General features: G+C 39.2%; 4 protein-coding genes across 20 annotated transcripts in view; 2 read left to right on the top strand and 2 right to left on the bottom strand.

Moving 5' to 3' along the window:
• Window positions 1-12,163, bottom strand: part of LOC141564969 (uncharacterized) — a 16,043-nt gene extending 3,880 nt beyond the window's left edge. Inside the window, exons 1-4 of one of the 4 annotated variants that reach the window (XM_074307875.1) lie at window positions 10,785-12,163; window positions 7,599-9,912; window positions 7,137-7,219; window positions 3,611-3,731 (exon numbers count right to left, since the gene is read on the bottom strand). In XM_074307875.1, the coding sequence (XP_074163976.1) occupies window positions 3,611-3,731; window positions 7,137-7,214 (199 nt within the window). In that variant the 5' untranslated portion in view covers window positions 7,215-7,219; window positions 7,599-9,912; window positions 10,785-12,163. Of the gene's footprint in view, window positions 1-3,610; window positions 3,732-7,136; window positions 7,220-7,598; window positions 9,913-10,453; window positions 10,760-10,784 lie in introns of those variants that run through there. The other 3 variants (XM_074307876.1, XM_074307878.1, XM_074307879.1) reach the window with 3 other exon arrangements.
• A 10,830-nt stretch (window positions 12,164-22,993) lies between these two features.
• On the bottom strand, window positions 22,994-86,067 carry LOC141564965 (uncharacterized). Of its 5 annotated transcripts, none has more exons than XM_074307857.1 (7): window positions 85,118-86,011; window positions 77,655-77,781; window positions 41,703-41,783; window positions 26,937-27,019; window positions 26,418-26,544; window positions 25,446-25,649; window positions 22,994-24,690 (listed from the first exon to the last, which is right to left on the bottom strand). In XM_074307857.1, exons 1-7 carry the CDS (start codon window positions 85,466-85,468, stop codon window positions 23,219-23,221), a joined length of 2,445 nt encoding a protein of 814 aa, XP_074163958.1. In that variant the 5' UTR covers window positions 85,469-86,011; the 3' UTR covers window positions 22,994-23,218. The 5 variants fall into 5 exon arrangements, with proteins under 5 accessions (XP_074163958.1, XP_074163959.1, XP_074163961.1 ...); XM_074307858.1 differs by having other exon boundaries at window positions 25,446-25,646; window positions 85,118-86,010; XM_074307860.1 differs by lacking the exon at window positions 77,655-77,781 and having other exon boundaries at window positions 85,118-85,231.
• LOC141564984 (KRAB domain-containing protein 4-like) lies at window positions 85,070-114,166 on the top strand. The gene is made up of 5 exons (XM_074307903.1): window positions 85,070-85,191; window positions 96,667-96,804; window positions 99,326-99,452; window positions 102,069-102,164; window positions 111,520-114,166. Exons 1-5 carry the CDS (start codon window positions 85,186-85,188, stop codon window positions 111,570-111,572), a joined length of 420 nt encoding a protein of 139 aa, XP_074164004.1. The 5' UTR covers window positions 85,070-85,185; the 3' UTR covers window positions 111,573-114,166.
• Window positions 114,167-114,273: 107 nt separating this feature from the next.
• LOC141564968 (uncharacterized) lies at window positions 114,274-141,117 on the top strand. 10 transcript variants are annotated; one of them, XM_074307868.1, is made up of 7 exons: window positions 117,243-117,503; window positions 118,435-118,514; window positions 124,027-124,168; window positions 133,177-133,260; window positions 134,870-134,996; window positions 136,166-136,234; window positions 138,355-141,117. In XM_074307868.1, exons 4-7 carry the CDS (start codon window positions 133,228-133,230, stop codon window positions 139,833-139,835), a joined length of 1,710 nt encoding a protein of 569 aa, XP_074163969.1. In that variant the 5' UTR covers window positions 117,243-117,503; window positions 118,435-118,514; window positions 124,027-124,168; window positions 133,177-133,227; the 3' UTR covers window positions 139,836-141,117. The 10 variants fall into 10 exon arrangements, with proteins under 10 accessions (XP_074163965.1, XP_074163966.1, XP_074163969.1 ...); XM_074307870.1 differs by having other exon boundaries at window positions 118,435-118,520; XM_074307869.1 differs by having other exon boundaries at window positions 118,369-118,514.
• Window positions 141,118-144,179: the final 3,062 nt, after the last annotated feature.

Here is a 144,179-nt window from a genome sequence, read left to right as displayed (position 1 = left end):
CCAACACTACATCTGGTTTCCTGAAATCCCAACTAACAGCCCCCACTTCTGCAGGAAGTCATCCCTCCCCCTTTTAATTCTGGGCTTTTCCTCTTATAATAATTTCCCACCTAACCAAAATGGAGCATACTCTTTGCATGTTCTCTGCCTTGTTAGACTTTAAACTCCTTGAGGACAGGGACTGTCTTTGGCCTTTATCTTAGCATGGTTCCTGGCATATGGTAGGCACTTAATAAATGCCTGCTTGTAATTTTGCTCACATAATTCCTGACTTTCCTTTGGTAGATAGATTCCCAAATATTTTATGCTATCAACAGTTATTTTGAATGGAATTTCTCTTTTTATCTCTTGCTGTGGGATTTTTGTTGGTGATGTATAAAAATGCTGAGGATTTATGTGGATTTATTTTGTATCCTGCAACTTTGCTAAAGTTGTGAATTATTTCTAATAGCTTTTTAGTAGAATCTCTGGGTCTCTCTATACCATTATAGCATCTGCAAAGAGTGACAATTTGGTTTCTTCATTCCCTATTCTAATTCCTTTAATTTCTTTTTCAACTCTTATTGCCAAGGCTAGCGTTTTTAATATAATATTGAATAATAATGGTTATAGTGGGCAACCTTGTTTCACTCCTGATCTTACTGGGAAAGGTTCCAGTTTATCCCCATTACATATGATGCTTACTGACAGTTTTTAATATATGCTTCTGACTATTTTAAGGAAAAGTCCATTTATTCCTATACTTTCCAGTGTTTTTATTATGAATGAATGTTGGATTTTATCAAATGCTTTTTCTGCACCTATTGAGATGATCATATGGTTTTTGTTAATTTGGTTACTGATATAGTCAATTATGCTAATAGTTTTCCTAATATTGAACCAGCCCTGCATTTCTGGTATTAATCATACGTGGTCATAGTATATTATCCTGGGAATGATTTTCCGTAATCTATTTCCTAATATTTTATTTAAGATTTTAGCATCAATATTCATTAGGGAGATTGGTCTCTAATTTTCTTTCTCTGTTTTTGACTTACCTGGTTTAGGTATCAGTACCATGTCTGTGTCATAAAAAGAATTTAGTAGGACTGCCTTAATCCCTATTTTTTTCAAATAGTTTATATAGCATTGGAGTTAATTGTTCTTTAAATGTTCAATAGAATTCACATGTAAATCCATCTTGTACTGGGGGTTTTTTCCTTAGGGAGTTGTTTAATAGCTTGTTTTATTTCTTTTTCTAAAATAGGACTGTTTAACCAATTTACTTCTTCCTCTGTTAATCTGGGCAAGATATATTTTTGAAGGTATTCTTCCATTTCATTTATCGAATTTATTGGCATAAAGTGCTCTTGGATAGGCCGAGAGAATATAATAAAGATGATAATATTCCCTAAACTAATCTATTTATTTAGTGCTATACCAATCTGATTCCCAAGAAACTATTTTAATGACCTGGAAAAAATAACCACAAAATCCATATGGAAGAACAAAATATCAAGAATTTCAAAGGAATTAACGAAAAAAAATCAAATGAAGGTGACCTAGCTGTACCTGATCTAAAACTATATTATAAAGCAGCAGTCAAAAAAACTATTTGGTATTGGCTAAGAAATAGATTAGGTGATCAGTGGAATAGGTTAGGTTCATAGGCAAAATAGTCAATGATTATAGCTATCTAGTGTTTGACAAACCCAAAGATCCCAACTTTTGGGATAAGAATTCACTATTGACAAAAACTGCTGGGAAAACTGGAAATTAGTGTGGCAGAAATTAGGCATGGCCCCACATTTAACATCGTACAACAAGATAAGATCAAAATGGGTCCATGGTTTAGGCATAAAGAATGAGATTATGAATAAATTAGAGAAATATAGGATAGTTTACCTCTCAGACTTGTGGGGGAGAAAGGAATTTGTGACCAAATAAGAACTAGAGATCATTATTGATCACAAAATAGAAAATTTTGATTATATCAAATTAAAAAGCCTTTGTACAAACAAAACTAATGCAAACAAGGTTAGAAGGGAAGCAACAAACTGGGAAAACATTTTTACAGTTAAAGGTTCTGATAAAGGCCTCATCTCCAAAATATATAGAGAATTGATTCTAATTTATTAGAAATCAAGCTATTCTCTAATTGATAAATAGTCAAAGTATATGAACAATTTTCATAAATGAAATTGAAACTATTTCTACTCATATGAAAGGGTATTTCAAATCACTATTGATCAGAGAAATGCAAATCAAGACAACTCTGAGATACCATTACACACCTGTCAGATTAGGTAAGATGACAGGAAAAAATAATGATGAATGTTGGAGGGGATTCGGGAAAACTGGGACACTGATGCATTGTTGGTGGAGTTGTGAATGAATCCAACCTTCTGGAATTATGCCCAAAAAGTTATCAAACTGTGCATGTCCTTTGATCTATCAGTGTTACTACAGGGCTTTTATCCCAAAGAGATACTAAAGAAGGGAAAAGGACCTGTATTGCCAAAATGTTTGTGGCAGCCCTTTTTGTAGCGGCCAGAAACTGAAAAATGTGTGGATGCCCATCAATTGAAGAATGGTTGGGTAAACTGTGTTATTTGAATGTTATGGAATATTATTGTTCTGTAAGAAATGACCAGCAGGATAAATACAGAGAGGCTTGGAAAGACTTATATGAACTGATGCTGAGTGAAATGAGCAGAACCAGGAGATCAATATATACTTCAACAACAATACTGTATGAGGATATATTCTGATGGAAGTGGATACCTTCAACAAAGAGAAGATCTAATTTAGTTCCAATTGATCAATGATAGAGAGAACCAGTTACATCCAGAGAAGGAACACTGGGAAATGAATGTGAACTACATGCATTTTTGTTTTTCTTTCCAGATTATTTTTACCTTCTGACTCCAATTCTTCTTGTGCAGCAAGAGAACTGTTCGGTTCTGCACACATATATTGTATTTAGGATACACTATAATTTATTTAACATGTATAAAACTGCCTGCCATCTAGGGGAGGGAGTGCAGGGGAAAATCTGAACAGAAATGAGTGCAGGCGACAATGTTGTAAACAATTATCCATTATGTTCTGTCAATAAAAAGTTATAATAAAAACAAACAAACAAATAAATAAATAAATGAAAAAATAAATTAATAGATAAGTAAATGAATAAATAACTAGATAGATAAATGAATGAATGAATGTCTGTTTGGATATTGGATTTGGGTTGACTGGGCTGAGACTACAGAGATCTCAGTTCAAGTTCCCATCTAATAGTCCCCAGGACGGTGACCTTGCACTAACCACTTCCACCCTTCAGGCCAGTTGCTTCCACTAAAAATGAAGGGTGGTCAGTAGATGGCCCCCAATGCCCTGCCAGGCTTAGAACTGCAGAAATGTCTTGGGCCTCCCTCCCACCTTGAAGCAGAGTAATCCCGTGTAGGGAAGTCACCACAGGGGCATCCTGGGGAGTGTCCCTGACCAAGAAGAACGTGGAAAGGGAAGACAGGCCTTGCTTCTGGATCTAAAAGGCCATGGGGCCCCTGCTTTCAGAGCCACCTCAGCAAGGTCTGTGCTCCACAGCTGTGAGCCCCCCAGGGAGCCTCCTTACCCAGGGAGACCAGGTTCCTGTAGTTCTCCAGCATCACCTCCCTGTAGAGCTCCCTTTGAAACGTGCTCAGGCATCCCCACTCATCCCAGGTGAAGTCCAAGGCCACATCCTTGAAGGTCACCTGCAACCCCAAACACAACTATGCTGGCCCCATGTGGAGAAAGAAGCCGGCCCTGAGAGAAGGACCTGCCATAGACACTTCTGAATCACAGGAACAGCAAGATGGTGTTAATATCGATTATACATGTGATATCATAAAAAAGATATTTCTGGGGCAGCTAGGTGGCACAGTGGAAAGAGCACCAGCCCTGAATTCAGGAGGACTTGAGTTCAAATCTGGCCTCAGACACTTAACACTTCCTAGCTATGTGACCATGTTGCAAAATGCAAAAATAAAAAGATTTTTATTTTAAAAACATATGCATAGATAATTTTTAATACTGACCCTTGCAAAACTTGTGTTCCAAATTTTTCCCCTCCTCCCTCCCCAAGAAAGCAATATGTTAAACATGTGCAATTCTTCTATACATATTTCCACAATTATCTTGCTGGTGCAAATTAAAATTAAAAGAACTAACAAACGAGACAAGTTGGAGGAGAAGAAGGGGGAATCTACCTGACTACTTGAAAATAGAGAGGGTGGAAATATATAATGATATAAAAATAGGAAAAAAGAATTAAAAAAAAACTTTAAAAAGAAAGGGATAACAGATGAGAAAAGGGGAACAGGGGTGAGAGAAACATGGCCACCTCAAAAAAAAAAAGACAAAAGTATAGTAACTGAAGAAACAAAATATTTTGTTTATGGCAGACTGGGGAAAAATCAAAATGTAAAATAGTGATAGAATGGTTAAGAAACCAAAACCCTACAAACCTATTGCTTAAAAGAAATATTTTAAAAACAAAGATATACATAAAAGAAAACTTGAGGAGATAGGTTTTTTTTTTTTTTTAACTATGGATCAAGCAAATTAAAAACAAGAAGGAAATGCTATCATGCTATGAGACAAAGCAAAAACAAATATTGGCAAAAATAAAAAGGGATAAAGAAAGAAACTATGTCTGGTGAAAGAAACCACAGACAATAAACTAACATTACTAATAAAATTATATGCTTCAAATGTCTTAGAATCCAAATTCATGAAGGAAACATCAAAGTTTCAATAAGATATAGACAATAACAATAGTGATGGGAGACTTCAATATCTTGCTATCACTCTGTGATTAACTGAAGGATTAACAAAAGGGAAAATGTGGAAATGAACAAATTTCTGGAGAAATTAGAAGACTTATGGTGTGTTAGGTTCTTACTAAGTGCTAATGAGATTATGAGATATTAGGTTCTTACTAAGTGCTAAGTCGGTACTTAACAATTCTCTAGTTCACACCTTTGGTTCTGGCCTTTAAGGGGAATTTACCCCTTTGAACTTCTGAGGAGGAGTTTACATATGAAAAGGAGTTTATAAAACCTTTAAAAGGAGCAAGTTCATTGGTTGAAATATTTTTCCCACAAGCCCCTAAGTTATTCCACGCCCATTCTCTGGGAGGATAAAAGAAGACAACATTGAGCCTGGAGCATGAGTCTACTTTAGGACAGAGTTGGGATGGCTCTCTGGAGGAAGAAGAGTCTAGTCTGGGATTGAGTTCAGAAAGCAGATCTCCCAGAGAGCGATTGGCAGTTTCTGGAGACAACAGAACATTACAATGGTGTCTTCCAAATGGGACAACAAGGGAAGGTATATATTTCTCTTAACCATATGGACCTTTCACAAAATATGACAATGTACTAAAGCACAAAGATTTTGCAAATATGTAAAAAGGCAGAAATAGTCAATATATCCTTTAAGCACAATGTAATAGGAATATAATTAGTTTGGGAATTATAAATAAAGATAAGGACTCAAATGGAGAATTAATAGTGAAATCTTAAATAATGAGCAGACCAAAAAACAAGTCATAGACTGTGATGGAATATGTGCTGAAAGAAATGATAAGCAGGCTAAATTTGGAAAATTCTAAACTGATGTGAAAAGATGTAAGTAGAACCAGGAAAATATAATATACAGTAACAGCAATATTGTAATGATAATCAGATGTGAAAGACCTAGCTACTTTGATCAATATAATGATGCAATGCAAATTGAAAAGGACTCAGATGAAAAACGCTGTTCTCCTCCAGAGAAAGAACTGATAAAATAAATAATATTGTTTTACACTTTACTTTTCTTGCTTTAAAAAAAATTTTTTTGCAACATGGTCACATAGCTTCTTAGCTAAGAAGTGTTAAGTGTCTGAGGCCACATTTGAACTCAAGTCCTCCTGAATTCAGGGATGGTACTCTATCTGCTGTGTCACCTAGCTGCTCAGAAATATCTTTTTTATGATATCACATGTATAATCGATATTATCACATGTATAATTGATGCCATATTGTTTGCCTTCTCAATGAGTGGGGCTGGAGGAAGGGAGAGATTTGGAAATGAATTTTTTCTATAATTTTGAAAAGAAATCATAGAAATAATGAATAACTATGTAAAAGAAAATGATAAAGTTGATCAAGTTGGATGTATACCAGAGATACAAGGATGGTTCAACATGATAAAAACTAACCATATTGATCACATTAAAACTCCATATTTGTTAAACCATATGATCATCTCAATAAATGCAAAAAAAAGTCTTTTATAAAGTATAGCATTTTTTATGATAAACATCCAACAAATAACTTGGGCTTATAGGGACCTTTTAAAAAATATATCATAAAACCAAAAGAAAATATTACACCAAGTGGGGATCCATAAGAATTTTTTCCAATAAACCTGAAAAAGCAAGGATGCCCACTCTTCCCCCTATTATTTGATATAGTTCTGGGAATGTGAGCAATAAGAAAAAAGAATTAAAGGAATAAGGTTAAGAGGAGATAAGCTATCCCTGTATGTTAATGATATGGTGGTTTATTTGGAAAACTCCATTATTTGTCACATAAGATGGTTCTTGGGGAGCAGGATATATGATACTACAGTGATGAATGGTACACAAAATATCAGTAAAGAATTGTTTTTAAAAGAAAAAGAAAGAAATTGAATGTGAAAGTGTTCTGAAGACAGGGGAAAGAAAAGTTAACTAATACAGATGGAAAGGGGATTACTTGGGACTGGGAACCCAGGAGAGCTGCCACCACTGGAAGAAGTATTTCTCCTTATTGACCCTTTAGTCCAATCCCTCCAAAGCGCAAATGAGAAAACTGAGGCACAGGGAAGGCTTCTGGATTGTCCCAGGTCACACAGAGCCCACAACTCGGTTACTGACCTGCTGATAGACACTAGGTAAACAATTCCCCCTGTCTGCCTTCATTTGGAGACTATTCCAGGAAAGCTGAACCTAATGATCTCCAAGGACATTACCAGAGCCAGGAAGGGGCCTCAGAGGTACACTCACAGCCAGGGCTCAAGTCAGCACTAGTTCTCCTCACTGACTGTGGAGGAAGGCAGCCTGGTTTGGGGAACAAGAAGAGACCCCAACTCACCTCTCCTAGGCCCAACAGGACCCTGATGGATGTTCCATCCTCCTCCAGGCTCCCTGCTTGAATACAATCAAGAGACATCAGGCCTGTGGAAAGAGATTATAATTGCTGAAGGAAATTGGGGGCTGGCTTTTCAGCCTCTGAACCAATTAGGCAAGACATGTCCTGATAGCAGCAAGAAGCATTCCATTACCCAGGGAGCAGGTGCATGTGTGCATGGGGCATTTACATAACTACATATACAAACACACACACGTACACTCAAAAGAGACAGCTCTGAAATCTCCTACGATCAGAGAGCTCTGGAAAGAGGTTGGGGTGAAGTTACAAATTAGGGAATCATCTTCAGAGAAGTGATAATTCAGACTTGAAAGGAAAAGAGATTTCCCCCAGAATAAAGCCCAGAAACACCTGCTCAGCAATTTTAAAGGTATGGAAGAAAATACACAGAATCACAATGCATACCAATTATCCTTAAAGACAGTTGTCATGCATCATCATTAAAATGCTGGGACTCCAGGAGCAGAACTGCTGATAAGGAGAGAAAATTCTAGTCTGAGTCTCAGAGGCCTTCTCTGAGGGATGAGAGACAGAGAAGGCAATAAAGAGAGAAAGGGAGGGTGGGGCGGATGATGGGAGGAGCAGAACCTTGAAAATCAGGGTACATTCCAGGGACTCATTAAGGAGAAAGAAATGTTTTGATTTTAGGCGTGCTTGTGGATTTGTTATGATTTGAGGGAATTAAGGGTATTAGGACAGCAGATGGATAACTTTGGGAATTGAATGAACCACACTGACTGCCTTATAACTCAATTTGGAGTTAGCTTAGTTTCTATTCAATTATGGGTCTAATCTAATTTTTGTCTTGTGAGAAAACATCATCCAATTGTGGGAAATAGTAGAAAATTCTATTTCATTTTTTGAACCTAGCTCTGAGTGGAAAGCTGGACCATCCCTACCTGCTGCTTGAAGACCCTTAACTAAGAACCTAAGTTGTGGTTTAACCCAGTCAGATCCAAAGATTGATTTAAGGAGTTGTACATATCAAGCAAACTACATCTATCTGAAAACAGGCCCTGGAATAATCAATAAGTTACTGTTTTGTAGTTCCTTTGATTGTTTAAAGACACTTGAGAGGAATAAGATTCTACCTTTTCTCAATATATAACAGACAGAATTTTGTTTGTTCTCCCCCTCCCAACTTGAAAAGTCCCTAATTTTTCATCTAATTAGAAATCAGATGACATAACGCTGTACATTTTTATGACTAACTCACCAATGTGTATCTGCTTGATGTTTTTAATAAATTCATTTTTAATATTTTTTTTTGTTTTTTTTCCTCTGAGGCTGGGGTTAAGTGACTTGCCCAGGGTCACACAGCTAGGAAGTGTTAAGTGTCTGAGATCACATTTGAACTCAGGTCCTCCTGAATTCAAGGTTGGTGCTCTATCCATTGCACCACCTAGCTGCCCCTCATTTTTAATTTTAAAAATAAAAGAATATACAGTTAGCTACTTTGAGGAGGATAGGATAGAGAGGGGGAAAACTAGATATAGGAAGGATAATTAGGAAACAGTGGCAGTAACTAAGATAAGAAGTGATGAAGCCATAAATAAGATTATGAGTTGAGAGGAAGATGTTTAAGTAGAATCCTTCTAATTAATTGGCCTTGTTTGATTAGTTTTAATAAACTTTATAAAAGTTGGCTAAGGTAAGTTGACATGGTCTGGTCCTGGCTTGTTGGGCAACTGGCATACTTTGCTTAATAAATCAATTTGCTCAGAAGAGCAAACCTTCATTTTCTCAGTTATATTTCATCTTCACTCACTAAAAACTTACTTCATTTTTTCAAAAGAGGAATAAATTAATGGCTTTATATATATTGAGAATGAATGCTAGCAGGGAAAAATGAGGGCTCTTTCACAAAAGGAAATAGTCTGGATGTCTGTGATATTTCATTATTCTCATAGGTGAAATGAGAGAAATTCTGTAGTTCCCTGGGGAAAATCTGGCTGGGAAGACTTGTCAACATTATGCTTTTATAAAGATCCCCTACTCTGTCCCCCCAATAGACTCAGAAGATCTTCAATTTTGCTATATCCACTGGCTCCTTTCCTGCTACTACACAAATGCTGTGATCTCCTTCATTGTTTGATGATTATTAATTGTTCCTACAACCCCTCATTAGACTGCCCTATATCTCTCTTCCACGTCCAGACTCAACAATCTCTCCAAAAGAGCATAACCAGACACCTTACCTTAGCAGCTGGGCTAGTCTTGTCCAAGGTGCTGAAGCAGTGCCTGAGGAGGAGTGCCTCCAGCTTCAATGATCTCTCTGTTCAACTGAGCACAGCCAACCTTGCCTAATTAGCTGGGGCAGTCCTGTCCAAGGTGCTGAAGCACTGGCCAGGGAGGAGTGCTCCAGACCTCTCCACCTCCAGCTACAATGCTGTCTCTGTTCAACCGAGCACAGCCAACCTTGCCTAATTAGCTGGGCAGTCCTGTCCAAGGTGCTGAAGCAGTGCTTGAGGAGGAGTGCTCCTGAGTTCTCCACCTCAGCTTCAAAGATCTTTCTGTTCAATCCAGCACAGCCAACCTTGCCTAAGCAGCTGAGCCAGGCCATATCCTTGGTGCTGAAGCACTGCTTAGGAAGAAGTGTTTCTGGGCTCTCCTATGGTCACCTGAGTCTTCACGGTGGGCAACATCTTAAACAGACTTCTTCCAGTAAATAACTTGCGGAACCCAAGGTCCAAGCTTTCTTGTTACCTTGAGAATAAACCTGACAAGGGACAGGAAAAAAAAATTTAATATAGTATCTTATAAGTGAATTAATAAGTTTTTCCATAGTGAGAAGGAAGTAGGATGGAGAAAACTGCTTATTTCTATTCCCCATCCTGGACACCCTGCCTAGTAGCTTCATGTGGGCTTCTAAGACTGGGTCATGACACCACCAGGGGTTGTGTAGTTAACTGAATGTGGGGGTCCCCCCAAATCAGACAATAGTAAAAGGTATCAAATATTCTGCCAAGACTTAATTCTTTTTTTTCCCCTGAGGCAATTGGGGTTAGGTGACTTGCCGAGGGCAATTCTTAACTCTTTACGTAAAAATAAACAAGGCCATCCATCTCCGGAGTAAGTAAATTTGCTTTCCTCTTTAATGGTAAAATTACATGTGTACTAAAGAACTGTTTTAGAATAAATTTCTTTGTGATCTCTTATCATTAAATGATAAGATTATCCTTACTTTATATTATTACATATATATGTATTACATACATATACATACATACATATTACAATATATGTCATATTATACTTACTTTATATCATTACAAACCAGGGGCAGAAACCAGGGGCAGTTAAATTTCTTGGGCTAAAAGGGATCAGGCGTGGAAAAAGCTTAAGAAGCCCTGGTACCGACAGAGGGAGCGCACCAGAAATTCAGGCAAGCCAGAGGAGACAAAACTGGTGCGGGAAGCGTGGGAGACGTCCCAGTGCCAGGGGTCAGATCTGGACGATGGACGCAAGGTCCTGAGACTCGCGAAGGTCCCAGAGTCCAGGGAAGAAGAGGCCGGACAGGAGCCGGGAAACGAGACAGGAGCGGTCCAGCTTCCCCTGGGGAAGTACATACCTCCCTCCCATCCCTCGCACCTGCTCACCACGCCCGCGCGCTCGTGCACGCGCACGCACACGTATGCTCTGGGACAACGCGCACGCCTGGCCGCTGGGAGGATGAAGCACGCCCCTGGGCCTCCCCCTGCTGACCCCCGAGGCCTGTTGTCCTCATAGCCCCCAAGATCGAAGGTCTGGCCAGGGAGGCCGCTGGTAGGCGGAAGTGTTCTGAAAGTCCGGGAGAGAGAAGGGGATACCGCAGCGCGTGCACCTAGCACTGCGTGGACTGGCACTTCTGGGCCGAGCATCAGACACTTCACTTCCGGTTGGGACTGGCGTTGGGAGGGCAGCGTGGAATGCTGTATGCGCGTGCGCACATTGAAAGCCAACTTGGCTGTCAGGACTGACGTTCTGTAAGTGGAGAAACAGCCCTCTCCACACAGGCCAAGAAGTGGAGTCGGAATGCGCATGCGCCTGGCTCCTCCCCCCCCCCCCCCCACCCTGGGTCGCATTTGCTATCCTTCAGTCCTTTGCTTAGGAGGACTTTCCCTCTCCTCTAGCCCGGCATGGGGTCCATCCTCGTAGCCATCCCCTCCTCCTGGAGGCCCATTTCCACCCCAGCCTCCAGTTCTTTCCTCCTTGTGGCAGAAAACTTCCCATTATTGATCCCCCCACTTTCCAGGATTGCCTTTGGCAACATTTATGAAGCTCCTACTGTGTGCCAACCTGCACCTGGGGAGAGGAACCAGAAAAAAAAAAACCCAAAACATTTTGTTGTTCGAGTTTTACAGAGACCGCCAGGGAGAAAGGGGAAATAGATGGAGCTTTGGGAACGAGGTCCCGTGCCTGGCACCCAGGATCATCAGAGGGACACTGGGGCCCTTTTCCCCTTCCCAGCTTGTTCCTGAAGGTGGCCCCTTCTTCCCCCGATACCTCCCCCAGCCTGCTGCAGACCCCCATCATCTCCCACCGGGACCGTTACAGTAGTTCTGGGGGACTCTCCACATTCCAATCCATCCCCCATTCATTCACCAAAGTCTGATTATGCCGTCCCCTAGCAACAAACTCCAGCTCCTTCCTCCCTCCTTGTTCCCAGGAGCAAACACAGAATGCTAGTTTGGTCTCAAAGTCAGCTCACTCCCGCCTTTCCCGGCCAGGTTTTCTTCCTGCCAGTGACAGCTTCCTGGGTGCTCTAAGAACAAGACCCTCCTCTCTGGGCTTCTGGTGTTTTTTCTGGCTGTCCATTATTGCCCTCACTGGCTTCCTTTAAATCCTAACTAAAACCCACTTTTCCCTCTCAATTCCAGTTCCTTCTCTCGGATGCTTTCCCCTTGCTTATCCTATGCATAGCTTGCCTTTTATATGTTGTTTTCATCTGCCTCTTTTTATATATCTGCTTAATAAATATGAGTAGATGATTTTTGTGAATTTATTTTGTATCCTGCAACTTTACTGAAGTTGTGTATTATTTCTAATAGTTTTTTAGTTGATTCTCTAGGGTCCACTACATATACCATCATATCACTTGCAAAGAGTGATAATTTCTTTTCCTCATTCCCTATTCTAATTCCTTTAATCTCTTTTTGTTAGGATTACTAAGTGAGAACTGAGGTTGTCTGGACAGTGACAAGGTGAGAATTCAGGTTTTCTGGACAATTACAAGGTGAGAACTCAGGTTGACTTGATAGAGGGGGCAAGCTCATTGGCTGGGGTGGTTCTTCCCAGAAGCCCTTGCATTATCCCACGCCCATTCTCTGGGAGAATAAAAGAGAGGACTCTCAGAGATAGAAGAAAAGACTCTGAATTGCATCAGGCTTGACGGAGCTCTCTGCAGGAAGGGAAGTCACTTCTTTGGACAAGAGTTAACAGCAACTGCCTGGAGACAACGGTTCGTTACAGGAAGAAGAATCTGTCTGAGAGATTTGAGTAGACACAGCAGATCTCTTCCCAGAGAGCGATCCAGCAGCTTTTGGAGACGACAGCTCGCTACATTTGGCGTCCACACGTGGGGCAAGGACTTTTGCTTATCCTGACAAGAGGAGCTAGACCAGACCTTCGCAATTTGGCGCCCGAACAGGGACCGACACAATCCTGATTCCAGTAGAAAAGCCTCCCATCCAGATCTCAGTCTCTCTGACCCAGAACCGTGAGTAACGAGGAAACTTTGTTAAAGATTAAGTGAGCGTGCTAATAGATAAATAAGGAACTTAACTTATTAAGGGCTAAACCAGGAATCTCTTATAGTGAAATGGGGCAAACACCTTCTGTTCAAGGAAAATGTTTAGAGAGCATCATCAAGGTTATGAAAAGCCAAGGCTTGATTATAATTTTAGAGGAGATTACTGAACTTTTAAGAACTGTGAAGGTCATATGTCCTTCTTTTTCTCTGGAAAAAGAATTGGATCCAGATGAGTGGAAATTAGTAGGAGAGCAATTAGGTGAACACTACAATTGCCTTTGTGATATTTTGCCCTTTGGTTCCAGACCAAACTCAGTTTCCAAAGATACAATTCATACCTACAATTTAATCCAAATGGCTTTAAAAAATGTTATTCTAAAGGAAGAGATGAAGGAGCAAAATGGGGAAGTGTCAACTAAACTAGGTGAAAAGGATGAATCAGATAACAATGAAGTTAAGTACAATTCTGAGCAACAGCAACAGGAGCACCTCCCATCTCCTCCCTCAATTAACCCTTCAGGGGTGGAGCAAGAAGGAGGAGAGGAAGAGGCAGAAACACAAACAGAATTGCCTGTGAAGCAGCCTAAGCCTATGACAAGATTAGAAAAAGCATTGGTTAAAGCTAAGAGAGAAGGACAGGATATAAGTGATTTTATACATGCATATCCTGTGATTGAAAATACTGACTCTGTAGGTAAAAAAAGGAGAAGATATGCACCTTTAGATTTGAATAAAATTAAGGATTTGAAAAAAAGTTGTACCCTTTATGGGGCTACATCAGCTTATGTCAAAATGTTACTAGATGGTTTGTCTTATGAAGTCCTAACCCCGAATGATTGGAAATCCATAGCAAGGACATGTCTGGAACCTGGAGAAAATTTATTATGGCTTTCGGAATTTCATGAGTTATGTAAAATTCAAGTCAGATGCAATTTGGAAATAGGAGTTAACACACAATTCACTTTTGAGCACTTAGCTGGTGAAGGTCAGTATGGAGAGAATTCAGAACAGATTCATTATACCATGACAATATATGAACAAATTGCTAAGGCTGCAATAAAAGCTTGGGGTGTCCTCCCTGGACAGAAAGATCGGGGAGAGGCTTTCACTAAAATACAGCAAGGTCCCAATGAACCTTTTGCAGATTTTGTAGGACGTTTGCAAACTGCTGTCAAAAGAACTATTGGAGAAAATTCAGCTACAGAAATAATGACCAGACATCTGGCTAAGGAAAATGCCAACGAGATTTGCAAAAGAATTATATGGGGATTAGACAAAGATGCTCCTTTAGAGGAGATCATAAGACGCTGTGCTACAGTGGGAACAAATGCTTTTTACACCCGGACAATGATGAATGTGGAAAGACAGGGTCCCTCCTGGCAAGGGCCTTCTAGAGAAACTCGGCGATGTTTTCAATGTGGAAAAATTGGGCATCTAAGAGCTCAGTGTAGATATGGAGATACAGTGAGAAGACAGGGTGAAAGAAGACCTAAAACCCCATGTCCAAAATGCAACAGAGGACTCCATTGGGCATCAGAGTGTAGAATAATTCAGGGAAACGGGATGAGGGGCCCAGGTCCAGGGCCCCAGGCAAAAAAGACGTGGGGTATGATGGCAGCTAATGCTACACCCAAAGAACCTTTAGAAGGCCAGGACTCTGATTTAATCAACCAGCAGAAAAGCAATCACATGGCAGAAAGGGATTACCCAATCAGTCAGCCAAAAGGCAATCAGATTGCAAAAATGGATTACACTTGGGGAGAATACAGGCCTTTTAAACCAACAGGGCTGTGTTCAGTGCAAACAACTCCAATGTAATTGTCAGATGATGAGAAGAGATTTAGAAAGTGGTAAATAGAAGGAAATTAGATAGGTTAACTGCCTGGGAGAGAGGGTTTGCTTGTATTTCTTCAGCAGGAAAAGGAATCAGATGGGTGCCAACGAGTCATATTCACCTTGTCCATCAGAGAGAGACAGAAAAAGAGAAAGACCTCAAAATAAAGGAGAAGATCTAAGAAACATCTGACACTGAAAGAGCATGGATAATAAGAAGACTGTTAAAGAACTTTAAAACCAGCAGGAATCATTGGACTTCCTCACACAAGATGAGACTAATGGACAATGGACTTATGGACATTTATAAATTTTCAATTTATGATTATGTTATATACTTCTAGCATGTGTTATGTTACTATGTTACTATATGCTTATGTAATTTATGTAATTATCTGTAATACTTCCCATATTGATGGATTTATGTTTCAAGGTCATTTATGTAATTATCTGTAATACTTCCCATATTGATGGATTTATGTTTCAAGGTCATGACTGTCCTATGTTCTAAATCAAAAGAAAGGGGGAGATGTTAGGATTACTAAGTGAGAACTGAGGTTGTCTGGACAGTGACAAGGTGAGAATTCAGGTTTTCTGGACAATTACAAGGTGAGAACTCAGGTTGACTTGATAGAGGGGGCAAGCTCATTGGCTGGGGTGGTTCTTCCCAGAAGCCCTTGCATTATCCCACGCCCATTCTCTGGGAGAATAAAAGAGAGGACTCTCAGAGATAGAAGAAAAGACTCTGAATTGCATCAGGCTTGACGGGGCTCTCTGCAGGAAGGGAAGTCACTTCTTTGGACAAGAGTTAACAGCAACTGCCTGGAGACAACGGTTCGTTACAGGAAGAAGAATCTGTCTGAGAGATTTGAGTAGACACAGCAGATCTCTTCCCAGAGAGCGATCCAGCAGCTTTTGGAGACGACAGCTCGCTACATCTTTTTCTTCTCTTATTGCCAAAACTAGCATTTCTAATACGATATGGAATAGTAATGGTGATAGAGGATAACCTTGTTTCACCCTGATCTTATTGGGAATGGTTCCAGTTTATCCCCATTACATATGATGCTTGCTGGTGGCTTTAAATACATGCTACTGATCATTTTAAACAAAAGTCCATTTATTCCTATACTCTCTAGTGTTTTTAATAGGAATGGATGTCAGATTTTATCAAATGCTTTTCTGCATCTTTTGAGATGATCATATGGTTTTTGTTAATTTGGTTACTAATTTAGTCAATTATGCTAATAGTTTACTAATATTGAACCAGCCTTGCATTCCTGATATAACTCTTATTTGGTCATGGTGTATTATCCTGGGGATGATTTTCTGTAATCTCTTTGCTAATATTTTATTTAACATTTTTACATCAATATTCATTAGGGAGATTGATCTATAATTTGGTAGGAGTCCTTCATTCCCTATTTTTTTTCAGATAGTTTATATAACATTGGAGTTAATTTTTCTTTAAATGTTTGAGTCTGTGACTAAAGAGAGAAAATCTGATTCATAGTCAATCACAAGAAATTTCCTCAAGTGTTGATTCTTCCAGCAGCCAGAGATCTGTAATTATCTCAATCTGATTAAAGAATTTATTCAGACATTGTTATAAGGTTAAAGGAAAACTCCTTAATACTACATTTATGCTGCTTCTTCCTGCTTTTCTAATTATATTCTTTGCCTACTGATCTTTACTAAATAAGTTCATTTGGAGGAAGAAAAGTTGAAAAATGAAAACAATTAAGAAAGGGAATCACATTTCCTTTCCCCTGCAATCAGAAATAGATCGTCATGCTAATTGAATTTCCTTTATTTTGACAACGTTATTAAATTGTTTGATTAGGTGAAGTCTGTGGGTATACTTTACATAGACTTCAGCAACTATTTTGGAAAAGCATCTTATACTGATCTAATATTCATGTAGAGTGATGGAGAAGTTTGAACCCAGTGATAATGCCATGACACCCAGTTGGATAGCTCAACATAGACACCATTAATATGATCATTCATATGAACTTGGCAAGAAGTCTCCAATGGAGTATCTAAAGAACAAGGACTGGGTTTTGTTCTGTTGTAATATTTTTATTACTGACAAAGAGATATGTGACATTGTCAACAAATTTAAGATAACCCAAAGGTAGGAGGGACAGCTAACATAGTGTTGGGCAGGGCCAAGGACTAAAATGATTTTCATAGGCTAGATTCAGACTGAATCTAAAAGGATGTGTGTGATGGGGAGCTCAGTCCTTGTATGGGCACAGAGGCCCTGCAGAACTTCTGGAAATAGAAGCTGACCTATAAGGGAGGAACCTTGATCTTGGATTCCAAGGATATACAAGCATTGGGTGACTGTTTCCTTGGAGTGTGCAAGTGTTTAGTGAAGACTAGTATCCCTGGTGGGAGGCTGCTGAACCCTTTTCCAAGGCTGCTTCTCACCTGTGGTGTCCTTTGGCTCCAAGAAACTGTGGTATGCACAGTAAGTTGTTTCAGCAGATGGATTAAACCAGGGCCTAAGTAGCCTTTTTGAAGGACCACATGGTTCACCTTCTGGCAGGAGGAAGGGGCTTTACCCAACCTAAACTGGCCTGCTTAGAGGGCAAGCAGAGATTCTACCCTGTCGTTGAAAACAAAATGTGTAAGAAACCTTTTGCAAAGACGATCCCACTTGCCATTGCTATAGACAGCTGGGGATCCTACCTCATGTCAGACATGAGGTGTACAGACTCAGGGACATCTCCATGTCAAATGTTCATATGGATCATTTATGATTGACCTGACCAGCCCCTTCTCATCATGTCTTCTCAAAAGAGTCATCTTTCACTCTTCCCCCTCCTTCATTCTGCTCACAAGAAATTCATATATAAAGGAGGCTCCCTGAAGAAATCCAGAGGACCACACTGTAAGTGGTTCTCCCTATCACTGTGGGGCAAGTGAGAGCCCTTTAATAGAATGTGGCTCCCTAGGTATTGCAGTGGGCAAGCAGGTTGGATAGGTGAAAATTACTGAGACTAGGACTCGTTTATCTGAGGAAGGGACTTTATTAGCATAAAAGCAACCAAGTAGCATCAGGAAGGAGCTTTCCTGATATTTGTAAGACAAGTGTTGTCTCCTCCCAGGGAGATGGCCCTTCAATTATTACTTGGGACTAACAGGCTTCTGCTAGGGCCCCAGGCCTTGAAACAGTCAGCATGGTCCAAATTCTCTATGCCTGACTAAGTGGGCACCAGCATCTCCTGCCATCAGCTGCCCATTCAGGAACTAACAAAGGCTCTGGCAAAACTGATTCCCTTCCTCCACTTTTGGTTTTTTGGGAAGAGAAACAGGAATCAGAAAATAGGGATGTAGGCACAGTCATCTTTAGCTTCTTCAAGCTGGACAGGATGAAGAGGGTCCTACAGGGAAGTCACACTGCTCAGGCTGCTTGAAAGTCAGCTGCTGCTTGGCACAATGTTTCTTACAAAGGAAGCCTGAGGCCCTTTTGTTAGGCAAGGACCTAGAAATGGAGTGGCTGCCCATCAGTTGAGGAATGGCTGAATAAGTTGTGATATATGAGTATTATGGGATATTATTGTTCCATAAGAAACTATCAGCAGGATGATTTCAGAGAATCCTGGAGAGATTTACATGAATTGATGCTGAGTGACATGAGCAGAACCAGGAGATCATTGTATATGGCAACATCAATGTTATACAATAATCAATTCTGATGAACATGACGCTTTCCAACAGCAAGGTGATTCAGAGCAGTTTTAATGCTCTTGTGATGAAGTGAGCCATCTACACCCAGAGAGAGGACTGTGGGGACTGAGTGTGGATCACAACATCATATTTTCACTCTTTTTGTTGTTTGCTTGCATTGTTTTCTTTCTCATTTTTTTCCTTTTTGATCTGAATTTTCTTGTGCAGCACAATAAAGGTGGAACTATGTATAGAAGAATCACACATGTTTAACATATATTGGATTACTTGCTGTCTAGGAGAAGGGATGGGGGGAGAGAGGAAGAAAAATTGGAACATAAGGTTTTGCGAAAACTGTTTTGGCATATATTTTCAAAAATGAAGTCTGAATCAGCCAGGATGATTGACTAGTGTATGGTCCAGGGTCTAACAAGGAAACAGGGACTGACTTAACCCTGGTCCAGTGTGTCCAAGTGGGCTGCCCTTCTGTTTGACTGCTGTGGAAGTAAGAAGAATAACTAAACCGTCCTTTCCATTTGGGGAAAAAGTGGAAGTGTCCTTCATCCTTTTGCTAATTTTTTATGTATAGGTAGTCACCAGGTTGGTAGAGGTAATTAGGTGACTCATCACTAGATTCAAATGAGATAAAATTCACATGCTCCTGGAAGGCAGTTCTCATTTGTTTGAGTTAGGCACTGAGAGATCCAAGTGATACCAGGGTCAAGGAAAATGTCTGCTATTAGAAAGGGTCTGCCATAGAGGAGTTCAAAAAGGCTCCATTTAACATCTGCTTTGGGGCTGCCCTGGTATGGAGAAGACAGAGGGGAAATGTTTGGCCCAATCCTGTTCATTTTCTTGACTTACTTTGGTTAGGGGGAGTTTTAGGGTTTCTTTGACCTCAATCTTTCCTGAGGATTGGGAGAGTTGGGCAGAGTGGAGAGAGTTGCCTAATGCTTTAGAGACCCCTTAAGTGGTTTAGGAAGTAAAAGATGGGTCATTATCACTCAGCAAGTATCGAGGAAGGCCAAATCTGGGATAAAAGTCTTGGAGAACACTGAGCACTTCTTTGGCCTTTTCTGAAAGCCATGAGAAGGCCTCAGCACAGTTGGTAAATGTATCTGCTAAGACTAAGAGGTATTGAAAGTGGCCAACCAGAGGCGTATGGATGAAATTCAATTGCCAGCCCACAACAGGGAAAGAACTACCCCCTTGGATGGGTTGGAGGAGTTGAGAGAGGAAGAGGGTCCTCAGAGTTACCCTTAGCCTAGGTTGCACAGGGCCATTAGATAAAGTTTTAGAGGAAAGATATCCATCAAAGAGTAGTTTAATAAAGTTGGAGAGGGCTTCACAGCCAAAGTCAGTGGTGGCGTGGAAGGAGTTGGCAAGTTTCCACTGCAGATACTGGGGAATGACCAGCCAGTCATTTCTCAGTCATGGCCATATCAAGTTCCTCCTGAGTATATTTAGGGGAAGCAGTACCTTTGAAAGGGAAGGGAGGAGGGCATTTAAAGTCAGAGTGGGGAAAATGGAAGAAAGTCCTAAGATGGTGTTCTGGGCAGCCTAGGCAGCAAGCCAGTTGCCACAGGCCGCCAGAAGCTGTCAGTCTCCTCCACAATACATGACAGAAACCTCCAAAGGGAGTTGGACAGCTGTGAGGATGTCTATGATTCGAGGGTCGAGTTTAACAGGGGACCTACTGGAGGTGAAAGGGCCTCCTTCTTTCCAAATAGACTCATGAGCATGGAGGATGTGGAAAGCAATTTAGAATCAGTGTGGAAATTGAGGCATTTATCCTTTCCCTGTGTAAGGGCCCTTGTTAAAGTAAAGAGGTCAGCCTTCTGGGCGGAAACAGAGGAGCTAACTCATGGACAGAAGCAACCCAGTAACCAAAGTGTCAAGTTCTGTTAAGCAGAAAAGTAGAGCCATCTGTAACCCAGGAAGTATCAGGACTGAGGAGAGGAGAAATGCTTAGATCAGTGAGGAAAGCATGATCCAAGCCTTCCTCACAGAGGTGATTCCTGTGAGAAGGGGAGTAGTGCAGCACAATTAAGTTAGGGCTAGTCTTCACAGTGAGATCAGGGGGATCAAGGAGGAGGACCTGGTATTGGGTTAGATGTTCTTTGGAGAGCCACTGAGATTGTTGTGCTGGAGAAACTGAGGCAAGACAGAGATTGGAGGTTTTTAATATTTTAATAGTGGAGAATGATGACTAGCGGCTGAACAGGACCCATGTCCAACCCTCCAGCTGGCTCAATGGAACTCTTGTTCCAAAGCATCCAGCAATCAGCAAGTAATTCTAGAGACTTTTATAGGACTCCAGTTATCAGGGAAACAAAGGCTGGGGTGTGGGTGGGGGGGTGGGGAGCAGAGCACTGGGTGAGTGTAAATTTCAGGAAAGGACCATAACTTTTAAATTCTGACAAGTTGAGAGTTGAAAGCAAGAAACAGAAAGTCTGAGCCAGAAAGATAGAGACTGCCATCCAGTTATCTGAGACAGGCCATCTGGAGTTTTAGGACTCTCTGGAATGTGAGAGTGGCCAGACAACAGCCTAGAGGGGAATGATTCCTGCCCCCCATCACATAACTCTCTCCTAGATGAGACTATTAAAAAGTTAAGAGAGCTTGAAGAAAAATGGGGAAAGGAAAGGGAAGCTATGATAGATAATAACAACGTCCTGAAATTGGAGTTGGAAAAAATAAAGAATTCACAGGAGATGCAGGGAAACAAAATTTGTGAATTAGAAAAGGTTAAAAAATCACAGGAAAGTAGGATTTCTGAATTGGAGAAGATAAAAAAGTCTCAAGAAAATAGAATTTCTGAATTGGAAAAAGAAAATAATTCTCAAAAAAAAATTAGGGAAATGGAAAAAAATTCAATAGAGCAAAATAATTCATTTAAAAACGAAATTGGGCATTTACAAAAAGAATTACTAATCCTGGTAGTTGAAGGAGGGAACCAAGTCTCCTAGAGGCTAGGCCAGAATGTTACCCCAATTATCTGTGTGTATGTTATCAGCCTTCTTGCTCCACCTTCTTGGTAAAATGGAAGACTCTAGAAGGCAGATCCTACCTCCAACAAAGCCTTGGATAGAGTATTATTTCTCAAACAACTTAATTCAATCCCTACCTCTCACCCTTCCTCTTTGGCAGCTTTAGGTAGAGATACACAACCATTGGTTGGGACTCATCGAGACTTCTATAAAATGGAGAACATAGTACCTGAAGCACTTGGGAGGGTCAAAGTAGATGATATATAAGAGCCACTTCATGACATTGAAAGTGCTCTGTCAATCTTTTTAAAATTTATTTTACCATGTGTCATAAGTTCAGCACTTAGGGTCCAAGCTTATCTTAATTAAAAGGTTACCCTCCAGCAGCAATAACTTAAACAATGTTTGTTGAGTGAAGAGATGATTGAACAAATGTTACATTACCAGCATGAGGACAACACACTTCAAATTCCCTCCCATTTTGCTTTCTTTGCTTAGACTGTAAATTTTAAAAGTTCTTCTGCCCTGCCCAGTATAAAATCCTCATTTGGGGAAAATACAAATGTGAATGAGGTAATGGGAAATACTGTGAGTGAGACTGGGGGTCCCTCTTATAATTGAGGGACAAATGCATGAACAAGAAAAGGAAACTTTCAAATCATGTTTTAAAAAGTCTCTAATTGGGTAGCCCTAGACTAGTCCTATGCAGTTATGTCACACACCCAGTTGGCTCAAAAACCATTTCAAATATCTTTTGATACAATCTTGGGTATGAAAGAAAGCCTTACCAAAATTAAATCCAGTCTTCCATTTCTGTAGCAACTAAAGGTTATGATTTACACATATGTAAGAATGTATCTGTATAATGTATAACATATATACTCCTCCTTTAACATCTCTCCATTTCTTTAGTTTTCACACACGTATGATGAAGCATTATGATTAGAGAGATCCTCACATGTGATCTTCATCATATCCTTATGGGTAGTTTAAAAATGACTATTTTGGGGGCAGCTAGGTGGTAAAGTGGATAGAGCACCAGCCCTGAGTTCAAATCTGACCTCAGATACTTAACCCCAAATGCCTCAGCAACAAAAAAGACTAATCTTGATAATCATACGAGGAAACCAAGGCACAAAATGAAATTTTCTGAACTGTCAGGAGGCAAGTCAGAATATAAGACTAAGTCAAAATTCAAGGCAAAGATTTTATGAGGCCCTGATGAATTACACTACCTCTATTCCAGCCACCAAGTTTTTCTTCTGACAGTAAAGTTGCAAAGACTTTTCCCCCATATACATCATATGGCAAGGATCTGTTTTCCTATGTGATTATTCAGGCTTTCATTTTCTACTCTAGAAGGATATTCATATTTACTATGCTAATCAGTCCTTCCTATTTAACTTCAACAAGGGATGAATTGCATCTGAAAGCTTTCAAAAATTAATAAACATATTTGCTTTTCATATGATAGTTCTTTCTTGGGAAGTTTTCCTTTTATCTCACAAAAGGTAAAAGTGTATTCTCTGTAAAAAGTGAAATAGTAGATAATGGACTAATTTTAACTGTTTTTGAATAGTCATTTTTTCATTTTTTATTAAGTTTGTTAATAATTAGCAGAAAGGAAAGGTATACATTTAACTTTAATAGCCCAGAACCAATATAGTTTGTTGTCTTCATCTGTTTTGCTACCATTTAATTCTACATTTATAAATGCAACTGTAATCAAATATATAATTTTGTATGTGTTATCTTCATTCTGCATCAAACTATACAATTCTGCTTGTCTTTCCTTACACTTCTCTCCAGTGAGAACGCTGATGTCGAACGAGATGTGACTTCCTATTAAAGGACTTTCCACACTCCTTACATTTATAAGGTTTCTCTCCAGTATGAATTTTGCTATGTTCAATAAGGGCTGAACTCCGACTGAAAGCCTTCCCACATTCCTTACATTGATAAGGTCTCTCTCCAGTGTGAATTCTCTGATGTACAGTAAGGGCCGAGCTTTGGCTAAAAGCTCTCCCACATTCCTTACATTCATAAGGTTTCTCTCCCGTGTGAATTCTCTGGTGTTGAATGAGGTATGAATTCCAATGGAAAGCTTTCCCACATTCCATACACTCATAAGGCTTCTCTCCAGTATGGGAACTTTTGTGTACAATAAGAGCCGAGTTCTGACTAAAGGCTTTGCCACATTCACCACATTTATATGGTTTTTCTCCAGTATGAATTCTCTGATGTTGAACAAGAGGTGACTTCCAATTAAAGGCCTTCCCACATTCCCTACATTTATAAAATTTCTCTTCAGCGTGAATGCTCTGATGAGCAATAAGGGCTGAACTCTGACCAAAGGTCTTCCCACATTCCTGACAGTGATAAGGTTTCTCCCCAGTGTGAATTCTCTGATGCTGTATGAGACCTGACTTCCATTTGAAGGCTTTCCCACAATCTTTACACTGATAGGGTTTCTCCTCAGTGTGAACTCTCTGGTGTGCTATAAGGGCTGAGCTATGGCTGAAGGCTTTTCCACAGCCCTTACATTCATAAGGCTTCTCTCCAGTGTGAATTCTTTGATGGCCTATGAGGTATGAGTTCCAGTTGAAGGTCTTCCCACATTCCTTACATTCATATGGTCGGTCTCGATTATGCGTCCTTTCATGATTAATAAAGTAAGAATACTGGGCAAAAGACTTTCCACAGTCCTTACATACATAAGGTCTCTCTCTAGTCTGAATTCTCCGGCCTTTTTTAAGGTGAGAGATTTCCTGGAAGTTTTTCCCACACTGCTTCGATTTCTCAGTTTTCTGTCTCAGGTGAATTCTCTGTTGTGGGATCATCCCTGCATTTTGGCTGGAGGTCTTTTCAAACTCCTCACAATTCCAGGATTTCTCAATCTTACACAGACTTGGGGGTTGAATCAGGACTGGAAGATCCTCAACTTCATTCTCATTGTTTGACATCTTGGGCCTGTACAGGCTCCTGTGGATATCTTGGCCCATATCAAGGTCACAGTCCCTTTGCTCAATAAGCGTTTTTGGGTCCAGAATCAATTGCCTCAGATCACTTTGCTGGGAAATGAGCTTCTTCGGAATCTCTCCTGCCAGGTTTTGCAATTGTTGCCATAACCTAATCTCTTGGATGGGACCTCCCACAAAGGCTTTGTTTCTGAGAATGTGGCCAGGGACTCCTTCCACCGACATCTCTTCTGGTCCCACATCCTGCCTTTCAGGTGACTCCTGGTCCTTGAGGTTAGTATCCCAAGCTAAAAGAAAAGGGAAACAGATGTTGAGCCCACAGGACTGGACAGCTAGTCCCAGGGAGTAAATGTGAAATCCCAGGCAAAGCTTATACTTAGCCCAACCCATACTGGAATCCAGAACCCTCCCACCTCATTCCCTGCTGGGACTTCAACCTCTTCAGCCCCAGAACATTCACTTTGCACAACATAATCCCCGAGGAGGAGGGACATCATCCCATTTCAAAGCCTGCCCCCATTGCAGGGAAGGATGGCAATCGCCAGTGCCAGAGCTGGAAAGTACCCCTTCTCATCTGACAAACTGAGAAAGTGGTTTGGGAAGTGAGGGAACTTGCCCACATGTGCATCGAGTGCCTCTGTGTGTATTCAGGCAGACCTTCTCCAAGGGGCTCTCCCATCCCATATGAAGAAAGAGTGCTTAAGAGCTCTCATAACTTCAGAGTCCAGGACAGGGAGCTGGGAAAATCCCCCTGAGGCCGAGCCCACTGGACCTTGCAGGCTTCCCTTTCCTCAATCTAGAGGTCCGTTAGTCCTCCAGAGTTGGGCTTTCTATCTCTTAATTCTTATCCCCAAGTCTGGGGAGGAAAGGTCTGCTCTGAGGAATTGTGGGGAGAGAAACCCCCGCTTTCCAGACCCTCATCCAGCCTATGAGCCTCTTCTGTATGTTCAGGTGACCACTGAAAACAGGATGCTTCAGTCTCCCAGGCTCTTTGGACTCTGGCCACTGACCTATTTAGTCCCCCTGCCCTCCACACACCCACCTGCACCTTCCAGGGCTTCCAAGATGGCCACACAGAAGAATCCAGCTGGGCTGCTCCATTCACTGGCTCCCAACTGACTCCTGGGATGTTCCCCTTCAGATGAGGAGGGGCTCCCAGTAGCATATCCCAATGAATCCCATGTATGTGATTCTTGCTCTCCCTCCAACCAAGAGATGAGGTCTGGCTTGGGACCAGGAAGCCCTGCTCATGGGGGAGAAAATGAGACAGCTTTGCACATGCTGAAGGTGGAAGGAGATCAGGGAGGAAAGAAGCAAAGTATGGAGTGAGTGAGATGGCACAAGAGGCTCTGATTCTGTGACCCTGAGGGGGTTACCAAAACTGGACCCTTTTCACCTTGTGGAGAAGCCCAGGTCTGCTTTGAACAGTATTCCCAGTGAATCTCCCAGCCCTGCTCCATAAGTCCAGGGTCAGGGAGACCATCACTTCCCAGGGTCTCAGTTTGCACAAAAACAAAATGACCTTGGCTGATCCTGAGGAACCTTGGGCTGAGACCCCGAGGACCAAGAAGGCTAGAGTGTGTTTTTAAGGGGGCAGGAAGAGAGATAGTGTGATTCCCAATAACGTTTCCCTTAGTTAAGGGCTTCAGAAGCTTCCAGTTCACGCCCCATCTTTGTTTTTCTCTTGCAGGGTAACCTTGGGTCAATAATTTCCTTGCTTTGGGAGCAGTTTCTTCTACTTAAAACGAAGGGTTGCAGTAAATGGTCTCAAATAGTCCTGTAAAGACTGATATTCTACAATGTCGCAGTATGTACAGAAATATCTTGTGTCCCTTTCCCTGCTACAAGGAGAATAATTCCAGCTTATGGGAGTGTCCCAAAAAGACAACAGGAGCCTCTACTTTCAGGGGTCCCTTGACCGAGCAATAAAGGGATCCTGCTGGCCTGTGCTCTACAGCCATGAACCCTGATTCTCCCCACGGAAGACCCAATTCCCAAAGGGAGCCAGCCTTACCCAGGGAGACCAGGTTCCTGTAGTTCTCCAGCATCACTTCCCTGTAGAGCTCCTTCTGAGCATCGCTCAGGTGTCCCCATTCGTCCCAGGTAAAGTCCAAGGCCACATCCCTGAAGGTCACCGCCTCCTGCAACACCAAACAGTTGTGCAGGCCCAGAGGCCACAAGCTTACATAGCCCAAAGATGAAAGAGGGAAATGTTGGCTCTTACAGAAGGGTCACAAAGGACAGAAAGTAAATGTGAGTGTTGCGGTGTCCAAATTCAGCCCATGACAGCCCCACTACTGGCCTGCTGAAGGACACTAGGGAAGTGACTCCCCCAACAGCCTTCACTTTTCAAACTATACCAGGAAAGCTGCACCTGATGATATCCTGGGACACTACCAAAGCCAGGAAGGGGGCCTCAGAGGTACACTCACAGCCAGGGATCAAGTCAGCAGCTAGTTCTCACTGACTGCCATGTGTAAGAATGTGGAGGAAGACAGCCTGGTTTGGGGAACAAGAAGAGACCCCAACTCACCTCTCCTAGGCCCAACAAGACCCTGATGGATGTTCCATCCTCCTCCAGGCTCCCAGTTTGGATACAATCAAGAGACATCAGGCCTGTGGGAAGAGATTATAATTGCTAAAGGAAATTGGGGGCTGGCTTTTCAGTCTCTGAATCAATTAGGCAAGACATGTCCTGATAGCAGCAAGAAACATTCCATTACCCAGGGAGCAGGTGCATGTGTGCATGGGGCATTTACATAATTACATACATAGACACACACACACACACACACACACACACACACACACACACACACACACTCACTCAGGAGAGACAGCTCTAAAATCTCCTAAGATCAGAGAGCTCTGGAAAGAGGTTGGGGTGAAGTTACAAATTAGGGAATCATCTTCAGAGAAGTGATAATTCAGACTTGGAAGGGAAAGAGAGTCCCCCAGGATAAAGGAAAGCTGGAATTCTTTCCATTCTTTATGTCCTGGATCCCCTGATGAAGCCCAGGAACACCTGCTCAGCAATTTTAAAGGTATGGAAGAAAATACACAGAATCACAATGCACACCAATTATCCTTAATGACAGTTGTCATGCACCATCGGTAAAATGCTGGGACTCCAGGAGCAGAACTGCTGATAAGGAGAGAAAGTTCTAGTCTGAGTCTCAGAGGCCTTCTCTGAGGGATGAGAGACAGAGAAGGCAATAAAGAGGGAAAAGGAGGGAGAAGTGAATGATGGGAGGAGCAGAACCTTGAAAATCAGGGTATGTGCCACGGACTCACTGAGGAGGGAAAGAACTGTCTGGACAGTAGAGATTCTTGCGAATTTTCTTTGATTTAATTCCATTTTTTAAAAAGAAGAGTAAGTTAAGGATTGTCTCCTAGCTGCTCTACAGATACATCGAGGGTGCTGGTGGAGAGATGAGGGCCCTTTCACAAAAGGGAATACCTGGATGTTAGTGATATTTCATTACTTCCAGAAGTCAAATGAGAGAAATTCTGAGGTTCCCTGGGGGAAATCTGGCTAGCAAACATTATGATTTTTCAAAACTCTTCTACTACTTCCCAAATAGATTCGGAAGATTTTCAATCTTGTTTTATCAAACACTGGCTCCTTTCCTGCTGCTACAAACAGGACTTTTATCTCCTTCATTTTTAGGCAACTATTAATTGTTTCTCCACCCCTTCACTAAAATACCCTGTATCTCGCTCCCTTTTGGCAGTCAAATTTTTATAAGGGGAAGTCTGCATTTGCCCACATCTCCTCCCACTTTCTTCAAGATACTTGGTGAACCTGGTTTCTGACTGTAACATGAATGTTCAGCTCTATTTAAACTCAAGCTCTTTCAAACTACAAAATCCAGTGGCCTCTCCTCACTTTTCTTTTTTCTTTTTTTAAATCTTTTTTTTTTAATTTTATAATTATAACTTTTTTTTTGACAGTACATATGCATGGGTAATTTTTTACAACATTATCCCTTGCACTTACTTCTGTTCAGATTTTTTCCCTTCCTCCCCCAATCCCCTCCCCCAGATGGCAGGCAGTCTTATACATGTTAAATATATTACAATATATTCTAGATACAATATATGTGTGTAGAACCGAATTTCTTGTTGCACAGGAAGAATTGGATTCAGAAGGTAAAAATAACAGTTTACACTCATTTCCCAGTGTTCCTTTTCTGGATGTAGCTGATTCTGTCCATCATTGATCAATTGGAATTGGATTAGCTCTTCTCTATGTTGAAGATATCTACTTCCATCAGAATACATCCTCATACAGTATTATTATTGAAGTGTATAATGATCTTCTGGTTCTGCTCATTTCACTCAGCATCAGTTGATGTAAGTCTCTCCAAGCCTCTCTGTATTTCTCCTGTTGGTCATTTCTTACAGAACGATAATATTCCATAACATTCATATGCCATAATTTACCCAATAACGGTCGATAGTATAAAATATTTGGGAATATATCTCTACCACTAAATAAATATCGACCGTTATTTTGAATGGAATTTCTCTTTGTATCTCTTGCTGTTGGATTGTGTTAGTAATGTATAAAAATGCTAAGGATTTATGTGGATTTATTTTGTATCCTGCAACTTTGCTAAAATTCTGAATTATTTCTATCTCTCCTCATTTTTCTTGTGGAGAAGGATAAGAGAATAAGCATTTGTTAAAACACTTATTATGTGCCAGGGACTGTACTGGGTGCTTTAAAAATCATTTTCTCCTCACAGCAACTCTGGGAGCAAGGTGCCATTATCATCCCCATATTACAGTTGCAGAAACTGAAGCAAACTCAGGTGAATTCACTTTCTCAGTCACACAGCTAGTAAGTCTCCAGATCTGAACTCAGATTTTCCTAGACCCCAAATCCAAAGCTCTATCCACTGCACTATCCTGCTGCTTCTCCACATATTTTATCAAGGATAAACTATCCCTACTTCTAGATATGTGTCATCTTTTGAGTCCAAGGATCACACTCTGGCTTTTCTGGTATCAGTAAGATTGATCCTAATAGATAAGTCAATTCACAAGCACAAGGCCACAAAGGCAAAAAGATAAATCCCTGTCCTAGAGGGCTTTACATTCCATTGAGGCAAACGGGATACCCACTTACAAGTACATAGAATACAGACACAAAGGAAATGCCCAGTAAGATGCAAGATGGGTGGTAAGACAGTCTGGTGTCTGCCAAAGAAATGCTAAGCAAAAGGCTTTCTTTTTATTTCTCCTGCATGTCTTGAGGAACTGAGCAGAGGTGTCACAGTGGGCACGAGGTGTCAGATTGGAGCCAAGGACACAGAGGAAGACTACAAAGATTTGGCAGACATCTGCACGGTAGAGTCCAGGTAAGCTAAGAAGTCACCAAAGGAAGCAGAGATGAGTCTCCTCAAGTCCCTGGCCTAGGCCATCTTCTGTGTCTTCTTTTTTTAATTTTAGTTTTTTCAAATTTATTTATTTGTTATTGTTTCACATTGCTTTATGAATCATGTTGGGAGAGAAAAATCAGAACAAAAGGGAAAAACCAATGGAGAAGAAAAGAAAAACAGAAAAAAGAAGCGAATCTAGCATGTGTTGATTTCAATCCCCATAGTACTTTTTCTGGATGCAGATGGCATTTTCTTTCCAAAGCCTATTGGAATTGCCTTGGATGTCTTCTCTCTCAACATTTACAGATTCCATCCACCTCCAAGGCACAGCAATCACCTGTGCACAAGGGTATCCTCCAACTTCAATGATCTCCCCATTTAATAGAGCATAACCAATTTTACAAAACAGCAGAGCCAGGTCTTGTCCAAGGTGCTGAAGCTCTGACCAGGTAGTAGTGCTCCAGAACCCTCCACCAGCAGCCTCAATGATCTCTCCATTCAATTGAGCACAGCCAACCTTGCCAAAGCAGCTGGGCCAGTTCTGTCCAAGGTGCTGAAGCTCTGCCCAGGGAGTAGTGCTCCAGAACCCTCCACCAGCAGCCTCAATGATCTCTCCATTCAATTGAGCACAGCCAACCTTGCCAAAGCAGCTGGGCCAGTTCTGTCCAAGGTGCTGAAGCTCTGACCAGGTAGTAGTGCTCCAGAACCCTCCACCAGCAGCCTCAATGATCTCTCCATTCAATTGAGCACAGCCAACCTTGCCAAAGCAGCTGGGCCAGTTCTGTCCAAGGTGCTGAAGCTCTGCCCAGGGAGTAGTGCTCCAGAACCCTCCACCAGCAGCCTCAATGATCTCTCCATTCAATTGAGCACAGCCAACCTTGCCAAAGCAGCTGGGCCAGTTCTGTCCAAGGTGCTGAAGCTCTGACCAGGGAGTAGTGCTCCAGAGCCCTCCACCTGCAGCCTCAATGATCTCTCCATTCAATTGAGCACAGCCAACTTTGCCAAAGCAGCTGGGCCAGTTCTGTCCAAGGTGCTGAAGCTCTGCTGGGGGGGGGGGGGCAGGTAGGGGGGGAGAAGTGCTCCTGAGTTTCCCATCTCCCTGGCTCAATGATTTTCCCATTCATTTGAGAACTCTCATCCTTGTCCAAGCAGCTGGGCTGGGCCAACCGTGCTGGAGCTGCTGACCGCCCAGGGAGTGTTCCGCCATCTCCAGCCTCAATGATCTCTTTATTCAATTGAACACAGCCAACCTTACCTGAGCAGCTGAGCCGATCCTGTCCATGGTGCTGAAGCACTGCCTAGAAAGTACTTGGCTCTCCACCTTCTCGGCCAACTGGGCCTCTTCCCAAATGACCAATAAACCTCTTAAACAGACTTCTTCCACTAAATTACTCGCTGAACCCAAGGGCCAAGCTTTAACATGCCAAGGGCCAAGAGGAAGGTTTTTGCTTAGCCTCTTACAGGTGAATCTGGCAGCTTCATCTGGCAGAGAGAGGGCATTACCGATGCCCAGAAATTCAGACAGAAGGGATGCAGAAAGTGAGTGAGACACCCAGTGCGGGAGCCCAATCTTACTCTGAGGGTGGATGGGATGAGCGGCGTCCAGGGGCCGAGGAAAGGAGGACGACAGACGGGAGCCTGAGAGGTGATGGAGGTCCAGCCTCGGACCCGAAGGGGGCCTGAAGCACATCCAGGATCCAGGAGCTGGGGGATTCTAATCCCAGCTCAGTCGCTTGATCTCCCAGGCTCACACTGGAGCTCCGAGCGAGATCAGAATCCCCTTCCCAGAAGGAAGAGACTGGGGATTCAGTGTGAGTCTGGCTGCAACCCCCCCCCTTTGCCCAGGCTGTGCCCCCCGCTGGGAGCGCCCTTCCTCTTCCCTCCTTTCCAGGCCCACAGTGACGACCTCCTGGCGCGGGGGAAGCGCACCTCCCGACCCGCTCCACTTCACCTCCCCTCCACTCCCCCAGGCTTTGACGCACCCACGCGGGAAGTAGCCCAGCTATACCCGCGTACACCCCCGCGCATGTACACCCAGGCTCCCGCCCCCGAGCCCGCAGGAACATGAAGCGCAGAAAGACTCACCTGCGCCGGCCTGCTGCTGGGCCATCTAGGAGTGGGGCTCCCCGCGCGGAGACCTCTGGGAAGCGGAAGTGGCCCGGTTCTAGGCTGAGCCGCTTTTCCTAAGCGCAAGCGCTGACGCTGTACTCGGGGTTCCCCTGGGGTGAGGCCAAAGGACGCTTCCGATGGTGGAACCGGATGTGGATTTGTGGGGGAGGGGGGAATGTTAGGGGCGGGGATGACGCTCACGGGCCTGCGCGGTTTGAAAATCGACCTTACGGAGCGGGACCCCAGTCCCCCCGAGAAAGAACCGATGGTTCCTCCCCGCCCCCACGAAACTAAAAGCGGGTCTCGCTGCGCATGCGCTGTTTTTTCCCAGCGGCTTAGCTGGCCACGAACTAGCAGACTAAGTGGGCTCCGTTTTGGCTCCACGCTGCGATTGGTGCGGCCGTGCACGTCCCTCCCCCCGGACCCCCGAAGTTTCCACCCCCGCCGCCAGGTCTTTCCTCCTTGTGAAAATGGCGCCTGAACGAGAATTTCCCCACCCAGGTTCTCCCCTCCCCATCCCTCTTCTTCAGGTTACGACATCATCATCGTCAATCCACCAGAGTATTCATTAAGCTCCTACTAAGTGCCAATCACCATCCTAGTCACGGGACTCCCAACACTAAAACGAACCCTTCGGTGCCCTCACAGAACTTCCTTCCATTCCGTTGAGAAAGCAATAAAATAAGAGACTTTAGAACAAGTTTGGGGGGAGGGCGCCTTCCCCTGCCCCTCCCCCCCGACCCATGCCGTACGACTTCTCACTGGACTGAAGAAGCGGTGGGATTCTCAGCCCCTGCCGGCCTAAGCAGCCTCTCTGGAGGACCACGTGGCTCTAAAGCTGCCCTAAAAACTATCTAATCTCCCAGCCTGCCAAAGCACGCGGAGTTAGGAGGAGAGCGCTTCTGGAGATAACCCTAAACCCTAACCCTAACCCTAGGTGTCCACATCATGTCCAGTACATTGGATTGAACACTGGGCTTGCAATCAAGAACACTCATCATCTCCATGATTTCAAATCACGGCACTTATTAACTATATGATCCTGGGGAAGTCACTTAACATTGCCCGAGGTCCTCATCTATTAAAAAATGAGCTAGAGAAGGAAATGGCAAATCACTCTGGTATTCTTGCTAAAACCCAAGGCACAAAGAGTCAGAGACAAATGAGATGAACAAACAACAATTTCACTTAGTTTCCAAGCAAAATGTGGACAATCACTAGTCAGAGTGTAAAGTGATGATGGTTTGTAAATGGGTGGATTGGCTTCCATGATTTTGAGGGTACCACTATCTTCCCATTCCTCTTGATTCTTAGTAATAGCAGCTAAGGGTTGTAAAGCTTTACAAAAATATGTCATTTTAGGGGCAGCTAGGTGGCGCAGTGGATAGAGCACCAGCCCTGAAGTCAAGAGGACCTGAGCTCAAATCTGTTCTCAGACACTTAACACTTCTTAGCTGTGTGAGCCTGGGCAAGTCGCTTAACCCCAATTGCCTTAGGAAAAAAAAAAATTCTCACCACAATTCTGAGAAATACATACTATTATTATCTCTATAGATGAGGAAAGTGAGCAGAGGTTAACTGATTTGCCCAGAATTGTAAAGCTAGTGAATGGCTAAAGCTAGATTTGAATTCGTTCTTAACTTAACATTTTAAAGAATACCATCTACTGCACCATCTACCTTTCTCCCCCACCAAAAATTGAATTAATAAAATTGATCTATTGAGCACCTAAAACTTGATAAGCATTGTGCTGTATTGTGGGGCACAACGAAAAAAAAAATAGTACTTGGTATCCAGAAGATTATATTATTGGGAAGAAAATTTGTAGGTATAACCCAAGTTTAAATAGTTCTTCTCAGAGAGTGTGGATATTGTTAGTAGTCCCAAAATGGAAGTTGGGGAATGGGGGGAAATAACATAATTGGTAGCTTTTAATGAATGAATCTCCACATATAGCCAAGGACAGTAAATTCATACCCAAGCTGGACTGGTCCACAAGCCATCCCCAATTTTTAGCAACTCCTAGAGTAAAAAAATCTTCATGGAAATCTGTGCCACGTTGTGGTCTTTCTCATATAAGAGACTATATAAGGTCTCAAAACACTCAATGAAAGGACAAACATCTTATGATTAAGATTTTATGCTTATGTTTCAAGACTAGAAAAATTCTCTCACATGATTTTCATAATTCTGAGTTAGAGTTAAATACTATTAATCCCAGTTGTCAGATGACAAAACAGACATATGATGAAATGACTTGCAGAGCTCATGTACAATCTCAAGTTTTCATTCCATGCTGTCTTGATAAATTATACCACATGGCTTGCTCATCTACATTCTCATTCTCTTCAGAACTGATTTTTGAAAGTCAATGAGACACAGATGATGGTTTCCCACAATAATATATTCCTAAGGTCTCATTTCCAACATGAATTCTTCAGTGGTTTTTTTTTTCCATTTTCCACAAGATTTCCCAAATTCAATGCATTCACAGGGCTTCAATTCTTTACGTTTAAACTAAATCCCAAAAAGAAATGTTCCAGCTCATGGAGGGTCAAAATGAGTTAACAAAATGTTGTTAACTCATTTTTTTAATACAATGGATCCTTCACAGAAACTTTACTTCTTGTTTTCCCCCAAACACACAAAATATATCTTGTGCAAAGCAGTTTGTCATGTTAATTTTAACAAGTAGAAATGTCATTTTCAACTTTTAAAATATAAGTATTGTTAACATAAGTGATGTTGTTCAATTTTTTCTGTCATATCTGTCTCTTCTTGATCCCATTTGGGTTTTTTTGTTTTTGTTTTTGTTTTGTTTTTTTTTGGCAACAATACTAGAGGGACTGGCCATTTCCTTCTCTAACTCATTTTATAGATGAGGAACGGAGGCAAACAGGGTTAAGTGACTTGCCTGGAGTCACAAAGCTAGTAAATATCAGGCCAGATTTGACTTAATGAAGATGTCTTCCTGATTTCAAGCTCAGTGTTCTGTCCACTGCATCACCTAGCTGCCATCAATAATTTGATGCCCACATCATCAGATGCATTTTGTGTTTTGTTGCCCTTCATTGTGAACTTTACTGATATGCTGTAGTCATCACAGTGGAAAGGAAGGTAAGGTAACAGTGAGCTAGTATCTAGCAGCTACCAAAAAAAGGGAATCTTTAACTTCCCAACAAGCCCCCCCCCAAAAAATGAGGGCTGATATGTTGTTTTTATGATGGACCATCAAAAAAAAAAAAAAAGGTAGAATCGCAGATGAGGAAAAAACAATATGATTGGTTGGAAATTTGAAATACAGGGCTAGGAACAGCCTCTTTTATGAAAAATTCATCAAGGGTGTTCACCTGTATGATTAGTTAGTATCACAGTAACAACAGATCAGGCTTTTCTTGAAGGACAGCCAGTGGTATAGAGACAACAGAGCAGAGTCCAACTACCTACTTGCATCTTTCTTTCTTTTTTTTTTTCCCCCCCCTGAGGCTGGGGTAAAGTGACTTGCCCAGGGTCACACAGCTAAGAAGTATTAAGTGTCTGAGGTTAGATTTGATCTCGGTTCCTCCTGAATTCAAGGCTGGTGCTCTATCCACTGCGCCACCTAGCTCCCCCTACTTGCATCTTTCAAGGATAACATTTCCTTGACACAAAAACAGAATAGTGATTATCTTCTCAACTTAATCCAGAGACATTGCGTGATTACTGGAAAGCTGAAATCCCAAACTTAGAGACAAAGTCCCCTTACACAAACTGTCAGCATTGACACAGAATATATTCAATTATAAAATGGAATCAATTTGGTTTTCTCACATCCATGTTGTTTTTTTTGGCTTTATAGTCTTTACTCTGCATCATTTCATAGAATTCTGTCCATGTTTCTTTACTTTCAGAGTTTCTCCTCAGGCTGAATTCTGATGCTGAATGAGGCATTTTTTTCTTATTAAAGGCCTTCCCATATTCCTTAAATTTATAAAGTTTTTCTCCAATATGAACTTTGTAACATTCAATATGGGCTGAATTTTGAATATAGGCTTTGCCACAATCCTTGCATTTAAAAGGTTTCTCTCCAGTGTGAATTCTCTGATGTCCAATGAGATCAGACTTCCTGCTAAACATCTTCCTACATTTCTTACTTTCAGAGCCTCTCTCTATTATGAATAATAAGATGTGAATAGTTCATAAAATCCCTTCCATAGTCCTGAATTCAATGTGCAAGAAGTATTTCCACTGTGAGTTTTCTGATTTGCAAAAGGAAAGAAACTTTCTCTTAAGATCTCTCTTGAGGGCAACTGGTGGCTCAATGGATAGAGCATCAGCTCTGAAATCAGTAGGACCTGAATTCAGATCTGACCTCAGATACTTAACACTTCCTAGCTGTATGACCTTGGGCAAGTCACTTAACCCCAATTGCCTCAGGGAAAATTTTAAAATCTCTTTTTTTGAATTCATAAGCTTTCTATTCATTATGAATTCTCTTATATAGAATATTATATATGTCCTGGCTAAAAGTATTCATAAGTTTCTCATAATCACAGGATTTATTTCCTCTATGCAGACTGCTGCTGAAAAAGGGTTATGAAGCTATTACCACATGATCATTTTGGCTTGTAGATGCTATTACTTAATGTTTTGTAAAGGTCAATGTCATTATTATCTATCTGCCACTGGTAGTTTTGCTATGTAGAGTTAAATACTTGAAGATACTTTCTTGGAAGGGAGTTTCCTTAGAGTTTTTCTTGCAAACTTTGCATATTCTGTCTTTTGGATAATATTATCCCCCAAAGTATGGTTCTGGGAAATATCCCAGTGAGTTTTTCCATTAATGACTCTGGTCCTCCTACTTCAGGCTTTCCCCCTCCCCCAAATGACTCTTGGTTCTTAAAATCAGTATCCAAACCAGAAATAAATTTAGAACAAAAAGCAATTTTAATACAGATGCCTAGATCTCATTCCAAGACTGACAATCATCACGAATACTCCTTGCACACAGAGAATTGACAATTAAAACTGAATAAAACAAAAAGCATAGTATTAAGTTCTCTATATGCTGCCCTGGTAAGACCATATCTGGATTGTGGAAATCACCTTTCGGAATGACACAACTAAATGGGAGCACATCAAGGAAATGGCAGAAGGCTGGAAGAACTTTGCTTCATTCCATATGCAAGGATGAGTGCAAGGGATTCAAGAAAAGATGACTTAGGAGCAGCTAGGTGGCGTAGTGGATAGAGCACCAGCCCTGAATTCAGGAGGACCGGAGTTCAAATCTGATCTCAGACACTTAACACTTCCTAGTGGTGACCCTGGGTAAGTCATTTAACCCCAGCCTTAGGGGAAAAAAAAATTACTTAGAGAAGAAATTGTCTTCAGGAATATAAGAATTACTATGAAGAAAGAGGCTCTGGGTTCAAATTACACGGGAGGCAGTGGCGGACCTTCAGTAAGCCACAACCTTTCTGGATTTTCTTTCTCATCAGTAAAATGAAGTAATTGGACAAGGCTAACATTGGAAAAGAAGCAGGTAAATGGGAAAAATGCAGTGATTTTTTTCTGATAAGGGTCTCATTTCCAAGATAAATTTAAAAAATGATTCCAAGTAAAAGAAAAAAGGCTATTCCTCAATTGATAAATGATCAGAGAACATCCATAGACTTATAAGGAAGAAATCTCAGCTACCAATAGGAAAGCATGAGGGAAAATGCTATAAATCACTCCTAGTGAAAAGCAAATGTAAACAAATATGAAATACTGCCTCACACATTTGATAAAAAAGAAAATTGACAACATGCTAGTGGGGTTATGGAAAATCAGGCAAACTAATACATTGTCGATACAGTTGTGAGGTCCAAACATATTGGAAAGCAATTTGGAATTATGTTCAGAACCAATAATATCATTTAATAAAGAGATCAAAAAAAGGAGAAAAACATCTATATATACAAAGTATTTGTAGCAGATCTTTTCATGGTTCCTGAGTGGGTGCCCATCAACTATGAAATATCTAGAACAAATTATGATATAAAAATATGATGGAATACTATTGTGCTATAAGAAAAGAAGAAAGAAGTGGTTTCAGGGAAACCTGGTAAGACTTGTATGACATAATAGAACCAGAACAATTTATACAATAACATTTTAAAGGAAAACTTAAGAACTTTGATCAATACACTATTCAACCATGTTCGAAGGATTGCATACTACTTATCTCTTGATAGGTCATGGATTCAGAATGTAGAATGACCCATATACTTTTGGGCATGGCAAAAGTGGAAATTTGTTTCTTTGAGTATGCCTGTCTTACAGCAATTTTGTTTTTCTTTTTTTTTCCCCAAGGAGGAAAATAGAAAGAAGAATGGATGAATAGATTATGGTATATGAACAGAATGGAATATTACTGTTCTATAAGAAACAATCAGCAGGATGATTTCAGAGAGGCCTCAAGAGACTTATATGAACTGATGCTGAGTGAAGTGAGTAGAACCAGGGGAACATTGTACATGGAAATAACAAGATTAAGTAATGATCAATTCTGATGGATGTGGCTCTTTTCAACAGCTAGGTGATTCAGGCCAGTTCCAATGGTTTTGTGATAGAGAGAGCCATCTGCACCCAGAGAAAGGCGTCTTAGTGTGGATCACAATATAGTATTTTCACTTTTGTTGTTGTTGTATTTTGTTTTCTTTCTTATTTTTTCCTTTTTGATCTGATTTTTCTTGTGCAGCATGATAAATGTGGAAATATGTATAAAAGAATCGAACATGTTTAACCTATATTAGGTTGCTTGCTGTCTAGGGGAAGGGAGTGAGGGAAGGGAGGAAGAAAAAAATTGGAACACAAAGTTTTGCAAAGGTGAATGTTAACAATTATATATGCACATGTTTTGAAAATAAAAAGCTTAAAAAAACAGAATATGCCCAGATAGGTTCTCTTGGGCAAGTTTATTTGACCCAAGCTCCAAAGAGGCAGCTGGGAAAATCACCTTTGATTTAGGTGTACACTTTACGTGCATGAGGCCCCCAAGCCAGTTTGCTTGATTTTAGGTCTGCCATGACTGTCATTTAGAAGCTCAACATTAGAGCAAAAAGCTCTGGGTAACATTGGCATTGCGGTCATGGAGCACTCTGATTGCTGCTGGGCAGAACAAGAAAAAGCTTGTACTATTCACTTGTATAATTTCTGATGATTCGTTTTTTGTTCATATTTTGTTTTTCTCAGAATACTCTGCAAGATCCCCAGGGTACCCCTGAATATGTCTCTTAATTTTATGAATTCCTATGAATTCACTGATCTTGCTCTGTCCTGTCTGTGCTTCTCAAAGTGGGATTCTGTTCCTTCTAGTTCTAGGTTTTGATTCTCCAAGATTAAAAGTGTTTTGTTTTGCTGAACTATGCTAAGAGAACTTCCCATATCCTCTCTGAGTCTCATTTGGGGGGGGGGTTCTCCTCTAAATGGCCCTACGACTCCCTTAGAGTAAAAAGCACTTAGCAAGCACTCATCTTCTTTACCAGGAATTACCTCTGCACTCCACACTCCTAACTGTACCACGTAACACTTCAAAACAGGCCATAGTAAGAGACCAGCCATGGTCCTCCATGCAATGACTTCTAGAATTCTATCCTTCACAGAGGTTTCTTACAATATGTTCCAATGGATCCCATGGAGGTGGCTCTAGCCCTTGTTCCAACCAAGAGAAGAAGGACTTGGCTTGGGACCAGGAAGCCCTGCTCATGGGGGAGAAAATGAGAAGGTGGAAGTGGGTCAGGAAGAAGAGAGACAGGATATTTTGGTAGAAAATTCAAGAAAATAGTAAAGTATCATCTGACTTTGTGACTTCACCTGCTCTAAGCTTCCCTCAGGAGCATGAATGTCCTCTGGACCAGTCCTTATAATTGTTTCAAGATTGGCAGTAGCAGGGATGTCAAGAGCCTTGGTTTCCAAACTATACAACAAGCTTGCCATTCTGTGAGGAGCCCAGAAGAGAGTAGAAAGAGTATTACTTAATCAGTTTGAAAGCAAAGGGGCAATGTGTCACTGAGCCTGAACTGGCACTCCAGAGGACCATTTTCAGTCACATTTTTGTCAGACGCTTATTGTGAGATCTTGGACAAGTCACTTCTCTATTTCGGGCCCCAATTTGGCATTGACTTCACTTGTAATGTGAGGGGTTGAATTAGATGCTATTGCAAGGGAATTGCAAGTTTTCACATTCTGAAGGAATATCATGGGTCTTTCCAAGCTTACAAGGAGATGTGACCTCCAGCCTGTGGAGATCTTTATAGAGGCATATTGGGGAGTGTCCATAAAGGGGACAGCTCTATCTCTGGATCTAAAAGACAAGAGGAACCTTTGCTTCAGAGGATCCCTTCATTGGCTCGGCTGATGGGCCTCAGCCTAGCCAATGAAGGGATCCTCTAGTTCTGTGTTTCACAACCCTGAACTCCAATTCCCCCAGGGCAGACCTGATTTCCACAGGGAGGCAGCCTTACCCAGGGAGACCAGGTTCCTGTAGTTCTCCAGCATCATTTCTTGGTAGAGCTCTCTCTCTCTAAGCATTGCTCAGACATCCCCACTCTTCCCAGGTGAAGTGCAAGTCCATATCCCAGATATCACTGATTCCTAAAATAACAAACACAAATACCATATACTTACAGAGGGAGAGAGGGACAATACTGGGACTGGGGGAATGTTAGGTTCTTACTAAGTGCTAATGAGATAATGAGATATTAGGTTCTTACTAAGTGCTAAGTGGGTACTTAACAATTCTCTAGTTCCGGCCTTTCCGGTAGTTTGACTTGTGAATTCCTAAGGAAGAGCTTGAGTGCTTGGGAGGAGCAAGCTCATTGGTTGAAGTGGTTCTTCCCAGAAGCCCTTGCATTATCCCACACCCATTCTCTGGGAGAATAAAAGAGAGGACACCCAGAGATAGAAGAAGACTCTGCATTACATCAGGCCTGACGGGGCTCTCTGCAGGAAGGGAAGTCACTTCTCTGGACAAGAGTTAACGGCAACTGTCTGGAGAAAACGGTTCTCTACAGGAAGAAGAATCTGTCCAAGAGATTTGAGTTGACACAGAAGATCTCCTTCCAGAGAGCGATCAGCAGCTTCTGGAGACGACAGCTCGCTACAGGGGAAGAACTCAGAATGGACTTGGGGTGTGAAGGTGTCGTGGGAAGCAGGGAGGGCAAAGGAAGAGGGTATTCACTACTGAGAGGCCAGGAGGGCTTTGACCAGAGGGAGAGATAATTATAATTAGAAAAGACCACAGAGGTCATGTAGTCTGGTGCTTCTTTTTTTTTTTTTCTTTTTCCCTGAGGTTGGGGTTAAGTGACTTGCCCAGGGTCACACAGCTAGGAAGTGTTAAGTGTCTGAGATCAGATTTGAACTCGGGTCCTCCTGAATTCAAGGCTGGCGCTCTATCCACTGTGCCACCTAGCTGCCTCTAGTCTTGTGCTTCTTAAACCTTTTCTGTTCGTGGCTCTTGGTATACTTGTATATAAAATAGGTATACAAATAAAACCTCTGCCATTGATAAATCATAATTTTGTGACCCCCACATTCAGTTATGAAGCTCCATATGGAGTTGTGACCCACATTTTGAGAAGCTGGAATATAAACAATGCTAAACAATCATGAGAATTAGACCTAATGATTTTCAAGGACCTTTCCTCACTTCCAAAGCCAGAGAGGGGGCAGAAGCCAGGGGTCAAGTCAGCTAGTCAGCAGCTAATCCTCACCGACTGCCAAGTACAAGAAGCTCAGAATGGTAGCCTAGCCATGGGAACGAGGGGAAGCCCCCAACTTACTTTTCAAAGGCCAACACGACCCTGATAGATGCTCTGACTCCTCTGGGCTTCCCCCTTGGATGCAAGCAAGAGACATCAGGCCTGTGGGAAGAGACAGAATAAATGCCAAAGGAAGTTGAGAATGACCTTTCAGTCCTTCCATTATAACAGCTAGAAGTATTCTATCCAGTCTGTGGTCTGTGAAACACAAATACAGGCACACACACAATGGGGCAGCCTTGGCATCTCCTGGGGTCAGGGAACTCTGAAGTGAGCAGAGATATAGATTAGAGAATCATCCAAAGAGAAACAATAAATCAAATCATGAATGGTAAATATATCCCCATGAGGGAAAGTGCAAAGAAAAAGAACAAGGAGTGAGAGATCGCCTCAGTTTGAGCACTGGGCAGCAGCAGAGGAGGGAGGACGCATGACAGAAAATGTCATGCACTTCCAGAGAAAGAACAAGGGAGTCCAAATGCAGATGGAAGGGAACTATTTTCATAACATGAATAATATGGAAAAACATTTGATATGATTATACATTATGGCTTATACCAGAATGCTTGCCATCTTGAGAAAAAGAGAGAGAAAGGAGGGAGGGAAAAAATAGAACTCAAAGTCTTATAAAAGTGGATGTTGAAAACTATGTAATTCATAAAAAAAAATACCATTAAAATTAAAGGAAAAAAAAGACCCATCAATTGGGAAATGGCTGAATAAGTTATGGTCTATGATTGTTATGGAATATTATTTTCTATAAGAAATGATCAGCAGGAGGATTTCAGAAAGGCCTGGAGAGATCTATAGGAACTGATGTTCAGTGAAGTGAGTAGAAGCAAAAGAACATGGTGCACAGTAACAGCAAGATTATATCACATCAGTTCTGATGGACGCGGCTCTTTTCAAAAGCAAGGTGATTCATGCCAGTTCCAGGGGTTTTATGATTGAGAGAGCCATCGCACCCAGGGAGAGAATTGTGGGAACTGTGTGGTGTGGACCACAACATAGTATTTTCATTGTTGTTGTTGTTGCTTGCTGGCTTTTTGTTTTCTTTCTTATTTTTTCCCCCTTTTTGGTCTGGCAGCATGATAAATGTAGAAATATATCCAGAAGAACTGCATATGCTTAACATGTATTGGATTACTTGCTGTGTAGGGGAGGGGAGAAAGGGAGGAAAAATGTGGAACACAAGGTTTTGCAAGGGCTAATGTGGAAAACTATCTGCATGTATTTTGAAAATAAAAAGCTATTACTAAAAAAAGGGGGGAGAAAAAAAGTCACACAAGAGCTTCTCAGGCAAAAATGGGTCATGAGTGGAGAAAGTTTAAGAAGCCCCACTTCAATGAACAGGCCAGGGCCAGCCTGGGAAGGCCTTTCTGGCTCAAAGGAGGGACTTTGTAGTGGAGCCTGCAGGCAATGGGGAGTACACTAGAGGGAGCCACTGAGCACAGAGCACCCAGGCTGGAATCAGCAAAGCCTGGATAAGACTAGCGCTTTGGCAGCCCCTGGAAAGGCAGGAGGGGAAGGGGGAGACTGGGCAGGGGAAGAAGGAGAGGGGGAGAGCCAGCGAGAGGGAAGGATACGGCTTGGTCATGCGCAGGTGCAGTGCCACACAAACCATCCTCACCGGGAAGTCCTGTAATTCACCCAGAAACAGTAGCCCAAGAAAGGTTGCTGTCCATGGTTCTGGAAGAGGGACATGTTAGTTAAGGTTTATGATTTGCTCCTGCAGGATGGCTCATTCCCACAAGACCTAAGATACCAGGCTGTATGAAAATGTTTAATAACAATGAATATAATAACAATGGATCATAAAAAAAAAAAAGGGAAAACAAGAACTGAGTGCAGTTCTTACACCAAAAGCACTTAATACATCCTATGATTAATATAACTACTACAATACAAATAGATACATGGACTAGAGGGGGAGAGAAGGAAGAATGCATCACCGATTCGGGAAGTTGCGGCTGAGTTTTTGTACGTGTGTGTGTGTGTGTGTGTGTGTGTGTGTGTGTGTTGACTGAAGAGTGGAATCCCCACCTGCCATGGTAATCAGACCAGGATTAAGTAAGCAGATAATTTTTCTATTTCCTTCCTCAGACCTAGAGGTGAGCAGTGTGGTCCTTAAAAGGCTGCTCAGTGTGGGAAGGACTGCTGAATTCCACTGCTTCTTCCAGTGAGAAGACAACCAAATAGTCTGGGCTGCCTGTGGGCAGAGTTGTGACTCCAACTCCCAGGTATCTTCATCTGCTGCTTCATCATTTGCCTAGCACCACAAAACTCTGAGAAAGATAAAAATTGTAAAATGGTGTGGTATTGTATTTTGATTTGTGCATAAATTTCAGACAGAACTGTATGAAGTCTTGGGTCTCATTTTCCCTTTTAAATTCATCACACTCCAATAGCAGAACACAGTCAAGAAAACTGGTAATGGCTTGGGATGCCATTGGTGATCTTGGTATCTTCAATGTCTAAGCAAACTCTAAGCACTCCACTGTACCTGCCTCAACTGCCTTCATGGCCATTGGAGCAAATTCTTCTCATTTTCCCATTCCCCAGGGAAAGTCTTCACATGCTTGGGATAGATACCCTCCACCTCACCAATGGGTTTCACACCCTTTGGTTACCCCTAATCTGTTTTGGCCTGTCTGCTAAAAATGGTTTAGTGGGATATAGCCATTGTGCACACTACAGTTACTTGGAGCCACAAGCAACTGAGAGTTGTGAGTTAACTGAGAGTTAGATGGATTGTATAGACACTAAAGATGGAAAGCAGCCCTGAAAAGGGCTTGACAGATCTCACACCAGAATTACTAGTCTTCACCAAATACACCCTGTAATGTCTGGGCTAGCTTTCTGGAGGGCCTTGGGACCAGCCTTGGTCTCAGCAAAATAATCACAATGAGAATAGTAAGGAATACTTATTGTCCCCTTCACAGTCTGTGTCTGTCATAGTCTGACCCAGTCTCCTCTGCCAGTCTGATCTTAATGCAGGAGGCAGGAGAGCCACCACAAGGAAGATAGAATGTATGTGGCTGACTTTGTCCTCAGTTTAAATACCCTATTACAATTACATCAACTGTAGAACTATTACGTCACTCTGCTAAATATTAGGTATATGTAGACTAGATAACCATTGTTTCATCAATTCCACTGTTAACAACTTGTTTCAAGTATACTTCTTTCAAGTATACTTCTCCAGAGTTCTGGCTCTCTACAACACCCTACACCCCAGCCCAAGACTTAAAAGAATAAAAAATGGAAGAATATTTGGGTCAAATCCTATCTCAAGCACTTATTTTGGCAGTAGTGATTCCAGGTAAGTAACTTCTCCTTTCCCAACCTCAGTTTCCACTTCTATAGAATGGAGATCCCATGAGCTGAACTTATGAGGATCAAAGCAGAAAATATGTTTAGGTTCTTCGCCAAACTGAAAGTGTTCCTCATCAACATAAACTAATCTTATGGCTGTTGTCACCACATTTCAATTATTCAAGCTAATTATCTTGATATGAAGCTCCTTCTCTGATGAGGAGAGGCAGGAATCAACTTGGGAAGAAGTGAAGTGGAGGCAGATATTTAGACACCATAAAAGAAAAGCTCATAACAAGATAGGCAAATGGTGTAAAGGACTACATTGTTCTTTTAAAAACAACAAATAGAAGATGGCGGAGAATAGGCACAGATTGCAGTGCAGGGAGCCTGGGACAAGGAACTGGGGCAGAGAGCCAGGACATTGCTGCATCTACATAGCAGGGAATCTACTTCAAGACTCTTAGGCTATTCTATGCTGATTACAAACCAGTGGATAAATAGATTTGTTGTGAGAAACCCAAAGTACATACAAAAGGCAAATTGTGAGCCTCTGAACCCCAGAACTCCAGAAAAATGGGACCTGGCCATGTCTACTCAGCATTGAAAGTCAGTCAGCAGCACTGGGCCCAGGGCAAACTAAAGTGGCTATTGCCCTTTCCCTTAAGAGAGCAGACCTTAACCTTTAAATAAATAAGCAAAAAAGAACCTGACCACAGACATCTTTTATAGAGAAAGGAAAGAACAGATCTCACACCGTGAGGATACTAAAAGCAAATTAGCTCCAGATGAAGCTCCAATGGGTGATATTTCTTGATCCCCATGTGACAAGGCTCTTTTGAAGACTTCAAAAAGGATCTTTAAAAAGAGTTAGAATAAAAATGGGGAAGGGAAATAAGATATTTGCAAAAGGGTATGGAAAAGTAAAAACAGAAATTATCTGAAGAAAATACCTTAAAAATAGATTTGATGAAATGGAAAAGGCAAATAACTCCTTATGAAATAGATATGAAAAAGAAATCAATTCACTGAAAAACAGAATTTGTGAAATGGAAAAAAACTGCAATGAACAAAACACATAAATTAATCAAATGCAAAAAGAGATAAAAAGACTAACTGAAAAAAATAATTTACTAAAAATTAGAATTGAACAAGTGGAAGTAAATGATTGAATGATACTTCAAGAATCAGTCCAACAAAACAAAAACAAAAAAAAAAAAAGAAAAAGAAAAGAAAAAAGAAAGAAAGAAAAGGTAGAAAAAAATGTAAAATACCTAGTTGGGAAAATAATTGACCTGGAAAATGGATGTAGAAGAGACAATCTAAAAATTATTGAACTTCCTGAAAACCATGATTATTTAAAAAAAAAAAAAAAAAAAAAAAAAAAAAAAAAAAAAAGGAGCCTAGATGTAATGTTCTCTGTTTCTGTTCTCCTGGAGTCTCTGAGAGCAGCCTTCCTTTCAGTTCAGTAATCACCACAAGTATAGCCAGGTGTTAAAGTCCAAATCCTTTACTGTCTCCTTCAAAGTCTTGTCTCCTTTCCTGGGACCTGGTTAGCTTTCTTAGAGGCCTATCTTTCTCCTTGGTTCCTAGAGCTTGAGCTCCTGCTTTCTTTTTTGCCCTCTGAATCTCTTTGAATCCAAAGGTTTGTGCTTTCGTCTCCAGCCACTACAAAAGTGGGCGATGGAATGAATCTGTCTCAGCCTCTGAGAGCTTCTAGTAGTGTGCCTATCTTTTCCAGCCTTGAGAGCTTCTTGCTTATATGCTCTACAGTGAGTATAAATCAATCATTATATCACTAGGAAATCATTATTTGTTGTAGGACTAAATCAGTGCTAAACTAGATTTAACCATTGTCTCCTCAATTCCACTTAATACCTTGTTTCAAGTTCTGGCCCCTAACACTTAAATATCATCTTTCTGAAATTATCAAGGAAAACTACCTAGATATCTTAGAACCAGAGGGCAAAATAGCCATTGAAAGAATTCACCAATCACCTCCTGAAAGAGACCCCAAAATAAAAACCCCAAGAAAAATCATAACTAAATTTCCCAATTATCAGATTAAGAAGAAAATATTGCAAGCAGCCAGAAGGAAACAATTCAAATATATAGGAGCCATAACCAGTATTGCCTAGGACCTAGCAGCTTTCACTTTAAAAGATTGAAGGGGCCGGAATCTGGTATTCCCAAAGGCAAAGGAACTTGGATCACACAAGAATCAATTATCTAGCAAAACTGAGCATCATCTTTCAGGGGAAAAGATGGACATTCAATGAAACAGGTGAATTTCATCTGTTTCTGAGGAAAAGACTGGAGCTGAATAGAAAATATGATCTTCAATTACAGAACTCAAGAGAAGCATAAAAAGGTAAAAAGGAAAAAAAACTTTAAAGTTAAAAAGCTTATATCTCTATATGGGAAGATATGTTTAACTCTTAAGATCTGTATCTCTGTTATGGATATACTTAGAGAGTGCAGGTATAATTTGATTTTATTGTGATGATTTGAAAAAACAAAGTAGAGGAGGAAAGGTGATTCTACTGGAAGAAGAGGAAAATGAAGTTAAAATGGGGTAAATTACAGCTCAAAAAAAAGACCTATTGCAATTGAGGGAAAGAGGGGGGGGATGGGCATTGTGAAGATCTTGCTCTCATCAGATTTGGCTCAAAGAGAGAATATCAAACACATTTAGCTTCACAAAGAAGCTTGTTTCACCTTATAGGGAAGTAGGAGAGGAAGGAAGAAAGGAAGGCGGGAGGCTAATGGAAGGAAGAGCAGAAGTAGAAGGGGAAAGGCATAAGAAAGGGGGAGAGGGTTGTAAAAGGGGAGGGCTGTTTGAGGGAGGAGGTGATTAGTAACAAAATACTGGGGAGGAGGTAAAGGGGGAAAGGGAAGAGAAAAATGTAACTGGGGATAAACAAGATGGCAGGAAATACCGTTAGTTATTTTATCTGTGAATGTGAATGGGATGAACTCTGCCATAAAACAGAAGTGGATAACAGACTAGATTAAAAGCCAGAATCCTACAATATGTTGTTTACAAGAAATTAATTTAAAGCAGAGTGATACATTTAAAGTAAAGGTAAAAGGCTGGAACAGAAACTATTATGCTTCAGCTGAGGTAAAAAAAGCAGGAGTGGCAATGCTGATCTCCAATGAAGCAAAAGCAAAAAGAGAATTAATTAAAAGTAATAAGGAAGGAAACTAAATCTTACTTATAGGTACCATAGATAATGAAGTAATATCAATACTAAACATAAATGCACCAAGTGGTATAACATCCAAATTCCTAGAGGAGAAGTTAAGAGAACTACATGAAGAATTAGACAGCAAAATTGTATTAATGGGAGATCTCAAACTTGATCACTCAGAACTAGATAAATCAAAGCACAAAATAAATAAGAAAGAAGTTAAGGAGGTTGTTATGGGCCAGAACTCTAAACTTGACACAAAGGATTCTTATAAGGTACTAAGTCAGTAGAATTGATAGAGAAAATGGTTATTTAATTTAGCATGGTTCAGAATGATTGATTTAATCCTACAACAAATAATGATTTCCTAGTGATATAATGATTGGTTATACTCACTGTGGAGGATATAAGCTAGAAATCTCAGCCAAGGAGATTGAGAGACATTCGGAGAGAGACAAGCAGGATGGAAGGCTGGAGGCTGAAGCCTGGAGCATAAACCCTTGGACTCAGACAGATTCATCCCATCTCATACCGTCTTGGTGGTAGGCTCTCCTCCTTTGCTTCTCCACTGAAACCAATACTCCAGAAGGCCTCCAGAAAACTAGCGGAGCCCCAAGTGAAGGAGATAGGACTTTGAAAAAGATAATAAAGGATCTGCACTATAAGAAAGCTAGCCAGGCCCCAGGAAAGCAGACAAAACTTTCAAAGAGACAATAAAGGATTTGGACTTTAACACCTGACTGCACTTGTGATTACTGAACTGAAATGAAGGCTGCCCCCAGAGAACCCAAGAAAACCTCAACAGAGAACATTACATTTTAGAGAGAACATTACAGGAGGTAAACAGAATCCTAGAAAAGTTAGGGATGATAGAATTTTGGAGAAAATTGAATGGAGACAGAAAGGAATATATTTTTTTCTCTCCAGTACATGGAACTATACAAAAATTGATAATGTGTTTATTAGAACATAAAAACACAGAAAGGCAGAAATTGTATATGCGTTTTTCTCAGATCATGATGCAATAAAAATTACTTGCAATAAAAGGCCAGGGGGAAATAGAACTAAAATTAATTGGAAACTAAACAATCTAATCCTCATTGTCATTCTCTTGGATGAAATTACTGAGTGTGACTATGACTCGTTTCACTCGCTCATTATCTTTTCTGTCATCTTAGCCAATCTGATGAATGTTAGAGGGGATATGGGAAACTGGGACATGAATACAATATTAACTAAGCTCAAAAAAGTATCAAATTGTGCATAATCTTTGATTCAGCAGTGTTTCTACTGGGCCTATATCCCAAAGAGATCATAAAAAAGGGAAGGAGACTCACATGTGCAAGAAATGTTTGTGGGGTATAATTATGTTGAAGGAAACATTTGAAAAAAACATAATTCTGTATAGATAATTCATGACTCCCCAAGTTAATGTGCATGTCACAGGGATGTTTCTATTTGAGTCTGACACCATATGGACCAAGAGAAGCTCAAAAAAGATCAGCAACCATAACAAAGAGTCACATTGTAAAATAAAAACTTATTTAAATAACTAAGTAAATTATAGGAGAATAGGGGACGGCCCTCATATATATGTCTGGAGGGGACAAAAACTCAGACAAGAAATAAAGAACTTTCAAACCTTCTTGATGAAAAGACCAGAATTAAACAGAAAAATTAGACCTTCAAATACATGTCTCAGGAGAACCATGGGGGGTCATCAGGAAAGGTAAATTAGAAGGGTTTAATAATGTTAAATGTTTATATTCCTATATGGGAAGATGATATTTGTAACTAACTCATAAGAACTTTCCCGTTAGAGCAGTTAAGATAGAGGGCGTAGCTATGAGTTGAATATGAAAGAGGTAATATCTAAAAAATTAAGAGGTGAGAGAGGAATGTGATGGAAAAAAGGGTAAGGGAGAAGCAGAATGGGGCAAATTATCTCACATAAAAGAGGTAAAAAACTTTTACAATGAAGGGGAAGAAAGAGGAGGGAAGGAAGAGTGAATAAACTTTACTCTCAGAATTGGCTCAAAGAAGGAATAATATATACATTCAGCTGGGTATAGCCATCTATCTCACCTTACAAGAAAATAGGACCAGAAGGGAATAAGAAAATTAGGAAAGGGAATAGAAGGCTGAGCAGAATGGGGGAAGTAGTGGTCAGAAACAAAACACTTTTGAAAAGGGGCAGGGGGAAAGGAGAGAGAGAATATGTCAAATAAATGATGGGGGATGATAGGATGGAAATAAATACAATTAGAAAAATAACTGAAAAATTTGAAGCAAGTTTTTCTGATAAGCCTCATTTCTCAAACATAGAGAAATGAAACAGATTAATACAAATAAGAACCATTTTCCAATTGATAAATGATCAAGATAAGAACAGTTTTTGGATGAGGTAATCAAAATATTCTAACACTATTAATTGGAGAAATGAAAATTTAAAAAATTCAAAGGTACTACCTCATGCCTATTAGATTGGCTAATAAGAGAGAAAAGAAAAATAATAAATGGTGGAGATGTGGGGGAAATGAGCCATTAATGCATTGTTGGTGGAGTTGTGAACTGATTCAACCACTCTCTAGAGCAATTTGTAGCCCAGAGGGCTACAAAACTATGCCATACCCTTTGATCTAGAAATATTACTACTAGGTCTATATCCCAAAGGTGATGAAAAACAAAAAGAAAAAGGACCTATATGTAAAGAATATATATTTATAATAGACTTTTCTGGAGGCAAAGAATAGAAAATTTAGAGTTACCCATAAATTGTGGAATTGGCTGAACACCTGGTATGTGAGTGTGACAGAATATTGTTCTCAGAAAATCCTGGAAAGACTTCCATGAGCTAATGCAAAGTGAAATGTACTGTGTACAAAGTAATAGCTATATTGTAAGATGATCAGCTGTGAACAACTTAGTTATTCTCAACAATACAATAATCAAAGACATCTCTGAAGGACTTATAATGAAAAATGCTATCCATCCCTAGATGATGGTGTCTGAATACAGATTGAAGCATACTTTTCAAATTTTATTTTTCTTGTCTATATTTTCTTTTATAACATGACTATTATGGAAATGTTTTGCATAACTACACATCTATAATCTATATCAAATTGCTTATTCTCTCTCTGAGGGGAGCAAGGAAGGAGGAAAGGAGAGAATTTGGAACTCCAAGTTTTAAAAATGAATGTTTAAAAATTGTTTTTACATGGAACTGAGGAAAAATAAAGGCCTAAATAAATTTAAAAAAAAAAAAGAAAAAGAAAAACTCAGCCAAACACTCATAGAGAAGATCAATAGACTATGAGGGCAGTTTTGATTATATAATAACTGCAGTAAAGGAGGAAGTAAGAAGAGTTGTTGGGACTTAGCAAAAGATCTTACACATGGTAGGTATTTAATAAATGCATGTTGACTGACAAGATATTTTGTCACTGAAGTACTAAGTCCTACAGAGAAGACAAAATAAAACTAACATTTACATAGTACCCACTACATGTCAGAACCTTATATTGAGTACTCTACAATAGTCATCCCATTTCATCCTCACAATTATTATGGAAGGCAGATACTATTATTACCCCCATTTGAATTTCATAATGCTCTCTTTCTTGGGTCACAATTCTCCCCTTCCCCATAGATCTGACAGTAAACTGTTATTTACTTTTCCAATTTGCTTATGGTATCACTATGTCTAAATCATGAACCCATTTTGACCTTATCTTGGTATAGTACGTGAGGTGTTGGTTAATGCCTAATGCCTAGTTTCTGCCATACAATCTTCCAGTTTTCCTGACAGTTTATTTTCAAATAATGAGTTCTTATTCCCAAAACTGGAGTCTTTGGGTTTCTCACTATACTCATTTACTACTGTATATTGTGTACTGAATCTGTTCCTTTGATCCTCGGCTCTATTTCTTAGTCACCATCAAAAAATTTTGATAATTCCTACTTTATTACGTAGTTTTACATCTGGTACTGCTAGGTCACTTTCCTTTGCATCTTTCCCATTAATTCTCTTAATATCCTTGACATTTGATGCTTTCAGATAAATTTTTTAAATTTTTTTTTAGCTCTAATTTTTTTTTTTTTTTGTAATTTGGTATAGCATTAAGTTAATTTAGGTAAAATTGTCATTTTTATTATATTAGCTCAGCTTATTCATGAGCAATTAATATTTTCCAATTATTCATGTGAAAACTATTCACATAATTCCTGAGTTTGTTTTGGCAGTATCACCTCCATTTTACAGATGGAAGAAACAGAGGCTAAAATGACTTGCCCAAAGTCATACAGTTAATAAGTGCCTGAGACCAAATCTGAACTAAGATCTTCCTGCCTCCAGACCCAGCACAACAAAGAAGGACTTCAATAAAACTGATTTAAAAATATAAGAAAACACTTTCAGGTAACTTTAACAAATATAGCTAGAAGAATTCTTAATATAAGATGTATTTTTGTAAAAATTCTAACTACATATAATTTTAAAGATTGGAATAAAAAAATAAAGTTCAAATAGAACTAAAAAATATAGCCTGGAGAGTATATCAAAGTTCATATAAAAAGAAACAATAAGAGTCATTATATCCAAGGAAAAGAGAGAATGCTTTCAAAATTAGCAAAAATGACAAAAATTAAACTATATTTAATTTTGAAACCCACAATCATGAAATAAAATAAATATATTATATAAATATTTCACATATATACATAATAAATCAGAAAAGAATTGCACATGAAATAATTTTATTTGTTTTCATTTTGAGATATTAAAAAATTTAATATGGCAGTTTCAAATCTGTCCTGAATCATTTTGGCCTTCCTCCTATTCTATTGTGTGAGTTTTAAAACTTCAAATATTTTCTTTTCTTTTTTGTGGTGTGGTGAAAAAGTAAATATATTCCTAGTTTCAAAATGATAAATTTCACCCCCCAAAAAACACACACACACACACACACACACAAATATCTGAAGCAATGACACAAAATCAAGCTAAATAAATTCCTATCTTGTCCACATGCCCAAATGGACTCTATTCAACATTTTGAATCCATTATCTTGTGATCAGATTGCACAGTTCTTCTTTATAAGTCCTCTGGAATGGTAGTGGTGATTATAATTAGCAGAGTTGTAACATTTTCCAAAGTTCTTGTTCTTTATAACTGTTGTTACTGTTAACAGTTATTCCCTTAATATAATTCAATTCCCTCTGAATCAGTTCAGGTGATTCTTCTGAAGTTTCAATCAAGGGGCCTGTCTTTCATTGCATATCTGTGTTCAATTCCATTCATATGCCAATATGTATCCAACTGTCACCCTGCAGAAGGACATCACACCTCATTTTCTAGTTCTTTCCCTTAACAGGAGTTATTAGACACTTTCTTATACTTGTCCTTTTCCTATCTTTAAGAAACACACACAAGCACACACTAGTTATGCTCTTGAGTCACTTTTGGGGCTTCACACTTTGACTAACAGTGAATGAATTCAGGTGCCTATAATTGTTAGTAAATTTGAGCACCAACTATTAGTGAATTCTCAGCTATTTTTTAAATTTAATTTTTAAAAAATTATTCATTTTCTCCCCCACTGACCAGATCTTTTCCAGACTCTTGAAACTAATATGTAAAGGAAAACAAATTCCCCCAAATGTCATTTTTGTGAATGTAAAGCTACATAATATGCTATGAGAAATAAAGATTGTAGAAAAAGAATGGAAGTATAGTGAGTAGAAACAGAACACTTTACAAATAGTAGCAATATTGTCATAAAAAATAAGTCTGGAAGACTTAAGAATTTCAATAAATGCAATGACCAATTGTGTCTCCAGAGGACCAAAAATGAAATATACTATCCAACTCCTGTTAGAGATGAAGGATTCAGAGGGCAGGATTAGGCACAATAATTTTTTCTTTAACATGGACAGTACATGAACATTATCTTTCAATATCCATGTTTGAAATTCTCTCTACTCTTTATGATAACCATTTTCTTATCACTGTTGTTGATGTTTTACTCTTTACCATGATTCTATGGAGTTTCCTTGGCAGAGATACTAGAGTTATTTTCATTTGTTTCCCCGTCTCATTTTATAGATGAGATCCTAAGGCAAATAGGGTGAAATGACTTGCCCAGGTCACATAGCTTGGAAGGATCTGAGGCCACATATGAACTCAGATTTTCCTGATTTCAGGCCAGCATGCTATCCATTGCCTCACCTAGCTGCTCTTATCCTCATCTTTACCAATGGGAAAGTCTAATTATTAGTGATTTGGATTAGTGATTACAGATGTGAGCATTTTTTCCATATGGTTGTTGATAACATGGATTTTTCTTTTGAAGCTTATCTATCCAAAGCTTTTGACCAGAGGGTCTCCTGGGGAATGACTCATTTTTATACATTTGTAGCTGTACTTTAAGGACTTGAAAACAAGACTTTTTTTTTTTTTTTTTTTTTTTTTTTTTTTTGAGAAACTTGCTGCAAATCATTTCTCCAATTAATTGTTTTCTTTTTATATTTAAGATATGTGCATTTCTTCATATGATAAAAAATCCATTTTGTTTCATGTTATCTTTTGTATGACTGGCTCTATTCCTTCTTTGGTGACATGCTTCATTGATGTTGTTAAACATAGAGTTGCTATATTCATTTTCTTTAATATGTGCACATGTGCACAAGGTCTCTATTTTTAAGTAGGACAAGAGAATTTCAGTGATTGCCACTTTCTGCTATGGTCTAAGACTTGATCCTACTAGGCCTCCTTCCTGGAATCCTGGAAAGAGGCAGATGTACATAATTTTAATCAGAACACAGGGATTTAGAGCCATAGAGACTATGGAAGACATTGAGTCCAATCTCTTCATTTTAGAGATAAGTAAACTGAGGCAGAGAGACCTTATTTGCTAGTCTTACACGGGTAGAAAGCATATGTGGCAGAATTGCTTTCATGGATGATGCTCTGAATATCGATTTGAATAAAAAGAAAAGTGATCAAACCATCTTTTAGGCCATAGTCTTTGCTAAGACACATGAGCCAAGGGGAAATAATAACTGCCTTTACTAATTTAATTATTTTAACTAATTTAATATTTGCAAATCACCTGACAAATATTGTCTTATTTGATTTTATCAATTCTTGGAGGTGGATGCTATTTTTCTTTTGAATCAAAAATTTTATTTATTGCTAATAAAGTATACCTAGTATGATAGTTCAAACTCAATGCACTTAGAAAAAATCTAATTAAAACATGCTTTATTTAAAAACTGCTGGCCAACTTACACTTCCCTTCTTTTTTAAAAATATTTTTTTTCTCCTCAATTACATGTAAAAACAATTTTTAACATCTTTTTTTATGTTTTGAGTTCTGTCCCTCTTTCCCTCCCCTCAGCCCTCCCTGAGACAATAGCAATTTGATGTAGATTATACATGTACAATCATGTAAAACATTTCCAAAATTGTAGTTTTGTGCAAGAAGAAGGAAGGAAGGAAGGAAGGAAGGAAGGAAGGAAGGAAGGGAGAGAGGGAGGGAAGAAAAAAGGGAGGGAGAGAGGAAGGGAGAGAGGAGAGAAGGAAAGAAGAAAAGGAGGGAGGGAGGGAGGGAGGAAAGGAAGAAAGGATGGAAGGAAAATGGGAAGGAATGAAGGAGGGAAGCAGGGAGGGAAGGGAGGGAGGAACTAAGTAAAAAATAGTATGTTTCAGATATCAGTTCTTTCTTTGGAGACAGATGGCAGTTTTTATTATAAATCCTTTGGGATTGTCTTGGATCGTTGTATTGCTAAGAATAGCTAAGTCATCCACAGTTTTTCATTGTATAATAATGTTACTGTGTACAATGTTCTTGTTCTGCTCACTTCACTTTGTATCAGTTCGTGTAAGTCTTTCAAGAGTTCTTTTGAAATTATTCTACTTGTCATTTGGTAGATACTATTACTATCCCCATTGTGCAGATAAAAAAATTCAGGAAGGAATCGGTTAAGTGGCTTGCCTGGGGTCACATAGCCAATAAGTATGAGAGACTGAATTTAAATTTGGTTCTTGTGCATTCAGGGAAAGCCCTCTAACTGTTGTGCTACCCAGCAGTCTAAAAAAATCATTACAAAAATAAATATCCAATGGATTCCAGAATATTAACACTAGACATTTTTGTGCCAGCTAGTATCATGAAACACAGGGAGTACCAATCAATCAAATGGAGCAGGGCTGAGGAAGTTATGGAATAGGAGTACCATAGCATATTAGAGAAAAGTCATGAAGAACTCTAGAATTTCAGAGAAGTCAGTCCATCTGCAGAGCTTTATGCACAGGGGAAAAATTGGCAATGTTCAATGAGATCTATTGTGCAGGAAGAGGCAGTATCTCATTAATGAGATCTATAAGTTTTAACTCTAGCAAGATTTTTCCAGTGTACATACAAATATTAGCTCTGGGTGAAAGTTTCTTACAATTATTGCTTTTATAAGGCTTTTTTTCTATTGTGAATATGGTGATGTCTAGTGACCTCCACCTTCCAGGCAAAGACAGGTTCATATTAAGCACATTCATAAATCTTTTTTCCACTATGAGCCCTCTGATGTAACAGAAGAGATGTTCTCAGGTTGAAGACTTTCCCACATGGAGTCCACATAAAGCTGCTCCCAAAATGAATTTCCTGATGTCAAAGAAAGGTCTGTACTCCATTTGTATGCCTTTCATATTCATTACAGGGATGTGATCTGTATCTCCTATGAATTTCTTGACAAGAAGTAAAGGATGACTTTAGTTTGAATGATTTCCCACATTGATTATGTTAAGCTTTTTCCTTTACAATGGATTCTCAAATATTTAATCACAGAAGAATGTACATTAAAATTTTGACCACATTAAACTTTATCTCCAATGTGGACTCTCTGATGTTTAACAAGATTTGAGCTCTGTGTGAAAGCCTTTCCACACTCATCACATTCATAAGGTTTCTCTCCATCATGGATTCTCTGGTGTTTAGCAAGATTTGAGCTTTGTGTGAAAGCCTTTCCACATTCATTGCATTCAAAAGGTTTCTCTCCAGTATGAATTCTTTGATGTTTAGCAAGATTGGAGCGTTGTGTGAAAGCCTTTCCACACTCATCACATTCATAAGGCTTCTCTCCAGCATGGATTCTCTGATGTTTAGCAAGGTTGGAATGCTGGGTGAAAGCCCTTCCACACTGATTACATTCATAAGGCTTCTCTCCAGTGTGGATTCTCTGATGTTCAGCAAATTTGGAGTAACATCGAACATTCTTTCCACATTGATTACATATGTAAGATTGTTCTCCAGTATGGATTCTCTGATGTTTACTAAGAGTATGTTTATTACATCCATAAAGTTTCTCTCTAGTGTGGATACTCTCATGTTTAATAAGGGACGAGTGTGCACTAAAAGCTTTGTTACATGCATGACACTCATAAGGTTTCTCTCCATCATGGATTCTCTGGTGTTTAGCAAGATTTGAGCTCTGTGCGAAAGCCTTTCCACACTGATTACATTGATAAGGTTTCTCTCCAGTGTGGATTCTCTGATGTTTAGCAAGATTGGAGTGCTGTGTGAAAGCCTTTCCACACTCATCACATTCATAAGGTTTCTCTCCAGCATGGATTTTCTGATGTTTGGCAAGATTGGAATGCTGCGTGAAAGCCCTTCCACATTCATCACATTCATAAGGTTTCTCTCCAGTATGAATTCTCTGATGTTCTGCAAATTTGGAATAACATCGGAAATTTTTTCCACATTGATCGCATATGTAAGATTGTTCGCCAGTGTGGATTCTCTGATGTTTTGTAGGAGTAGAACTGTCTTTCAAAGACTCACTATTTTTCTTACATTCAAAAAGTTTATCTCCACTATGGACTCTCTGGTGTTTAATAAGATTTGAGCTCTGTGTAAAAGCCTTTCCACATTCATCACATTCATAAGGTTTCTCTCCAGCATGGATTCTCTGATGTTTAATAAGATTGGAGTGCTGTGTAAAAGCCTTTCCACATTCATTGCATTCATAAGGTTTCTCTCCGGTGTGAATTCTCTGGTGTTTAGCAAGATTGGAGTGCTGTGTGAAAGCCTTTCCACATTCATTACATTCATAAGGTTTCTCTCCAGCATGGATTTTCTGATGTTTAGCAAGGTTGGAGTACTGTGTGAAAGCCTTTCCACATTCACTACATTCATAAGGTTTCTCTCCAGTGTGAATTCTCTGATGTTCAACAAATTTGGAGTAACATTGGAAATCCTTTCCACATTGATTACATATGTAAGATTGTTCTCCAGTATAGATTCTCTGACGTTTAGCAAGAGTAGATCTCTCTCTAAAAGTATTTCTAGAGTCATTACATTCATAAGATTTCTCTTCACTATGTTCAGCCTGATGCTTGATAAGGGAAGAATATACACTAAAAGCTTTACCACATTCATGACACTCATGTGGTTTTTCTTCTTCACATATATTCTTATCTTTAGCAACACTGGAGCTATTTTCCAAATCCTCTGAATATAGATTGCATTCATAAACTTTCTCTCCAGTGTGGTTAGCAAGACCAGTCACATCTTCAGTATAGTCTTTTTGTGAGGTCATTTTCAGATTTGCGCTCATCTCCTTCATATCAAACCTTGTCTCTGCATCTAATGGAAACAAACAAATACACACTTGTGTAAATACATCCTCTTGTGTTGACTGAAAATAAAATGATTGACTTTCAATTTCCCCAGTCAAAATGAAGTTTTCAGAGTGAAATGGGCAAAATCAATCATTTTTAAATCCTGTTAGCTCATACCAATAAAATAATCTAGTTAACACAGAGGTCCACATATAATCTAATCACATTAGATCCTTACAACAAACCCTAGACACAGGCAAGGTGAGGGTTCTCATTATAATTTACAAATCAGGCCTTGAGCTCTAAAGGGCTGAGTGACCTGACCCAAATCCTTCTAGCATCGATATGAACTCAGATCTAGTGACTGAGGCTACTCAGTTCACTGCATTAGGCAGATGTTCTTTATCTTATTTTCAATCCTTTCTTTAAATGCATTTTTATGACAATTTTATTTTGTTGTGTTCAGGTAAAAAGCAGTTTTAATGTTCTATTACATGATTATTCTTTGTAAATTTCATGCTATCCTGAAAAAAATAGATTTGCTCTTTTCAGTGGTCTTGTAATAATTTCCAGTTATAATTACATTTTCTTAAAATTTATTTAGATTTCCAAATTGTATGCCATTTGTTACACATACTAAGCATTTTTATAATCTCATTATCATTATATTTTTCCACTGAAAAAGAAGCATGGGCATAATTAAAGCATAGAAGACCTAATTAAAAGAGACAAACAGGGAAACTAAATTTTGGTATTACTTACCAAACACATTGAAGTAATGTCAATACTAACATACACCAAATGGTATAGCAACCAAATTATTACAGAAAAAGTGAAAAAAGTTATGGGTGAAAATAGTAAAACCAGGCTAGTGGAGGAACCAAACTTGCCCCTCTTCAAACTGTATTAATTTAATCATAAAACAAACAAGAAAGGAGTTGAGGAGATTAATGGAATTTTGTTAGATGTTAGACAGGAGAGACTTCTGGAGATAACTGAATGGAAATAGAAACAGCACACTTTTTATGACTATAAATGGCACCTTAAAACTAACCATTTTATGACACAAAAACCTCACAACCGAATGCAGAAAAGTAGAAATATTATGCATCCTTTTTTAGCACTAGGAAATAAGAAAAGGCCATGGAAACATAGATGAATAAGTATTTGGAAACTAAATAATTTAATCTTAAAGAATGAAGGGGGAAAATAACAAATCATAAAAACAATAATTTTACTAAGAAGAATGACAATGAGACAATGTACCAAAATTTATGGGATGCAATCAAAACAGACCTTAAAATAATTTTTTAAATCTCTAAATGCTTCAATAATTAAAATAAAAAAGAAAAGATCAATTAATTGGCCATGTGATTTAAAAAATTAAGAACAAACTTGTCCTCCCAAGTTAAATATCAAACTGGAAATGCTGAATAACAAAATAAGTATTAATAGAAATGAAAAACAAACTAATAAATAAACTAGGAGTTTGGTTATTAAAAAAAAAAAAAAACCACAACAAAATAGACAAACCATTGGACAATGGGATAATTTGGGTGGGGAAAAAAAAAAGAAGAACAAATTACCAGTATCAAAACTGAAAAAGGCATCAAATCCATAAGTCCAGTCATATAAAAATACTTTAAATCATTATTGATTAGAGAAAACACATTAAAACAACCTTGAGATAACATTTCACACCTATCAGACTGGTGAAAGTGATAGAAGGAAAAAATAAGAAATGTTGAAGAATATGTGCAAATATTGTAACAGTAATATACTATTGGTGGAACTTTCAACTGATCCAACCATTTTGGAGAGCAATCTGAAATTAGTCTAAAGAATAATAAAACTTTATATAACCTTTGATTCAGCAATACAACTATTAGATCTATTTCCCAAAGTGATCAGAGAAAAATCTACATGTTAAAAATATTTCTCTTTGTGGTAGCAACGAACAAGAAATTGAAGGGATGTCCATCAGTTGAAAAATGGCTAAACTTGTGGTATATTATTGTGATGAAATACAATTCTGCTATAATAATGAGAATATTGTTTATTAGAAAAATATAGAAAGACCTGAATGTATAAATGAAAACCAAAATGAATAAAACCAAAATAACATTGTATACATTAACAGCAATATTGTTAAAAGATTAATTGTCCTGAGTATTGTACTCAAGTCAATTATAAAGCACCTATGAAGGAAGATGCTATCTGTCTCAAAAGATAGAACTGATAAACAGAAGTACACATAAGTTTGGTTTTACATATATTTATAAATCTGTGTCAAATAGTTGTCTTCTCTATTGTGAAGTTGGAGGGGAGAGAAGAATACCATTCAGAACTCAAAATGCCACTCAATTCTTTTTTTTAAATGAAGAGTAAATTCATCACAAATAAGGAAATTTTAGCAGTTATTGGGAGTTATTTTGCTCAAGTATATGCCAACAGATATAATTAAGTAAAATAGATGAATATCTACCAAAAAAATTAATTGCACAGATTAAAAGAAGTAGAACATTGAAGTACATAGTAGCCACAAAATTGTACGATGGTCAACTGTGAATGACTTAGGTATTCTCAGCAATACAAAAATACAAGACAATTCTGGAGAACTTATGATGAAAAATGCTATCTACTTCCAGAGGAAGGATTAATAGACTCTGAATGCATATGAAAGCATACAGTTTTTTGTTTTTATTTTTTTTGTCTGTTTTTTTTAACATGACTGATATGGAAATGTTTTTCATGACTGCATGTATATAATCTAATCAAATCTAATATATAATCAAATAGCTTGCCTTCTCAAATAGTGTCTAGGGAGGAATGGAAGGAGAACTATGTTAGGATTATAAGGTGAGAACTGGTTGTCTGGACAGTGACAAGGTGAGAACTCAGGTTGTCTGGACAATTACAAGGTGAGAACTCAGGTTGACTTGACAATTCTCTAGCTCAGACCTTTGGTTCGGGCCTTTAAAGGGTATCTACAACATAGTTCAATTAGCCTTAAACTATCGAGCAAGTTGTAGGTATAAAATACTTCTGCAGAAATTGAACGAGGCCCATTTTTTGTGATTTGTGATTCCTTTCAGATTCCCTCTTGGCTGTGAGTACTTTCACTTCCCTTTATCTCTCTAAGCTGGACTGCCCACTGTTAGGATAAATTTTATTAAAGGCCATTAAGAGAGTAGTACAATTATCTGGGATAAGTCAGGAAAAAATATACATATCCTGTAAAGTTCTTTAATTGTGAGGGTCCGGTCATCTGCTCAATTATAATCCTTCTCTGGGAGGAGATCTGTAAAATCTTTTCCTCTGTGTGCAGGTTTCTTGGGAGCTCTGAATCGCCTCCAGCTCTTGTCCTTCCCCAAATCAGACTGCTTGTCACTGTCCAGACAACCTGAGTTCTCACCTTATAATCCTAATTAATCCTAATTGTAATTCAGAACTCTTTAAAAATAAATGTTAAACTGTCTTTACTTGTAATTTTTAAAAAGTGCTAGCTATAGTAATGAGAGAAGAAAAAGAAGTTGAAGGTATTAAAACATGTTATGAGAAAACAAATGTATCACCCTGTACATGGCATGATGGTACATTTAGAGAATTTTAGAGAGTCAAACAGTTGTTTGGTTGGTTTTGGTTCTTTCTTCCTAAAGAGGACCAAAATGACATTACTGTATTGGGATTAAGGTAGAGTATTTCAAAATGTCACTGATCAGGCCAATAAGAGTTTAGAAGGCTATACAACAGTCAGGCACAAATAGTCCATATGAACATTGGTAGTGGATATATCTCTAAATTTGTGCACTTCCCATTTCTTTTGAGTTATTGCATTCTGCTTTGCTCACAGGGCACCGAACCTGTTTTTGACACAGGTACGCCATGTAGGGTAGTCCATTTCCAGTGTCTCCCATGATATATAATAGATTCCAGAGTTCTTAAGAAAGACATTGAGATTGTCTTTGTGTTACTTCTGAATGCCATATGAGCCCTTGTCTCATGTGATATAACTCAGAAAATTTCAATCATCTTTTATATTAGCAGTGGCCCTCTGCTGGAACAGAATCAGCACCAGACACTTTGCTATAAAAGGTGAGCCTAATGGTATTCAAAACCTCTTCTTCAACTGGAAATCTGACAAGCAAAGACTTGGCTTCCACCTATGCTATACAATCAATGATTTTAGCATTAATTGGTGATGGTCTGTTGAGGACTCTATGGAAGTATTCAGTCCATCTCTCCAGGACCATTAATCAAAGTGGCTCCTTCAGCACTGAGCAGTTGAGATGCACAATAGGCCTTTGACCCATAAAAAGCATTCAGGACATCATAAAAGTACTGTGGATTGCTATCATCAGTGTAAAAACTTAATTTGATCTGTCTTCTTTCCAAGCCAAGACTTGTGTTTCTCTATAACCTTTCTTAGAGATGATGAACTATCCCACTGGTAAAATCTGTGAACGATTCATTTTTCATTGAGCAGCTTTTGAATTTTCCCAGCATTTTCATCAATTCAGTCTTGATGTTCTGGACCAGAAGAGTGAATCTCTGAAAGTTGCCCACTCCTTTTCTGCCTGCCAATTAGGTTGGCAGACTTTCCCTCAAAGTCAACAACAAAATGTTCCTTTTCAGAAAACCTTTCTGGTTTGTTGACATAAATTCTTCTAGTAGTCATCTTGCCTTGTGACCATCACTTTTGTTGAATGTGAATACATAGTTTGGAGAAGATAAGTCCAAGATCAGCACAGCACTCTGCACCACACATTGCCTTTTGTCACTCTCGCATCCTGTCTGTCTCTTCTTACAATCACATAAATGCCACTGTTGGCTGAGGGCACGCCAATGAAGATTTTTGTTCATGTTTAGATAGATGAAAGACAGAATTGTTGATGTCACAGGATGCATAAATCTTCAGTAGTAAATGACCAAAGCTTGCTACTATGGTCCAATCTTCGTTGAGGAACTCCTGTCATGTCTGATTCTGTCTACTCTCCATTAAATTCACCCAGAATTATAAGCAAGTTCTCTTTTGACACATTGATAATGAGGTTCTTCAGGTTTTCATAAAATTTTTCTTTGCCCTCTTCAGGATTTGTCATGGTGGGAACAAACACACTGATGATAGTGGCATGGAACTTTCCTGAAAGTGGCAATCACATTATCATGAGCTTGTCATTTATTCTTCTTGGAATAAATAATAAATTCCTCTTGACATCCAACTGACTGAATTCATTTTGATTGAGAAAATTATAACAGTTTCATACCACTCCCTTTCACTGTAGCCTCTCCAGAAAAATGTGTATCTAGTTTCAACTTCAGTAAAACTTCCTTTATTTGTCAGCCTTGTTTCACTCAGAGCTGCTTTTTGGATATGATGCTTATTAAGTTTTCTTCAAACAAGAGCTGTTTGTCTTTCAGGTCTACTGAATTTTATGTCCTTAAGTAAGTGGAATCATCTTTGCAAAAGTTTTTGCATTTTTTTTTAGTGTTTTGACCAGAGTGGGATCTCTGCCTGCTGAGATAAGCAGGTAAGAGTTGAGTTAAGCAGATAATTTTAAAGGCACCTTTTTTAGCCCCCTTTTCATGGCAGGAGGTAAGTGGTGCTGTCCTCAAAAGGTTGCTCAGTCATACAAGGTGTTGCCCAATCCCACTGTTGGTTCAGTCTAATGAGATCATCTGAGCTGCCTGGGTATTGGGTTGTGACTACTACATCCTCACTTGCTGCTTTATCATTTGTCTTGTTGCCACATGACTTTAAGGTAGATAAAACTGGTAAAATCATATGGGTGATATCTTTTGATTTACACACAAATTGAATTTAAGCAAGGCAGGGTTGGGTGAAATTGTCAACTTGGCTTTTTCTTCTAGTGTCATTAAAATCTAGTTGACAGGACAGGGCCAAGATGATTGATGATGGCTTGGGATGCAATGGATCTGTCTTCAATGTCTAATTAGGCAAGTTCTAAGTACTCCACAGCACCTGCTTCACTTGCTTTCGTTGCCTTTAGAAGAGATTGTTCCCTTCTGCCTATTCTAATGGGTTATGTCTTCACATATTTGGAGTAGACACCTCCCTCACTCACCAAAGGGTTTGAGACCCCTTGGTTACCTTCAACCTGGTTTAGCTTGTTTGCTGAAACAGTTTACTTGAGTGTAACTATTGTACCTGCTAGAACTTCTTGGAGCCACAGTTAAAATTTGGGTAAATCAGATGTACACCAAAGATGTAAAACTTGGTAACCCTCACACCACACCAGTGACTCAATACACCATTAGCTCCAGAGAATCAACGAATTGACATCATGAATAACTTCAGCAAAATTGCAGAACATAAAATAAACCTATATAAGTCATCAGCATTTCTATATATTACCCACAAAGTCTAGTAAGAAGATTTTAAATTACATTTAAAATAATTGCAGACAATATAAAATACTTGGGAGTCTGTCTTCCAAGACAACCCCAGTAACTATATGAAGACAATTACAAAATACTTTTCATATAAATAAAGATTAACAAATGGAGAAATATACTATCCATGGTAGGATAGGTTGAGCCAATATAACAAAACATGACAATTCTATCTAAATTAATTTACTTATTCAGTGCCATATTAATCAAATTACCCCAAAATAGTTCTAGGAAAAATAATAAAATTCATCTGAAGAACAAAAGGTCAAGATTATCAAGGGAACCAGTGGGGGAAAATGTGAAGGAAGGTGGCTTAGCAGTATCAGATCTCAAACTATATTACAAAGTAGTAATTCTCATCAAAACAATCTCATATTGGGGCAGCTAGGTGGCGCAGTGGATAGAGCTCCAGCCTTGAGTTCAGGAGGACCCGAGTTCAAATCTGGTCTCAGACACTTAACACTTCCTAGCTGTGTGACCCTGGGCAAGTCACTTAACCCCAGTCTCAGGGGAAAATAAAAACAAACAAACAAAAAAATCTCATATTGATTAAGAAGCAGAATAGTAGATTAGTGGAATAGATTAGATATATAATATATAGTAAGAAATTACCATAGTACCATAGTTATCTAATGTTTGATAAAGACAAAGATCTAAGCTTTTAAGAATTAGGAGTAAGAAATTATTATTTGTCAAAATTTGCTGGGAAAAATGGAAAGCAATTTGGCAAAAACTAAGTATATATAATGGAAGCATAATCAGTTTCTACTGCAGTGATTCCCAAAAATACTTTTGTAGTCAAATAGTGAATACACCAATCTCTAACTGCTTCTGACTAAAAACAACATATTTCTTCAATTTCTTAACCTGTTATCAAATTGTCTCCAGATCCCCAGAAATACTGAATATTCATGTGCAAATCTGTTGCACAAATCTTGCAATGGATGGCATTCACAGACTCTCATTTGCTTTCTGTCACTGTTCCCTCCTTAACCAGTTAATTTGTAATCACATCTCATCAGTGATGAAATCACTAAATCATGATGTTAAAAAGATTTTTGTTCTTACATAGGACAGATGATCATGATCATGAGCCACAATTATTAGGCATTCACATTGCAGGCCACTGAGATAAATGAAAAGTCAAAAAACTTAATTTCTAGGTAATAATCAATGTATTAATTATGGCTAACAAATAACCAATGAATTGAGGTAAGTAGTTCAGAAAGGAAAGATGTTTCCCCTCTGACAATGAATGCTTAAAAGCTTTGGAAAGAGCCAGAGTCCCTCAGGGTGGAAATTAATCCTAGTTGTTTAATTGTTATTGTCCCTTCTTCTAGAAGAAGACCAAAATATCATAACTGTGGCTGATCAGATCAATTGAGTTCAGAATACTTTGCTATAGGTTGGCCACAAATAGTCCCCATGAACATTTGGTGTAGTGTGTAGTTTCTCTAATTTTGCACATCTCATATTTCTTTTGGGTTAAGTCAATTCTGCTTTACTCATAGATCCCAGCTCCTTCTCTAATAAGGGCAAGCCACACCAGGTGGACCTATGCCAATGTTTTCTATGTCTATAACCAATTCTAAAGTTCAAGAGATACCTTTGATGAGATCTTCAATGTTAGGTGTGCTTCAATGTTAGGATTTAGCCTACCTTCTAAGATATACTCTAACCTCATAGAGGGCTCCCTTTCTCCTGGGTAACTGAGTTCCACCGAGGAACTTGGCTTTCATGTGCTCTCCCAACTCTATTTCTTATTTACCATTCCTGGTGCCTATTGTATCCCTTCACTTTGTCTGTAACCTTTTCCCCTAAATAAATCTACTTTTTGCCAAAAAGAATGGCTTTTGGGAACTCTTCACATGACCAAACCCCAACTTTAGTGCCTACCATCACCTGGTGTCTATATCACCTATATTATTTTGGTGCTCAAATCACATCACCTTGAGAATATCCTTGCTTTGCTTTTTTCCAACCACCTGTGTGAGTTCTTCATAAAATTAAAAAAAAAATGTTATCATTGCTTAATAATCATGAGGGGCTGGACATATCAATGAGGAGATGGCCAAACCTCTTCATCTCATCTTGCGGAGAACTGAGACTCAGCCTTGAGCAATTCGGACCAAAAAAATCCGTCTTCACCTAGACTTATACTTTCCTCTTTATAAGGCAGGTCACTTAAAAAAATTTTTTTCTGAGCCAATTGGGGTAAAATGACTTGAGGGCTGATGCTCTATCCACTACAGCAACTAGCTGCTCTCATTTTAAATTCTAAAGAAAAATTCCCAGGATTGGGACATTTCCTAAAGGTAAGAAATTTCCTGGCTGGATTCTGTGTTTAAAGTCTTGCAGTAGAAAAGAGTCCTACTGCACCCAGAGAATTCCGGTGCATCCATCAGCAATGTCCTAAAGAGATTGGCTGAATAACTTCAGAAACTTTAGTTTCTGGATAAGGAAAGAGGAAGGAAAAACCTGAATCCTAATTTAAGAATCAGATGTTAGTTTGAGAAAAATAATCATTTCTCTCATCATCTTGGAAAAAAAAAAAAAAAACATGGGTCATCACAAACTTATACAAGAGGCATTATGTTCTTTTCTCACTGAAGTGTTAAAGCTATTTTCTGACTTCACTTTATCTTTGACTTATATTATTAGTTCACCATGAAGTTGGTTTTCAAAGTAACTGAATGATAACTTGGATTGGTTCTTTAGTTGTTTCTGTGAGAATATTCTCAGGGAGAAAAAAAGAAAGCTAAAAAGATCTTCCTTTAAAAAGTTCATTTTATATGTTGTTGATTTTTCTGTCAAGCATTCCAATTTACTACAGGGAGCACAATGAGGGTGACCACAGTTTGCATGCCAAATGTATGCTTCCAAAAAGATTATTTTATGAGGAACTCACACAGGACAGGTACTCACAAGGTGGTCAGAAAAAGTAATATGAGGAAACTATCAAGATTTCTCTTAGAAATTTTGGAACTAATTGCATGACACGGGAGACATAGGCACAGGACCACCCAGATGGCATGCCTTCATCAGAATGTGCTATGCTTTATAAGCAAAGTAGAATTGAATTAGCTTAAAAGAAACACGAAATGTACAAAGTTAGAGAAACCCCCAAAATATTCATAAGGATTATTTGTGTCCAACCTGTGGCAGAGCATTGTGATCAGCCATAGTCATATGCATTGTAACTCAACTCTAACATAGCTTTTCAGAACAAAAGACAATAACCAAGTAACCATTTTCTATTTAAGCATTGTTTTTATTTCTTATTTCTTATTTTTGTTGAAGCAATTGGGGTTAATTGACTTGCTGAGGATCACACAGCTAAGAAGTGTTAAGTGTCTGAGCCACATTTGAACTCAGGTCCTCCTGACTTCAGGGCTGGTACCCTATCCACTGTGCCACCCAGCTGCGCCTAAAAATCTAGGGGAGGTGAGATGGTCCAGTCTAGCTGCTCTGAAGGGCTCAGAATAAGTCCTTGTCAGGATAAGCAAAAGTCCTTGCCCCACGTTGTGGACGCCAATATGTAATGTGCTGTTGTCTCCAGAAACTGCAGATGGCTCTCTGGTCTAGAGGAGAGACTTCTTCCTCCAGAGAGCCGCCTCAAGTCTGGTCCAAACAAGACTCTCAATCTTTCGAGTGCCACCCTCTTTTATCCTCCCAGAGAATGGGCGTGGGATAACGCAAGGGCTTCTGGGAAAAATTACTTCAACCAATGAACTTGCTCCTCCTAAGCATGCAAGCTCCTCCCCAGGAGTTCACAAGTAAAACTCCCAGTAAAGGCCGGAACTAGAGAATTGTTAAATACCGACTTAGCACTTAGTAAGAACCTAATATCTCATTATCTCATTAGCACTTAGTAAGAACCTAACAAGGAGGAAATAGAGGGAGGAAGGGAAAATTTAGAAAAGAAGTGAATACAAGGGATAATGTTGTAAAAAAAATTAACCATGCATATATACTGTCAAAAAATTTATAATTATAAAGTTAATAATAATAAAATAAAATAAAATAAAAAATAAGAAAACCAAAGCAATATATGCAATTGATCTTCAAATGCATTAATCAATTAAAATACTATTTCTCATTAGCCAATTACAAAGCTACATTAACCCTCTACAAATCTTGTACATATCAATGAAATTCATTTTGTAGATGAGTTAGGAAATCAAGAACAAAAATGAATTGCCATTCATCCTCAAGTGACAAGTTCCTCCTCATGTAGTTTTTGTAAGGGACCATTTCACTTTATTTTCTTATAATTCAAAATCTAGCTGGTAGTGCAGAAGATAAAGAGCTGGGCTGAGTCAAAAAGACCTGAGTTCAAGTCTGGCCTCAAACACTGTGTGATTCTGGGCAAGTTCATTTAATCTCACTTTCCTCAACTATAAATTGGGGAGCATAATAGCACCGAGCTCTCAAGCTTATTGACAGAATCAATTTACTTACTTTAAAATGCTAGCACAATGCCTAGGGGTGGGATCCAGAGCTCTTCTATTTTGAGGAGCATTTCTCTACACTTTGTTCACACTTATACATCCCCACTATTCCATTAGTGCTTGCAATGCAAGTAACTCCAAATGGGATATGCCATGGCATCCTATACAGTTATTTCTTAGAAATAGCTGAGACCTGCACATTTTGTTATGGAGAAATCCCTAACCCTGAAACTATGCAAAAGGATTACTGCACCAGATTATCCCTGAATGCCCCCAACAGCACCTTGACCAATTGGTTTTTTCCCCATGTCCCTGGCCTGTTCCTCCTCCCTAAAACATATATAAATCTTGAATATTGTTCATTTGGGGAGTCTTTCCTTCTCTGGGTCAGACTACCTGCCAGCAAACTCAGTAAACAATAGTTGGTCCAAATCCCTGTCCTCAGCCAGTGACATAACATTGATATGTATTTGGTCATTTATGAATGGTAGCTCCCATCATTCATCTAGCTAGCTATTTATTTATGATGAGTCTTTGAGAAAGCCAATGTGAAATTTTCATATTTTAATATCATATTATATTATCTATATTGTATAATATAGATATTTTATAATATCAAAATCTAATGTATGGGGGTGTTAGGTTCTTACTAAGTGCTAATGAGATAATAAGATATTAGGTAATATAATATAATATTTAAATATAATATATTAAATAATATAATAATAAGATAATACGATATTATTAGCCCCACATTGGGCGCCAAATTGCAATGGTCCAGTCTAGCTCCTCTGAAGGGCTCAGAATAAGTCCTTGTCAGGATAAGGAAAAGTCCTTGCCCCACCTTGGGCACCAATAGGTAACGTGCTGTTGTCTGCAGAAGTTGCCGATCACTCTCTGGGAGGAGATCTGCTGTGTCAACTCAACTCTCTTGGACAGATTCTTCTTCCTGTAGAGAACCATTGTCTCCAGACAGTTGCCATTAATTCTCATCCAGAGAAGTGACTTCCCTTCCTACAGAGAGCCGTGTCAAGCCTGGTCTAGAACAGAGACTCACTTTTTTCTTCCAGAGCTGCCCTCTTTATCCTCCCAGAGAATGGGCATGGGATAATGCAAGGGCTTCTGGGAAGAACCACTTCAACCAATGAACTTGCTCCTCTCAAGCACTCAAGCTCTTCCCCAGGAATTCACAAGTCAAACTCCCAGGAAAGGCCAGAACTAGAAAATTGTCAAGTACCGACTTAGCACTTAGTAAGAACCTAATATCTTATTATCTCATTAGCACTTAGTAAGAACCTAACATGGGGGCAACATTTATTAATGTCACTATATTTAATGTGTGACATTAATGTCACATACATTTAAAAGAATTTTCTGAGTATCTGTTAGGATTACTAAGTGAGAACTCAGGTTGTCTGGATGGTGACAAGGTGAGAATTCAGGTTTTCTGGACAATTACAAGGTGAGAACTCAGGTTGACTTGATAGAGGGGGCAAGCTCATTGGCTGGGGTGGTTCTTCCCAGAAGCCCTTGCATTATCCCACGCCCATTCTCTGGGAGGATAAAAAGAGACAGCAATGGGCGCAGAGGGCAGATCGGCCTGGAGAAGGATAAGAGCTGGAGGAGATTCAGAGCCAGGATTCAAGAAGGAAGACTCTGAATTGCATCAGGCTTGACGGGGCTCTCTGCAGGAAGGGAAGTCACTTCTTTGGACAAGAGTTAACAGCAACTGCCTGGAGACAACGGTTCGTTACAGGAAGAAGAATCTGTCTGAGAGATTTGAGTAGACACAGCAGATCTCTTCCCAGAGAGCGATCCAGCAGCTTCTGGAGACGACAGCTCGTTACAATTGGCGCCCAACGTGGGGCAAGGACTTTTGCTTATCCTGACAAGAGGAGCTAGACCAGACCTTCGCAATTTGGCGCCCGAACAGGGACAGACACAGTCCTGATTCCAGTGGAAAAGCTTCCAATCTAGATCTCAGTCTCTCTGACCCAGAACTGTGAGTAACGAGGAAACTTTGTTAAAGATTAAGTGAGCGTGCTAATAGATAAATAAGGAACTTAACTTGTTAAGGGCTAAACCAGGAATCTCTTATAGCTGAAATGGGGCAGATGTTAGCTATATTCAATCCCTGGACCTCAGCCGACTCAACCTCAGCCCCAGACGCAACCTCAGCTCCATTCAGGAGTGGTACTATAGAGAGTATAATCAACATAATTGAGGAGCAGAGTTTACTTGTAACCTGGGTACAGATTGCTAAACTCTTGGCTGCATTAAGACGTACATCCCCTTGGTTCTTAGAGGAAGAAAAGATAGATGTAGATAAATGGAAGCTAGTGGGATATGAAATGAAAGAATTTCAAGCAAAAAATGGGCCTCGTTCAATTTCTGCAGAAGTATTTTATATCTACAACATAGTTCAATTAGCCTTAAACTATCAAGCAAGTTGTAGGAGAAGGAAAAGTTCTAAAAATGAACAGAGGAGGAAGTGTGAAGAAAAAAGGAAAAATCAAGATCTTTCCCTAGAGCAAGAGGATTTAAATGAGGAATTATGGTATGATTCTCTTGAAGAAGCTTCAACCCTGCCTAGAGAACAGATTATTGACAGGCCCGCATCAACCCCACCTTCAGAGATGGAGGAAGAAAGAGGGGAAGAGGCAGAAACACAAACAGAATTGCCTGTGAAGCAGCCTAAGCCTATGACAAGATTAGAAAAAGCATTGGTTAAAGCTAAGAGAGAAGGACAGGATATAAGTGATTTTATACATGCATATCCTGTGATTGAAAATACTGACTCTGTAGGTAAAAAAAGGAGAAGATATGCACCTTTAGATTTGAATACAATTAAGGATTTGAAAAAAGGTTGTACCCTTTATGGGGCTACATCAGCTTATGTCAAAATGTTACTAGATGGTTTGTCTTATGAAGTCCTAACCCCGAATGATTGGAAATCCATAGCAAAGATATGCCTGGAACCTGGAGAAAATTTATTATGGCTTGCGGAATTTCATGAATTATGTAAAATTCAAGTCAGATGCAATTTGGAAATAGGAGTTAACACACAATTCACTTTTGAGCACTTGGCTGGTGAAGGTCGGTATGGAGAGAATTCGGAACAGATTAATTATACCATGACAATATATGAACAAATTGCTAAGGCTGCAATAAAAGCTTGGGGTGTCCTTCCTGGACAGAAAGATCGTGGAGAGGCTTTCACTAAAATACAGCAAGGTCCCAATGAACCTTTTGCAGATTTTGTGGGACGTTTGCAAACTGCTGTCAAAAGAACTATTGGAGAAAATGCAGCTACAGAAATAATGACCAGACATCTGGCTAAGGAAAATGCCAATGAGATTTGCAAAAGAATTATATGGGGATTAGACAAAGATGCTCCTTTAGAGGAGATCATAAGACGCTGTGCTACAGTGGGAACAAATGCTTTTTACACCCGGACAATGATGAACGTGGAAAGAGAGGGTCCCTCCTGGCAAGGGACTTCTAGAGAAACTCGGCGATGTTTTCAATGTGGAAAAATTGGACATCTAAGAGCTCAGTGTAGGTATGGAGATACAGTGAGAAGACAGGGTGAAAGACGACCTAAAACCCCATGTCCAAAATGCAACAGAGGACTCCATTGGGCATCAGAGTGTAGAATAATTCAGGGAAATGGGATGAGGGGCCCAGGTCCAGGGCCCCAGGCAAAAAAGACTTGGGGCATGATGGCAGCTGATGTTACACCCAAAGAGCCTCTGGAAGGTCAGGACTCTGATTTGATCAACCAGCAGAAAAGCAATCACATGGCAGAAAGGGATTACCAGATAAATCAGCCAAAAGGCAATCAGATTGCAAAAATGGATTACACTTGGGGAGAATACAGGCCTTTTAAACCAACAGGGCTGTATCCAGTGCAAACAATTCCAATGTAATTGCCAGATGATGAGAAGAGATTTAGAAAGTGGTAAATAGAAGGTAATTAGATAGGTTAACTGCCTGGGAGAGAGGGTTTGCTTGTATTTCTTCAGCAGGAGAAGGAATCAGATGGGTGCCAACGAGTCATATTCGCCTTGTCCACCAGAGAGAGACAGAAAAAGAGAAAGACCTCAAAATAAAGGAGAAGATCTAAGAAACATCTGACACTGAAAGAGCATGGATAATAAGAAGACTGTTAAAAAACTTTAAAAACCAGCAGGAATCATTGGACTTCCTCACACAAGATGAGACTAATGGACAATGGACTTATGGACATTTATAAATTTTCAATTTATGATTATGTTATATACTTCTAGCATGTGTTATGTTACTATGTTACTATGTGCTTATGTAATTCATGTTATTATCTGTAATACTTCCCATATTGATGGATTTATGTTTCAAGGTCATTTATGTAATTATCTGTAATACTTCCCATATTGATGGATTTATGTTTCAAGGTCATGACTGTCCTATGTTCTAAATCAAAAGAAAGGGGGAGATGTTAGGATTACTAAGTGAGAACTCAGGTTGTCTGGATGGTGACAAGGTGAGAATTCAGGTTTTCTGGACAATTACAAGGTGAGAACTCAGGTTGACTTGATAGAGGGGGCAAGCTCATTGGCTGGGGTGGTTCTTCCCAGAAGCCCTTGCATTATCCCACGCCCATTCTCTGGGAGGATAAAAAGAGACAGCAATGGGCGCAGAGGGCAGATCGGCCTGGAGAAGGATAAGAGCTGGAGGAGATTCAGAGCCAGGATTCAAGAAGGAAGACTCTGAATTGCATCAGGCTTGACGGGGCTCTCTGCAGGAAGGGAAGTCACTTCTTTGGACAAGAGTTAACAGCAACTGCCTGGAGACAACGGTTCGTTACAGGAAGAAGAATCTGTCTGAGAGATTTGAGTAGACACAGCAGATCTCTTCCCAGAGAGCGATCCAGCAGCTTCTGGAGACGACAGCTCGTTACAAGTATCAGATTAAACGACCACTTTGGGTCACAATACACTTTTGTAGCAGTTGTTGAAAGGGATTTTAAGAAGAAAACATTTTGGAAGATCCTGTTCTCCTCAGGTGTCATGGTTGTTCATTGCTTTAAACAATGTAGTTACAGTATAAACTATTCTGGTTCTGCTCTCTGCTCCCTAAATCAGTTCAGAAAACTCTTTCCAGATTTCTTTAAATCTGAGTCTTTCATCATTTCTTCCAAAACAATAAGATTCCATTATCTTCTTGGACCACCATTTCCTTAGTCATTTGCAAATACATGGGCCCTATATTTTTTTCATTTTATTTTTTTGCAACAACAAAAAGCAGATCAATAATTTTTGTTCTAATATGTCTTTTTTTGTTCTAATATGTCTTTTTTTTTGTTCTCTCATCTCTTTAGTTTATAGAACTGTTTGTAGTTAGCATTAATTAATTAATTAATTTTAATTAATTGTTTTTTCCCTGAGTCTGGGGTTAAGTGACTTGCCCAGGGTCACACAGCTAGGAAGTGTTAAGTATCTGAGACCAGATTTGAGCTCCGGTCCTCCTCAATTCAGGGCTGGTGCTCTATCCACTGTGCCACCTAGCTGCCCCTGTAGTTAGCATTAATTTAAAGGACATATAGTTGAATGACTTTGGGGCATAATTCCAAACTGCATTAGAGAATGACATCCCTGATTCCATTTTTGATAATGTATGAACCTTTGTACCAATGATATTTCTTACTTCTAGTTGGGTTCCTTGGTCTAATGCATTGATGAGGATAGAGAAAAAACTCCCAGACTCTAGAACTGAGCAATGCTTATTAAGTGACTGACTGGATCCAGGACTGAAGACAGGCCCCAACTTCTCCAACAATTCTTACATTCTAGTCTCTCTCTAATTGTCAAATGCATACTCTGGCCTTAGCCCTGTCTCTCTCTATTTCTTGAATCTCATCACCTACAATGAGTGACTTTTATGTGACTCTAACCTTCATGGGACTTTACCAGAACACAAACTGGAAATTGGTTTCTAGGCTACTGGAGCATTTTACACCATGGCTCGAATAGAATTATCTATTTTCCATCTCTCTAAACTGAAAGTCACCTCCACAAATCTGAACATTGATTCCCCAAGAATCAAAGACTGGGCTGTAGAGATAAGAAAGGAACTAGAATTATTTCCAAGTAAGGTGGTGCTCTTCAGTCCTATTCATATGATACTAAATGGAGACAGTGAGACCCATGTAACCCAATTGCTTGAGGTTACTACAAATTTAGGTTACATAATTTCAGCTGGGCCCTCATCATGTCAAGGCAATCCTTCAATGTCTCCCTATCCCATATATCCCTTTCTATATATATTTACTCCTTCCCAAAGTTTTCTTATGGCTTGCTCTCCACTCACCCCCTCAGTGGAGAAGTTAGCCTCATGTTTCACTGAAAAGTCTCCCAAAAGCTATATTCCATTTATTTTCTACACGGAAACTGTAGTGGAATTTGGAGAAAGCAGCAAGGAAGAACTCTTTGTTTTTTCCTTCAAAATTGCTATAATAGACAGGACTTAAAGCTGTGAGCTACAAATTAATGCTTGTTCACAAGAAGAACACACTAAAGAATGGCTACATCCCAAAGAGGAAGATGTTGCTTTGGGAGATGAGGGGTGGGGGATGGAGGGTCGAGTGGGTGAGTTCTTCAATGTGGAAAAACCTCAGGATCAGTTTGCAAAGATTTGGCAGACAAAAGTCAAGTCTAGGTAAAGGTTAGACTACAAATAACAACTGGAACTAGTTCCAAGTAAGAGTTTTCAACAATACTCATTTGATCTTTGACCTAGAACTGGTAAGAAATGTCTTCAAGAGCAACAAAGGAAACTTGCAGCTTCCTGTAACACTTTAAAAAACATAGTGATGCTAATTTGATACTTTATATATTCAGTAGGATCTTATAAAAAAGCATCTTCATTATATTTTTAGTTCAACACACATAAAACTTAATTTAAAACTGAAATATAAATCTAGTGAAGAGGGAAAATGAAGGAAACAGAGGAACAGAAGAAAACCATAGGAAAACTCGGCAGCAAAAAGAGAATCTTCTCTCTTAAAAACCAGGACTTTCAGCCCTCCAAGAATTGACAAATTCTCAAAACCCTGCAATTAGGGAACGAATTAAGACACTCCTTTTGATAAGGTCTTGAATGAAGAACTGAGAAAAATGATCGCTGACACAGGCAGGGAGAAGGCACTGAAACAGATCAGTTTAGTCCTGTGGTCCCACCCTCTGGGGAAGTTCTCCAGTTAGAAATCCAAGTCATGGCAACCCTTGAAATCCACCCTCTGTAAAGGCCTTGGGCAGCCTCACCTTGCCATGTCCACTCAAAAATCCCAGGCATGTGCCTGAGGTTATTTTTCCTATAAAATCTACTTATGACCCCATGTCATATTCACTGCCCTCCTATGATTAGTCCACCACAGCATGGTGTCAGTCTCCTTACCCTCTCCCATGCCATGTGGTTTCTCTCCTAACTTTCCCATGTGTCTCAACCCCACTTCTTATAGCAAATTTTTTTTTTCTTTTTTTGCTGAGGCAGTTGGGGTCAAGTGACTTGCCCAGAGTCATACAGCTAGGAAGTGTCTGAGACCATATTTGAACTCAGGTCCTCCTGACATCAGGGCCCATGCTTTATCCACTGCGCCACCTAGCCGCCCCTTTAGCAAACTCTTTTGAAGTGTTTCCTTTCAGGATTTAGCCTGCCATCTAAGGGCATGTCCCAATCTTATGGGGTGTTTCTTTTCTCCAGGCAAATAGCAACTTGCCCTTTCTGTCACTGATTATTAAAATCCCTTTGTATTTCTCTTCCAACTCTATTTTACATATACCATTCCTGGTGTCTTCATCTATAACCCCTAAATAAATCTGCCTTTTGCCAAAGACAATGGCCATCGTGAATTCTTCCCATGATCAAACCGCCACTTTTGGTGCCTAAATCAGACACATCACTTTGATGGGCAAGTCGGTTACAGGGAGAAGAGCTCCTTACCTAGGGAGACCAGGTTCTGGGAATCTTCTGCCATGACATTCTTGTAGACCTCTTTCTGAGAATGGTCCAAGAGGTGCCTCTCTTCCTGGGTCAAATCCATAGTCATAGTCTTCAATGTCACCAATTCCTAAATCATAAAAAGTTATAGAACTTACAGCTGAAAAAATACTTCCAGAATTCATCTAGTCCTATCATAATCAATTGATAGGAGGAAGCTGAAGTGCAGAGAGGGATCTGCTCACAGGCCATATCATTTAGGAGTCTCAGAGTCATCACTTGAAACCATTTATGGTCACGAAAAATTGAAAGAAATCATTTTACATTTTCAGTCAGAATAGATTTGAGAAATGCTCATCTCTAGAGAATCAGGAAGAAGGTATATGTTTCATGAGGAGAATATGAAGATCTGTGTAGGAAAAAGAAAAAAAGGTGATATGAAACCTCTTCCTTATTTGAGCTGTCATAAGTGATATGTTAAAAAAAATTTCTATTAAGAGTTGGCAAGGGGGGCATCGAGGTAGCGCAATGGATAGAGCACCAGCCCTGAATTCAGGAGGATCCGAGTTCAAATCTGGTCTCAGACACTTAACCTTCCTAGCTGTGTGACCCTGGGCAAGTCACTTAACCCCAGCCTCAGAAAAAAGAAAAAAAAAAAAAAAAAGAAACAAAGAAAGAAAAAAAAAAAAAGAGTTGGCAAGCACTATGTATTGTGGGGGATAAAACATTTCCAATAATCAGTGAAGAGAGAAGAAAAAAAGATAACATAGTTAATTTCTTTCAAATCAGAGATAAAATCTTAATTATATGAAAACATGAAGATTCTTAAGATATATTAATCCCATTCTGAACTGAAATAAGTGATATGAAACTGTTTCCAACCAAATGAAGAAAAGTTATCGATTGTTATGTCAAGGGCTTGAGATAACTCAGTGTGTGATGTGTCATAGCCAAAGTAGCCTATATATTTATAATTGTTTTCACTTTTTAATGGCATATATTCCTTAATTTTCATATTTATGTATCTAGAAATAAGAATATGTTGAGGAAAAGAGTCCATTTATTAAAAATGCAACTAACTAGTGTTGGGTTTAAGCTAATTCATGACAAAAACATTAACAATTTCTTTATGAGAAATAAAAGATCTAAAAATGACCCTCTCTGGAACTTGGGAGAATGAGTCAAGAGATCAAGTTAAGAAACAGACTGATGTATATCATGTGGAAGATACTGGACAGCTCTGAACAGACCCTGACACTTGGAAGAGAGCATCTATTTCTCTAAACTGCTCCAAGTAGAACACATGGTTGGCCAATGTGCTTGCTCTTCCATTTCCATTATAGTGTTATGGTTCACTTTATCAGACACTCTATTATTTGGAAGCAACTCTCTCTCATGTGGATAAAGTTATTTTTCTACTTTTTCCTCATTTTGATTTCTTCTTTAAATATCTGCTTTATGGAATGTTTGTTATTCATATTTCACGTTGAATTTTCTTTATTTCCATAATTTAGCTTCTGAATAATTATGGAATTTATTGATCATTTCACACTTTTGGAGGTTCCTAAGAATTGCCATGCCTTTTCTTTTATTAGGGTCTTGTGGATCCAGGACTGCTCCATTTTGAGAATCACTCCACTTTGTGTGCTTCTAGCTTCCCATCAGCACTTGCAATGGAACATGTCGCATTATCCTGTTATGCCATCTGTTCTGGGAAACAGCCAACCTCACCCTACCCAAACCTCAATCTATTATGCAGATAGACCCAAAAAAACAGTGGATTGTGGCACCAGATAAGCCTAGAATCCAGCAACCCGGACCTCGTTCATTGGACTTTTACTCCATTCTCATCCTCTCCGATCCTATAAAACTCCTCCCCTGAATGGTGTAAACTCCCACAGAATGGGATAGCCACCCTTGTTATCAAACTCAGTAAATGCTGCTTTGGTTTACAACTTTATAGCTTTGTTGCTTGGTTCTTCCTACCACCTCTCACAGTCTGAAAGTCACTCTTTTTCATCTTACCCACTTATTTATCATGTGGGTTCTCACTAGAAGGCCACCCTTTTACTGACTGCTAAATGGCTCTCTAATTTAGTCTGAACATTAGTGATTCTAAACTTCTTTCCTCTCTCTCATCCCCTCAATGCTGTAGGGTGCACCATCTCCTCATTTCTCATTTGATTCCACAGTGCACAAAGCCTTTGCCTGGAATCTGGAAGATTCATCTTCATGAGTTCAAATCAGATCTCAGACACTTATCAGACACTTACTGTGTGAGCCTGAACAAGTCATTTTGCTCTGTTTGCCTCAGTTACCTCATCTGTAAAATGCACTGGAGAGGGAAATGGCAACCACTCCAAGTGTCTCTTCCAAGAAAACTCCAAATGGAGTCTCAAAGAGCTGAACATGATTGAACAATGACTGAAAACATTCTGCTATGAGATCTCTCTTATTTAACTTTTTAACTCCATGGAGCTCATTGCAGCTGAGCTGCTTCTGCTCCAAGCTTCCTTTTAGACATCTCAATCTAGATATTCAGGACTCAACAGATCCAGGCAACATGGAGCTCATTCTCCATCCCATGGATGTGTCCCATGCCCAGCTGCCCTCCTTAATTCTGTGCAGGGTCTCAACACAAAGGCCTGCTCAGACTATCTCAGACTGCCAGCTTTCCTTTCCTTAAAAGATCTGTGGCCAAAGCCTGTTAACTTCCTCTGTGTAGCATCTCTCAGATATAAGGCCTTCTCTTTTTGATAGTGTAGACTCACAGCCAGAGCCTGCTGGTGGGACTTCTTGCCTCAAGACTGGTCAGTCTACATGATTCCTTTGGTCACTAACAAGCAGATCTGACCATGTCTCCTCTCTGTGCAATAACATGTACTGTCGCCTACCCATTTCCTGGATTATAAACAAAGCTGTTTGGCATCCAAAGCCCTTCCTGGCCTTTTCCCATTTACCTCTTCTGTCCTCTTAGCCCTTGGCTCCAGACACATTGGGAAGATTAAGCAACGGTCTTTAGATTACACACACACACACACACACACACACACACACACACACACTCAGTTTCCCTTGAATTCAGATTGAATTCTGTATTCACTGGCTCATCTAGCTACTCATAAAGAGTAAATACAAAGAAGTCTCCTAGCGGAAGATACTAGCTCCTGAGGAATCACAAAACTTCCTGAAAATGGTGCCTTTGGGCTGAGTTATGAAGGAAGGTCAAGGATTCTTGATTTTTTTAAATTTATGATGAATTTAACAAATATCCTCAAATGGAAACATCTCTTTAAAAGCAGAAGACAGACTGGATTGTTTGTAGATGAAATTATTAACCATAATTAAGTTCTCCTGGCTTTAAAAATTATGATTTCAAGATGTCATTCAAAAACTCGGGCTTTTCTATACAACATTCCCAAAATCATTCTGTTCCTTTCTGGGTATTTGAAACAATGCTTTTCTGCCTCTCTTTTCTTAGAGAGGAATTGTGGAGGGTAGGGCAAGACTATTATTTTTAATTAGAGAGACTGACTAGGTGAAAGAATCCTAAATCTGGAGTCTGAGTATAAATCTACTTACAGATACAATCTATCTATGTGACCTTGAACTAGTTTCAACTGTGAAATACATAATATCATCTATGTCATAGAGTTGTAAACATTGTTCAAAATGAATTTTTTTGGAAACTTAACTGACTCCAATTTTTTTCTGATAGCATATTTCTTTGCTTTTCAGCCTGATTTTTTTTTTAAGAAGACTGAAAGTAGAGGAGTAGACTAGGACATGACAAACTTTGAATGCCAAAAAGAACATTTTGAATTTGATCTTGTATGCAATAGATAGCCTGGTGGGGGGTGGGGGAGAAGGGAAAATCAGACTTGCCTCTTAGGAAAATCACTTCAGTGGCTGAATGAAGAATGAAGTGGAAACAGATGACTGAATCCCTGTTTTATCCTAATCAGTACTAATCAGCTAGTGATTTCATAGGAGTAGTGATTTTTCATAATTATTAACATTATGCCTATTAATATACATTTATTCTGGGCAGCTAGATGGTTAAGCAGATAGAGTACCAGCCCTGAAATCAGGAGGACCTGAGTTCAAATGTGACCTCAGACATTTAACACATCCTGGCTGTGTGACCCTGGTCAAGTCACTTAACCCCAATTGCCTCAGCAAAAAAAAAAAAAAAAAAAAAAATTATATACACACATTTAGTCAATCAACTAATTCGTATTCCGGAATAATTCTATAGAATACCTTCTTTCTCATAAAAGTCCCAAACTGTGAATTACAAAATTATAACTTTACTCTAAATTCACTTGCTTAATTACAGGAAACTAACTCTATGACCACCTTTCTTCCCACTATACAGGGAAGAAAGCCCAGAGGGATAGAGATGACTCAATGATATGAAAAGCCCCCCAACCATTTCATCACCCCTCTGTCCTTCATCACCGCCTTACTGTCCAACATGGGGAGATGGTCATGAGCATCTGGCCAACGAGGACCCTGAGTGCTGGCCCATGGCCATGCTCATTGGCCCACATCAATGTGTTGACATCAGTTTATCAGGCCAGCCTATGGGCCTGCTCATTAGTTTGGAAAGTCTGTCCAAGTCTGCTCATTAGACTATTTGTTAACTAATGGAATTTTGTATTTGTGTAGATCCTCCTGTAGAATTAAGGGCAAAGTCTACCCATCAATGAGACAGTATTTTCAGTTTGCTTCACCTGTATTGGTTGGGTATCAAGCACTTTAAACTAAGACCTTGGAAAAAGGGAACATCTCAGATCAGAAGGAAGAGCTGAAGTACTATTCATTGAAGAGAGCCAGATCCCTTCAACACATGGTTATTGGCTCAGAGCTCTGTCCCAATGAGTTTTCTGCAAATTGGCCATTTTGGGGCTCATAAATTCCAATGGGGATAATTGAGGCTCACAGATCTACTGCCACCCTCTGGCCATGTAATATGCTTTATCCATCATGTTTTTCTTTTTAGTTTTTTCAGAATTCTGTGTTTGAATGTCAGATTTTCTGTTTGGCTCTGTTTTTTGTTTTTTTTTTTTTCTTCTTACTAGGAAAGCTTAAACTCCTTTATTTCACTGAGCATTTCATATTTTACTCCATAGGATTATATTTAATTCTGCAGGGCAGGATATTTTTGGTTATAATCCTAGATCCTTTGTTTTCTAGAACATCATACTCCAGATTCTCTATTACTTTAAAGTAGTGAAAGCTAATCTGGGATGATCCTGACTGAGGCTATGGGACTGGAATTCTTTCTCCCTGACTGTTTGGAGTATTTTCTCCTTATCCAGGTTTTGGATTTTGATTATAATATTTCAGTGAGTTTAAATTGTGAGGTTTCATTCAGGAGATGACCCATGGATTCTTTCAATTTCTACTCAATCTTCTTGCTCTAAAGTATTGGAACAGTTTTCCTTTATAATTTCTTGCAATATGATAACTATTGTCATTAACAATTGTTAATTATCCAATGATTCTAAAATTCTCTGTCCTCGATCTATTTTTCTAGTTGTGTTTTATCCTATGAAATATTGCACCTTTTGCATTTGTTTATTTTTGGTTTTTTGATATCCTATAATATCATTATTATTATTAGCTTTCATTAGTCCAATTTTTTGAAAGGAGTTTTTTTTTTTCAGAAATATTGTCTATTCACAAATAATGCAACTTTCTTGCATAGCTCAGTGACTTTTTTCATGTACTCCTCTGATTTTTGACATTTTCTTCATTCATTTAACTATTTATCTAATTATTAATGGACATATGTTCTATTTGCATTTTTCTTTCAGCTTTTCCTTGTAGATATTGACTAGCCATTATCCTCTGGGTTTGGGTTTTGAGCTCCCCGTCCTCATAGCAGCTACTTGTGGTCAGGATCTTCTTTTTTGTTTGTTTTAAAATATACTCTTTTAATGGCCTTTCAAGGGCAGAATTTTAGTATTCTACTTTTAAATAATTTCATGTGGCAAATATATTACTACAGTGTGCATATGATTAAGATACCTAATCTTGACAGTTCAAAACCTTCCTTCAAGTCTTTCTTTCAAAATTTCAAACCCCTTTTACTTTCCTTTTTTTACATCAGAAAATGGCATTTAATAAACTAGTGCAATTGACACAAACAATCCCTCTGCTGTTCCCACCCCCCTAAAAAATCTCAGTAATACAAATTTCACGCAAGTATATATCCGATGTCCAGAGTAAAGTGAGCTCAAAGTTAGAGCTTGGAAGTGTTTTGCTGGAATCTTCTGAGATGCGTTGTATCTTTTGTACCGTCTCTTTATTCTTTTTGTTTGTTTACAAAGCATATGCATGGGTAATTTTTCTAGCATGGAACCCCTTTTATTTTTAAACCTCACCCACTCAATTTTCCTGTTTCTAAAAATCTGTCCAGTGACTGATTAAATATCTTCAAAACAGAACTTTTCTTCTCTTTTAAAATCTGATCGCTTCCTTCTCTTTCATATCCCAGACTATCTATAACCCTCCTCTTCGGTCTTCTGAATTTTTCCCTAAGATTATCTCATTCATAATTCTCTATATTGCCCTGGCTGATTGTACTACTGTTGTCTTTGAGATTCTCAGGAGTTTACATAGTCCTATTCAATTTTTAATTCGTTTCTAATAAAATTATATAGTTGTATATTTTCTAATTCATTTACAATGCCATTTCAGGTCAATCGAGACACCCCAACTGGAGCGGTGAGATTAGAGACCCCTATTAAGAGGAACATGGCTAGAGACATGAGAGCAGGAGGCCGGGGCTAGAGAGCCCAGGAGGAAGGACATGGCCAGACACTGGAAAGAGCTCCGGCCTCAACAGAAGGGGAAGGCAAGCGACCCTCCCCGCCAAAATCCAGGCATGGCTGGGATCTTCTTCCTGAGATTCTTTCCCCCCCTTATCCCTCCCAGCTCTCCCAGCCCACCCAGTCTGCACACCGGAGGTAGGTCGCCATTTGGACCTAGCTTTTGAGATTCCCCCCCCCCCCCAAAAGAACAAACAAACCCTGACCACGACCAGCTCCTTTTCCCACACAATTTTGGGGGATTTTTAAATCTCTCACATTGTATATAACTCAAAACAAATCAGTCTCCTTGGGCTCTTTTTCCTTTATCCAGGGCAGGAACGCCCCCAAAGTCAGTAACGCAGAAACGTTCGCCTACCCCCCCTCCCCCCGCCTTAGACCAACATTTCCTTCCGGGGGCCCCGGGAAGAGGAGAAGGGGAGGGGCTGCGGGGGGAGCGGGGTACGGCAAAGATGGGGGGTAAATTGGGGGCGGGGGCGGGACTCAGGCTGGGGGGAAAGTGCAGGAGCACCCCAGTCCGGGACACTGCGGCCCAGAGGCCTCTGGGACATAGGAAGTCAGAAGGCGATGGCGCCGTCTACACCTCTCCTTGCAAATGCAAGTGGTTTGACCCGCATGGCTCCTTACCGGCCGCTCCTTCTCCCACGGAGCATCCTGTGCCAAGTGAATGGATGACCAGTTTATGAAAGGCAGGAATGGGGGTAGGCGCGCCTGCTTCTTTGGGTCCTTTCCGGGAAAGACCACGCTTGGCTGAGGGGAAATGGGGCGGCACCAAGACCGCAGTGGAAAGTGGGGAGGGGTACTGAGGCAGAGGGCGTGGCTCGCGCAGCGGGGCCAGCGGAGGAGGGCCGGGGGCGTCCCTGCCGCCCCCGCCAGGTTAGAGCTGGGCGCTTGGCCACGGCTGGGGTCGGGTCTCCTTTTTAGAGGGTTTTGGGGAGCGCTCAGCCCCGCCTCTCCGCCATCTTGGAGAGAGCTCATTTACTTTCCCAGATGGTCCCCAAGCCACGACCCCTCTCGGGGTCCCGGGATCCGGTGGTCCCGGGGCTGGCCCGGGCCGGCTGAGCTCGGGGTCGAGTTCCGGGGGTCGAGTTCCGGGCGCTGCAGCGGCGCCATGGCTTCCGCCCAGCCCGCGGTTACTTTGTGATTCAACGTGTGGATCCTGCGCCTTTAGTCCGTGGGGAGATTTGTCTGGGGCAGCCGCTGGCCTTGGCGGTCTGAGTGCACATTTCCTAAGTGGAGGAGGACGGGTCCTAAGGGGCACAGAACAAGATGACTTTTTACACACCCTCAGAGTCCCGGAGTTCGTCCTCCCTGTTCCAGAACTCGTCCTGGATTCAGGCAGTGAAGCGTCTGCTTCCCTTGTCTTTTCTTTCGGGTCCCTCAGTTTCCCTGCGGAGGATTCATCCCAGACAGGATTGTGTGTCCCCCAGTGTCTGGCTTCTCCTGGTCATTCCGGAGCTCCATCCAGAGCCCTCCTCACCCCCTTTCTCTCTCTTTGAGATCTCTGTGTGTGTATGTGTGTGAGAGAGAGAGAGAGAGAGAGAGAGAGAGAGAGAGAGAGAGAGAGAGAGAGAGAGAGAGAGAGAGAGAGAGAGAGTGTGTCTATGTGTCTGTGTCTGTTGAGAGAGTTCTGGTTCATTTAGCTTTGCATTGTTCCCATGTGTCTCTAAGATCATTGAGCTCATAATTTCTTTTTTTTTATTTATAATTTTTTTTCACAGTATATATGCATGATTAATTTTTTTAATAATATTATCCCTTGTATTCATTTTTCCAAATTATCCCCCCTCCCTTCACTCCCTCCCCCCAATGACAGGTAATCCCATACATTTTACATGTGTTACAATATAACCTAGATACAATATATGTGTGTAAATACCATTTTCTTGTTGCACATTAAGTATTAGATTCCGAAGGTATAAGTAACCTGGGTAGATAGACAGTAGTGCTAACAATTTACATTCACTTCCCAGTGTTCCTTCTCTGGGTGTAGTTATTTCTGTCCATCATTGATCAATTGGAAGTGAGTTGGATCTTCTTTATGTTGAGGATATCCACTTCCATCAGAATACATCTTCATACAGCATTGAAGTGTACAGCGATCTTCTGGTTCTATTCATTTCACTCAGCATCAGTTGATGTAAGTCTCTCCAAATGTATTCATCCTGCTGGTCATTTCTTAGAGAGCAATAATATTCCATAACCTTCATATACCATAATTTACCCAACCATTCTCCAATTGATGGACATCCATTCATCTTCCAGTTTCTAGCTACAACAAAAAGAGCTGCCACAAACATTTTGGCACATATAGGTCCCTTTCAGCTCTTTAGTATTTCTTTGGGATATAAGCCCAGTAGCAGCACTGCTGGATCAAAGGGTATGCACAGTTTGATAACTTTTTGAGCATAGTTCCAAATTGCTCTCCAGAATGGCCGGATTCTTTCACAACTCCACCAACAATGTATTAGTGTCCCAGTTTTCCCACATCCCCTCCAACATTCATCATTACTTGTTCCTGTCATCTTAGCCAATCTGACAGGTGTGTAGTGGTATCTCAGAGTTGTCTTAATTTGCATTTCTCTGATCAGTAGTGATTTGGAATACTTTCATATGAGTGGATATAATTTCAGTTTCATCATCTGAGAATTGTCTGTTCATATCCTTTGACCATTTATTAATTGGAGAATGGTTTGATTTCTTATAAATTAGGATCAATTCTCTATATATTTTGGAAATGAGACCTTTATCAGAACCTTTAACTTTAAAAATATTTTCCCAATTTGTTACTTTCCTTCTAATCTTGTTTGCATTAGTATTGTTTGTACAGAAACTTTTTAGTTTGATGTAATCAAAATCTTCTATTTTGTGATCAATAATGATCTCTAGTTCTCCTCTGGTCATAAATTCCTTCCTCCTCCACAGGTCTGAGAGGTAGACTATTCTCTGTTCCTCTAATCTATTTATTATCTCATTCTTTATGCCTAAGTCATGGACCCATTTTGATCTTATCTTGGTATATGGTGTTGTGTGGATCCATATCTAATTTCTGCCATACTAATTTCCAGTTTTCCCAAGTTTTTTCCAAATAATGAATTTTTATCCCTAATGTTGGTATCTTTGGGTTTGAAAAAAACTAGATTGCTATAGATGTAACCTTTTTTGTCCTTTGTATCTAATCTGTTCCACTGATCTACCGGTCTATTTCTTAGCCAATACCAAATGGTTTTGGTGACTGCTGCTATATAATATAGCTTTAGATCAGGTACACTTAGACCACCTTCATCTGACTTTTTTTCATTAGTTCCCTAGCAATTCTCGACCTTTTATTCTTCCATATGAATTTTGTTGTTATTTTTTTAGGTCATTAAATAGTTTCTTGGGAGTCCGATTGGTATAGCACTAAATAAATAGATTAGTTTGGGGAGTATTGTCATCTTTATTATATTCGCTCGGCCTATCCAAGAGCACTGAATGTCTTTCCAATTATTTAAATCTGACTTTATTTTTGTGGCAAGTGTTTCATAATTTTTTTTTATATAATTCCTGACTATTCTTTGGTAGATGGATTCCCAAATACTTTATACTCTCAACATTTGTTTGGAATGGAATTTCTCTTTGTATCTCTTGCTGTTGCATTTTGTTGGTGATATATAAAAATGCTGAGGATTTATGTGGATTTATTTTGTATCCTGCAACTTTGCTAAAATTCTGAATTATTTCTAATGAGCTCATAATTTCTTATAGCAGAGTAGGATTCAGTCTTAATTACGGACTGTCACCACATGTGACCATCCCTAGTTCATTCCCCAGTTGATGGAATCCCTACAATTTCCAGTTCTTTGCCCCCACAAAGTGAATTGTTTTTTAGTATGTGCAGATTCTTTCCCTTTTTCCCTCTTCATCTTTGAAAATAGACCTAGTGATATTTTATGGGTCAAAGAATAGAGACAGCTTAATAACTCTTTGGGGCTAATTCCATTTTGCTCTCCCAGATGGTTGGAGCAGTTTCCACTTCCACCAAAGGTGATTTAGTCTTTCACTTTTCCCATATTCTCTCCATCATTTGTTGTTTTTCTCTTTATTTGAACTAATTGATTGGTGTCCAATTGTATCCCAGGGTTGTTTTAATTTGTATTTCTCTAGTCAATAATGATTTACAGCAAATTTTCGTGTAACTATAAATTATTTTGACCACTTATTGGAAAACTACTTTGCATATCTTGTGACCACTTATCAATTGGAAAAGGATTTTCTCTCACAGATTTTACAGTTTTTATGTATCTGAGATATGAACCTTTACCTAACTTACTGTCCACAAATTTCCTTCCCAATGTTCTGCTTTTCTTCTAATCATAGCTACAGTTGTATTTGCATAAAACTTTTTAGTTTAATGTAATATAAATTATCTATTGTAAAACTCACTTTGCATAAAGGGAGGGGGGGATAATTTGGAAAAATGAATACAAGGGATAATATTATAAAAATATATATATATAATAAAAAAAAATATCTATTGGAAAGAAAAAAAAAACTCACTTTGCTCTCTCTCTCTCTCTTGCTTATTCATAAATTGATCACTTATCCATGTCTGAGGAGTAATACATTCCATGTTCTTCTCATTGGTAATATAAGATTACTATTATTTATTTGCTGCTCTAAGTTGCATTTCTATTCTGTTTCATTATGTTTACTAGATAGTTTTAATTATTACAACCTTTTAATATTACTCAAGATCCGGTACTACTAAAACTCCCTTCTTACATTTTTAAAAAATAGTTCTGATATTGTTGATTTTTGTTCTTCCAAATGAATGTTATTATTTCTTTCTAATTAAGAAAAAAATTGGTAATTTAATTATATATATTCAGTGAATATATAATATTTTAAAAATTAATTCATTAATTATTTTTGCTGAGGCAATTAGGGTTAAGTGACTTGTCCAGGGTCACACAGCTAAGAAGTGGTAAGTGCCTGAGACTAGATTTGAACTCAGGTCCTCCTTACTTTGGAGCTGGTGCTCTATCCACTGCATCACTTAGCTGCCCTGGCATTAAATATATAAATTAGTTTTGGTAAAATTGTCATTTTAAAAATATTTGCCTGGGCCACCCATGAAGAATGACTGTTTCTCCAGTTATTTAAATCTAATTCTATTTGTATAAAAAGTCTTTTTATGATTTTATTCATATACTCCTTGTGATTGTTTTGACAGGTATACTCCCAGATACGTAACACTGTCTACAATTATTCTAAATGGGACATCTCTTACTATCTCTTCTTGCAGGGTTTTGCTTGTGATATATAGGAATGATGATGATTTATGTTGATTTACTTCCTATCCTGCTATTTTACTAAAATTATAAGTTGTTTCAATTAACTTTTGAGTTGAGTCTTTGTAATTTTCCAGGTATGTCATCATGTTGTCTGAAAAAAGAGATTGTTTTATTATCTCCTTCCCTATTTTGATTCCTTCTATTTATTTTCTCTTGTTGTTATTGCTATAATTTCCAGTACAATATTGAAATTGGTAACAGTGGGCACCCTTGTTTCACACCTAATCTTACTGGCTTATCCAAATTACAAATAATGTTTGCCAATAGTTTTAGTTAATTTTTTTTAAATCAATTTTTTAAAAATTCACTCAAAATAAATTTTTTATCATCTAAATTCTTCTTTTTTAAAATTATAGCTTTTTATTTATAAGATATATGCATGGGTAATTTTTCAGCATTGACAATTGCAAAACTCTTTGTTCCAATTTTTCCCTTCCTTCCCCCCACAACCCCCCCCAGATGGCAGGTTGACCAATACATGTTAAACATGTTAAAGCATAAATTAAATACAATATATGTATACATGTCCATACAGTTATTTTGCTGCACAAAAAGAATCAGACTTTGAAATAGTATACAATTAAACTGTGAAGGAAATCAAAAATGCAGGCGGATAAAAATAGAGGGATTGGGAATTCTATGTAGTGGTTCATAGTTATCTCCCAGAGTTCTTTCACTGGGTGTAGCTGGTTCAGTTCATTACTGCTCTATTGGAACTGATTTGATTCATCTCATCACCGAAAAGGGCCACGTCCATCAGAATTGATCATCATATAGTATTGTTGAATATAATGATCTCCTGGTCCTGCTCATTTCACTCAACATCAGTTCATGGAAGTCTCTCCAGGCCTTTCTGAAATCATCCTGCTGGTCATTTCTTACAGAGCAATAATATTCCATAACATTCATATACCACAATTTACCCAGTCATTCTCCAGTCGATGGACATCCACTCAGTTTCCAGTTTCTGGCCACTACAAAGAGGGCTGCCACAAACATTCTTGCAGGTCCTTTCCCTTCTTTAACATCTCTTTGGGATATAAGTCAAGTAGTAACACTGCTGTATCAAAGGGTATGCACAGTTTCATAACTTTTTGAGCATAGTTCCAAATCGCTCTCCAGAATGGCTGAATGTATTCACAATTCCAACAACAATGTATCAGTTAGACCAATACTTTCAAGTGTTTTTGTTTTGGTTTGGTTTGGCTTTAGTAGAGAACAGTGTGATACTTTTATCAAAACATTTTTTCTCAATTCTTTACTACAATCATGATTTAAAATTTTTTAAAATATTGATATAAGCAATCATACTAATAGATTGCCTTATAATTAAAATTTCCCTGTATTCCTAATATAAATCTCACTTGGTCAAAATGTATATCTTTGTAATATTTAATAATCTTTTAGCTAGTATTTCATTTAGAAGTTATGCATTCATATGCATTAATGTAATTTGCCTATAATTTTCTTTCTCCATTTTTACTCTTCCTGGTGTAGGTATTAGTGTGTAGGACAGGTTGGGTACAAGACACTCTTCCCAATCCGATTAATTAATCAGAGACACCATCAGGTACAAAGAGAAAACATTTATTTAATCTTTGCAGGGAGAGGCCCAGATACACACCTGGGAGCCATTCCCATTCCCACCATGTGTGCCTTGAACCTGGCCAGCTTCAGGCTTCTCCAGGGTTTAAAAGTAAAAGACTGGAGCCTTCTCATTGGATAGACTAAAAGGATGTAACCATCCTTGATCACTGGTCACCAATGCTGGCTGCCTCCCACAAGTCACATCACTTCCTGCAACTTCCTGCATCTCCAGGTTCAAAGTTCATTCCTCCAGAGAGCAAATGACCTCCCCAAGATCCCATTCTGGAAACAGGGATCATGTGACAATACTGAGAAAGACTTCATCCAATTAGTCCCATTCATTTGTATCATATTTGTTTCATAAAAGAAGTTTGGTGGAATGCCTTCTTTGCTTATTATTCCAAATAATTCATTTAATATTGTACTTAGTTGATCTTTAACTCCTTGATAGACTATATACATTTTCTTTGTAATTTGTAAATCCATCTGTTCCTGGTGCTTTTTTCTTAGGAACTCATTTATGGTTTGTTCAATTTCTTTTTTTTTAAATATTTAGACATTCTATTTCCTCTTCTGCTAATTGAAGTAATTTACATTTTTGTAAATATTCTTCCATTTCACTTAAATTGTTAAATTTACTGGCATATGATTGGGCAAAATAACTTATGATTGCTATGATTTCGTCATGGTGGTATATGTACCCTTTTCATTTTTTATTCTAATGATTTGATTTTCTTCTCCATATTTTTTAAATCAAATTAACCAATGATTTATCTATTTTGTTTATAATTACACTTTGTGAAGGTCCCTCCATCTTATTGTTACTTACTATAGTCCTTCTCAGCATCTCTTTTTACCCTACCTCTGTTACCTTATCTCTCCCCCCTGCCCCTGTATTTTAGAAATCTCTCTCTTATTTTTTCCTTCTGCCCCCTTTCTAAAAGTCCTGCTGCTATTCTTTCCCTAGTTTTCCACCTCTCTAGAACCTCAGGATACACTTCTACATTCCTAGACTGTTTCCTCTTCGACTTGAGGAAAGCAAGGTTCCAACATTTTCAGTCTTTTATCCTATCTGGGCTCTCTATGTCAGTTCTTTCTTTCACATCCAAATTTATGAGGTGATTGCTCCATTTTACCTTTTCTAGCCAGTTTTTGTTTTTTTAGAATCACTCTATCATATATAACAGCTTTCACTTTTCTTTCAAACTTCTCAATAATGATGATAGTTTGGAGAATTATGATCACATTTTCATATATAAGCAAGACACTCTATGTTCTTCTTCCTTTTCCTTCTCCATCTTCCTTGAACTGATGAGTCTAACTGAATGGTTAGTCTCTTTTGAGTTTAACATAGTAGGAGGTGGAGGCATGGTGTCTCCACCTGACTTCTACCAAACTGCTTTCCAGTTTTCTCTCCAGTGCTTGTTTAAAAAAGAAAAAAAAAAAAAAAAAAAAAAAAAGGAATCCTTCTTTACCTATTTAGTTCTTGAGTTTATCAAATCCTGGGCTACTGCATTTGATTCTTATGTTTTTTCTTATTTAGTTTGTTCCCCTTGATCTTTCATCGCCTGATCCAGAGAGAAATGAATAAAACCCCAAGAACTATTTCTATTGTATACTATACAAACCCAATGACAATAACCAGGAAAATGGAAGGACCAAAGCAAATAGCCCTCTGAGTAATGTCCAGAACATTGGCTATCTCTGAGATTAGATGAGAGAAACCAGCTTTACTGAGAGTCCCAGAGGACTCCTTTCCAGGTAGAAGGCTATCTCCACCATCCAGAGTGCTCATAGGACTGGATTCCTTGTCCAATTACTTTTCTTTGTTACAAGATAGGATTCAATCTGAAGGGAGAAATAGTTTGTCTTCCTTTTGATATAAAGATAAAATAGCAATAAAACCTCAAAAGGGAGGGGGATGAAAGGGCTCATCCAGAGCACAAACATCATTTTACATCAGATAATTTAGAGCTAGTAGGATTCCCAACAAATAAAATTGATGTGGGAAAGTATTTAATCAACATTTCATTGGTTCTTGATGTTCAGACAAACCTTAGTGGAGAAGAGCCTTGTAGAGTAATCACTGTGACAAGGCTTTTAGGACTGATGCTCCTTCTGACCCCCAGAAAGTCCCCACTTTGGACTTGCCTTATTTTTGGGATGGTGAGGAAAGCCCAATCTCAGAATCTTGGGAGAGCGCCCCGAGCCAGTCTGATCCTTAACAGAAACCTTTCAGTGTTGCTGATACTCTTGGGGACATTTTTTTTCCTTGAAACAAGTTTAGAGCATTTGGAAAAATGGAATTGCCATGTTTGAACTTTGCCTTATGTAGCACATAGATTTGTTTGAAGCTTTCAGATCAGATTTGTTGCTTAATCAACAGTGCTGGTCACACTGATCCCAGAGCCCTCTGGGGGAGAGGGGGTAAGAGAGGGTGATCCAGCAATGAGATAAGGAATTTTCTGAGATCTACCTTTTCAGCAATCTGTGTGCTGTATTTGGAAACTGCTTCAAGCTGGTGTTTATCTTGTTTCTGGTTTTGAGCTCTACTAATGTAAAACTTCCTAAAAAGGTTCTGGGCGTGTCCCTATTTCAGCTCTTGCCTCTACCAGATCAAAATACTAGGTAATTTTGTAAGGGTGCGATCATATCACACTCAGAATTATTTTTCAAATTAGCATTTTTTATACTGTGGTTTCCCCAAATCCCAATATAAGAAAAAATGGAAGCATAACAATAATATAAAGTTTCATTTTAAAAGATGAAGGAAAATTGCCAGTGAATACCCAGTATTCTGAGTTATCTTCCATAGAAAATCATTTGATGCTTCTGACCATTTGACTCTCTGTATTTACTGCCTTCTGAGTAGAACAGAGGCATTCTGATCCAATTATGCTGAATGTTTATTTCTACAGCTCCTAATCATATCACCTTAATGTCTAATTTTAAGTGACCTACCCATAGAGGCTCAAATATTCTATTATTGTAATGGGCAAACAAATCAGATTTTAAGTGAGCCCTCATTCTAATTTAGATTAGGAGAAAATCTAATCCAATCTGGATTAAGAGTTGAAGGTGAATAGAATCCCCAATTTTCCCAAAGTCCAGTTGCAGTCAGCACCTCTAATATAGGAGCCAGTACTTTCTGTTTGGCTGCTGCCCAGGATTTATCTAGCCACCCTTTCAGTTCCAAAGAGGAAGGAGTCAGCCCCAAAACTGTGAATGAGATGGGGAAAGGTGGAAGGCTGGGGGGAGAAGGAGATCTCAGAGATGAACAGCCTGATGGGTGGCGACCCTGATGGAATATGAGGTGTTGGGGTGGCATTGGAAATCTGGAAGGAGTCCAGGGCAGAAGTCTGGCCATTCCAGGGGCTCAAGACATTCTAGAAGATGGAGGGCTGGGTTTGGAGAGGGGAGGCAGGCCAGGGTTTGAGATCCTGATCCTGTGAATGATTGAAGGAGACAGCCCTTCTTGGAAGTCTCAGGGCTAGGTAAGGTGGGAACTCTTGGCATCAGGAGAAATCATAGTGATCTGGCTGGAAACTGGAATTTTTGGAGCTAAGTTCTCTGCCTTCTGCAAGCCAGCTCTGTAGGTTCAGGTGGCAGGTAGGTCCCACCAACTCCTGGCATAGCCTCACACACATCCATGCCCACCTCTGAGCTTTTGTTACTTACCTTTGTCTTTGCTAATGGCCTGTTATCTGACCTTTGGCTCTACCAGGAACATGCTGCTCTACCAGACTCAGCTATTGAACAAGCCCTCCTATCTTTGTTTTTCACACCCCAAACACTCCCCAAATGTTGGAGTTTACTATACCGGATTTATTATTATTGATTCACATTTTCCCAATGTCAGACTTTGCCTGTGAGGACCCAGGTACACCGCTTTGTTCCTGGATCCCGGTTACAAATGTGGTGCTTCTGCCTTCGGACTTGGGCCCCGGAAAGATTTAAGAGTTCTGCCTGCCCTGAGGACCCACTTTGGATGTGGGCACTAAAAGCTCCTACCTGACTCTGCCCTTCTCCCCCCTATCACCTTCCCCTTCCCCACTTCTTGGCTACTGCCTACCAGACCCCACCTGGATTTTGGCTCCCCGTGTCCAGGCTCCCTTTAGGATTGCCAAGCCTAAGCAGAACTATAGGGTCCCAGTCAACCTCCCCAGCTCTAAGGTAGACCTCAGGACACAGTCATGCTGCTTTCCCAGAATGTGTCTGTTAAGTACCAACTTAGCACCTAGTAAGAACCTAATATCTCATTATCTCATTAGCTCTTAGTAAGAACCTAACATTTCCCCCTAACATCTCCCCCTTTTGATTTAGAACATAGGGTGGTCATGACCTTGAAACATAAATCCATCAATATGGGAGGCATTCCACTTAATTACATAGATTACATAAACACATAGTAACATAGTAATATAATGCATACTAGAAGTATGTAACAAATAACATGATCAAATAATCATAAATTGAGAATTTATAAATGTCCATAAGACTAATGGACATTAGTCTCATCTTGTGTTAGGAAATCCAAGTTCATTGGTTGAAATATTTTTTCCCAGAAGCCCCTGAGTTATTCCCACACCCATTCTCTGGGAGGTTAAAAGAGTGTGGCACTCTAGGTCAGATTGGTGGCAGAGAGATTGAGTTGAGACCCAATTCACTTTTGAGCACTTAGCTGGTGAAGGTCGGTATGGAGAATTGTTAAGTACCGACTTAGCACCTAGTAAGAACCTAATATCTCATTGTCTCATTAGCACTTAGTAAGAACCTAACATGTGTTACCGGAAGCCTTCTGTCCCTCCAGTGTCCCTGATCTCCCTGCCATAACTTATATTAGGACATCTTCCTCCCAGACCTTACCTGGGCTCCCTTTTCCCAGGCCTGCTGCTTTCCTGCCCCCTCTTTTAAATCCCTCAGAGGAGCTGTCCTCCCATCCCCAATGCTAATTAGCATCCCTTCCTCCTGGATCTAGCAGTCAGTCTGTGGTGAGTCAGGAAGATGGGATGGCAGAGTACCAATGGGAGGCAGAGCTCTGACACTCATCCCAGGTGGGATCCCAAAGGCTTCTCTGCCTCCTGGGTCTCTGTTACTGGATGAGAGAGGGGAGTCATTTTCCTGTTCAGATCATTTTCACTTCCAGACCTTCCCCTCCCTGCTGCCTCTCTTCCCCACCAGGTTGAGCCCCTGAGGGCAGGGCCAGAATCACAGTAACTCCAGAGTGACCACCTCCTCTATTAACCCCCATAGGCCAGCCTTCTGAGCAGCAAGTCTCCTCTGAGATTCTTGTCCCTTCCCAGCTCAGCCTGCAGAGGACCAAAGTCTGTGCCAAGGAGAAATCCCAGAAGCAGAGAAATGGTCAATGGCAGCCAGAGACCCTTAACCCAGGTGAGTGCAGTCTCTCTGAAGAGCTGAGCAGCATCAGCCCAGGGGAGTCCAAGAGAGCCAGGGAAGCTCCACCTTGATGGTGGAAGGGAGTCCTTAGCCGGGGAGATACATTGTCTTCCTGGTTCTTCCCATTTCCTGCCCCTTTCGGCCACACATGGCTGCTCTCAGGTGTCTGAATTTTTCCCTCTTGGCCAAATCTTAAGTCATAAGGGCGTAGAAAGTGGCTCCTCTGACTGTGTCACCTACCAGGGATGCAAGCAAAGGTTTAAAAAATAAGTTGCTTTCAAGTTGCTGACCATCTAATTTGGAGGAAACATCTCATCAACAGTGTCCAAACAAGCTCTGTACAATATAAAGAGGAGACACTTTCACAGGGAAGGCTCTAGCAACTTCAGGGACCAGGAAAACTTGTTTTCAGAAGGTGATATTTTAGTTGAGATGGAAGGAAGCCAGGAGGTGAGGGGGGGAGGACATTCTGAGATGGGAAACAGATAGAACCAGGGAAAGGCAGAGTCAGAATCTTGGTCAAGACTGGATTTTAGTCATGACTTAAAAGCATCCAGGAGGCAGAAATGAGGACAGAGGATTCCAGCCCTGTTGGGAATTTACAGAAAATGTCTGGAGCCCAGAGAGGGGATAGTTCTTGTTGCAGGCAGCCAGTGTCACTGGGTGAAAGAAATCCAAGCTGAGAAGTTCAGTGTAAGAAGACTGAAAAAGCAGCCAATGAGTACCTCATGAGGGTGTTGAGTGTAGGAGGATTTTGAGTGTGACTTTGGAAGTGATGGGGAGCCACTGCAGTTTATCGGTGGCACAATACTTGGTTAAATAAAGGGCACATTTGAATTAGGGAACATCTTGAAGCAGACTGACCCACCAGCAGGTTATTGGAATAGTCCAGAGTGAGGTGAGACTTGTTATCAGTCAAGAAAAGGACTGCTTTCTTACAGAGACTGCCCATACTAAAAAGAAATATGAAGACTATATGAATATAAGTGTGAAAATAAAGAATAGTGACCCATGAGACCCTAAATAAAAGGAAAGGTTTAAAATTCTAAAGAATCTCAAAAAATGGGGAAAAACCAATAAATGCTTTACTTGTTCAGAAATTCAGTAGCAAAGGAAGTTAAGGGTAATTATGGATTACAAATAGTATAAATACAGTGTTTTAAAGAAATGATGATGAAAATGATGAAAAAGTGAAGAGAATTTTATCTACGTGATAAGAGACTAACAATAGAACCCAATAATAGAATAACTGCATTGAGAGGGTGAGATAGAAGAGTCAAGTGTGACAGTCAAGGGCTTAAGTTTGAGGGACTCTAAGATAATAAAATCTGAAAAAGTGAGTCATATCATTCTGCTGGAAATGGAAGAACACTGCAAGTGCAGTGGCCAAACATATATTCTAAATGTAGCAGATTGGAACAATAGATGATCTCTCCAGAGTATCAAAGGCTTGCAGATGTGGCCACTCTTGTGTGTTACTCATCTGCTACGTAAACCATTCTCTTGACTCCTGATTCCTCAGATTCTGGGTGCATAGGGAGTCAATTTAAATTATTTGTCATAAATACTCTGTCAATGTCCTTTTGGGGAGTTAGCTCAATTTCCTTCCCAGCTAATAAAATAAATCCCATCATAGTTTCTCATTTCTATATACTATAAAAATGACAATTAAGGAATACGTGCCATTAACAAAGGAAAGCAATTATAAAGCAGTGACAAAAGCTATTTTGCTATGACACATCATACCTAGTATCACTTCAAGTCCTCAATAAAACTTCTTCACTTTATTAGAAACAATTCAACCCAAATTGTGATACTATCTCTCAAGAGTCTTCTTCACTCACCTAGATATGATTTTATTTCAACTTTTTAAAGAATTAGCTAGATAAGTACTGTTCTTTGCTCTCCAGTGATCACAGATAATATCCTACCCTTTTCCTCCCTAGAATACACTTGCTAACTTCTCACAAACTTTTCATCTTATTTTCTTTTTGTTCTGTTTTGTTTTCAGAGGCAATTGGCTTAAGTGACTTGCCCACAGTCACACAGCTGGGAAGTGTTAAGTGTCTGAGGCCAGATTTGAATTCAGGTCTTCCTGACTTCTGGGCTAGTGTTCTATCCACTGCCCCCTTCATAGTATTTTCTTAACAAATCACTTGTAACATTGATGAGGAGAATTTCACATTATCTTCTCTCTCCTTCACAGATTCTCATATTTCATTGATAGAGCACACACCTTTTCCCTGATTTCATGGGGAAAAGCATGTCATAATAAGATATTTTCCCAACTTTTATTATTCCAACATGATTCTCACTTCAAATATAAAATGCTTTTCTCAACATGCCATTGGGCTCTTAATGTCTATAGTTTCAAATGTTGCCTCTGATATTCTTAAAGTTTCTGAGTTTGGGAAAATCCCTTTTCTGCTTCAGTTACCTGAAACTGATGAGAGTTGGGTCACATGAATTCTGGAGTCTCTTTCCGCTCTAAATCTTGTGACTTTTGATGATTTAGCAGATGATGACATTCAAGGATGTGGCTGTGAACTTCACCCTAGAGGAATGGAGCCTCTTGGACCATTCTCAGAAAGAGCTGTTTAAGGAGGTCACGCTGGAGAATGTTTGCAACTTTCTATCCCTGGGTAAGGACATTTTGTCTGGTAACTTGGAATTTGTCATTAGAAGAATGTTTTCTTTCTCTCCGTATTGTGAAGATTATGAAAATTTATCAACTACTTGAAAGGCTAAAAAAAAAAAAAAAAAAGGCTGGTTTTTCTCCAAGGTCTTTCTGATTGGTTTTCTTATGAAAGGTCTTTGAGTTTTATGAAGGAAAGCTGGGACTTTTCTTTGTTGCTTCTAATTATGTCTCCTATTTTAGGCAGCTTTAGGTCAAAAATCAATCCAGTATTTTTTTTTAACAGCATTTTTCTACTTTTCTAAATATGTGCAAAGATAATATTCAACATTCATCTTTGCAAAACCTTGTGTTCCAGATTTTTCTCCCTCTTCCTCTCCTCTCTCCTCTCCAAGACAGGAAGCAATCCAATATATATTAAACATATGAAATTCTTCTAAATATATTTACATACTCTTTTTCCATGCTGCACAAAAAAAAAAATCAGAAGGGAAAAAAAAAACATTTTAAAAAGGATGAAAATAGTATTCTTTGAACTAGAGATCATTGTACATGGCAACATCAATATTATATGACTATCAGTTCTGAAGGACGTGACTCTTTCCAACAATGAGATGACTGATACCAGTTTTAATGATCTTGTGATGAAGAGAGCCATCTACACCAGAGAGAGGACTATAGGAACTGAATGTGGATCACAACATAACATTCTCTCTCTCTTTTTTTTTTTTTTTTGTGGTTTGCTTGCATTTTGTTTTCTTTCTCATGTTTTCCCCTTCTTGACCTGATTTTTCTTGTGCAGCAAGATAATGGTATAAATATGTGTACATATATTGGATTTAACATATTTTAGCATGTTTAACATATATTGAATTACCTAACATCAAGGGGACAGGGTAGGGTAGGGGAAAATTTGGAACATAAGGCTTTGCAAGGAACAATGTTAAAAAATTAACCATGCATATGTTTTGGAAATAAAAAGCTTTAATTAAAAAGAAAATACTATGCTTTGATGCACATTCAGCCTTCATAGTTAGTTTTCTGAATATTGGATGACCCTTTCCATCCCAAGTATATTTAATTTGTTTTGAATCTCCTCATTGTTGAAAAGAGCCAAGTTCATCACAGTTGATCCTCACATAATGTTGCCATTACTGTATACACTGTTTTCTTGGTTTTGCTCATTTATTTAGTGTCAGTTCATGTATATCTTTCCAGGCTTTTCTGAAATCAGCCTGTTCATCATTTCTTATAGAACAATAATATTTCATTACATTCATATGCCATAACTTATTCAGCCATTCCCCTCCTGAATGGCATCCCCTCAGTTTCCAGTACCTTGCTGGCTGCAAACATTTTTACTCATGTGGGTCCTTTTCCCTCTTTTATGATACCCAGTAGGGACACTGATGGATTTAAGGCTATACACAGTTTTATAGCCCTTCGAGCATGGTTCCAAATTGTTCTCCATCATGGTTGTATCGTTTCACAGTTCCACCAAAGCACATTAATGTCCCAGTTTTCCCACTTCCCTTTCAGAATTTGCTATTATCTTTTCCTGTCATTTTAGGCAATCTGAGAAATGTGATTTGGTACCTTATAGTTGTCTTAATTTCCATTTCTCTAATCAATAGTGATTTAGAGTAGTTTTTCATATGATTAGAAATGACTTCAATTTCTTCATCTGAAAATTGTCTGTTCATCTCCCTTGACCATTTATCAATTGGGGAATGGCTTGTATTCTTAGAAAGTTGAGTTAATTTTCTATATGTTTTAGAAATGAGGCTTTTATCAGAAACAGTTGCTATAAAATTTTTTTTCTCCAGCTTTCTGCTACCCTTTTAATCTCGGCTGCATTAATTTTGTTTGTGCAAAACCTTTTTAATTTAGTGTAATCAAAATTATCCATTTTGTATTTGATAATATTCTCTAGTTCTTCTTTGGCCATAAATGCTTGTCTTCTCCACAGATCTGAGAGGCAGACTACCCCTTGTTCTCCTAATTTGTTTATAGTATTGTCCACTATATCTGAATTATGAACTCATTCTGACCTTATCTTGGTATAAGGTGTAGATGTTGGTCAATGCCTAGTTTCTGCAATGCTCAAAAAGCAATATAGCATTAAAGAATCTCAGAATTTAAGATAATCTTAGACATCATATTGAATATGACTTCTAACTAGATGTGAATTTTGTCTGCAAAGTCTCTGAAAACTGCTCGTGCAGCTTTTTTTTGAAGTTGTGCAGTGAAGGGAACCGTTTACCTGTAGATAGCAACCCAAGGCAATCCCCTTGGCATAGATCTTGATTTTAGAAAAGTCTTATTATTATCAAGCATAAGTTGATTGTTCCTAATTGTTTATTTTTTCTAATTCTGCCTAGTATAAGAAATTTATCCTTATACTTCTTCATTGTTCCCTCAAATTCCCACACAGTTAGAGGGAAAAGAAGAAAAAAGTACAATCATCGACATATACTTATTGTGTGTCAGATACTGTGCTATGTACGTAAATATTTTCTCATTTGAGCCCCACAACATATCTGTGACTTTGGTCCTATCATTTTCTCTAAAGAGGACCAAATTATAAATTTCGCTTCATTCTCATCACATTCCCCATGTCTAGGGTTTCCAGTTGCCAGAGAAGATCTGATCTACTGTTTTCAGGAAAGGGAAGTACCATGGATTCTGAGGGGAGAAAGCCCAAGCTACTTTTGTCCAGGTGAGTGGGAAGAAAGTAGATGTGTGAAGGCTGTTTTCATAATACATTTACATGTTATAGTGAAAGCAGTGCTAACCTTGGAGACAGGAAGACCTATCCTGAAATACCTTTTTTAGCAAAGTGATCCTGTCAAATCAGTGAACTTCTAGTCTCAATTTCCTCATTTATAAAAGGACTTGTGGCTTTTCTAGTAATAAAGCTCTAATTCCATATGAAGTCACTGTTTGGAACTTTGGGATATAGAACTCTTCTGAAATTATCATAAAAGGGCTGAGAATATCCAATATGAATATTTTCCTGAATTTTCTTCAAGTCAGTAAGCATTTATTAAGCATCTACCACATTCTTGATGCTATGCTGAGCACAAAGGATAAAAAGAAAGGCAGGGGACAAGCCCTGCTCTTAAGTGTGTCAGTATCTAATGAGGAAAACAATATGCAAACAATTAAAAATAAACCTACTATATCCAGGATAAATTGGAACTAATCAAGAGAGGGAAGGCAGCAAAGCTTTGGAGGATTAGAGAAGACAGTGGAGAATGAGGACTTTCAGGTGGGACTTCAGGGGAGCTAGAGTGAGCAGGAAAGGCAGCCAGAACAAACATGGAGTAGATCGAGGGAACAAAGAGAGGCCTGTCCCAGTCCTTACTGCATAAGTGGAGGGGAAGTAAGGTGAAAGAAGACTGAGATGGGTGATGAAAGACTAAGAGCCAACTAGGGGATTTTGTTTGATCTTGATGATAGGGACAGTTTATTGTATTGTCAGTGACTGGGAGAGAAGTCACTTTAGGAAGATGAATTTAACAGCTGGGTGGAGGAGAGTAGATGGGAAAGTGACTTGAAATGGGAGGTCGTCCAGAATTCTCCAGTGTACCTGGTGATTGGGGACTATGTTGGGAGACAAGTGGGTGGATGTAAGAGATAATAAAAGGCAGAATCTATGGGATTTCCACAGGGTTGAGTTTGAATATGTGAAAGATAATGAAGAGTAGTTGGTGTTTATGTTGTGAGGTTGGATAATTGGGAGGTTGGTGCCCTAGCTTGTAATAAAAAAGTAAAAATAAGAGATGGTGGGTGGGGAAGAGAGTGAGTTTAGTTTTAGACTCCATTTTAAAAGGAAAACCAAGAGAAAATGTCACAGAACCTAGAAAGAAGAAAGTATCAAGTAAAAAGGGTAATTGGCAGTAGAAAAGGACCCAGTAGACAAGGAGAGATTGATAATTGAAGAAAATGTGGGGCTGATATAAGAGGGAATATTTCTGGGAGATGAGGTAGATAGGAATCATTTGTGCACATAAAGAGGTATGCCTGAGATACAAGAAGGGCCACTTCTTCATGCAAGACCAGGGCACTGGAGGAAAAAGAAGGCATTTGATTGATGTGAGATCAGGAAGAAATGAGAGGAAATGAGAGCGCTCTTAGAAGGATCCAAATGTTTTTAGGAAAATAGGAAAATAAAGCCAAGTGCTGAGTTGCATGAGAGAGTGGAAGCAAACCAACTAAGAGCATTTGAAGGAATGAAGAGATGAGTAAAAACTGCTGTGGTAAAGGGATAGGGAGTCAGGGAGATGTCACAGGATTGTCTTGCCATAGTGAGAGCCCATCTGAAGTCATATCATCTAAATTTTTAGTGTCCTCAGACATCTGGGTTTCATGATTTTCTGTCAGTTCCATGTGCGTAGGAATGGAGGCCACTGCCTTCCTGGAAGTAGTAATCCAAGGCTGAGCCTTTTAGAAGTCCAAGGTCCTATTTCTTAATATCTATGGCCCAATCTTTGCCTTCATTCTCAGAGAATAAATGGCCAGATTCCTATAAATGCCCACTCTAAGGTTGGAGGAAGTAAGAACTCCCAGGCATCCATAGAACCAGATCTTCTGAGAGGTTAAATGTCTTTTTGATCCCCAATATTTTGTCCTGTCAAAGCAAATTAGGCTTAGAATCAAAGGTCACTCAATAGGGGAGATAAGGGACTAGACTTGCATTTGAAAGAGAAGGGAGGGGATTAAGGTAGAAGCTGGAGCTGGTGTTAGACCCAGCCCCAATCTCCAAGTTAATAAATATTAATAAAGCATTGTACTAAGTCCCACAGATACAAAGGGAAAAGCGGGTTCTTATTGTCAAGATGCTCCCAATCTGGCCCACAAACATGGAGGTGGTTTGAGATCAAGCAACAAATCAGGATCTTCACTCTTAGTGGATCCAGAGAAAAGAGACTGTTTTGACATGGAAAAAACATTTAGTTTAAGGTGAAAATAAACATAAGGAGAGAAAAGAATAGCAGTGTAAAAAGGAGAGTACATTAGAAAGCAGAATAGAGTGGAGAAATCATCAATATCACAGCATTAATAGCTAACCTTCATATAATATCTATTTTCCAAGTGATGGACAGATCTTATTTGATCTTCAGAACAACCATGGCAATTAGGAAATACTATTATTATCCTAACTTTATGTGAAAGTAACAGAGGCAAACAGAGGTACTGTGACTTGCCCAGTGTCACCCAGGTGAAAAATGTCTGAGTAAATTTTCAACTCAAATCTTCCTGAGTCCAGGCAGCATTCTCTGTCCATTGTGCCTCCTAACTGGTGGGAAAATAACTTTATAATATAATGGAAGCTTCAAATAAGGGAGACAAGTGGATAAGTGTCTTTTTAGGTAATGTTCTAGCCAGTCATCTGGGAGTGGAATGAATGGAAGATTAGCTGAGCCTGAAGAGTGGGGATCAGGCCATTCCAGTGATCAATTACTACATGTTGATACACATTTCTTTTCTCATCTAGTTTTTATGTAAAGATAAGGAAGGATAGAGCCAAAGAGGGATAGGTATCAAAACATATCATGGAGAAAATAGTTTTCATAATAAAATGTACATGAGATGATTCACCTTTTAAAATAGAGGAGGGTAACAGAATGCATTAGAAAGCAGAACCCAATATTGTGCAAGAGAAAGGCACTTGAAACAAGGATTCATATGGTCTTCAAATGAAAGAATCTCTTACTATAATAGCTTTTTAACTTGGCCCCTAAACTCACGCTACTGTTTGTCCTTTAACCCTGTGATAATCTATAAACTGAAAAGTTAAATGACCCATTTACACAACATGAAATTACTTTTTTTTTTATCTATTTTTTTAATTTTGAGCTTTATTGTACATAGAAAAAAAATACAATTCCAAGCTTTGTTTTTGTTTACCATAGTTCACTGATCTTTTATTATTATTATTATTATTATTATTATAGATTTTTATTTACAAAACATATGTGTGGGTAATTTTTCAACATTGAGCCTTGCAAAACCTTCTGTTCCAACTTTTCCCCCTCCCCTAGATGGCAGGTAGTCCCATACATGTTAAATATGTAAAAGTATATGTTAAATCCAATATCTGTATACATATTTATACAGTTATCTGGCACAAGAAAAATAGGATCTAGAAAGGAAGAAAAAAAGTTTGAGAAGGAAATCATAAATGCAAACAAACAGCAGAAAGAGTGAGAATGCTGTGTTGTGGCCCATACTCAGTTCCCACAGTCCTTTCTCTAGGTGTAGATGACTCTCTTCATCACAGAACAATTGGAACTAGTTTGAATCATCTCATTGGTGAAGAGAGCCAAGTCCATTAGAATTGATCATCATATAATCTTATTGCCATGTATAATGATCTTCTGGTTCTGCTTATTTCACTTAGCATCAGTCCATGTCAGTCTCTCCAGGCCTCTCTGAAATCATCTTACAACATGAAATTACAATGGATATTTGTTACTGCAAAAATGTATAAACAAAAGATGGTGCCCATGATGTTGGTAAATAAGTCAACAAAAAATTATCTAAAAATATAATGGAAGATTATGAGTCATAAAAAAGGCATAGTGTCAGAGAAGCTGGGAAAAGTTGTCTGAATCGATAAAGAGAGAAGTGGGCAGAATCGGGGCAACGGTTTTTACTGTAGAAACACTGATCAGTACAACAAACAGCCATGACTCTAAAGCATGGAGGTGGTTTGAGATCAAGTAACAAATCAGGATCTTCACTCTTAGCAGATCTTAGTGGATCTCCAGAGTACTGTGCTTAGAACTCCTTTTATGTCCAAAATATTAGTGTTTTGAAGCCCCCTAGTCATTTAATTTTCTATTCATAATATTCTTTCAAATTCATGTATTAAATATTTACAAGAATGGCAAATGTAACATTTGCCTTCCAAAGCTGCAAATGGATCATTTGATTCCAGTATATAACTAGAAATATAAAATTTTATTCTGCTTCAAATTATACAAATTTAATATGGGACTTTCTGGAAGAATTTAAATCCAGTAAGAGCCAATTTTTATTGTTATCTGTAAGACTTCAATGGAAATTCCTCTCTTACCGATCTTGTTGAATAAAAAATCTTTAATCAAATAAGTTACAACTTGGAAGATGTTGAACATAATGCATTATTTCATATTAATTCGAAGTTGAACTTTTCTTTCCAAGCAAAAGTTTGGCATATTTGGTATGCCACCTGACCAACTCGATCCTTGATTTAGTAATAATAATAAGAAGAAAAACAAAATAGTAACTAGCATTTTTATATACTGGCTCTTTGTGCGGTTACTCAACTAAGTGCTTTGTAAACATCATCTCTCTGTGGATCTTCACAGCAATGCTTAAAGGAAGGGAATGGTTATGGTTTGCCCAAGGTCATAGTGTAAAGCAGTGTTCAAGGTCAGGCTGGAATTTAGGTCTTCCTGATTATTGAATCCAGTTCTCCATACAAAGCTCTTTCTCCTTCAGTTCTTTCAGTCGTTTCTGACTCTTTCCCATCCAATTTTCCTAGCAAAGATACTAGAATGGTTTGCCGATTCTTTCTGCAGCTCACAGTAAAGAGTAGGAACTGAGACAATTAGGATTAAATGACTTGCTATATGTATCTAAAGATGTATTTGAACTCATGGAAATGAGTCTTCCTGACTTCAGGCTTGTCACTCTGTCCACTGTTCTACCTAGCTGCCCAATCAATGCACCATCAGTTTATTTTGATTTATAACTAAAATACAGTGAAAATGCTCCCTTAAACATGGAAAGGTAGAAAATGGTAAGAGATTTTATAAGATCTCTTGTTGAAAATTAGAATTCATTTTTTGTTTTTAGAACTTAAACCAGGCAACAAATGAACTGCTGTTTGTTATATGAAATATATCTTTATTTCTTGGCTAATGAAAAGTAGTGTATTAAGTCGATAAAACAACCTTTGTAAAGAAAGACCTTTTGACCTTGCTTTGTTCTTCACTGGCACACTGGTTACAGTCTCTTAGAAACTATGGAATGATTGACCTGGCTTGCCATCTGGTTCCTCTGCAAATCCCCTAGTGTAAGGGGCCTTTAAATGGGTGCCACAGCGCATCGGGAGATTGAGGCCCGGAAGTAATTTCTGTGGATATTAGGACTGCCCTTGGGCGGGATCCTGGCCATATTGAGATAGCTTCGTAATGGGTGACTCTCTCACTGATTGGCTGTGTGTGTGACCTCACAGGCCCTATATAAGCCCATTGCAGGCAGCAAGCGCCCTCTTTAACCTGGCACTCTTCACCCTGGCTCCCTAGCCTGGGTGGCCAAGCCAAGATGGGTAGCCAAAAGAGGTAAGGGTTTTGGTAGTGAACACGTGGGTCTTCTGACCAGGTGTTCACTAGGGAACCAACAAGTCAGGGCATCAGTTAGGGCATTATGTGAGTAGGTATAATAAAGGCTTTTAAGATTACACGTGGTTGTTCTTGAGTGCGCTACCGGTTATTAAGCTAATAATTGTAACTGCCAGGAGAGCACGTTACACCCTAGGTCATTCCCCAATTGATAAATGATCAGAAGAGTAATAATCTAAATGGATTTTGGCATGAAAAAGCGATCTACATCATTATTGATTAGATAGATGAAAATGAAAACATTCTCTGATACATTTGACACTTGTGAGATTGGATAAAATTATCGTAGAGGGGAGCAACAAATGTTGAAAGAGATGTGGAAAGGATGCGGACATTAATTCATTATTGGTGGAATTGTGGACTGATCTAACGATTTTGAAGAGCAATTTGGAATTATGCCCCAAGACTTACTAAAATGTCTATATGCTTTGATTCAGCAATATATCTACTAGATGATTAGGGGAAAAGGAAAAGAACCTATATGTTTTAGAATGTTGTTAGCAGCTTTCTTTGTGGTAGAAAAAAACTCTGGAAATTGCAGGTATGTTCATCAAATGGGGAATGGTTGAAAAAGTTATGATATATGTTTGTGATGGATTACTAATGTGCTATGAGAAAATGATGAGGTCAACAATCTTAGAAAAACATGGGAAAATTTGCATGAAATAATGAAGATCAAAATGAGCAGAACCAAGAGAACACTGTACACATAACTGCAATATTGAGCAATTAAGTCACTTTGACTACAATAAATACCCCAATTAAGTATGCAGGACATATGAAGGAAGATGCTATTTGTATCTAGAGAAAATAATACTCTGTGTGTGTGTGTGTGTGTGTGTGTTCCTATCTACATAGAAACACCTACACATACAAACATACATATATATATATATTTGTGCCTAATGGTATCTATCTCTGAGGAGAGAGAAGAAAAAGAAAGAAAAAAAATTTATATAATAATTAATTATATTTTTAAGAGGAATACTAATTTGCACATCATAAGTTAACAGGATCATGTGCAATTTTTTATTATACTGTTACAAAAATGCTAATTCCATAAAGTAAAAGTAAGATGTTAAAATTAAATAAAAATTAAAAAATTTTAAACCCCCAAATTCACTAGATAGAATAATAACTTAAATATAAGATGAGTTCAAGTACTGCGATGAGAAGGGATATAAAGTGTGTTTTTGTTCGATGTGATGGTTCATGTTGGTTTCAAGATGGTTGTGCATATTTTGTGATCATATGTTGCAAAGAATCCACCATCTGTACTGCAAAAATTTTTTTCACTTAATAAAATTTTTTTCAATTACATGTAAAGATAGTTTTTAACATTCACTTTTGTAAGAGATTGAATTCTAAATTTTTCTCTTTCTGAGCAATCTAATATAAGTAAAATACAATCATTTTACACATATTTACATATTAGTCATGTTGTGAAAGAAAAATCAAAACAAAAGGGGAAAACAATGAGAAGAGGGGAAAACCTTAAAAGTTAAAATACAGTCTCCATATTTCTTTCTCTGGATATAGAGGACATTTTCCATCCCTTTAAGAATTGTCTTGGATCACTGGATTGCCGAGAAGAGCTAAATCTACCATAGTTGATCATCACATAATGTTGTTGTTAATGTGTATAATATTCTCCTGGTATTTCTTACTTCAGTTAGCATCAGTTCATCTTAGTCTCTCCAGACATTTCTAAAATCAGGTTGCTCATCATTTCTTATGGAACAATACTATTCTATTATATTCATATAACATAATTTATGGGGCAGCTAGGTGGTGCAGTGGATAGAGCACCAGCCCTGGAGTCAGAAGGACCTGAGTTCAAATCTAGCCTCAGACACTTAACACTTCCTAACTGTGTGAACCTGGACAAGTCACTTAAACCCAATTGCCTCAGCAAAAAAAAAAAAAAAAAAAAAAAATTAATAATAATAATAATTTATTCAGCCATTCCCCAATTGATGAACATTCACTAATTTCTAATTCCTTGCCACTACAAAAAGAGGTGTTACAAACACTCTTGCATATATGGGTCCTTTTCCCTCATGATCTCTTTGGGATTCAGAACCAGCATTAACACCATTGGATCAAAGGGCAGGTACAATTGTATAGTCCTTGGGACAGAGTTCCAAGTTGTTCTCCAGAATGATTATGTCATTTACCAATTCCACCAACAATGAATCAGTGTCCCAGTTTTTCCATCTCACCTCCAACATTTATCACTATCTTTTCTTGTCATCTTATCCAATCTGTAAGTATCAGGAGGTACCTCAGAGTTGTTTCAATTTTTATTTGTCTAATCAGTAGTGATTTAGAACATTTCGTGTGATTATAGATAACCTTAATTTCTTCATCTGAAAAGTGTTCATATCTCAGAACCATCAATTGGGGAATAAAAATGCAAAATGTTGCAATTCCCTTGTTGTAGTAATTATAGTGCTGATGAAGTGAGATTACAAGGTAACATTGAAATGAAGCAACTACTCTAGTGCATTGTACAGAAAGCAATGAAAGTGTATGGATCCCTGCAACTACCCACTGAGCATTGATTTGCACTTCTAGGAAGTGCACTTTTCTGGAAGCTGGAAACAATTTGCTCTAAGGTTGAGAAATGGAAATAATTTATTTCACTTAGTTAGAAGTTGACAGAGTTGATGTAATCATAGAATGTATACAAAATCATTGTATACCAGATCAAGATAGTTTGGAATTAAAGAAGATAAAATTTGGAAAATAAATGGATGTTGTTAGTTATCCTAAAGAAACGATGAGCCAAAATAGAATCTATTATAACTTTGATTAGGGAATTGTGGAAAAAATGGTTGGCAATCATCCTGTGGTCTCAAATATGGCAATAGAAAAAAGGATGATTAAAAGAATTTACCAGGAACGTTAATGATTTAATGCAAACACAATAATCTATTCATCTTAAAAGTTGAATGTAAGACTGAATATTCCTGATAGATAAAAAGAATAAACCTATTTCTGATCTACTTATGAATTTTATAAAGATTCAAACTAATCAGTATGGTAAAGCAAGAAGATTATCCATTATTGACAAAATAAAAAGTAAAAATTTTCTAGAAAGCATTTGAAGAAAGTATTGAAAGTGACATGGAGACATATTTAACTTATATCGGATTACTTGCTGTCTCAGGAGGGCAAGGTGGAGAAGGAGGGAGAAAAAGAATGCTAGGTTTTACAAACAAAGGTGGATGTTGAAAATAATCTTTGTGTTTTTTGAAAAATATAAAGCTATTTTTTTAAAAAAGAAAGTGTCATGGAGAAAAGCCATCTAGTACTATGGAAGAAATATATTGAGGGTTGAATTATGGTCACAATTTTAGAGATTTGGGTTAATTACTCAGCCATTCTGAACTCAAGATTTCAGCTGTAATGTGTAATTGTAATTTGTAATGAGAAAATGTAATGAGAAGCCAGCCCTGATTACATTGTAATTCTATTGTGAAGATTCAGTGTTATTGTATGTGAAACTCTTTGAAACTTAAAATCATACTCGAGATGTGAGTTATTGGCATTTTCAAGTGATTCCTTCTGCCTATTTAAGTTTGAAAAGTCTTCTTTTGACTGGGAAAATAGAACAATGTTTCCTTTTTTCCTATATTTATATGTGTTTTTGTGTATATCTGTTTGCTTCTTTAGAAGCAGTGACCACATTTGAGATGAATGAGATTCCTGCAAACCAGAGAATCTGAGCCCCTAAGATTCATGGGTAATGGTCCTTGTGATTCCATTGGGAGAGAAATCTGTGACTCTGATGGCAAGGTAGATAAAAATCCAAAGAATCCTCATGAATTTGATGGAGTTGGAAAGAATTTTGCACAATATTTAGTTCTAAATCTCCATGACAAAATGATATTAAATAACTGTTTTCAGTACAGCAAATATAAAGAATGCTTTACTGAACAGGTAGGGCTTATTCAGTTCCATGAGAAGCCTCCTGAAATGCAAATATATCAGGGTAATCTGCTGAAAATGATCTTCAACTTGAGGTCAAACCTCACAGAACATCAGAGAAGTTATACTGGCAAAAAACTTTACATTGGTAATGAAGGAGGGAAGATCCTCAGCCACAATAGTAAGATCATTTGCCATCAGGAAATTCACACTGGAAAGAAACCTCATGAATATCAAGAAGCTGCAACAACCTTAACCCATCCATCAACTCTTCCTTACCATCATAGCTTTCATGCTGGAATGAAAACAAATGCATGTAATCAGTATGGGAAGGTCCTTCAGTGGAACTCAGATCATGTTAGACATGAGAAAAGTCATACTAGAGAGAAACCTTATGAATGTAATCAGTGTGGCAAGGCTTTCCAATGTAATTCCAGTCTTGCTGTGCATCTGAGAATTCACACTGGGGAGAAACCTTATAAATGTAACCAATGTGGAAAAGCTTTCAGATGCCCCTCCAGTTATGCTAAACATCATAGAATCCACACTGGAGAGAAACCTTACAAATGCAACCAGTGTGGAAAGAGTTTCACACAGAGGTCCAGCCTTGCTAAACATCACAGAATTCACACTGGAGAGAAACCTTACAAATGCAACCAGTGTGGTAAGGCTTTCACACAGAGCTCCAGCCTTGCTAAACATCAGAGAATCCACACTGGAGAGAAACCATATGAATGTAATCAGTGTGGAAAGGCTTTCAGATGCTGCTTCAGTCTTGCTACACATCAGAGAATTCACACTGGGGAGAAACCTTATGAATGTAATCAGTGTGGAAAGGCTTTCAGATCCTGCTCCCATCTTGCTGCCCATCATCGAATCCACACTGGAGAAAAAACTTATGAATGTAATGAATGTGGAAAGGCTTTCACAAAGAGTTCCACTCTTGCTACACATAAGAGAACCCACACAGGAGAAACACCTTATCAGTGTAATCAGTGTGGAAAGACTTTCAGACACAGTTCCAGTCTTGCTGAACATCAGAGAATTCACACTGGGGAAAAGCCTTATGAATGTAATCAGTGTGGAAAGGCTTTCACTCAAAGCTCCAGTCTTGTTGTACATCAGAGAATTCACACTGGAGAAAAACCTTATGAATGTAATCAGTGTGGAAAGAGTTTCACACAGAGAGCTAGTCTTACTGTACATCAGAGAATCCATACAGGAGAAAAACCTTATTAAAGTAATTAATGTGGAAAACCTTTCCATTAGAACTTCAATCTTCCTGCACATCAATTGGAGAGTCTACAGTGGAGAGAAAACTTATGAACATAATTGATGTAAAAAGTTTTATGATATATTTCCAATTTTGCTAAACAACAGAGTTCACACTGGAGAGAAACCTGAATGCATGCACTGTAGAAAGTCTTTCAGCCAGCTCCATGATTGGGGAATTTCTGAATCTTTCTGAATGTCATGTATATAGCAGATTTTTAAATTGTTCTCTAAGGTTTTAGAGATTTAGGTTAATTACTCAACCATTCTGGAGGTTCCACACTGGAGAGAAACTTTAGGAATATAAGTGATGTCATAAATTCTTCAAATAGTCATCCTTTATTTCGCACCAGATAGATAAGAAATTTTATGAGGGAGGAAAGGCATTAAAATGGAGCACCAAACACAGTAGAAAAATCATTCTGAGGAGAAGCTGCATATAGATTCAATGACAGGCAGTCATGTTCAACATTATAGAATCCACTTGGAGAGGAACCTTATGAACGTAATCAATATGGAAAGACTTTTCCAGTGCAACTCCAGTCTTATTTAACTTCTCAAGGTCACACTGGAAAGTGATCTTATTAAAATGTAATCCATGTGGAATTTTTTTAAATTTTATTTTTAATTTAATTTTATTTTTTTTTCTGAGGCTGGGGTTGACTTGCCCAGGGTCACACAGCTAGGAAGTGTTAAGTGTCTGAGAGCAAATTTGAACTCAGGTCCTCCTGAATTCAAGGCTGGTGCTCTATCCACTGTGTCACCTAGCTGCCCCCCATGTGGGAATTTTTTACATCAGAGGATTCGTAATGTCCAAGGCTTCAGACTATTGTTCTTAAAGGAGTGTGCTTTTTTTTTAAGAAGAGGGGAATCAGAAGGCAACCTATTGGAATGAAGGCTTAGAGAAGCAATTTTATTCCTTCTAGACCTCATACTTGAATGTACATTGGAGAAATCGTAATAGAAATAACATTTAAGAATCTCATTATTGAGGAATTGGGGGGGTGTCTTTTGGCTGCAATACAGATTCATTACACCTCCTAATCCTAGACCTCATTAGATAGCCCAAATTTCATGCTGTGCATAAAGTTCTATAAAGGTAACATTTTTTTCTCTGAAATGTTGATTTTGTCTTTACTTCTCAACACTCCATGTCATTTGTATTTTTTAACCTCTTCAATCATTCTCCAATTGAAGGGATTCACTTTGTTTTCTGTTGTTTGCTGGGACAAAAAATCCTTGTATAACTATTTTGGTAACTCTTGGAAAGCTATTTCTATAATGTTTTCTTTAAGGAGCTAGGTAGTCCATTGGGGAAAGTGCTGTGTCTGTAATCACATATTTAATCTCTGAAACATAGTGGCTATAATGATCCAGGACAAATCACTTAACCTATAGCTGCCTGAGTTTTCCCATATAATAATAGCATCTATTTCACAGGGTTGATTTAAGCATCAAATGAGATGATATTTGCAAAGTGCTTTGTGAGCATTGAGTCACTCTGAAAATGCTTTAAAAAAAAATTATTCTTTAGGTCATGTGTCCAGTGAAGTCATGGGGCTTAAACATTTAGTCACGTTTCATTCAAATTGATCTCTAGAACAGTGAAAATGAAGGCATTACTTGTAAAGCACAGAACTCTGGGTTTAGGATCAAGAAGGTTTGGCTACAGTCCTTATATGAGGTACTTTCTGTGCCTCAATTTATTCATCTCTAAAATGAAGAGGTGGGACTTGGTGGCTTTTATGGTTTCTTCCAATTCTGCATCTATGTTCTCATCCCAAGTACATTCATACCCTCCCACCTCCCATACACTCTTTCAGTATTTGGGGAGGAGGTTAATAGGAACAAATCTAAAAACTGTCAGACAGTAGTAATCATTCAAACGAATTTGTCCTCCTTGAAAACACAAAGGGAGCATCTAGGTAGTTCAAGAGTCCTGGACCTGGAGTCAAGATTCATCTTCCTGTTTTAAATCTGGCCTTAGGCACTTCCCAGCTGTGTGATAGGGGCAAATCATTTCATCTAGTTTGATCATTTGTAAAATGAGCTGGAGAAAAAAAAAAAAATGACATGCTGCTCCAGTATTTTGGGGGGTTTTGTTTGTTTGTTTGTTTGTTTGTTTGATGAAGCATTTGGGGTTAAGTGACTTGCCCACGGTCACACAGCTAGGAAGTGTTAAATGTCTGAGATCAGATTTGAACTCCTGATGTCAGGGCTGGTGCTCTATCCACTGCGGTACATAGCTGCCCCTCCAGGAATTTTTGTAACGAAAACCTCAAATGGGTCATAGAGAGTCAAATGTGAATGAAATAATGGAACAACCATCACCAAATTATGGAACACTGGAAAGTCATCTTGTAGAAAAGAGATCCTGATCAGTATTTCACACTGAGGACAAAGAATACATGACATAGATAATAAGTATCACTTCATAAATGAAAGGCAACTAGAAGATACAGTTCTGGAGAGCAGAAAATGGCCCAAAGCGAGATAGCTTCATAGTAAAGAAAATGGCCAATTTAAGGGGAAGACATTTACAGCAGAATTCCCTCATGGAAGCCTCATACACAAGGCATAGAAAAAAAGAGTTCCAGAGTTTGCTTGGCTATTATCCAGTTTCATTCATGTCCAATTCTTTGTGACCCCATTTGGGGTTTTCTTGGCAAATGTACTAGAATGTTTCCCATTTCCTCCCCTTGCTCATTTTACAAATAAAGAACTGAGAGAAACAAGTTTAAATACCTTGCCCAGAGTTGCACAACTAGTACTTGTCTGAGGCCAGATTTGAATGTGAAACCATCTCAGGCTTGGCACTCTGCTTACCACCAAGACTATATAGGCAATAGACATGGTCAGAAGCATGAACTATTTTTTAAAAATTTGTTTTCAAATCAAGTAAGAAAATAAGAATTTCCACAACACAATACAAGAAAAAAAAAAGATGATTGCATATGACAGCAAACATTTATAATTGTAAATAAAATTTATAATTATTCTTAACAATATAGCTATTACTGTATACAGTGTTCTCTTGATTCTGCTCACTTCAACCTTTATTTTATTTGTCTTTCCATGTCTTTAGGATCACTGAGCTATTTCTCATAGCACAATAGTATTCCATTACAACTAAACACCACGAACTTGTTCAGCCATTTCTTGATTGATAAGGATTGCTGCAATTTTCAGGTTTTTGCTATCAACATCCCAGCCAAACAGCTGAATGTCCTTCCATCTTGTTTTTATTCCCCATTTTCTTTCTCAAGCCCCTTTTTACCCTATTCCGGTGACTATCTTCTCTCTCACTCTCCCACTCCCAGTACTAATCCAGTTTAAAGTCCCTCCTCCACCCCATCCCCTAGTTTCCTCACCTCTATTTATTCAGAGAGCTTCTACATCCTTTCCAATGGATACATAGTTTCCTCCTCAATTCCGAGAGGAAGGTTACAGTGTTACCAGCTCTCTCCCTCACCTACTTTCTCAGTTCTAGTTCTTCCTCTTGCCCAGTTTTTAGAATTGTTCCCTTTTACTTTTTCCTACCCCATCATACAAGACAGCCCCAATCTTTTCAAACTACCTGTAGTTATGCTGACAACAAAGTCACTTCTCTACGGAAATAGTTTGCCTTGAGGATCCTGAGCCTTTAGTCTGTGGGGAGATTTGTCTGCCTTAGAATTGATGAGGTCCGAAGCTGAGCTTGGAGGAGGAAAGGAAAGAAAGACATTTATATTGTCTAATTCATTTACAATGGCATCTCAGGTAAGTCTAGAGACACCCCAACCTGAGTGGCGAGGTTAGAGACCCCTATTAAGAGGAGCATGGCTAGAGACGCGAGAGCTGGAACTCGGGGTTGGAGAGCCCAGGAAGAAGGGCGTGGGCAGACACAGAAAAGAGCTCCCGCCGCAGCAGGAGGGAGGGGGCAAGCGACCCTCACTCCAAATCCAGGGCTGGCTGGGGTTTTCTTCCTGCGGTTCTTCTCTCCCCCTCCCCCTCCCCGCTTATCCCTGCCTAGCAGCCGCAGCCCACGCAGTGTGCACCCCTGAGGCAGATCGCTATTTGGACCTAGCTTTTCAGATTCCCCTCTAAAAAATCCCGGCCATGACCAGCTCCTTTTCCCACAGGATTTCGGGGGAGGTTTTTTTTTTTTTTTTTTTTTTTTTTTTTTTATCTCTCAAACTGCATCGTGGCCTATAAATAGCTCGTAACTTAAAACAAATCCTTGGCCTTTTTCTTTGATCACGGAGCTCAGGCCGGGGGGAAAGGCTGGAGCACCCCAGCTCCAGACAGTGCGGCCCAGAGACTTCTGGGACATAGGAAGTCAGGAGGCGAAGGCGCCGTCTACAGCTCCCCCTGCATTTCCAGGGAGCCTACATGGCTCCTTACCGGCCGCGCCTTCTCCCACGGAGCTTCCTGTGCCAAGGGAATGGATGACCAGTTTATGAAAGGCAGGAATGGGGGTAGGCGCGCCTGGTTCTTTGGGGGAGGGGAAATGGGGCGGCTGCAAGACCGCAGTGGAAAGTGGGGAGGGGTTCTGAGGCAGAGGGCGTGGGTCGCGGAGCGGGGCCTGCGGAGGAGGGCCGGGGCATCCCTGCCGCCCCCGTCAGGTTAGAGCTGGAGGATTGGCCACGGCTGGGGGCGGGTCTCCTTTTTAGAGGGTTTTGGGGAGCGCTCACCCCCCCTCCGCCATCTTGGGGAGAGCCCATTTATTTCCTCTCTCCGGGTCCCGGGGTCCCGGGGCTGGCCTGGGCTGGCTGAGCTCGGGGTCGAGCTCCGGACGCTTCCGCCCAGCCCGCGGTTACTTTGTGATTCAATGTGTGAATCCTGCGCCTTTAGTCTGTGGGGAGATTTGTCTGGGGCAGCCGCTGGCCTTGGCACATTTCCTAAGTGGAGGAGGACGGGTCCTAAGGGGCACAGAACAAGATGACTTTTTACACACCCTCAGAGTCCCGGAGTTCGTCCTCCCTGTCCCAGAACTCGTCCTGGATTCAGGCAGTGAAGCGTCTGCTTCCCTGTCTCTTCTTTCGGGGCCCTCAATTTCCCTGTGGAGGATTCATCCCAGACAGGATTGTGTTTCTCCCAGTGTCTGGCTTCTGGTCATTCCGGAGCTCCATCCAGAGCCCTCCTCACCCCCAACTTTATCTCCCTTGTAGATCACTCTGTGTGTGTGTGAGTGTGAGTGTGTGTGTGTGTGTGTGTGTGTGTGTGCCTCTGTGTGTCTCTCCCTGCTTTCTCCCTCCCTCTGAAGGTTGGGGTCTCTCCCCTTAGGGTAGGGTCCTGGTCATTATAACTCCTGTAGGGCCTCACTCTTGTAATTCCCTGTAGCCAGCTTCCTGTCCCTGAAGAGAAGGGAAAGAAGTCTCCCCCAATTGTAATCCTTCTCCTCCCCAGCTCAGTGTGCAGAAGACCTAGGCCTGGCCAGGCAGAGAACCTGGAGCCAGCAGGAATGACCCCTGGGAGCCACGGAGCAGGTTCGGGTAATTTTGCTTTGCATTCTTCCCATGTTTCTCCAAGATCATTGAGTTCTTCATTGCTTACAGCTGAGAAGTCTTCCTACCTAATCACATACTGTGCCCAGTTGATGGACATCCCTATAATTTCCGATTCTTTGCCCCCAGAAAGAGAACTGCTACAAACATTTTACTACATGCAGATTCTTTTCTTTTTTACTCTTCATCTTTGAAAATAGACCTAGTAGTGATATTTTATGAGTCAAAGAATAGAGACAGCTTAGTAACTCTCTGGGGCTAATTCCATTTTGCTCCCCCAAGTAGTTGGAGCAGTTCCCACTTCCACCAAAAGTGATTCAATGTCCCATTTTTTCCATATTCCCTCCAACATTTGTTGCTTTTCTCTTTATTTGAGCCCATTGATAGGTGTCAAGTGATATCCCAAGGTTGTTTTCATTTGCATTGCTCCAATCAAAAATGATTTATAGCTTTTTTTCTGGATTTTTTATATTAAATTTTTCATTGAATTCTGCTCATTTTGATGCAAATACATGACAGCTTTTCAGTTTCTCAAATGTGTATTTTTTCCCCTCATTCCATATTATATTCCAGATTTCTGGGTAAATTATTTAGAATGCAAGTCCAGTTCTTTGTTCTTTGAAATTTAATGTAACTAAACTCATGGTCTTTTTGAGTAGAAACTGCTGCATTTTGTGAATTTAATTATAAATTCTTTTGACTTCTTCATTGGAAAACTGTCTTGCATTTCCTTTGACCATTCCTCAATTGGAGAAAGAATTTCTCTCACAGATTTTACAAAGTTGTTTTTTTTAAATGTATTTGAGATCAGATAACTTATTGTCCATAAATTTCCTCTTCAATTTTCTGCTCCTCTTCTGATCTTAGCTACATTTGTTGTATTTGCATAGGAAAATCACTTGGACTTATTGCATTCTGGGTAGAATGGAGTCATTCTGATCCAATTATGCCAAATGTTTATTCCTCCAGCTCCTAATCTTATCACCTCAATGTCAAATTTTTTGTGGTGTATCTGTAGAGGCTCAAATATCACTATTGTTATAATGGGAGAACTAGTCTGCCCTAAGTGAGCCCTCATTCTAATCGAGATAAGGAGAAAATCCAATCCAGTCTGGATTTTTTTTCCCCCCCTGAGGCTGGGGTTAAGTGACTTGCCCAGGGTCACACAGCTAGGAAGTGTAAAGTGTCTGAGACCTGATTTGAACTCTGTAGGTCCTCCTGAATTCAAGGCTGGTGCTCTATCCACTAGCTGCAGCCAGTCTGGATTAACAGTTGAAGTTAAGTAGAATTCCCATTTTCCCAAGGTCCAGTTGCAGTCAGCACCTCAAGTATAGGACTCACTATTTTCTGTTTGGCTGCTGCCCAGATTTTATGTAGCCAACCTTTCTGCCTCGGAACAAAAAAGAGTGAACCCCAATGGGATATGGAATATGAGCCTTTGGGGTGGAGTTGGAAATCTAGGAGGAGTCCAGGACAGAAGTTGGGCCTCTCTAGTTGTCAAGACATTTCACATGATGGAGGGTGGGGTTTGGGGTGGGAAAGCAGCTCTGGGTCTGAGAGCCTGGATGTGATAGAAACTGCTCTTTTTGAGAAGTTTCAGAGGCTGGCTAAGGAGGTAATTCTTGGGCCCAGGAGAGCTGGATGGAAACTGGAACTTTTGGAGCTGAGATCTAACTGCCTCCTGCAAGGCAGCTCTGTAGGTCCAAGTCCCAGGTAAATCCAACCACCTCCTGGAATATCTACCCCCACACCTCCTTGGAGCTTTTGCTAGTTACTTTTGTCTTTGCTAATGGGGGATCATCTTGATGAGGTTTGATGCAGGGCAGGGAGTGCCTTGGAATTAGTCTTTAAGGGTTTTTGCTTTTTTTCTGGATTTTTTATATTAAATTTTTCATTGAATTCTGCTCATTTTGATGCAAATACATGACAGCTTTTCAGTTTCTCAAATGTGTATTTTTTTCCCCTCATTCCATATTATATTCCAGATTTCTGGGTAAATTATTTAGGATGCAAGTCCAGTTCTTTGTTCTTTGAAATTTAATGTAACTAAACTAATGGTCTTTTTGAGTAGAAACTGCTGCATTTTGTGAAATCCTGATTATTTCTGCAGTATTGAAGTGTGTCTTATCTTGATAGCTTGCAATATTTTCTCCTTAACCTGGGAATTTTGAAACTCTGCTAGTATATTCTTTCAGTTCCTGAACATTAGATTTTGTCTCTTTTCACTTCTTTCCCCTTCTTATAGAACTTCAGGGCAGGTTTCTTTCATAATTTCTTGTAATGTTGTATCCAGAATCTTTTTCAAATAATCACTTTTAGGTAGTCTAAAAATTCTCATATTGTCTCTCCTTGTTCTCTTCCCCAGTTTTTCTAATGAGATGTTTCAGATTCTTCTATTTTTTCTAGCTTAATTATTTTTTGGTGTCTTAGAAGGTCACTCAATTCTTCTCCTTCCATTCTGTATTTCAAGGACTTTTTTGTTTTTATCACTTTTAACTTTCTTTTCATAATTTCTTGGATTGCTTTCCTCTCCCCCGCCCCCCATATTTCCTTGATCTCTTATTTGATTTTTGAATTCCTTTTTATGTTCTTCCAGGAACTCCTTTTGGACTTGTTTTATACCTTTGTTGTTACTCTTTGGGACAGAAATGACTTCTTTTTTAACCTCACTATCTTCTGAATATTAACCCAGATCTTTTATATTAAAGTAGCTATTGTTAGGTTCTTTTTTTTTTCCTTTCCTTACTCATCCTGAATTTTAATTTAGTTTTATTTTATTTTTTACATTTAATATTTATTTATTTATAAAAATAAATTTATATTTATTTTTAGCGCCTTATGATAATTATTATATTCAAGTTTGATTTATGAATTTTGGGTAATGCTGAGTTACCTCAGTTCCTTTCTGTTATGTTCTGAATTCTGTCCAGGGGCTCAACCTCAGCAACAGTTGTCACCTAACGCAAATGTAGGGTTCCTCAACTGCTGTACTGGAAATGTTTTTGCTCCCTAAAGTACTGCAATTTCTAGGAAGTGCTCATTCCTCTTTGTCCACAGCCATATCCCAGCATAGTGTCTGGCTGCTAGCCCTGACTAAGATCCTTTACTTTTGTCCTACTCAGTTTTCATGAAGTGAAAATTCTTGAAAAGGGGGCAGCTAGGTGGCACAGTAGATAGAGCACCAGCCTTGAATTCAGGAAGACCCAGGTTCAAATATGGTCTCAGACACTTAACACTTCCTAGCTGTGTGACCCTGGGCAAGTCACTTAACTCCAGCCTCAGGAAAAAAAAAATTCTTGAAAAAATTAGTTTTATATAATTGCACCTATATGACCTTTGCAAACTGATTATTATCTCTTTCTTTTTTTTTAATTATAGTTTTTATTTACCAGATGCACGGATAATTTTACAACATTGACATTTGCCAAACCTTTTGCCAATTTTTCCCCTCCTTCTCCCCCCCCCACTCCCCATGGCAGATTGAGCAAAACATGTTAAGTATGTTAAAGTATAAATTGAATACTATATATATATACATATCCAAACAGTTGTTTTGCTGTGCAAAAAGAATCGGACTTTGAAATAGTGTAACATTAGCCTGTGAAGGAAATCCAAAATGCAGGTGGACAAAAATAGAGGGATTGGGAATTCTATGTAGCGGTTCATAGTCAGCTCCCAGAGTTCTTTTGCTGGGTGTAACTGGTTCAGCTCATTACTGCTCTTTTGGAATTGATTTGGTTCATCTCATTGTTGAAGAGGGCCACATCCATCAGAATTGATCAATTGATTATTATCTTAAGTGAGAGGAAGTGAAAAGGAAAGGGAGAGAATTTAGAACTGAAAAAAATTTGTTTTAAGTGTTAAAAATTGTCTTTATATATAAGTAGGAAACAAAATACTTTTTAATATATATAAAAAAAGGTCAGTTCGTCTCAATTCCCTCTGTTCCAAACTATCTTTTAGACACATTGAACAAGTTCTCTAATTTGAGATATCTTACAATTACCCTGTAAGACTGCATTATTTTTCTTTCTCTTTTCTCTTTCTGTTAGTGGCCCCACTACTCTCTTAGTCCCTCAGGTTCACAACCAAGATGTCTTCCATGAACCCTGTTTCTTACCTCCAGGAACATCATGTCAACTCTCCAACTTCTATCTCATCCATCTTCTCTCCACTGATATTTCCTCCTTCTTGCTGTAGCTCCTTGTCACCTCACCCTTGGAGTACTGCAGCAGCCTGCTTGTGGCTTGGTCTGATTCCAGCCTGTCTGACTCCAATGCATCCTTCATTTAGCCAACAAGGACAAAGCTGCTTGGGGCTCTTCAGACTCAGAGGACTTTCCTGGAATAGATTAATGGGAAGCAGGAAGGCTTGGGACTGATATCTCTGTGTATTCTCTTGCATCTGCCATTTTTTACTTACTCCAAACTTTCCCTGCTGGGGAAGGTCTGAGTCAGGGTTCCTCACAAGTCCTGGCTTCTGCTGGCTGCCCTTGCATAAGCATTCATACTTCTTATCTGCTGAGCTGGCCAGTGTCCTCCACATTTGCCAGAACAATTTCCTGCCAGGTCTGGCTATTTAATGAATTCTTGGCCTCTACTCTTTTCCAGGTTTCCAAACACTTCAGAAATATCCACTGACCCTCTTCCTCAAGCTTACCATTGGACTGTATTTGCCCAAAGGCAGGCTTTCCCCATAGTAACCCAGGAGTCCCATTTTCAGCCTCCCCTTTTGGCCCGGGTGTCCTAACTCTGCTCCCAGCTCCTAGTTTCTGTGTGGCTTCAGACATGATTTCTTATGAGGTTCCACAGGTTCTGCCTTTCTGCCTCCAGGAACCTTCCTTGATTGCAGGAACTGAAGCTGTTTCCTGGGCCAACTTCTCTGGACCCGCACATCTTGGGCTGCTTCCCAAGCACTTGGCTCACTGTTTGCACATTCTCTAAGCTTAAAATCTACTCAGGAGTCATAGGAACCTTCCCTCATCTTCTACTTAGATTTCAGGACTCAGTCATGCAGTTTTTCCTGGGTCAGCTACCCACTTCTGGACACTTAAATTTATTCTTTTTTTACCCAGCTCCCTACCTCTTCCCTCACCATAAGTCCTGGGAGTTGAATCCCAGATTAGATTGTCTCAGCCTTAGGTTTCTTCTGGTCTTTCCATAGATGTTCCATCTCAGAGCTTTTACCTCTCTACTGGATCCCTCATCAATTTATTGTTTAGACAATATGTCTGTTGGGGAGAAGGGATGCTGGGAGAACCAAGCACTCACTGGCAGGGAGATTTCTGATTCAGGGGACATTGAGGTTCTAAACACACTCATCCCATCTGAGGCCTTAAATCCCTCCTGCCTTGGGTCTGTAGGAAGATGGAGAGTCATCTTATTCCCTGTGTAAACTCCTGACTGTCCCTATGGTCAGTAATCCTGGGGTTACTCCCAGACTTGTTGTTTTTGACTGGGTAAAAGAGGTCATTCTTGTCTTCATTCCTTTCCAGGCTTTAATCCCTCTCTGGATGTTGCCTCCTTCAGACTGAGCACTTAGCTTAAGGTCAAGCTTAAGGTCACTGCTTTCAGGGCCATCTCCAGTTATCCTGATCTATATCTGACCACAGGAGCCAGGTGGCTCTGGAGCAGGAGGTAAGACTGGCAACTTTGCACCTCACCAGCCTCTCCTCCCCTGTCGAAATTCAATTAACTGACTTCCCAATCTTGGCTTGACCTTCCCAATGTCTGGGTCTTCTTAGAGAACAAAGGCCAAACAACAAGCCAGTAGAAATTCAGTTCTTTTTTTGTTGTTGTTCTTTTTTTTTTTTTAATTAATGTTATAATGATAATTTTTTTTTGACAGTACATTGCATAAGTAATTTTTTACAACATTATCCCTTGCACTCACTTCTGCTCTGAATTTTCTCCTCCTTCCCTCCATCCCCTCCCCTAGATGGCAGGCATTCCCATATATGTTAAATATGTTATAGTATATCCTAGATACAATATATGTGTACAGAACTGAATTTTTTTTGGCTGCACAGGAAGAATTGGATTCAGAAGGTAAAAATAACCTAGGAAGGAAAACAAAAATTCAAACAGTTCACACTCATTTCCCAGTGTTCCTTCTCTGGGTGTAGTTGATTCTGTCCATTATTGATCAATTGGAACTGAATTAGTTCTTCTCTATGTTGAAGATATCCACTTCCATAAGAATACATCCTCATATAGTATTGTTGTTGAAGTATAATGATCTCCTGGTTCTGCTCATTTCACTTAGCATCAGTTCATGTAAGTCTCTCCAGCCCCTTCTGAAATTATCCTGCTGGTCATTTCTTACAGAGCAGTAATATTCCATTAACATTCATTACCACAATTTACCCAACCATTCTCCAATTGATGGGCATCCATTCATCTTCCAGTTTCTAGCCACTACAAAAAGAGCTGCCACAAACATTTTGGCACATACAGGTCCCTTTCCCTTCTTTAGTATTTCCTTGGGATATAAGCCCAGTAGTAGCACCGCTGGGTCAAAGGGTATGCACAGTTTGATAACTTTTTGGGCATTGTCCCAGATTGCTTTCCAGAATGGTTGGATTCTTTCACAACTCCACCAACAATGCATCAGTGTCCCAGTTTTCCCAAGAAATTCAGTTCTTAATTAGAGTTACAAGTATTATCTCATGTAGGGATATAAACAGTTTAGTTTTTTTAATTTAGTTTTTTCTTTTTCTTTCCTCTTTACTTTTTTTATGCTACTCTTGAGCCTTTTATTTAAAAATTTGAAGTCTTAGTTCTGCTCTGGCCTTTTCATCAAGAATATTTGAAAATTCCCTTTTTCGTTGAATGTTTTCCTTTGTGAAAGATTGTTAGTTTTTATTTTTAGGCTGTAATCCATTCTGCTTTACTTTCAACCCCTCCTAGCTGATGCATTATCAATTCAGGAAGCTAGGACCTTTGATTCACAAATCCTGGTCAAAAGCATCCCTTTGAATTCCAATAGGAGATCCAGGCTTGTCCCAGCCCCTTCTCCTCCCCTGTTGGATCTGAGCCAACTTGAGCTGTCCCAGCTCCCATTCTAATGATTTGCTCAGGTTTCCCAATCCCCTACAAGAAAATTCTAGCCCTCGCTGAAACCCAGTGAGGAGCCATTTTGGGACTACACCCACAGTCCCCTTTAGCTAAATCTTTCATTATAAAAGAGCCAAGCTAGAGTCCTCTCTTTGCAGATGTCCCAAATATGGCAGCCTTATGCCTGGCATGCCAAGGATCTCTGCCCACTATTTCCGGTGCCCTCTTATTTCTACCTTCACCTTTTACTAACTAGACTTTAACCTTACTTCCAAACCCCATAATAAAACTCTTTTATCAATCTAGGTTTTTGGGTCTGTAAATTCCTTTACAGGGAACTCTTATGCCTCCACTAGACCTCATTTAACTTCCTATCCTTGTGCCAAATCCAAAGGAGTTGCAGGTGAGCTCTGTTTGACTCCCTGTACCCTGAACCTGCCATTAGACCTCAATTAAACCCTGATTTCATTTAGATACCCCAATTCTAGACCTCATCACTGACTGTTCCTGAACAATATTTAAATTGGTTCTGGCTGCTTCAAAATTTTTTTCTTGACCCGAGAGTTCTGCAATTTAGCTATAATGTTCTTTGTGATAAGGTCTAGATTTCAGGATTCTCAGTCAGGGAACCCAAATAATGAAGTATAGATTTTAGGGTTCCCAGTCAAGAAACCAAATGAAGGGGCAGCTAGGTGCCACAGTGGATAGAGCACCAGCCTTGAATTCAGGAGGACCCGGGTTCAAATCTGGTCTCAGACACTTAACACTTCCTAGCTGTATGACCCTGGGCAAGTCACTTAACCCCAGCCTCAGGAAAAAAAAAAAAGAAAGAAACCAAATGATGAGGTTGGCCACCCCTAAATCCCCCTAGGATTTGGCGCAGGATAGGGAGTTGTGGGAACTCCCTTCTTGCAGTGCAGAGGTCTTTTGTAAAGGAATTTATGTAACAACCCAAAAAGCTACAGTGGTTAAAAAAAAAAAATATATATATATATATATATATATATATATATATATATATATATATATATATATATATATTAGCATTGAGAAGTCAACCTCTGCTATGAATGAATAGAAAGACTGAATTCCTTGGTGGCAATGTCTCACAGAGAAGTAAAGTTTCTAGCAGAGAAGTCCCGACAGAGCTGTATAAAGTTAGGGAAATAGATGAGGAAGATAAAGGGAGGGTAACTCTGAAAGAGAATATCATTTTAGCAGGCAGAGGGTTGCTGCTATGCCAGGTATGGCATATTAGGTCCTCTGCAAAAAACTGAGCCTCCAGTTGGCTAATTTTATAATTGAGGCCTTGGCTACAAGTGAGGGTTTGCTCTTGATGGGGGCTGATGCAGTTTGAGCTGGAATTAGAATAGAAAATCTTAGAATTCAATGAGTGTCTCTAGGCTGATCTTTAATTCAATGGGAAGCTTAATCATTAGTGAGTGTTATCAATGGAGTGGTGCCCAGTCTCCTAGGATAACAGAATGAAGCTATAGGCAGGGTTCTTTACCTAGGCAGGTATCTCTCCTTCAAGGAGCTTCCCAAGTGCTACACCTCATGGCTCACGCAGTAGTCAGAGAGAGAGAAAGAGAAAGAGTTTCAGGCATCCCCTCTTCACTATGAGTTTTCATTTGGGGATCTCTTTCAGGAATTCTTTACGTGTATATTTCATTTATATTGGGTTCCAAATTTTTAACAAATTATTTTCTTTAATATATCTTCTTTTCATTTAGCAAATTCCTTTAAAGAAGTAATTTTCTATAGTGAATTTTTGTGCTTTCCTTAACTCAAACTTTTTTTTTTAATGTTTCTCTCACTTGAGGTCCACTCACTTTTCTTTTCCTAATTTTTATTCTACTTCTTATTTGATTTTTTTTTTTTCCTGAGGCTGGGGTTAAGTGACTTGCCCAGGGTCACATAGCTAGGAAGTTTATCTTATTTGATTTTTCAAATCCTTTTGGAGTTTTTCCAGGAACTGTGAACAATTCATATTTCTGTTTGAGACTTCACATTAGAGGTATCTTGATCTTGTGTTCTGACTTTCCCTTCAACCATACTAATTTTCTATTGTCAGAGCTTTGTATTTTTTTTTTTTTTTTTTTTTTTCCCAGGCTATATTGTGACTTTAAAGTTGAGCTCTTCCCCTGAGCAGACACTGTCCCAAGCATTTTGCTCTGGGGTCAGAAGCTTGGTTACGAACTTCCTGCTTCAAAGACAGAGACTCAAGGGCTGGCTCCTTGACAGTTGTGCCAAAGCCTCGGCAACTGGCTATTCTCCTGCCAATGGGCCTCTGTTGTTGATCTGTCCCACGGCTATGTTCTACCTAAGTGAGACAGATCTTTCTTGCAGCCCTTCTAAATTATCTAAGGCTGGAAAATTGTTTCTCCCCATTCTTTTGTAACTTCTGTCACTCTACTGTTAATTCATAGGAAATTTCAGGGAGTTTGACCCGACCTGCGGGTCTCGAACTAGGGGGGTCTGAAGCCGCGTGTCAACCTGTAAGCAAAGCTAGTAAGGCAACAACCTGGGAATGGGTGAAGAAAGCAAGAGGCGGAGACAACTCTGTGCAAAGCAGAATAGCTCATTTATTGGAAGAAAGTACAAGGCTTATATATGTTTCCAGAGTAGAGGTTTGAAAAAACAGTTCTGTGACTATGTGACTAGGGGAACGTTTGGTGGTTAAGGAACATCTGGTGGTAGATATGTGTGACCTTGTGATATTTTATGGCAGGATGCTCTCATGCTTCACTGTATTGCTTATCAGTTCTTGGTATTTGGGGTGTGGGGCAGAGGCTCCAGCATGTCCCCCTTCTTTAATTAGAAGATAGGAGGGAAGGCATTTTGACTCAGAAGAATCACGTCTAGCCAATTTGAAATTTTAATTATTATAATCCTGTTGTTATGGTTTTTCTCAATTCTATGCATAGGGAGGAGAGCACTGAACAGAGCGGAGAATTAGCAGAGGCTTCTATCCCTAGGGTCAGATGGTCCACTGCGACCAACAGCTATGGGGAACACCAATTTTTGTTGAGTTTGTCTGTCTTTGTTAGGCCGTTGAGTCATAGGTGGTCCTGTCTATTCTATGGTAGGAAGAATTCCTAATGACCATATGTATTGCAGGCCGATTTGAGACAGGTATCAAGCAGACAGTCCTGATGATCTTCCGGTGCTCGTGTGTTGCTGAGGTCAGTACCTTTCTGCCTTTCAGGGAACAGCCAGTGCATTATGAGTTTTGCATCTCCATCTCCGTATTTCTCTCCCCTAGCAAGAGTATGAGAAAGCCTGGCCTTTTATAAAAGCTTATCAGCCAATTAGAGGTTAGAATTTGAGGGACTAATTCTTATGAATATCATTTTGCCTTCTCTCTTATCAAAGGTGGGAAAAAAGATTTTTGTGAGAGTAAAGGCCAATGCCTATTGATGTACAACAATTTGCATTACATCAGATAACTGTGAGATTTTATTTAACATTATCCGATCCAAACTTTCTTGATGCCGCCAAGCAGCATTGTTTTTTATCATAAATTGTGGTAGACTCGCAGCTAAAAAAGCCACCTCCTGTTGAATTTGATATATTTGCATTTCCTCTATCACATTAAGAGCCAAATTAACCAATGATATAGCTGTATCAAAAGAACTGTCTCGTTTCATTCTAGTTAATTTTCTTATCATGTCTATAGACAAAGAAGGATTTTTACCAAAAAATTATTTAAGGGTTTGGCACATACATATGTGCAGGTGCGGGGTACGGAAGGGCTTCACTAGTTGACTCGTTCCGTATCGTCTGTATCTTGACAGTTCTTTATTAATTGTCTATGCCCAGGGAGGGAGCCACTCTTCTCTGGAGCACAAACATCTCTAGGAATGGCTAGTTCCTATCATCTAGTGTCAAAAATATACAGAGTTCATGGAATGGTCAAGTTCCCATAATTTGGAAGCTCAGGCCTGTTAGATTTGAGTGAGTTTATAATCCTAATATGAAATTTTAAATTTCTTAATCATTTGGCCTTAAGATCACGAAAATAATAAGAGGACTGAGCTAGTGGGGTGAAATTAGAGTAAATTAATTTCATTTTCCAATACATATGACAATTACACATACATAATATAACTAGAAAGAGTAATAATAATACTATGGGTATAGCTAAACTATTAAAATAAATGGTAGCGCTACCTGATCTAAATAAATCATACCAATGGTGGTTAGTATCCGATGTTACTAAATGAGAGGCCTCGATAAGTTGTCCTGCAGCTATAAGAGTCTGTATTCGATGTTCATTTAATGCGCGCTGATTAGACTCTAATAGTTTCTTCATAACTTAAGATCTGTTTAGGATATCCATATATATGAAGTAAAGCAAAGTAATTAGGTAAGACAAAAGGTAACACATGAAATTAACACATAAGAGCCCATATCTTAACTTGACAATACACAATAGTTCCAGTACACCAAAAAGAAGTACACATAACATTTTCAGATCATTGTTTTTCCATGCTTCTGGTAAATTAAACATATAATCCCACATTGCAACAATCTCTGAGCATTTTCTTTTTGTATCTAGGTATACATATTTTGTAAAGAGCATTTGGTCCACTTAAATAATTTACTAATATTTCCAGTAAAACCCAAACTAGTAATAATACTATCATCAAAAATCTGTAGAAATTGGCCTCGATATTTTAATGTATTTTGGTGGGGTAGGATCATTGTGGGCAACTATTGAGCATTTACAGTCAAAGCTTGAGAAACATCTTGTCCAGCACTGCGCAGTCTGCTGGCCAAGTTCTCAAGGTCTATTGAATTAACTATATCCAAACCAGTTCCAGCACCACCAAATAAAGTGTCATACCAGGTTCTTTTCTTTCTAACACAATTCATCAGAGGAGGAAAAGTTACATTATTGGTACAAGTTTTAGGAACTCTTATGATTGATGGAGGATGTTTTGTAGGAGGGGAGGTGTCAGTAATAGATATTTTATCTAATAGTGAGGCTTCAATACCGCTATCAAGATTTTACATGCACAGTTTATCAGTTGCTTTTCAATGTTTGTCTCAGCTTGTTCTCTGCATTCAGTTGGGAAGTCCACACCCTCAGAGTCCACTCTTTCCTATGTAGCACTGCTGTATCTGGATCTGGATCAATCCTTTCCAGCTCAGGGTCAGCTTGTCCCTCCTTCCATGTCCCAACCAGGACCCCGTCTCCAAGCTAGAACTCATGCACTGTTGAAATCCTAAGGGAGGAGTCTGAGCAATAAGCTTGTTTAGTTGTAAAGTTTTCAGATGTTAAAGTAAAGACATAACATATTTCCTTAAAAAACAAATCCTTGGTTTCAAATATTGGATACAAGGAAGAATTTTGAATCCCTTTAAATCAGTTTGCTTTCTTCAACCAGAAACAGCTGCAGCTTCCTATTGCTGCTCTACCCCTGCAAAAATACGTTCCGTCTCACAGTCATCTCTCTGTGACTACCTTTTCCAACAAGTTCCTTCTTTTCCCCACTGATTTCTTCTTGAAATCATTTGCTCCCACTAATAAATCCTTCTTAAATCACCTTTATTCTCCTGTCCCATCTCTCTGTTTCTCTCCTCCCAATGCTTACTTACTTAAACCTTGTTTGACATACTTTAAACACTTCCAAACCAATAACTTCTGACTAGATGCTTCATTTAAACTATTAATTGCTTTTGTAAATCAATCTCTCTTGTCCCTTGTCTTTAATCACCTTTTTTTTTTTTAACTTTAAACTTTAAGATTCATAACCCCTAATGATAACAAATTACCCAATGTTTCAGAAGCAAACCAAATAGTTTGTTTTTTTTTTCTTCTGCCTGAGTGCTTCAAGGTCACTAGTAAGAAGCTTCCCAGGCGGTATTAAGCAGATAAGATTGTATTGCTGTTACTCCTCTTTAGCAGGCTTTGAAAATCTGCTTTTCAGAGAAAACTTTCCCACCAGTTTAAAATAGTCAAGTTTTTTCTTTTGTTTTACTTACAAATTGGTACAACAGGTTAAAAAGTTTAAAATCACAAACAATTTTTAAGACCAATACATTTTGAACCACTATGAAAGAATTACTATTCTGAATGAATTTCAATTTCCACAATTCAGTCTGTTATTTTTCTAAGCCTGTAACACAGAGGCTGAATTCTTATCTCTTATGAGCTTGGTAACTTTTAACACAGAACAAAAATTCAAAGCAGACAAACATACACAGACAGACACAGAGCTCTATTTTTTCTATCCAGGCTCTGCATGCTTTTAAGTTAAGATCCACTCCATTCTTTTTACCGAGTTTATATAATTGTGAAGCATATACTCCTGAATCTGTTGGCTTGATATGGGCTTTAACTATTTTTTGTCCCATGCCTCATCTAACTGCATCTAAGCAGTCAGGCTGTTTGCTTCTTCTTGATTCTAAAAATCAAGGAGCGCGTCTTTCTCTGTTCATTTTTGTAGAGGGAATTTTAAGAGGCAATGTGTAGGAAGGGATTGCATAGAGGCAGCACAAGACAGCGGCCTGTAGATAAGATTCTGCATTGATAATTAATTGTCTTATTCCGCCGTCAGAAGCGGCACTTTCTACAACTTCATTGATTAAAGTCCGATAAGGGAAAACATTTATGGGGACGGAATCAGGTCCTTCTCGTTTAAGAACTTCATTCAGATCACGACCTACTCTCTGCCACTTAGCGGGGTGTATTTCTGGACCGTTTATTATAAACCAGGGACAAATTTTGTCAATATAGATAAAGAATTTTATAAGATCCTTTTTCTTAACTTTTAAGCCTCTTTCTCTAAAGCTTTCTTTGAGATCTTATATAGAAGCTTGTTCTTTAGAGAGTTGGGAACCCATGAATGCGGCAGATGGCGTACTCACCGTTCGCAGTCTTTTGATTGCTGAAGTAGGGGGGTCTGGCCAGACGGGTACGTTCCTTCTCCTTGCCGATCTGCTGGGCTGCCGCGAATCTTCAGGTCCCTGTTCAAGGGCTCCAATTGACCCGACCTGCGGGTCTCGAACTAGGGGGGTCTGAAGCCGCGTGTCAACCTGTAAGCAAAGCTAGTAAGGCAACAACCTGGGAATGGGTGAAGAAAGCAAGAGGCGGAGACAACTCTGTGCAAAGCAGAATAGCTCATTTATTGGAGGAAAGTACAAGGCTTATATATGTTTCCAGAGTATAGGTTTGAAAAAACAGTTCTGTGACTATGTGACTAGGGGAATGTTTGGTGGTTAAGGAACATCTGGTGGTAGATATGTGTGACCTTGTGATATTTTATGGCAGGATGCTCTCATGCTTCACTGTATTGCTTATCAGTTCTTGGTATTTGGGGTGTGGGGCAGGGGCTCCAGCAGGAGTTCAGGCAATATCCTGCCTTTTTTCTCCCATCTTGACTCCACCATTTTCATTTTTCAACCTGCCCCTCCTTTCAACCTCCCTACTCCTGTTGGTTGTGGTCTGTGTCCTAAGGACAGGGGCTTAGTAACTCCTCTGGATCCTCACCCTCTGTAATTTCCTGTAGGCTAGCCCCCTGTCCAGGAAAAGAAGGGAAGGACATCTGTGCAATTATAATCATTCCCTTCCCCCCCAACAGCCTGCAGAGGACCAAGGCCTGGCCCAAGCAGGGAGCCTGGAGCCAGAGGGAATGGCCCCTGAGAGCTGCAGAGCCCCATCCCAGGTGAGTGTATTCTGCCCACAGATGTGACAACATCAGCCCAAGAGGCCATTTCCATGGATCTGGAGCATGGTCTGTGAGCTTGACCATCTCTCTTATGTGTGCATCCTTTACAAAAATAGGCAGGAAAGTGAATGCAGTAATAACGCTGCCCTCCTTTCTGCTATGTTTTGGACTGATTCACTGGCCCTGTGGCATCTTGAGCACTAATTCCTTTCCCAGTTGTTTCTATGTTTAAATTTTCCCTCAATATAGGTCCCTGACTAGGATGACCACTTCACTCATTAGTGTCTGCCCTGTGGGTATCATGTCTTTACTTTGGTCCAGCACCATCTCCTCACTACAAACACACACACACACACATACACACACACACATCTTCTAGCCACTCTCTGTATCCTGTGGCCAGGCTTCCTCCTGTAGCTGCTGACTTTCCTGGAAAACCTTGACCCTGAGTATTGTGTGGAGCAGAACCCTGGAAGCTTCTTGAGCTTTTGTCCTTTCCTTGTCTGGGAGCAGAGCAGAAATTGTCCCGCTGCTACTACTGCTCAGCTCCAAGTGCCTCAGGCACACAGATCTTCCCAAATCTCTCTGAATCCCTTTTCTTTGCCATTTTTGCCGTTAATATTGTATTTTTTCCCCTGAGGCAATTGGAGTGAAGTGACTTTGCCTGTGGTCACATAGCTAGGAAATATTAAGTGTCTGAGGTCAGATTTGAACTCAGGTTCTCCTGACTTCAGGGCCAGTGCTCTATTCACTGTGCCATCTAGTAGCTTTTATTATAATAAAACTGTAAATACAAAATAAGAAGAAAAAACTGTCAGGTAACTAGTAGAATATAACAGCAGATTTAATATAAAATAAACCTACATAATAAATGCTACACATTGTTCAGGAGCTATCCAGCATTTCTTTACTTCCTTGTAGGTTTTCTTTTGTTCCATCTTATTTTACCTCCTGAGATCCTTCTATATTCCCCAAAATGCAATTAGGTGTATCTAGAATCATACATTAAGAAGTGTGTGAGTCTGAAATTTGAAATCTTATAATCTTACAAAAATGAATATGTAAAACTATCTGTACTTGCATTTGGAAAAATAAAATACTCTTGGGCGGCGAGGGGGGGAGGAAAGGATAGTGTTTTCAACTGGATAAGATTTAATTTCTGGCTTTTGCAAAATTCACAAGATCTTTTTTTCTTCCCCATGATCATGTAAAACATTTTCATGATCATGGAGAAGAAAAAAAGATCTTGTGAATTTAGCCCTACAATATACAATACTTACTAGCTTCACACAAACACTTCTTAACATAGCACTGATTTCACCTCCAAAAATGCTCATCTCTCTCTGATAGAACTTTCCTGATTCCACAGGCAGTACAATGGTACTAGTAAGACATTTCACAACTTTATTCCAACTGAAAATATAAGATGTGTTTCTCTATATTCCACTGGTCTTTGGGGGACTTTGCTTTCAGTTCTGGCTCTGAATCCTATATGGGCAGATCCCTCCTCCATGCTTCAGGTCCCTTCTGTAAATTGAGGAGCATTGGATTAGGTCAGTTACGAAGCAACTTCCACTCTTAAGTCCTCTGGGTCTTGGTGTTTTAGGAGTTGGTGACCTTCAAGGATGTGGCTGTGGACTTCACCCCTGAGGAGTGGGATCTGTTGGACCCAGCTCAGAAAGAGCTGCATAAAGAGGTCATGCTGGAGAATGCTGAGAACTTGCTCTCCCTGGGTAAGGAGCGCTTCCCTTGCAACTCTGGAACTGCCATCAAAAGGAGTATCATAATCCTCTCCCTAGGGTGCAGAGTTTGAGGTTTTTACCAGTTCTCAGAAAAGCCCAAGGGCTGCCTCCTGTCCCCAACCTACTGCCTGGTTCTTCGATGAGTGGTCTTTGTTTCTATGTTTAAATTTTCCCTCAATATAGGTCCCTGACTAGGATGACCACTTCACTCATTAGTGTCTGCCCTGTGGGTATCATGTCTTTACTTTGGTCCAGCACCATCTCCTCACTACAAACACACACACACACATACACACACACACATCTTCTAGCCACTCTCTGTATCCTGTGGCCAGGCTTCCTCCTGTAGCTGCTGACTTTCCTGGAAAACCTTGACCCTGAGTATTGTGTGGAGATGGGATGGGAACCCAGCAGTTTTGTCTTCAAACCTTCTGAAAACTGGTCCTGCCCCTTTTCACTGAACATGGGATAGGAGAAGGAACCCTCTTCCTCTTTGGGGGAACTGCGTCTTTGCAGTGTTCTTTCAGGTAAAAAAAAAAATTTTACCTCACTACCTTTGTGTAACTCATAAATCCCCACCAGAGCAAGCTCTTCCTTCATACATCCCCCAAAAGCCTGTATGAATACAGGGAGAGAAAGGGAAGGGAGGAAGTCTTTCCATACATTTGCTGGGATCTAGGTCTTGTGCTCAGAGCTTTCTTCATGAACATTATTGCACTTCATCCCCACCAAAACCCTCTGTTTTGGGCGCCATCTTTTCCCCATTTTACAGGTCTAAAGGCTGAAGCAAAAAGATAAAATTACTTACTTAGAGTCACACAGCCAGGACATGTCTAAATCCAAATTTAAACTCAGGGCTTCCTGACTACAGGCCTGGTGCTCCCTTCTCTGTGCTACCAGCTGCCTCTAATGTCCAGAAAATGGAGGCTATGGGAAGTGGCCATCCTGCTGTGAAGGAGACAGCACATATGAGATCTTCTGACTCCAGATTGCTTGTATGACCTTCTTTCCCCTCTGCCATCTTCCCCTGGAAATAAGCACCCTGAAAACCATCTTTGAGTTGCCCTTGGAACCACCCAGTGGGTCTCAAACCCCTTCATTCCAGTAAGGAATAAGTGACAAGTGTCCAGGCTCACACACATTATTTTCCCCCTGTCCAGGACTTCCAATTTCCAGAGAAGATTTCTTTTCCCATATGGAGAGAGGAGGCCTGAGGAACTCCTGTCCTGGTGAGTGAGTTGAAAGCTGGGGTTCAGGCTGCTATTTCAGGAGGCTTCTTCATGTGATAGGCGTGGGTATGGGAAGACTGGCTTGGAATCCCTTTTCAGACTCTTGTGGTAATGAGATCCTGAGCACCTCACTGAACCTCTGAACCTCACTCCCTTCATCTGTAAAATTAGGGCTTTGGGCTCCATGGCCTTTCAGTTCCCTTCTAATGAAGAATCAGTGATCCTAGTGGAGCCTTTGTTGGAAACTTGGGGCTGTCCAACTATCTACAACTAAAGAAAGAGGGCTCAGGCTGACTACTATGACTTTTCTTAGGCCTTCCTTAAGCCAAAAAAATCTTAGTTTCTTAGCTTTCTTAGTTCCTTTCTCAAGGAACAAACCTTAATTCATTCTGATTCTCATTGACTACCCATAAGTCCCTTGCTAAACCCAGCTTGGTCTTTTTTTTAGTCCTGATTGACTCAGACTGAGTGTAAATTGCAATCATTTTTGCAGAAACTCTGAGGTTCTTCTCAGAGTCACTCATTCATTCCTTTTTATTTATTGAGATTTTTTAGGCCTAGATAAGAGAGGAGATTCTTTGCCTCCATTGCTCCCTAGCCTTCATCACTGGATGCTGGAGCCTCAGTCACAGGAGACCTGTTGGAGACCTTACCTTAAGAAGGTCCAGGTCTCCCCTGCATCCAAAGCCATGTGCAGTAATCCTGCTCTATAACTGGCCACTGGATGCAGATGGTTCTGTGGGGGAAAGTGAGGCCGGTGACCTTGGGCAGCCCTCCCTGACTTAAATCCAAGTCACTCACAAGTCGTGAATGAGTCATGACTCCTTTGTGTCATTGTCCTCTCTTAGAAGAAAGCACTGAAAAGAGCAGATCTGACTTTGCCTTCTTGATTTTCTCTGTCCCCATTCATCAGTTTGTGAATGAGAGTGGAGACCATTGCCTTACTTAGAAAGAATTCTGATGTAATTCATCCACTTTCTGCCTTGTTCTGGTTCCTGGTGACTAACCTTTGCCCCATTCTTGGAGGATTATTGGTCTAATTTACATAACTGACAGCTTCCCTTAGGTTAGGGATATGGAAGGAAAGACTCCTGGTTATTCCTTAACAGGATCAGGAGCCTGAGGCCCTTGTTATCTTCACTATGGGATTTGTTCATTGATGAGAGGGAGCAGGAAAGAAACAGAAATAGAAACTGAAATTTGGCCCCTCTGAGGGACCAGCATACAAGCACTGAGGTGGGGTTAGGACATGTGATCAGCCCCTGGGTAATGTCAACCAATCAGTAAACCTAGATTAAGCACCTGTTCAGGTCATTGCATTGAGCCCTGGGTTCACAAAGAGAAGCTGTTAAGAAGTTTTTAATCCAGCATAGAAGCTTGAGGATAGTTTGAGAATAAGCAGCAGTTCATGAAATTTATACTTAGCTAATCCAGACAAAGGGAAGTTTTTTTTTTTATGGAAATGTTCATGTTCAACATGTTCATATGTATATAAAGAGAGAGGGAAAGGGAATTTTATGAAGGGAGGAAGAGTTGAGGCAGAGAGAATCAAAATCATAGTGACAATGATAGTAATTAACAGGCATATGGTGCCTACTGTTTGCCAAAAGTTTAATAAGTTTTATCTCATTTGATGCTCACAACTACTTGGGAAATGTGTACAATTATTATCTTCACTCTAAAGGAAAACTCAGAAAAAGAAGCACATTCCCAGGTGTGCAGAGCTAGGTGGTACCTGGTTGTATTTGAAAGAAACGATTGAAAGTGAAATGGAGAACATGTGTCTAGTGTGATTGAGAAGCCTCAGTTTCCCCGGTTCAAATTGTAATCTCTCCTGCAGGGATTTGGATCAGGTTACTCAGCCATTCAGAGCTCACAGCCTGGTTTCTAAATTATGAGAACCTTGCCTTTGTCTCAGCTTTGTTGTCGGGGTCCCATGTCATTGGACTGTGAGTGGAACTCTGGGTTAATAGAATCACTTTATTGGTTCAAGCCAATGGCATTTAAAAATGATTGAATCTGTCCATTTCAGGTGGAAAACTTTTGCCTGGAAAAATTAAAATTATTATCAGCCAGCATTGGAGCATATATTTATACATATGTGTGTTTGTTTCTTTCAGATTCAGAGACATGGTTTGATATGAAGGAGATGAGTGTAAATCTGAAAATGATCTCATGGGAAGACCTTTGTCAATATCGTGAATACAGGGCTGATCTTGCCAAGCACAAAAGAAACCACACTGGAGAGGAACATTGTGAATGGAATACACACAAGAAAGCTTTAAGAAAGAGTTCCAGTGTTGCTAAAGATAAGGATATACATGCTGAAGAGAAAACATCTGAGTGTCATGAATGTAATAAAGCTTTTATTGCACTCTCATCCCTTGCCAAGCATCAGAGAATCCATGCTGGAGAGAAACCTCATGAATGTAAGAAACATGGGAAGACTTTGAAAGAGCGACCTACTCCTGCTAAAAATGAGAGAATTCACACAGAAAAGCAATCTTACAAATGTAATCAATGTGGAAAGGATTTCCAGTGTTATTCCAAATTGGCTCAACATCAGAGAATCCACACTGGAGAAAAATCTTATGAATGTAATCAATGTGGAAAGTCTTTTACACGGAGTTACAGACTTCATGAACATCAGAGAATCCACACTGGAGAGAAGCCTTATAAATGTAATCAGTGTGGTAAGGCTTTCACAAAGCGTTCCTGTTTTTCTATGCATCAAAGAATCCACACTGGAAAGAAGCCTTATGAATGTAATGAATGTGGAAAGACTTTCATACGGAGTTACAGACTTCATGAACATCAGAGAATTCACACTGGAGAGAAGCCTTATAAATGTAATGAATGTGGAAAGGCTTTCACAATGAGCTCCTGTCTTGATGCACATAAGAGAATACACACTGGAGAGAAGCCTTATGAATGTAACAAATGTGGAAAGACTTTCACTTCTCACTCCAGTCTTGCTGTCCATCAGAGAATGCACACTGGAGAGAAGCCTTATGAATGCAATGAATGTGGAAAGACTTTCACAAATCGCTCCAGTCTTGCTGTCCATCAGAGAATGCACACTGGAGAGAAGCCTTATGAATGTAATGTATGCGGCAAGGCTTTCATACAGCGTTCCAATCTTGCTGTCCACTGGAGAATCCACACTGGAGAGAAGCCTTATGAATGTAATGAATGTGGAAAGGCTTTCATACAGCATTCCAGTCTTGTTCACCATCAGAGAATCCACACTGGAGAGAAACCTTATAAATGTAATGAATGTGGAAAGACTTTCATACGGATTTACAGACTTCATGAACATCAGAGAATTCACACTGGAGAGAAACCTTATAAATGTAATGAATGTGGAAAGACTTTCACAAAGCGCTCCCATCTTGATGCACATAAGAGAATCCATACTGGAGAGAAACCTTATGAATGTACCGAATGTGGAAAGGCTTTCAGAAAGCGCAGCCATCTTACTTCCCATCAGAGAATCCACACTACAGAGGAGGCTTATAAATGTAAGCAATGTGAAAAGACTTTCAAATACAAAAACAGTCTAGAAAACCATCATAAAATCCACACTGGGGAGAAGTCTTAATTCTTAGGGCTTCTACTACACTCAATAGTGACTATGGAAAGGCTTTCACACAGCACTAGTCTTGGTAAACATGAGAAAATCTACACTGAATGTAGAAACCTTCAGGGAAAGCCCAAATCTTGCTTAACAAGAGAGTGTACATTAGAGAAAAACTTTGAGGGTCTGAATCATTGTGAAGTTTTTAATATATATTAGTCCCTGACTAGACAAGGGAGATCCCATACTAGATATAAAACCTCATTCGTATAATCCATGTGGAAAAACATTCAGACTCACTTTATCCCTGAATTGCCTCCAGAAAATTCCTAAGAGATTGAAATCATGGATAAAAGCATAAAGATGGAGGACAGAACTTATCATTCAGCAGGGATTTTCTGCTTGGGAACAAATCTCTTATAGACTTGACATGGGAAGGTCTTTAGCCCAGGTTCATCTCTGAGTTTACATAGTGGCAAGGAGACTTACAAATGTGCTGAAGGAAGACCTATTTATCTGGAAGTTAATGGTCACCAGACATCACAATATACACACTGGAAAGAAATATTATAAGAATTACATTTGCAGAAAGGCTTTCATCTGGATCTCATACTTTGTATAGAAATCTTGTTTCAGATAAAACATGAATATAATGAAGAAGGGAAGGCCTCTTCCTACAGCATAGATTTCATTAGACATTGCAATTTTATACTGTGTATAAAGGTCTGAAAATTGATTTAAGTTTGTCTCTGAAATCCCAAGATTCCTTATTACTCCTGTATATTTCGTGGTATTCCTATGGTATAACCTCAGCCGTTCTACATTTGATTTCTATTCACTTTGTTTCATGATATTGGATGGCAGAAAAAGTCATAATCTAAATATTTTTTATTTTGTTGGATATTTATTTTTATAATGACATTTTTACACTGGTGGACACAACAGATGAAAGAGGGCTTTTTCTAAATGTGCAAAACCAATGTTCTCTGATAATTATTATGTAACTTTGGCAAGTCTTCTAACCTATTCCTGCTTGAGTTTCTGCATCTGCACATACTTTTTCAGTGCAAAATGCAATAAAAATTTTCTTTAATAAAGGACCATGTAAAGAGATCAAAAATAGAGATTACACAACCAAATTTTAGTGGGTTAAAGAACAAATATAAATGTAATATCATGAAAATGTGACAATATATCAAAACCTTTGGAATAGAGCAAGAGCCATAGTCAGTGGATATTTTATATCTCTAACTGCTTACATCAATAGAACAGAGAAAAAGAAAACCACTGAGTTGGTTATGTAAAAGAGTAGAAAGAACAAATGAATAAAACCTCTAATTAAACGTTGAATTGGAAATCCTACAAGTTAAAGATGAGATTAACAAAATTGAGTAAAAAATGCATTAGTAAAATCATTGTTTTTATAAAAATATAATAGACAAATCAATGATATTTACTAAAAGAAGGAAACCAAATCACTAGTATTAAACATATGAAAGGTGAATATACCTCTAATGAAAATTAAATTAAAGTAATTAATTGGAATTATTATTTTCAACATTCACCAAAAATGTAAATTGCCTAAAATAGAAAAGAAAATAATGTATCTAAACAAACCTGTTTCAGAAAAAAAAAATTAGAAATTGAACACAGGATAACTAAACTTTTTAAGAAAAAAGCGTTACATGAAGATGTTATCAAACCTTTAAAAATCAAGACAAAACTATTAACAATTGATTCTATCAGTAATAAAACTTTTACATCATCATTCTATTAATAGATGCAAATTTATTTTGATAAAATACAGCATTCTTTTATATTTACATGTATTTGGATGTGTAGGTATACATGGAAAATCCTCAAATTGTTAAAAAGTTATCCAAAACCATCAGCAGGGATTTCCACTTCACAGCTTTTCCAGAAAGATCAGGAGCAAAATAAGGATGCCCACAGTAGCCACCATTATTCAGTGTCATATTGGAAACCACCTAGATAGGTGAGTGAGGTGAGAGCAGGTGCAGGAGCATTGTTATCACAGGAGATCAGAGAGGAAGGATTTGGGCATAGAAAGGCTGGACCTATAATTCTTTTTCAGACACTTTTTAGCAATGGAATTGGGCAATTCACTGAACCACTGAGCCTGTTTCCCCATCTTTCTTTCAGAAAACAAGTCCAACCACCTCATCTCTGAGCTTTTGCTAGTTGCCTTTGTCTTTGCTAATGGGGGGATCATCTGATCTTCTGCACCACAAGCCCTCCCTCCCTAACTCCCTCATCCACACTCCCCTCACTGCCATCACTGTTTTTCACACTCCAAATGCTTCCCAAATATCAGAGGTTACCGTCTCCAGATTTATCATTGATCACATTTTCCCAATTTCAGACTGTGTGGAAAAGGTGAAGAACTTACAGATCAAGCACATAAATTAATCGAAGCCTTAAAGGCCTCAGTTTCAGCTTCTCTGGAAACATGGGATTTTAGATAAGGCCTGGACCATATTCCATTGTGCATTCCAAGTAGGGGAACAGAGATTTATGTGACCAATCACACTCTATAGAGGGTGGGATTTTTGGGCTTCTTTGAAATGTATAAAAACTGTGAGCATTTTCAAGGGAGTGGCTCTCCTGCTGTGGGCTTCGGCTCACAGACCAGGGTGGGGTGCACTTCTTGAGATTCTAATAAATAAATTCTGCTTTTTATGAGTGATCAATTTGGGTAAGTGTCTTCGTCCCAAACAATACCTTGGCCACAAGGACCTAGGAATCCCACCTTGTTCCTGTATCCTGATAAGAAACGTGGTGTTTCTGCCTTCCAACTTAGGCCCCTGATAGATTCAGGAGTTCTGCCTGCCCTGAGGACCCACTCTGGATGTGGCCTCCCAAAACTCTTGCCTGGCTCTGCCTCTTTCTTTCCTATCCCCCAGGCTCTTGGGCTGCTGCCCTACCAGACTCCAGGCCCTGGCTCCCTTTAGCGTCACCAAAGTCTAAGCTCTACCAGGATCCCAGACAATCTCCTCAGCTCCTCAGGGCACAGTCTCGCTGCTTTCCTAGTATCTGTGTCCCCCTGAAGCCTTCTGTCCCTCCAGTGTCCCTGATCTTACACTGAGCTGGGTCAGAATTTCTCTCTCCCAGATCTTACCTGGATTTTCCTTTCCCAATCAGATGTGAGAGAGCTCTGGAAATTGAAAGATATATACAGTACATATTTCTCATCTGTGCATGACATCTTATGATGTATGAAAAGTCTGAGAGATCATTTCTGGGCAATTAACCATCATTTTTTATTAATTATGATTAGTGAATATTTATTTACTTTGACTTTCTCATAAACCAAAGAACCAGACTATTTAAAAGGCTTCTGGAAAAGGGTGTGTCCCTGAGGATAGAAATCAACTCTGGTTATTTGTTATTTATTGTTATCAATAAGGAAGTAGTCATATTAATGAGGAGGTGAGAAAGGGAGTGTTCATCTCCTCTTGCCTTGAAGGTGACCTAATCTTGAGACTCAGCCTCCTTCAGTAATCTGGGCAAACTAATCCATCTCTATCCAGACCTCACTGGTTGGTTTTTCCCTTCAGAAGCTGTGTTATGCTAAATTCTAATGAAAGGTTCCCAAGGACAGATAGGGGCTGGTTTCTTATGGGCAAGATCTCACTTAGACTGGATTCTGTTTGTAAGGTTTCTGCTTTGGCTAGAGTCTTAGCCAAGATCAGAAATCATGTACCCGAGGATTTGGGCAATCTCTTCTATCAGCAATTCCTTCAGAGACTGACTGAATAACTTACAATGATTTATTTCTAAATGAGGAAATAGGGAAAATCTTTATCTCAATGAATAATTAGCTATTAAGAGAGAAATAACCATTTCTCTCAATCTTTATACAATGACAATACTATAAAAACAAATAACTTTGAAAATTACGAATTATAATCAATACAATGATTATTCATGACTTTAGAAGATCAGTGATGAAAAATATTGGATTTTGGATAAGTGATGAGTTTGGCTACAGTTTCATATATATTACATATAATATTACTATGTTTTACATATTTACATTATATAATATATGCAGAATTATATATAATTTTACATATGTGGTATGTATATATGTATACAGATACTATGTATATATACATACATATATATATACATATAATATCATATAAAGCCACCAGGAAACTTGTTTGTATGATTGCATAGCTGTTTCAAGAAATTTGTGGGTTCTTTCTGCAATTTTCCCAATAGGCTAGTGGTGGAAGAAAAGAAAATATATTTCTGCTAGGTTGTTTTTTTTTTTAATGGAAAGATAGGGAATGCTACAGATACAAAATGTTTTATGCATTTTCAGATGAGGTCACTGTATTA

The sequence above is a fragment of the Sminthopsis crassicaudata genome, chromosome 3 (assembly GCF_048593235.1).
Source record: "Sminthopsis crassicaudata isolate SCR6 chromosome 3, ASM4859323v1, whole genome shotgun sequence".
Taxonomy (NCBI): Eukaryota; Metazoa; Chordata; class Mammalia; order Dasyuromorphia; family Dasyuridae; genus Sminthopsis; species Sminthopsis crassicaudata.
Note: the sequence above shows the minus strand (reverse complement) of the source record. Positions and strands in the feature narration are given on the sequence as shown.

Coding starts and splice junctions, on each gene's coding strand:
- LOC141564984 (XM_074307903.1), top strand. Junction 96,805..99,325: donor GCCAGAGACCCTTAACCCAG/GTGAGTGCAGTC, acceptor TTGATGATTTAG/CAGATGATGACATTCAAGGA. Junction 99,453..102,068: donor TTGCAACTTTCTATCCCTGG/GTAAGGACATTT, acceptor CCCCATGTCTAG/GGTTTCCAGTTGCCAGAGAA.
- LOC141564968 (XM_074307864.1), top strand. CDS start 116,725: ATGAGGTCCGAAGCTGAGCTTGGAGGAGGAAAGGAAAGAAAGACATTT. Junction 133,261..134,869: donor GCTGCAGAGCCCCATCCCAG/GTGAGTGTATTC, acceptor TTGGTGTTTTAG/GAGTTGGTGACCTTCAAGGA. Junction 136,235..138,354: donor CCTGAGGAACTCCTGTCCTG/GTGAGTGAGTTG, acceptor TGTTTCTTTCAG/ATTCAGAGACATGGTTTGAT.
- LOC141564965 (XM_074307857.1), bottom strand. CDS start 85,468: ATGAGCTCTCTCCAAGATGGCGGAGAGGCGGGGCTGAGCGCTCCCCAA. Junction 77,782..85,117: donor CGTGGGAGAAGGAGCGGCCG/GTAAGGAGCCAT, acceptor TTTATGATTTAG/GAATTGGTGACATTGAAGAC. Junction 25,650..26,417: donor CAGGAACCTGGTCTCCCTGG/GTAAGGCTGGCT, acceptor CTCCCCCATGAG/CAGGGCTTCCTGGTCCCAAG.